The 144,179-nt window shown below is 39.7% G+C and overlaps 2 protein-coding genes and 1 long non-coding RNA gene across 5 annotated transcripts; all 3 read left to right on the forward strand.

The window, feature by feature from the left end:
• The first annotated feature begins 726 nt into the window (after positions 1-726).
• Positions 727-24,113, forward strand: znf644b (zinc finger protein 644b). 2 transcript variants are annotated; one of them, XM_040040394.1, is made up of 7 exons: positions 727-941; positions 15,812-18,475; positions 19,096-19,224; positions 19,324-19,662; positions 21,103-21,225; positions 21,373-21,469; positions 22,381-24,113. In XM_040040394.1, exons 2-7 carry the CDS (start codon positions 15,826-15,828, stop codon positions 22,556-22,558), a joined length of 3,516 nt encoding a protein of 1,171 aa, XP_039896328.1. In that variant the 5' UTR covers positions 727-941; positions 15,812-15,825; the 3' UTR covers positions 22,559-24,113. The 2 variants fall into 2 exon arrangements, with proteins under 2 accessions (XP_039896328.1, XP_039896325.1); XM_040040391.1 differs by having other exon boundaries at positions 19,096-19,662.
• Positions 24,114-32,362: 8,249 nt separating this feature from the next.
• On the forward strand, positions 32,363-80,835 carry LOC120738920. Of its 2 annotated transcripts, none has more exons than XR_005697079.1 (4): positions 32,363-32,587; positions 37,630-37,798; positions 41,472-41,552; positions 66,403-67,164. It is a non-coding gene; the product is annotated as an uncharacterized LOC120738920 (long non-coding RNA). The 2 variants fall into 2 exon arrangements; XR_005697078.1 differs by lacking the exon at positions 66,403-67,164 and adding an exon at positions 77,852-80,835 and having other exon boundaries at positions 32,367-32,587.
• Positions 80,836-83,299: 2,464 nt separating this feature from the next.
• Positions 83,300-88,116, forward strand: barhl2 (BarH-like homeobox 2). The gene is made up of 3 exons (XM_040040571.1): positions 83,300-84,257; positions 84,899-85,124; positions 86,148-88,116. Exons 1-3 carry the CDS (start codon positions 83,705-83,707, stop codon positions 86,458-86,460), a joined length of 1,092 nt encoding a protein of 363 aa, XP_039896505.1. The 5' UTR covers positions 83,300-83,704; the 3' UTR covers positions 86,461-88,116.
• Positions 88,117-144,179: the final 56,063 nt, after the last annotated feature.

Here is a 144,179-nt window from a genome sequence, read left to right on the forward strand (position 1 = left end):
TGGATATGTTTGCTAAAATCTTCTGCACGCCATCCAGAGATCTTCTTCAGCGTCTGAGGTTCGTTAATCACACGCCCTGTCCCGGAATGTCTAAAAGGAACCATGTGGAGTAAGGCAACATTAACAAAAATGTTAATAAATACCACCACACTTCTCTGAAGCACGTGATGACACGCTTTTCTTCCCCCTGACTCATGAAGTTTGATAAGCTTGGTGGTTTTCCAGTGGAAACATGGAAATAACACTTGGGCAAGAGAAAACATGAGACGGTATTAAATAATGCATTCTGCATCATTATGCTACAATTTAAATGAGGGTTAAAGCTCACTGCTTTACTTGTACAAGACCAATTGGACATTAAATATACAACAGAAGCATTTTTCCTCCACCATATTCACTCATTCATTGGAGGCATTTTCAAATGCAGTTCAAGGTCACATACACCATGAGACATTTAACCCCTTCTGTCCTGTCCTGCTTGCACTTCAAGTTTTTATTTGTATCAAAGGATACGTGCATCTCGATTAAAAATGTAATGCAAAATCTAATCTAATGCGACTAAAACGTTTTGAGCTTATTACTATTACTATTATTATTATTATAAAGTGCGTGTTTCTGTAAGAGCAGGTAAGCTCAAAAATATTCATAATCAGGTCAAGGTCATTTATGCCATTCACTAATTGTTACAATGTCAAATTCGAGGACGTTTGATAATCTAACAGTGCAAATGCGCCGTTTTCTTTGGACTAAGGTGGACACAAGGTGTAGGTGTGCAGTTCGGATGACGCTCGTTTCTCTACCTCCTACCGTGAACACCCCTCTCCTGCAGTCCAGAGTGCAACCTGCGTGCTTTTACAGCAAAATGGCGACAGTCTAATAGAGGGAGAGAAGACGGTGTCAGGCGCAGTGACAAACTTGAAGACATGAGCGCTCGTCCTGAGGTAGGTGTTACAGATGCGCGCAGGGATACGTCGTAGCAGGTGCGGTCATTAGTCGGTGATGTGTCACTTATGTCGTAGGTCGCTGTGAAGGCAAAACACCGCAGTGAGTGAGAACAGGCAGCAGCTTTGTAGTCTTACCTTAACTTAAGTTGCTTCACTATTGCGACACTCACTCTTTGTCCAAGATATCGCTGCTGGAGTTTCTCCGTCTGTGGGAAGAGCAGCAAGCTCGCTGTCGCATAGCCAGTCAAAGTAAAGTCACGGCTCTTAGCTAGGGAGCTTTTTGCTGAAAAGAACAAGACATCGCAAACTGAAGAGTGATGCAGGACACTAAGAAAGTTTTAAGCTGCCAGAATTGCCAGTAGCTAAAATAGAATTTAATTCAAAGAGCATGCAGGGTTTAGACCCTAAGTTGGGCTTTTAGTGGCTGAGCTGGCAATACAGTGGAAAAACACTACTGGAAAAGCATTCGTTAAGGGAATAGATGAACGCATGAGTGAGGTTGCATTTGACCTTGAGTCATAGCAGTGGCTATGAACTAAATGCATGTAGTGTACTTGGAACGATACAGCATCCTGTAGCAGAAGCCTGTACTAGCTGTCACTGGGTGAGAGGTGAGGAAGTTCTGTTAATCAGTTAACCCACAACACCCAGTCAAGATGAACATACAGTAAGAAAACTCTTTCCTGAAAAGCAACAATGAACTTATCAAGAGGGCGCCTCATGTGGCGTTTGGAGAAACATTGCTTTATTATAATTTTGTTTAGTTATGAGCTCAGATTTATATTTATAATGAGTGTTTCCTGTGATTTTAGGGTTTTACAATTTTTTGCTGTGAGTGTGCATCACATTCCTGTTATCACCTTTATGCTGGAGGTTTAGTCAAATCAAAGTGTAGACCTACATAAGTGAGTCCATCACTCCCTGCAGGTGTCTAAGGAGGAGCTTAAACAGCTATAGAAAGAAGGCAGCTGCAGCTTAACAGCCTAGTGTTGGTTTTACCGCATTAGTATACCGCAGAGAGTAAAGGAGTCAACTGCTCGACTAAATAAATCAGATGGTTGAGGCATGTTATCCACGAATTGATTATATGTCACTTGACAAGGTCAAATATTTTAACCAAGATGCCTGAAGTCCCTGAATGCACAGCATAGCAAACAGTTACGTGTTCTCTGTTGGCCTGGCTGGCTGCTTACACAGCTATAAATGAAGACACGTGGGACTTCTTAAATGGGAGTACACTGGCCTGAATTAGCAACTCAGCTGAGGAACAGCTGCAGAGATGAGATATTTTAGTAATCAGATGCTCCGACCAAGAATTTGCAGGAATATATCAGACGGGAGGTTTTCATAGAACCACACTGACTGGACCACTGTAGTGTTTCTCTTGGTGGTGAACATTTCAAGCCCAGTTCAGTTTCCACTGGGCCTGAAACCAGATATTGTTTCATTATTCTAAACCACATAAAATGGTGAAAATGTCCAACCCAGTTTTTCAGAGACCAAGATGATGTCAGTGAGGGCTTGTTTTAGCCACTCAGCAGTGCAAATGCTCAACTACTGCATAAAACAGTGAAAAGCAGGAAATCATTACATTTAAAGCTTGAGACAAAATATTTTTTTTTAGCATTTTTGTCCAATATTTTATGTAATGTGGTGCAAAATATTTTGTTAAACTAGTAACTGCTTAACTGACTAAAGACATTTTAGCTCCAGTTGACATATTTCTTAAATTTTAATCCTCTTTGACAAAGCTTTTCCTGATTTTTGGTAAATGGTGAAAGGACTGATTCTTATATAGCGCTTTTCTACTCTCCCGGAGTACTCAAAGCACTCTATACAACATGCCTCATTCACCCATTCATACAAGCACTTCTAAACACAAGTGCAAAGTAATCTACATTCACACGCATTCACACTCCGATGAACGCATCGGAGGGCAACTTGGGGTTAGTATCTTGCCCAAGGATATTTGACATGTAGACTGGGGAAGCCAAGGATCGAACCACCGACCTTCCAATGAGTAGCTGATCTGCTCTACCATTTTTGTGTTCAATTTAAAAATAATGAGGGAATGCGTGGATATCGCCTGTTCCTGATAACTGTGGTGATGCTTAAGTGTGATTTCTACCCACAAGGAAGTCTAGCGAATTATACCAAAGCTATACAGCCATGCCTTGACAATATATCGGGGTTGTGACTAATTATTTTCATCACTGATTAGTGTAAAAATTATGTTTTTTTTCTTGCCTACAAATTTTCCGAAACCAGTAAATAATGAACTTGATTTGTGCTTGATATTGTAAATATTGCTCTATCATTTTCTGTTGGGGCCCCAGAGAGTCAAAACCCTCTTTAACAGGTTAAAACAAATACTTGATTTATTACTTACTATTGATGTATTACCTCGATACTCATGCCTTGTCACATTTTTATAATGAGGATTACGAATCTGATTTTAAACTGATGCTCTGTTTTGAGAGTCACATAAAATGACACGTGATCTGTTTGTCAACAAGAAAATCAGCTCTAAAATATGCTGACAATACTTTTTAGCTTCAGAAAATAATAATTAGCTTCTTTAATATATTTCATAAAACAAGTTTCATAGACTATTTTTTATAGTCTAAAAGGGCGGACAACCCTAATATGGAACGTGGGTAGGGCTTTAGCCAAACAGAAGCTCCACCCACCTGCTTTTTAAATCTTTTTGTTTGGGAGAGAGAGCCAATCAGAAAAAGGTGGTTCAATGAGAGGAAGCTGAAACAGCTTGTTTCTCACAATCTGCAGGATTATTTCAAACAAAAAGGCTCCTGTGATATTCATCAAATATGCAATGTCAGTTTGTGACAAAGTAAGGGGATCAGAACACTTCGCTCAGTTAAATTGCAGAAATAAATTTTTACGCTTGCGTTCTCATTACTGTCCCAGTGATTTGATTTCAATATAAATAAATAAGTTAGCTAACCTGGTCTTATTGGTGGATCCCAGGTTAAGAAAAGTGCTGCTTGTACAGTGTGTGTTAGCAGAAAGAGATGGAGTTAGATGATATTTCATTCTGCGTGGTCATTTTTTTTCCCTTACATCTGTGTGAATTGCATTTACTGATGACCGAGTGTGGTCAAGTTGGCCCAGTGACATTTGCAGCCTTAATCATTTTTGGTTGCTTGGCTATTGCATTTTTCCAGTAATACTCGATCATAGCAAGTAAAACAGGCAATAGAGCTGAAACACCAAAGGCAAAAAAATTCTTACAGAAATAAAGTTGGTTAACTTGAAAATTATTATTGCTTAAGTTCGCACAAACAGTGAAGATTTTAACGGCTCCAAAACAATAAGAAAGCTGCTGAGAATGGAGACATATCCCCTCCGGCAGTGTGTGTCAGATGGACTCACAAAATCTTACCAAGGCTTCTCCCCTCATGTGATCCGTTTAGTGTGCAGCTTGTCAGCATAATAATTCTAAAGTTTCTGAACATTTACCTGCTTTTGGCTCTGTTAGAGGTGTTTTATGAGAACAGTGTGGAGTAATTATTGCCTCAACATACACTGATAAGTTAGGGCGTTCTGATTTGTTCTTTAGTTTTATTTACTGCATGATTATCCATATCAAGCTTTTTTCCATATGACAAAAGACAGGAGCATTAATAGGATATTGTCTCTCTTTAGAAGTCATAATGATCCATTCATGGTTTAGTATTCAGACAAGAATCACAACAAGGTGACATGCAGTGAAGCATACATGTCTATAATTTGTTTCAAAGAGCCGCTGAACTGAAATAAATGTATTTGAGCAGTAAAGGCGAGCTTAAAATGTGTGTTGATTGTGTTTTAATTGTAAAACAACAAAGTGTGTGTGTGTCTAACTTTCTTCTGCTATCATTATTCTAATCATAATCTCAGAGCATAAACCTAAAATGTGACCCTCTCTGAGAAGGTGTTATCATGCAGAGGCACAGTCGCGTGTCTCCTTACCAGCTTAACACCTGAAACTGTAGCTCAGATGTGTGAAATGCTCTGAAACTATAGCTGGGTGTGATTACCAGTCAAATTAAATCTGAGATGTCAGTTACACGTGTCAGTGCTTCCACTCCTACTCTTGGCAGGTTGCGGGGAGTGACAAGCTGGCTGTTGATTATTTTCCAGTGTGAAACAGAATCACTGACACACAGTTAGTGTTTACAATCCCCGAGTCTTTGTTTAATTTCCTTAAAATATAAGTGACTTTTGTGATTTCTGATGTTGGAATTGCCATGACACTGGCATCGTACCGTCAGTAAATACTCAGCTGACTGCTGGATGCTATGTGCTTCTTCTCTGTTTGTATTAGCAAAATGTCAGTAAACGGTCTAGTAAAATCGAATGAAGCACAGATGTTGCAGAAGCTGTTTGTCTAGAAGTTTTGTCAGCATTCTGGTTTAAAAAGCAACAATTTTGTAACATTACTATTTTTTGACCCAACAGATTAATGAAAAAATATGGCATGGTTTCATTACACCAGGTTTCACCAGCTTTCATACACAATGTCAGTAATCATTTGGCAGCCTATCCTAATGTAATAAGTCAAACTCCCTGCAACATTTTAGCTGTATTTAACAACATATAGTGATGTGAAATGGCATGCAGTTTATAACAATATGAAATGGGTTGGATGGCATCATAGCTTTAACAATGCCATGTTAAGGTTCCACCTCTTTACATTACCTTTTTACCTTTTGTTATTGGCTCCATCTCTGAAAGTACCCACGGTTTACGAACCTTATTTTTAATATGAGAAAAGATTGGGTTTCAACCACTTAACGGCAACCATAAGTAGCATTTGTAACAAATCGATTTTATTTTTTCTGTGGTTTTGCATTTGTTTCTGCAATTTAAACTCTTGTTTTTTGTTTGTCTTTGTCCTGCTTCATTCACTGCTGCCACTTCTGCTGCAAACAGTATGAAGATAATGTGAGAGCTTTTCATTTCCTTGATTTGTGACGGCAGCTCTACTGTGAAGGATTCTTAGAAATGTATTGTAGATGAATACCTGGGGTTAAAGGTGCATGCTCGCATTCTGATTCTTTGACACGTGATACGTTCGGATTATATAAAATGCCTCAAATAAGTCGCTTTTGAACACAGTTAATGTTGACAACTTCCAAACTACTAATTTACTTTCTTTTTTAGCTTCAAGTTTGTAATACTTTTGGTCTTCCTAAATCTAAATTTACATATAAATTGAGTGGTACCCCCCTTTTAAATAGTCATGGGAGTGACTTCTTCTTGGAGAGGAATTTCTTTTAAAGAAGAGAAGGACTTGAGCTACTTGAATCTTAATTCACTGGCAGGTGAGATTATTGCAGTCCATCAAAGGCTGATTGAAGCACTGAGCTGTCCACAATCCAGTCTGCTGTTCAGCCTTTGCAGATCAAGCCCTCTCTTATCCTGTTTCACTCGGGCTGTGGACCATTTCCTCCACTAAGGGGCAGAATATGATTACTGATACTCTCAGCCCTCACTCTAAGAAATGAGACACTGAAGAGCATCATCAGTTAACGGGGGTCTATGTAGTCAGTGATTAATATAAATAGGAAAACTATAACGAGTTGATGTTGGTACATGTTTTTTTTTCTTTTTTTTGTATGAAACCTTAAGATAAATAACCTAAAGGAAAATCCTTATAAAATTCTAATTATATACAGTTATGACTTACATGTTAGAACATGTACAGAAATTAAATCAGCACAGATCATTAAGTGCACAATCATTCTGTCTTAGTAGGTTGGTTTTAGTATATTTGCATGACTACATCCGAACTACCACAACCTAAAATATACTTATCGCTTATATTCCAAGTTTGATCCAATGCATACAAGTCTGCAAAAATGTCAAATCAGTATGGTCTTGCATTTATCCCTCTGAACATTTCACAAGTCCAAACAACCTCTATCTTTGAGGGTTGGGATTAGCGAGCTTCCATTGTACATGAGCTGCGAGGCAGCTAACCCTTTCTGTGATACCTATCTGAGGTTGAGCTCAGCACTTCCCTCATTAATTTCCCATTTATTCTCTGAGTTGGATGTGATATTTTACAGATTTGAGCATGCGGGGCACAGGTTAGGTGCAATTATGCTGACAGAGGGGTTTTACAGACATGCTCAATGAAATCTGGAGTGTAGGATAATACATGTAGGAAGTTATATAGTGATTAACCTTCATTTCAGTCTCCTCGGCGATCTCTAGGAGGCAAATCCTCCTCCAATCAGCTGTTGCCAGGTATATTATCCAGCCTTTTAAATGACCTTCAAAATAAAAGATAGTGGCAGGCCTGCTTCTTCTAGAGCTTTTGAAGCATTTATTTGCCCTTTTATGTTGTTCAGCAGCATCTTTAAACTACAGCTCACTCCCAAAATCTTTATTGGTAAGGCTATACGACTTTACTGGACAATTTCATGTGGAATTTTTGACCAGTAGCAGTGCAGTGGAGAAATGTTCTGTTTCAGTGTTTGTAGCAGAAATACTGAAATAAGCATAGCAACTCCTCAGGTTGTCATTAGAAGCTTTAACATTGTAGCATCACAATCAATATTTGACAGAAGTAAAATTTTGTATATTAGTTTATGCTTGTTTTTTATGTTTTCAGCAAGTTTCAGTAGCTGCAGGTGCAATGGTGATGTTGTTAGAGTGGTTTTGGTAATAACTCAAGTAGACCTAAACATGTATATAGTATTGATTTTTGAGTTTCATACCAGATTCAGTGAAAACTATAACCAACCTCTAAAAATGACCTTACTCCAGTTGTTATCTTTAATCTATTTATTTTTAATATGGTGTCAGCAGCTAAAGTTAAACGCCACCTTTCTAACAACGCACAGAAAAAATCCTGTTAATCTGCTAATGATATAGAAAATAATGAAAGCTCCAAAGTCACAGTTATTAAGCACCATTAAACTGATTAAATACATGAATGTCATAATTTTCGAGTTATTATGCAAAGATATTTAACACAATTAAGATTTAAACTTCTTATCTGATATCATGACATTATAATAACGTGTAATCGTTTTTCACAAAAGCAGCATGATTGATGAAGACACTTTTAGCTAGCTTGTATTTTTCTGCAATTTTTTTTAACACTGATGTCGCAGAAAGCTGCCTTTCACAACAATGGCTGTTACCTCCCTTGCCCCTCAAAGAAAGGACATTTTTGAGCCCCTTTGATTTGGTCCGATTTGTTTTGATGTGAGGAGTGAGTGGTTTTTAAAATCTCTTTAACTCCCCAGGCCTGGCCCAGCCTCCCACAGGGCTAATGACCGTAGCCTGGCCTGTGTTGAATAATACAGATGCTTGTGAGGTGCGAGCGGGGAGGAGGGCAAGGGGTTAGACACGGGCCCTCCTCCTACAGTACACTTCCATTGATAAGATTGTATTAATTGGTATGAATAGAGAGGGTTTTCTCCCTCTCCATGTATACATTTACTATTATACTCATTAGCTTCCTGTTGCCTCCCAGCGAGTTTCTCCTTCACATCCCCCGGGGTCTCCTGGGAGGCAATTTGCATCTCTCCATGGTGTCTCTCTGGGGTTATTGAGGAAATATTAGCCTCTTTTCTTCTGTGGCCGACCCTTTGATTTATTTGGAGCTGGGGCTGATAGAGTGGCACTCACATGTTAATGACCGGCGTTGATATAGGGTCTCGGTGCAAGACGACTCATTGATCCGAGTTGAAAAGGTACAATTGACAAGCAGTACTGAATAATCATCTTACACGCATCTGTGCGTGTGTGTCTATGTGTGTGTGTGGACCTTGAGAAATGACAAGGGATTCCCTCTGCTGTCAAGGCTACTGTGCTCTAGCTGTCCACTTTCCCTGATAGTTAGATAAACAGGCTTTTGTGGGCTTCTGAATTTCTTGCGACTTTTCGACAGGCACAGTTTTGGCTTCTTTGCAGCTCGTGTCATCTCTTTGACCTCACGTGATCACAGTGGCACTTATCTTAGCCGCTTCTAGGACTCTACAACCAATCAAAGGCTGCACGACGCACTTGATCCAGTTTCTGTTTGGAGTCTTGGTCTAATAATAGAATTCAAGGTGACTACTGAGGGATCACTTTGGCTGCCATTAATGAGTGCTGAGCCCCTGCTACCTGCCCCACCCACTCACCCCCTCAGTTTCTGCCATGGAACGCTCATATTATGTGTTAAAGAAAGATAATGAGAGATTTCGTCCTAATACCTGCGATGCTTGACATGCCTCCGAATTTAAGCTCACTGATGTCTGCTCGGCAATGTGGAGCCCGTCCTCAATTGGGAGAGCAGTTTGACACTGACTCGCTTTCATCTGGATGGTCACATGTCTACAGTGAAGCAGCAGCAACAAAGTTTGATATATATGTATATTTCATGTTTTTTTCTCGTCTCAGCCAGAGTGGAACGCATCGGCCTAATCATAGCAACATCTTCTGTCTTGCTTAGTATTTATATACTTTCAGTCATATGGTAATAATAACATTTAATAAAAGCCAACATCCTAACTGCCACTAAATAAAAATACACACCACCGCCATCGCTGCATCTTCTCTGCATACTTATAACAGATTAGAGGTTATGTATATCAATTGTGCAGCTCATGCATATTGTTATGAAGGAGAAATGCAGGAAATGGAAATGTGCCATTTCAACGCGCCAGCACAGCTTGCCAAAAGCAGGCAAGTGGGTTGTGCTTGCGGTGATGGTCGGGTTTGTTTTCCTCTCAGTGTTGGGAGATGAGAAGTCATGTATCTAAACAGAGCAGATATGATGTTTATGAGAGCCATCTGCTTGGCAGCCCTCCTGTGCCCACTGCCCTCTTCAATGTGAGAGGAGCCTCATTAAAAAAGTCACATGCCTGAGAAATTTCTAAGTGCTGTGTTTTTTTTCCCCCCCTTTTTAAAAGGAGTGGAGTTTAAAACTAACAAAGCCTTGGGAAATCCCCATCAGACATCCCTCCCTTAATCCATTTAATTTTGAAAGGTATTGTTTAAAGCTTTAAAGTTTATATCGTTTAATCCCTCTCCAACACTACGGGCACCAAATGAGGCCGTGTCAGCAGCTTGAACAGATATAATCTACTCCACACAACAGAAAATCCTCCTTCAAGACAAGGTTGCATGGGTTTCCTGTGAACTCACTGTTTGATGTTTCTACCTGCTATTGAACATGACTTCTGTCTTAACCCAACTGTCACTCGCTCCCTGTCCCCTTTTATCACTCCGAATGTTCTCGCTTCACCTTTCTTCATCAGTAAATCTACCATCACAACCATTTCACTCATTCCCGTTTTTCAGGAGAGGGGGCCGAGGAGAAGTTTGTTGTGGACAGGTTCAAGAGGGTTTTCTGCCTTCTGTTGTTCATATTTTTTTCAGACAGACTCTCGGTTTCTTTTCTTTGAGTCCCATTGTCTCAAAATGAAAACTTTAAATTCTCCACTTATTATTTCTTTGTTTAGGCCTCCCACAAATGTATTTCATTCTATTTAATTACAATAATTAACACAAGAAGAGTGATGCATTTCCGTTTGCTAAGCATAGAGTTCCTGTCGGCTAGTTGAAAAGGTTAGCATAGCACAAAGTAAACATCGCTAAAAAACTGTAAGAAATTACACCTGATGTTGCTTTTACAGTGAACTTTTCTGAGCATTAAACAAATTAGATTTATGATGTGTATTAGTGAGCTGTAAACCTGCCGATCGATATTATTAAAAGGCTAGAGCTAGGCTAGCAGCCATGCTTCTAGCCCTTATGCTAAGCTACATGTTAACTTTTGTCATTATCAAATATGGCCACATCACATGTCACATGATCTAGCTGTAAGTACAATCACAATTACAAACATAAAGGTTGGCACTAGATTGAATCTGCTGGGAAGACATCAAGGATGCTCTAGACTTTCAATAAAACGTGAACATATTAGTCTAAACTGGAAATACTGGGAGCCAGTTAGAGTTTTAGTTGGTGCACAGTGCACTCAGAAGGTTTTGTCTTATTACACTGAAACTTACATGGGCTGAGAATATAAAATTGTGCATGTAGAGGGGAAGACATTGTTTTCAAGTCTTGTCTTCGGGTCTGGCTTTAAAAGTTTAACATTTAGTCAGATACAGTTAATAAATCCTACCAATTAATTGTTCATTTTTATAGTGTCATCATTATGTCATCATAGTGCTGTACTGACTAGAGAGGATGTAATAAAATAATCGATTTAAGTTTAGTAAACCAAACTTTTATTTTAAATTAATTTGAAAATAAAAAGGAAAAACAGTGGGGATCAGTAATTACTTATTTAGGCATAACCACAGCTTACGTGCCCATCTGTCTGGCTGCTTATTGGTTGACGTAACAGGCTGCTGTCTTCTGTCAAATACTGAACACAGGCAGGCCAAAGAGCCATAGTCACTGTAGATGGCTGCCGCTTAACTAAAGTGTTGTTTTTAGATCTTAAAAACCATAATCCTTATTTTTTATCAACTCTTCATAGTGAAGTTGTGTTCCAAGACTGGATGTATCCCACATATGCTAACAGTTTTTTTTGTTTATACTTTGCGGGACTAAGAGACAAGCCTCATATTTAGTTCATAGATGTTAGAGTCCCATCTAACGCCTTGAAAAGAATAAAACTCATTCCTTTGAGTGACGTCTTGCTGTAATACTTACCTGTGAGCTTTTATTCTTGTTTTCAAAGCATGCATTACCATTTAATGTGTTCATACTATAAAGAACGTGATATTCTTTGGAACACACCTTCTGTGGTACTCGTATAACATGTTTTCCTTTAGTTTATAATTTGAGTCGTATAACTCCAATATATATTTTCACTCAAGCAGTAAATTACATTGTTTAGTTATCAAAGGCTTTGTGTAATTACATTTGTGCAATTCAGGATGACAGAGCTGATAGTGTCTGCACAAGACGCTGGCATACATAATCACAGGCGAAATCCCATTAGGGAGGATGGAGACCATTATTATGGAAATGACCTTTGGGTGACAAGAATTCAGGGGGATAAAAGAATACTATGTAATCCTGACAAAGAGGCTGTGTGAAGCCACTTGCTCTTTATTTTCTCTTGTGCAAATTTAAGAAATTTATGGTGTTTTATGAATGTGCAATTGTGTTTTGTAGTGTCACATTCCTTTTTTTTGTGTGCAAGAAGCCAGTTAGTCTGCTTGAGAAGTGAGATTTGGCAGTGCATTGCTAATTTCATCCTGCCTTTCTGGTGTGTGGTACTGTGGGTAACTGCAGGGCCAAGATAGCAGAAGAAAAACTTTACGATGTGTTTGTTTCTCCCTTTTTTTCCCACCGTGGCACCTTCGTTGAGAACTTGCTCACCTTGGGATTACTGGATTGTCAAACTGAATCTCCGTCTGTTTGTTTTGAGCCACGCTTTGATACTCTCACACTAAAGAGGCAGCTTCATAAATTCACATTGTGTCAAATAAATCAATAGATCCTATTAACTGAGGAAGTTGTGTAGTGCAGTACTTGAGGGACTGTGCCCCCCCCCTCATTCAGGCATTTCTCCAGCAAAGGCAATGGCAGAGGAATGTAAGGTTGGCTCTTGATCCATACAGACAGCTCCAGCAACAGAAATGGTTTGGCTGACTGGTCTCAGTTGGTCTTTAGTGTTGTCTCCACTGTGCTGCCAGCCTGGGTCTTCAGCTGAACAAGAGGAATGAATTTGCTTGGACATTTCCAGCCTTACAGTGCCAACCTCCTGGTCAATCAGTTTGTAGTCCTCATGTGACTTAAAGTTTAGTGTTGCAGTATTTTTATTTTATATTTTATTTAATAAATGTCTGCTTTCACAAAAATGATACAACAAATATTCTACACCTATAGCCAGATTTTAATTCTTTACTTCACTGGCATGAGATGAATAACATGGCAATGTCAATTCTAGATATACATATAGTTTCAGGCAAAAATATGTTAGATCACCAAAACAAATGTCCAAAAATGCACAATGGAAAATACACCAATATTTTTACTGATATTTTTACCACACAGAATCGATCTTCCTGAATACAACTTTAAAAAGAAATAACATGAAAGCTTGCCTGAGAGAGTTCAGGCTGTGCTGAAGAATAAAAGTAGTCAAATATTGACTTCCAAGCTCATTAGAATTGTACAAATGCTGTTTGTGCCTTAAACTGTATATTATATTTCTGTTTGTTTGCACATTTCAATAAATTACTGCACCTACTGTATTTCCCACTGTATTGTACCTGTCTCATCTCAAAGTACAGTCCCTTACTTAAACCATATCTGTTGTGTTATATATTATTAGACAGCATAAACAAATACATCAACCGTATATAAAAGGCTGCATTCACATGTAGGATAAAGATAAAACTCCCCAATTACTCGTATTGATTTTAGCACGGCTTTTTCCATCACAGCCGGGATAAGTGCACTCTCCTACACCTCCAACACCTACTGTCATCAGCTAGGCACATTCTTTTTGATTTCGCTGGTGTAAAATAAACTCTGTGAAAGACATTATGTAACATACTTTTGCACATAGCCTCTCTCCTGTATTTACCATTTTTAGAAATGATATAAGCTCGGGTTTCTTCATCCGCTGTATGTCTTCCTCCATATTTTCTGTCTTATTAGCCTTTGATTTTCACACTTCACTTGACCTTTTGTTCTAATGATTGTCCAAAACAGCAGAAATGACTAGAAACCTAGACCGTCATCGCACTGCTCCAAGTTCCAGCCTTATAACATAGATGGCTCATGAGATCTAGAGAAAATAATGACAGAATTTAACTAACAACGTGTGACCTTTGCACTCTGTCATTATAATAGAGGCAGGTTTTTGACTCTAGGAATATCTGTCTGCTCTCACAGGAATATTGGAACATGTCTAAAAGAACATGTAAAATTACTCCTTACCTTGTGTACTAGAACAAGTAATTTACAGTCGAATGTTATGCTATTTTCACGAATTCGGATTGTTCGCAGTAGAGAATGACAGGAGGATGAAAGGGAATAGAGCATGACACGTGCTGTAGTTGAGAGCCAGACTCAAAGCTATACCAACGTGAGTACATGGCATGCTTCCCAGCCCACCAAATATCAGAGCGTGCTTCAGGAGATCAAATTAACCGCATAGCTTGAGTTAGCTTGAGTCATTTTTACTGTTAGTGAAGTGAAAATCAGTACTTTTATTTTCTAAATGTGTAGTTTCTGGATGAATGCAATGCAACAGTTTGTAAATAGCAATCATTAATCAATCAGCAATAAAAATAGTTGAATATGGTGCATATAGTATATGAAGTGTTAGTACCAATAATGTTGCATTTATTGTAGTTCTTGGAGGTTTAGCTGTAGTATATAGAGAATTGCATTTGCTAGACATCATTTCGTTCACAAGATGAGATGCACGATCGAAGCTGTAGGTGCTGGAAGAACAAAAAAAATGTTAAAGACTTCACAATAAAAGAGAGGTGTTATATTGTTTTCTATTGTGTAACAGAACACAATGATGAACACAAAAGGGATCATGATATTGCTTCTAAATCTCATTTACCAAACTGAAAATACAAAGTGAGAGTCTTGGGGAAAATAGCAGACAGGGTTAGTAAAAGCTCACAGCAGATTGATCTGTGCATACAGCTTAACTGTATTAAAGCTCATAATCCCTGTAAATATCTTCAGGCAAGGCAAAGTCAGCCTTTTAACATTGACTAAATGAAGTAAATAGAAGCAAATACATTTTTAAAATTTGCTTTTCTGTTGAGCCCCTGTTCTTTATATATAGAAGCGAGTTGTGTGAGTTGGCTGCTAATGAGGCTTGCACATTTTCAACCAAGATATTTTGATGGTTTTGCCACCCTGCCGTTTGGGGGTAACAGTGAAGCTCGCTTTAAATGTAGAGCGTCTGTTCCCCTTTCGAACCTTTAACACCACAACAGATGGGGAGAATATGGAGCTCGGAAGGTTTTACCTCTGAGGTGGTAACAGTGAAGCCACTCATTAACACTGAATTTACCACTTCGTTAGCAATGCAGCTTCCTGTAGAGAGCGACCAGCCCTGGATGTCAAATCCACTGAGCATATGTTTCAGACTAAATCTGCTCTGGACAGCAAAATATAATCTGTTATAAGATCCAAAATGCACATTTTTAGTTGTAGTTATTTTTAATAGCTCAGAGCTATTTGGTTTCATACTGTCCAAATAAATATGGTGTAACTGTGCTTTCAAATCAGCCACTCTTAAACGAATTTGTATGCCTGTCCACGTGTATGCGCCAAAGTGTATGTTTTCTTTGTGTGAGTCTGTGTTTGTATTTCAGACAGATTGTGTGCCTGCCAATTTGTCAGGATTCAAGTAACAACAGTCTCATGCTGGGATCTGTGTTGGCACCATCACAGAGTGATAAGACGCAATATGATCTCATTGGAGGTGTACTTTGTTCCCATGGAAATTGGTCAATTTTAGCAGGCGACTGAGAACTTTAGGTGGAGAAGCAGGAAGGTTGTATCCCAGAGGTACGCTCACATAATTAAGCATCCTCACCAGGGTATTCAAGGCTAACAGCAGGGTTTGTTGTGAATAGAGGTGGCGAAAGAGGGTGTTGGAAAATCATAATGCGGCACAGAATAATACCACTCTCATTTTACAGAGCAGTGGGAATAGCCCAAAAGGAAAAAAAAAAGATTTTTTTCAACAACACCACATTGTCAGTGAGAATGAGAGAAAAAGAATTAAATTTTACTATATTATGTGCAAGAGTTATCTTTTTCTATTTATACTGTGTATACGTGTAGATATGTATAAGACGTTGCACGCTTTATTTGACTCGCTCAAAGTTTGCAGAATAATTTTCTTCTTCATATTTCAGAAAGTATCGCTGCTATGTCTGATCTGAAGCTGAATGCGCAAGAGGACAAAGACGTGGAATCGGTGTCTGACAGCCCAGGTCGTACTCGGGAGCCATTACAGACTCACACATTCTCCCCGAAGAACAATGCTGCAGGTCTGTCCTCAGATGAACACGAAAACCCTTTAAATGGAACCCAGCCGAATCCATTTGTATACAGCAGTGTCCCTGCTGTTCCCCATGCAGGCAATTCATTGCCTTCAGGAGCACTTGTTAATGGACCTGGTTCACACCCCAACTCAGAGGTACACTGTGTCCTGAACAAAGGCACTGTTTTATCCAACAGTGTCCTGGATGCCGTGTGGCAAGCGGAGAAGGACACGAGCCCCGAGGTGTTACCACCACCTAGTGAGCTTCAATCAGACGCTTGGAAGAACACAGTGGGACCCGACGTAAAAACACCGGCCACACAGCCAGGTGTCAACACGCCACTGTCTCACTCGGAGGAGAATGAGTCTAAACTGGCCTATTCCACGCTGTCAGGTGACAGTGCAGAGCAAATGCACATTAGCCAACCTTTGACAAAACAGACAATAAAAACAAGATCTCCACGGGACATGGAACGGTCTGGAGTCTCCTTGGATGATTATGATAATACTGAAGTAATCAGGTGGGATTCAACAAGAAAATGCTTTTTGCACAACGACAGAAGGCTGGAGACCAAAGTGATGCCCCAAAGAGACAAGAAGCACAATACACACACGAAAAGCATGTTAGGCTGTCTTGAAAAGGTTAACAACAGCTACAGACATTTCTGCAGTGGTAATGATGTTGAAAGTGTTGACACTGGCAACAAAGATGAATTTTTGGGTACACAATCTGACATTAAATATTCAGTTATGCCATTCAAAGACCTTTCTCGGAACATAGCTTTAGACTCTGAGAGCCATATTTATAGCACAGCGCAGGGAGGCAGTAATGAGGAAAATGACCCTGAAGATGAAAACTGTGTTAGTCCAAAAGTGGAACAGTTGAAGGCAGAGCAACTTGAACGAGATTCACTTTTCTTTTCATGCACAACATGCAATGTTAATTTCAAGGAAAAAAGACATTTCCATAGACATATGATGTATCATTTAGGCAAGCATAATCAGGTGAACAGTGAGAATGATTCACAGCCCTTTATATGCGGAGAGTGTGGGCTTTTGTTCTGTGATAGCAACTCCCTCATGAGGCACATCATTATTCACCAAGATAGGCTGGAAAAACTTATGGAGGAAATTGAAGGTCTCAAAAAGACTGAATTTGAAGACGGGGCCACCACAGTGCCGTGCTCTCGGTGCACGTTTGGTTGTAACTGCCAAAAAGTCTTTGTCCAGGGTACCAAAACACATGATAATCTGAAGCACTACTACTTTTGTGAGGAGTGTAATTACATTTCCTTGACACGGCAGGCACTTGTAGCACACTTACATGTCGCACACCTCAACACACACCAGCCTCAAAACAGGAAAATGAGTCATACTAATGATGCAGAGGGAGCACAACATGTTCCGTTTCAGTGTAAAATGAGTTTTTTCCCAAGGAGAGACAAAGTAGTGTTAGGAAAACATTCTGAAATGCCATATGTTGGCAAATATAAAACAATGGCTCGATGTAAACCAAATCTATTTAAATCTACTTTAAAGGAAAAACTCGACCGTTCCACTGAAAAGGGGGATATTCACATTCAAAAAACTATTGACAACACTGTAAATTGTCATCAGTTTAAACCCAATGCCAGCTGCACTAAAAGCATGCTGTCGCCATATTTGTGGAGAATCGACAAGCATGGAAAGTTACTCTTACAACCAGCAGAAAAATTGGATGTGGAAACCGATCTCACCTGTGTACAAGAAGATGCTGAAAACAATGACCGCAGGGCTTTTGGCAGCTTAAAGCTGGCAAACCGTCCTACAGCCGCTGCTTTTACAGCCAGGAAGCTTAAATTGGACCAGATGTTCTGTCAGGGAAGCAAAAATGACCCCGTAAACGGGAGTTTACAAGTACAAGTAAGCCAAAATTCTCCATCAATGGGAAAAATGACTACACCTTTGCATAACACTACTGAAAGAATGAATGGTAATATATTGCCTGGGCTTAGCCAGAGGCTTAAGAAACAGTGTGCAGTTAGGGAGTTAAAGAAAGGCTGTGAGGGTGATGATAACTTCAGTGATGACACCAGCGAAGCTACAGGCAGCTTCTTGGAAAGCAGCGAGAATGAAAGGAACTCATATGCTCGGAGGTATTTGAAAAAGAGGCAGAGCTTTACAGCCAAACACCAAAGCCCCCACGCACTCAAGGTTGAAGATGATGGAGATGAAGACTGCAGTGACATAGAACAGCTCATAATCAAAGAGGAGCACATTGAAACGACAGTGAGTGATGATTCCACAGAATTGCCTAATACATCTCCAAGTGATAGTTTTGATATGTCCCCCACACCATCAGTAAAACATAAGCCCTGTCCTTACTGTCCCGCCACGTTTGAGTCCGGAGTGGGTCTGTCCAATCACGTGCGAGGACATCTTCACAGAGCTGGGGTGAGCTATAATGCCCGGCACATGGTTTCACCGGAGCAAGTGGCGTTGTGGGACTATCAGCCAAGAATCCGCAGAAAGATTTCTACTGGCATGAGAAAAAAAGGTACGATTATTTTTAACAAATGAAACTGCTAGGTAAATACAAACCGAGTCTGAATGGACTGTGTGCCAAAACTAATAAACGTATAATAACGTAAACCCTAACACCGATTGACCTCATTATAGCCTAGCTTGTGCAATATTAGGTGCCTGCACATACTGTAGAATTTTAGTGTAAGCGTGCCACCTATCAGATGTGTTCTGTATGTCCTTAAATGCTATCAACAGATGAATAACATTATATTTTGTAATTTAGTTAGAAAATCATTTTGCATTTATGATAGGAGACAGAAATGGAGCCAGGGATGTGTTGGAGCAAGCATCTATAATCTTAGTCAGTGGGATTGCATATTGCGCACCTCTCTGTAGAAGCTTTGGTTAATTACTCCATGATAGAAGTCAAAGTTCTTCAAAGCTCCACAACCATTTCACAGTGGCACTTCAGGATATGGTATAGGGTTTACGATTTAGTATTTCTGTGATCGGCAGTAGGGTCTATTATATGACTTACATATAAAAGCAGCTATAGAAAATCTATATCTATAAAGTTTCACATTCCAAAATGTACACTAAAAATAGCTTTTTTCTTTCCTTAAATTGTGACACACTGTTCTTATATTACAGCTGTTAAGCCAGAAACTCGAGGACAACACACGTGTCCTGTGTGTTTGGAATGTTTTGATAGCAAAACTGGCATCGCTAACCATGTGAGGGGACACCTGAAACGAATAGGTACAAAGGTTACCGGCAGCAGTAAGTCTCCGCTGTGCGCACTAAATGAATTGCTACAGAACAAAACGGAACATTGGAACAACTTTCTGACTAAGAGTCAGTTCTCCTCTCAACCTTTAGCCCCTCAGAAGTTCATCTGCAGCAATGGCCTCTTTCTGATGCAGACAAGCATCCCAGGGAAACTCCAACATGTCAAAAGGAGTCTGCATCCCATAAAGAAAAGCCTTGTGTGTAAACACATGGTAGATAACCTCTCAGAAAGGAAGAAGCTACATGGGGAAGCAGAAAGAGGCACTACAGCCACATCAAGCACTTTAGTTGAACTCCTCAAAGCCAAACAGGAAAGTGTGGAGCTTGCAGTGAGCCAAGAAGCCTATGCAACCAGGATGATCTGTGAGATGACCAACAATTATATGGCCGAAACAGAGATGACCAGTCGGGAACCAAACTGGTCTGCTGGTATGGAATCTTTAAGTCTAGATTTGGACAGCCAACATACTGTATGTAAAATACATCATTTTTAAATGTTATGCAAAACCAGCCAAAGCAGAAAAACAAAAATTGAGGTATCATTATCATGCATTTAATAGATCATATGTAAGACAAGCTACTGTATGCAAGCTATTATATCATTAAGTGTAGTTTATTGTTGCGTTTTAATAGTTTTTTATTTAATTGTCTTTTTATTTCTCAATTAATTATCAGTAGAGGAATAGCATGTTGACCCAGGCAAACGCTAGGCTTGCATAAAACATAACCGCCTCCATATCAACGACAACTTTATATCTTTCAAATTCAGAGTGTGCCCTGTTTTTGAGCTGCTTCACTTGTGTCGAAGTCAACTAATTCTCAGATTTTAATTCATATTTTATTACAAATTTACCATGTCTCATCCCAGATAACGTGTTTATTGTCGACAGAATACAGTTAAACAGTGTGAGAATTGTTCACAGTCATTTGATTTGTGGGAAAAACACATTCTCTGCATAGAATGCCACCAAAGTGCTTTTGAAGTTCATATTAAAAAAACATGAAATCCTCTTGATGTTGTGTCACAAGCCCATCATCCACGAATCCACAATTTTGTTTAATGTCTGTCCAAATCAAATTTTCAGTGAGGTACTAAGGAGGAGGTTGATAAAGATTTCAAAGCTGCAGTGCACTTCCCAAAGACGTTTTATCCCATGTCTTCTGTCCTAAAGACTGATTTAATGGCAATTTGTAGAATAACATTTGGGTATTAACGTAAATGCACCACCGAGTTCATTTCTTCTCACCTCAAGGTCAAGATGACTCTCAAATCATGTGTTACTCACATTTTTGGGATATTTTTCTTTGACATACAAATACACTGAAAAGTAAAATCAGGTTCTTTAATTTTTGAAAGATCGTTTGGGATATCTACTGAACTATGCCAGATATCATTAATCATTAACATGCAGTCTAGTGTACAGCATCATTGTTGCCAGTTTTCCTGTAAAATGAATATATCTGTGATTTTGTGTGTGTGTGTCTCTGCGTGTGTAGTTTAGGAATCCTTTGTGACTCCCTCGAGGTGGTGAATTGTATGTGAAAAAAGTCCCCCTGAAGACACAAGATTGTGTTAAACTTTACCAGTAACACTTTCCAAACAGGAGAGTGCAAATAAGATGCTTAGAATGCAGCCAGGTGGAAGAAGACTTTAGCGCACACTGGGACTAACAGTTTATCTGATAATAAAATTACTGCATGAACTCAAATATATTCTATATTTCTTCGTAAATATTCAACTTCTAATGTTTGTAAACTTGGATTTGTCACATATGGTATCATGTGCAGGCTAAACTGTATAAAATGAATATATAACCTAAATATTAGGGAAATGTAAAATACACTCACATCATTTATTTTATTTTTCAGGGGAATGTGACTCAAAAAAGATTTATATTCAGTGTGACAGCACCTTCCCCACTGTTTCCCAGCTTCCTGGTCATATTCAAGCAAATGCACACAGGAAGAGGATTGCAATTTTTGAAGAAGAAGGTAATTTCTGTTGAAGTAAAATGAAAAGCAGATGATATTTGCTGTATTTAGAGACAAAATGTTGCAAAATGTGCATTTAGAAGTTCGTGTCAAGGATAAACGGATGTATTTCTTGAGATAAAGAATTCTGGTGCTTTTTTTTTCTAGACTATGATTTTAGGAAGAAGAAACCAAGACTAAGGCCGGAGCTTAAAAATAATAATTTACCTTCACTGAATACTGAGATGTGCACACTGACCTGCAGGTAAAAGGAATGAAAGGCTACATACACAGTATTTCAACAAAACAATGGTTAAACCGGCAGATGTATAAAGGACAAGCTGGAATATTGACATTTGCATGTTTGGTGGTTGCAAGCAATTTGTCTGCACCCAGTTTTATGACTGTATATTTGCACACCATGATGTCACCCAGTGGTTTGTAAAGTCCTGGACAGCTCAACTTTTCTTAATAGTAATTACCACATTGCTCTTTTGGGCCAGAAGGAGCCACTCAGAGAAGCTGTTTGGCTTTGAGAATGCATTTAGCTCAAACTTGCTGCATATACCTGGTAGTTCAGCTAGATCTAACTTAGATTCTAACTATAAACAAATCACTGAGGAGTTTTTTTGGAACCGAACTACCACCTGCTGCAAAGGGTTAAAAGTCCAGAAACTATCAACGAATACTCTAGGAACTTAAATTACGGTTTGAATATCTATGGAGAAAGGACTGAATGTAATAGTTAAGATATCTGTGGAGCTTGGGGGAAAGCAAATAAAATAACGTCCGTTTTGCTTTAGGAAATGTATTGCTGTCCAGGAACGTGAGATCATCCAGTCAAAGAGGTTCTTAAAATATAGTGACTATCAAGTGTAACAGGTAGATAAGACTGAGTGTCATCAGCATAACAGTGATAGTGAACTTATGCTCCAAAAGTCAAGTTACAAACACAGCCATGGTTTAGTAACTTCTATTAGTTAAAGTGCCCATGTCTCTAACAATGCCATTTTGAAGCCTCAATGAATTTTATATAGTTATGGAAAAGACTGGAAAACTTGAGAATCTTTGATTACAATGTATAGAATGAATAGAATCACATCTTAGTTAGAAGGCGTTAGAAGAAATGCATGAAGTCCAGAAACACTGACAGTTTCTTTTGGTGTATCTCTGCAGATTCTGCGACCTAGTTTTTCATGGTCCCTTTTCCATTCAGGAGGACTGGATCAGGCATTTACAGAGGCACCTTCTACACACCAGCGTACCCCACTCAGGGAGAGGGATGGTAGAGGTTTTAGCCCTTCATCAGAAAATACAACTAAGCATGTCTCACGAGGACCCAGAAACTGGGTAGTTTTACTTCCAGATCCCTCCAGATCTATGTATTTCTCTCTCTCGCTCTTATTCTCCCTCTAGATATATAGATATATCTATATATATCTATACCAGCATGTTTCTGGAAAGAAGTATTTTAGTAATCCAGGCTACTATATAGTATAAATTTTCTGTATATTTGCAAAAACTTAATTATAGCATATTTTAATGCAACACTTTGCCTCAGCTAATACGACTAATAGGATTCCTGTTTTTTGACTGCAGTATAAATTATGCGCAACAATATGTATGATCCAAAAAATGTTTTTGTCATTATATAAGTGCCTTGTTAATTCAACAAAACAACTGCTCAAAAATCAGATTTTTGTAAGGAGGTTTTCATTATAATACAAAAACTTAGAAGGAGCATTAGTTAGAAGGAGAACTGCACTTTAAAAATAGACAAGAATTTGAATGTGTTTCATGTTTCATTTTCTTTTAGAGATAATATTCAGTGAAACTGTTGCTCTACTTGTACGCACAGTACAGAGTGTCATTAGTTTGTGGATGCTTTGTACAATTTCACCTCTGTGTACCTGCATCAGAGACAGAATTCTTCTTAATCCAAATGACATTCAAGACGTTGGGACAGCTTGTTCTGTCATCATTTGTTCTTTGCTTTAACCTTCAACATTCAGCTTAATTTCTGAAAACTGATTCTCATTGTTAGGCACAACAATAGCTTTTTATGAAAAACCCTCTTTAGTTGTAACAAAAGTTATATTATTTTCTATGATTAGCTCTGTGTTTCCAAAGGTGCTGTCTTTGGTTCAGTGGGAATGTGTTGTAATTAGAGACATCACGCTTAAAATTCATACTTAACAGTTTAAAGACAACAAGTACTGGAAATACTATGAACATTACCTATTATCCAAATTCACTTGCACTTAAATTTGTCACAAATTTTGCATGACAGGACTTCTGGCTATGTGCTAAGATAAATTTAGGTATTTCAGCATGTGAATAAGTACTTTTGCCAGGTCCTTTCAGTAAAATGTAGTAGTTTACCTTTTTCATAGTACATTTTCATAATTGTATTCTCTACATTGTATATTTTAAGAACAGCTAAGGCTTTGACGTGCGTGATCTAGTCTGGCTGAACCTATTGCCAAAGCACTTACCTCAATTGTAACACTTTTGATTTATACTATATTAAAAGCCAACAAATAGTATATTTAAAATTCAGAAATTTAGATTTAGCTAAATCAAACAAATGCTTGCTCTGGTTTTACAACCAAATGCCATGAAAGGATAACTATTTTATGCATTTACTTGCCTATTTTGAATATGAAAAACTGCAGATATAGTATCTCCTAACATGTTGTACACTTTAGCTTTGTATTAATACATGTTGTTGAATCAATTTAAGAATTCCAATTTGATTTGGATTATATCTTCCGCAATCAAATATTCATACAATTCTGATGAAACTTGCATGCAAATATTTGTATAGAAATCAGCTCCATTGATATTCAGCATGTGTGATATGAAAGAAGTGTTGTAAATTTAAGGAATTAAACACGTGTTTATTTGTTGATGCTGTGCCAAATTACATTAGTGACGTTTTTCAAGATCTTTTTAATCTGATAAAAAGATCTTATATGATGTGATACCATGCTTAGAGGAGCATCTGACTCCTCTCGGCTGCACTGGCATTATTTACAGCAGCAGTTATGAGGGACTGAGCAAAAGGTTTAACGAACATACGGATAATTGAGCAAGGTGAGATTAGGTTAAACAAGAGACTTCATTTACAATAAAATGGTGTTTATCACACAATATGCTGTTGAAAAGACATGTTAATTACTAAACCTTAGCTGAATCACAGATCAACAGGCAGGTGCACATTTGCACACTGAAACAAACATTGCTGGCTGGAAGAAGTCCTAAGGCAATTTGAGTGTGGGTGATTGAAATCCATACTCGACTTCCAATGTAAAAATATATTCCAAAGTTTTTCTGAAAATAACACGATGTCTGTTTTGTGTTTCTTTTCCTCTGCTGTGCCTCAGTAGGGAAACATAATCCAGGGCAAAGAGAGAGAGAAAGGAAATTTCTTGGTGTAAAACTGTAAGCTTGAAGGATAACCACTTGGGTTGTTGAAAACAGACTCCAGAAAGAAGGTTCATAACATAGCAGGCCTTGGTGACAGCATTCTGTCACTCAGTCATTGGTCACTGTTCCTTTAATATTTTTCACCTTTGTTCAGCTGCAATTTTTCACTATACACGGAGAAGTCTTTTTTGTACTTGTGCCAATGAGTATTGTCAGCATTGGCTCTAGTGAAGTGCAAACACACCTTTGAACGTTTACTTCTCTCTGCCATTGTCAATAAAAGCAATGTCTTCCTATGTGTCACCTCTTGCAGCAGCTGCTCCACCCTCCAACCCCTTAGAAATCTCTCTCTCCTGGACTGGGAATAGTAAAAGATGCATGTTAAATGAATATCGCCATCTTATTGTAAATCAGAAACAGAGTTGATTAGACACAAGAGACGTGTGCAGCATAAAAAAGTGAGATCAAGCCAACATGTTCAGATTCATATTTTAAACAGACTTTTGCACATGGCTGAAGACGTCTTTATTTGCCTTTATTTAAATGTATTATGTTTAATCAAGCCACAACCTTGGCAAATGCCAGTTGAAATAACTCGACAAATGAGAATTCACAAACGGTTAAATTGATTGGCCAGTTTGTTTGTAACCAAAAAGCAGAACCAGTGCCTGTAAGACCCAAACATTGGTGTCATTAGCCTATTAAATGGCAGTTTTCAGATATTATCACTCCAGTAGATTTGGCTAGTGTCTCCTAGCTCACTAGCAGGCTGTTTCAACCTCGTTAAATTACGATGTTGGCACAGATAACAAATAAAAGCAAGGTAGAAGTGACAAAGTTGGTATTCAGTGGTAGTGGGGTCAGTGGTGGCACGAGACATTTGTTGCACTGGGGTTTGTGTCGCAGCTGCAACTGGTTTTTAGACTTTATTTTACAACTAATATGTGCTGCTTAATGGGCCACAAACATCCAAAGTTAGTGAGTAAACATTAAAGCTCTTCATAGAAACTCAAAAAAACACAGTTGTCCTGCTGTTTATCCCCATTTTTCCCATTAATGTTCTGCTACATCTATTTTAAAGTCAATTATATATTTGTGGAAGTAAATGAATATTTTGCTAGCTTCAACCATGCATGAATATAACAACAGTGAAGCCAGATGTGAGTTTAAATGACTTTCTCTTGCTGCTTCAAACCTGCAGTGCCTTTGAAATCTGTGAGTGGAAATATTTCACAGTATATAGTAAGTGATGTCTTTTACATTCAGACAGCAGAAAATTCATTGTTTGTGTTAGTGCAGGATGGCCATTGCCTTACAGATCTTCAGCTGCAACAAGATTCACATTGAGACAAAAGAAAATCTGAGTGCTGGTGTCACTTTGTTTGGAAGATGTGGAGGAAAAATAATAAAGATATGATCTAAATAAAGGCAAAATATGAATTTGTAGTGGATTTAATGGAGTAGAGTTTAAGGTTGATTGGTGTTTATCATGTATTAATCTGTTTAATCTGCCCTGAAAGTGGTGGCGTAAACAACCTCAAACACCACAGCAATTTTTTTTGACAAAAACGTCATCATTCTAATTTCAAAGAAAAGTCTCTTTGATTACAGAGCACAGATGCAACTTTTAGCAGCAGCAGCTGGAGTTGCCGCTTTCAGCTGTCTAAAGGTGTCTTATGTGATAATGAATCAGCCCCTTCCCCACAACACACAACCTGATTTTATTTGTTATGTTTAACAAAATTTGTTGCAATTCAGTTGGGTGAAAGATGCACATTTCAGTGTCATTTTGCACCATTATTCCCAACAGAAAGTAATATTAGGGCTATGTGCTATTTTAAACTCCAGTGTTTTGCAGCAGAACTGGCTGGGTATTTGATGTTTCTAATGCTTGAGAGCCACTTCTGGGTTTTCTACTTACCAGTGGCAAAGGGGGCTAACCCTGCAGTTTATCTTGGGCAGTATTTAAAGCAGCGATCAAAGCTGTACAAACCAATTGTCATCATGCTTCTCTGGAGGGAATTTTGAAGTACATTAATACTCCTTCTTTGGGAAATAATTGTGCCACTCTGTGACTTCATTAGGTCTCCTGGCTGTTTCAAAAGATGTTCTCTCTGGAGGTTGAAAGCCACATCGCTGGCAGACAGCATCCCAAGGGGCTGAATGAATAAAAAAAAGGAGAGATTATAATGAGATTGAGTTAGCCATGACCAGAATTGGGCTTTTCATTATCCCACTGGCTGGAGAGAGAAAGAGAGAGAGAGCAAGAGAGGGGGACAAGGCTGACAAAAAGAAATGTGTTGTTGCAGGACCTGCTCGCCATCTGCCAACTGGGTCCAATGGTAGGCAGCCAATGCATGCTTATCATTTCCATGGGTATCAAAGGGGCCTCCTCTCTGGAGATTTCACCATTAAAACTGCAAGCGCTAACCCCGTACAAAGAGCGAAACACGCATTTAATTCAGAGGTAACAGTTTCTGTCAATTTAGCAAATCAAAATCAGGGGCAGCATAAAAAAACCTTCAATTACTTCAATTTTTATGATGCGTACGGCAGTATCCCAAAAGATGCATCAACCAGAAGGACTTTTTTATTAGCTATGCTTTTATAAATAAATGTATATATTTTTTCACTGTCTGTGGCAGCAGTGAATCAAAGGTCAGGAGCATTGATCGTGACCTGTTCCTTTGGCCAGTTATTTAGAAGTCCCACATATTGTCTGTGTAAAAAAAGAAAAAAGAAAAAAAAAGGAGAAGAAAAATCAATAGGTTTCCATTATCTGGTTGGGCAGTGTCACTGGCCTGTCAATGATCCTGTTACAGCGGCGGTACAAGGGTGACACGGGCCCACACTCAATCGCTGCTGACAAGAGGAAAACATGCTGACAGGCACCGGGAACAAGTTGGAACACAGATTTGCACTTCAAGCAGCCGTCCGAGGAGGTATCGTGCAAGGCCACCACGTGGCAGAGGGGGTGAGCTGGGTTTGGGTGGATGTGTAGGGGTTGATATGTGGGGGTGGGGGTGCTGGGGAGGAAGGCGGGTGATTCCCAGCCAGCCTCCTTCTACTGTCTGACTGTCTAGCTCTCAACCACAAATGCTTTTATCCTCCTATAAATTATTCACCCCTGGATACACCAAAGGAAACTCGCTTGCACTGATTGTGGCTGAGGGGAGATTCATAAAACCTATGCCCCAGTCTGCATCCACTGCAGCTGCCTGGACACTCCTGCAAACTTCTCCAAATCTCACCTACTCTATGCAATATAAATATGGGTTATGTTAAGCATGAGCATTGGAATACCCATGTTTTTTGGGCTTTGTGAATGGCCTCAAAAGGAAATTTGCCAAATCTTTGTATTTACAGGTATTAATCATTTTCCATAGTTATTGACTTTCTGACACATTAGCTCTTCACCTACAAAGAAAACAAGAGTCGGCTTTCATCAGTCAGTCCAGATGGCCAGTCAGAAATTAAGGAAGACATCAACTGTCTCTTGAAAGAACATGAATCAATATATTTTGACAAGGATCAAATGTGCTTCAGATGAACCTTTTTGCCCTCCCAAAGCAGTCTTTCTCCTCTTGTCAAACCTCTTTATTTTTGTTTGTCTACATATAATGATCACATTTCCAATGACTCTTGATTTTAGCGACTACTTTTACCAGCGTAATGAAACTGAATGCAATTCACCGGATAATCATCTGCGGTCTAAAGTCGACATATAGCTAACAAAATACTATACGATATACTTTCATTCTGTGTGCCCAAGTCGTAGCCAGCGTGCGCTACTTTTCATTCTTTTTATTTTCATAAAACAGGCCTTGGGACACTCGTGACGTCACGTCCCTGGTTAGAGAAAAATACCGCCCTTCTTTTTTTTTCTTTTTCAATTACACATACATATGTGTACATTTTTTTCTTCATATGTAGCCAATTCTGTTCATAATGACTGGGGAATTCAGGTTAATATGTTGACAAGGTTTAACAACAGCGGGTCATGTTGCACAACACGCATGGCTGGCTCCGTTCACTCCAGCAGCTGACAGGTCCTAATCATGCGCTGCCCTAAAGGCACTGAAGCAAAAGAGGGTTTTAATCACTGAATTATAGACCAGCAGCGAGGCTTCAAATTGAGACGTAATTAAAGTCAAAGTTGCAGTAATTGTTTCAGCTAATTGGGCAGACAAGTGCATTATGGCGCGATTACAATATCTGCAGTAGTTCCCAGGGTTTGAGTTTTTTTGTTTTGTTTTTTAAATATTATTATGGAGAAATGAGGCATAATCTTGGTTTCTGACATGAAACATGTCAATAATAGGTTACGATTTATACTTTATAATTTAACATTTTAAAACAGAGGAAAAAACTCACAATTAAAATAAAAAGCTTACAAGCAAGAGCTCACCCCTTTTGTAGTATTTTAATTAATTAAGTTGTGTAATTTTTCTTCTATCGCTTCACCTATTAGTTCAGTTGAGCACCTCTCTCACATGAATTTAAATAAGTATCAGCATCAATGTGTCATTTACAGTAAGGAGATTAATAATGCAGTCAACACGTCGTCCTCGGAGGTGATGCGGCACCTAAGGCAACATCATTATTTCCTATTAATTACTCCGCCAACCAAATGCCTTTAGAACTGGAGCTGCAGTAGGTGTGATGGGGGGAAACTGGTCTGGGAGCAGCTGCCCTGTATCCCGCCGGGCTCAGCCTGACCTCCTTTTTTTTTTCTCCCCCTCTTCTTCTTCTCCTTTTACATCACTAAACTGGAGGCTTGACAAGCCCTATAGGAGCGCAGAGATTTTGATTTGGATGAGGGGAGAAATGTAGAATATGAGCCAGAAATGACGATTCAGACAGCAGTTCGGGTGAAGCCAAAGAATCAATTGTCGAAAAAAAAAAAAATCTGATCTTTAGCGTGTCTGTTTTGGGGCGGAAGTGTCTGTAGTGATCCATCATATTACACCCGGGCTGCTGGAACCGCTTTCCTCTTAAACATGCACTTTCACCCACGCTGATTCAATCTTTTTTATTTCATTATTTATTTTTAAATTAGATTTTATTTCTTAGACTTTTACCACAAAAATAGTAATAATAATAAAATAATAGCAGCTAATAAACGTTTGGCAACCATTAACACAGGAAGTAAATCTATTTACGGGTGTGACTGTATCCTTGTAATCACGTAGAGGGGTGTGAAACGGCTCTATGGGATTAAAAACTGTTTACTAACCACTGGGCCTATGAGCTTTTATGTGTTGACTCCAATGTGTACCTTCACCATTGAACAGTAGGGGGCGCTGTTCGTTTCGTCCTGAAAGCCAGGAGGAGAAACGCATCAGCCGTTTTGCACAAAGTGGCTCCACTGAAACCGATAATCAACAATAATAAGCAGCCAGATAAAAATAAAATAATAGTAGGGAATTGAGAAAAATCACAACCTCGGTATAGTCTCCTTTTTTAAAATTTCTGCATCAATTCAAGCTGTCAGAAGCACTACTGTTCAATGTATTGTGATATCTTTAGATATACATATCGCAGGATTATCTGTCAGGTCTAGGTACACGGGCCTTTTACAGTTTGACGGACTCTTTTTTTCTTTCCTCTGAAAGATAAAGAACAGTAGCAAAAGCCAACTTGACTTCCAGACCCCCTCATAAGGCCTTCTTTTTTGGTTGATTCATTTAATTATTTTTCGATACTATTTTATGTGTTATTTATGAATCTATTGTGGCTACTGAAAGATCACATCCCCACCTTGCTCTCAGGACGCACACGTCTCCAAAAGCTGCACAGACTGTCTCATCATCACACCAGTAATCAAACGTATCTCAGAACAAAAAAAGAAAAGAAGAAAAAGAAAGCAATCCTTCTTTTTTTCTTTTGTCGCACTGAGGGAGAAATTTAATTACAACCTCGGGTGTATGCTGGCATTGAGGAGAAAAAAAATCCAGGCGACAAATGAATATACAGAGCAAATGACAAAACATGAGGGGGAATAACTGACAGATGAAAAGACAGAGGATGTGCAGCTAACAGGCAAAACGCGCCGGTACAAAGCCGCGCACACCTTTGAGAGCAAGAGTTTGTTTTATTGCACTTCTCCCGGGTTGCATCTCCTGTCGATTTGCAGAAAAAGAAGGGGGGATAAGCGAACATGCCCTGTTTAAGAAACAAACATGCAGATTAGATGGGATTCTGACAACACACAGCTCAGACTTCGTGTCCCACAGCTCATCTCTCAACAATGAGAAAAAAAGAGAGAGAGGTTTGAAAAATCCACTCAGCGCGCGCTTGACAACACTTACCGTCATTCTGCAAACAGTAAATGTAAATAATGAGGTGGCATCTGGAAATAAATAGGGGAAGTCAAGACAGACTGATAACAAGTCTCGTCCGCTTAAGACCCAATGGGTGTCACTGAAAAGCTTTATATAGATGCCTCTGAATAATAATATTAATAAAAAAAACAATAATATGATAAACGTGAATTTGATGGATTTGGCACCCAAATATATATATATATATTATTTCTAAAAAAAATCTAAATTTAAATCACATTCAGTATAAGTGGATCAGGGCGTAGCCAGCAGGAAGCCTTTCTTACAAAGAAAGAGAGAGAGGGAGAAAAAGAAAGACCTCACAAAGCGTGTGTAACATTTACTTCAAGTGCGGGGAGTTGTCACCTGTGATGTGGTACCAGGCTACATGTCAGCAGCAGCAGCACTCACTCACCTTCAGGGATGCTCCACTGTGGACTGCCACGACCAACAGCAGCACCACTGACTGAACACAGCTACACAAACGCGCACGCACCTTCTGCACACCTTCTTATTCCAGCTGGACGGGTGTGGCTCACACGTGACCACGAACATCTCCTAGAAGTAAGCGGTGTCTCAGCAGCAATGAAGGAAGTTCCAAGAATATTTACTTGAGCACTTCGTCTGCGTGCTATAGGCTGTGTTTCTGCTCTTGTGTATTTCAGAGAGAAAAGTTGCGCTTCGGCTGCTTCAGTTTGAATAACTTACAGAAGCGAAAAAAACCAAGCAAAATACACTTAAGTGCACCACTAACAATCCCCAATGCTGGCTGAAGATGCGTTTACATTTCTAAATAAATAAATTATGTATACTTTGTTGTTTTTGTGGTTTACTTTTTATATTTTTGGATTTTGTATTGCTGTTTTAAATGTTGTTTATGGTTATGGTTTAGGGTGTTTTAAACCACCAAACAGCAATCTATGAAATAATACTAATCAATAATAAGAATTAAACAAACTTCACTTTCATACTTTTGACTTCGCGATGGGTTATTTTCTAATTTTAATTTTTTTTTCCTTTCAAAAAGCGATAAATACAGCCTAGTGCCGTTTTGAAATCTGAGTGATGTTTCTGTAATCTTGTTTAATGTATTTAGTTTTCAGCTGACACACAACAGGTTATTTAATGTGGCACTATCAACTTGCATTCATTCAACTAAAATCTAACGTACATCAATTTTTTTATATGCAGACAATTTCTGCGTGGATATGTGATCTTGAGATTCAAATTTCAAATTTGCAGTAAATCTCACCGCAAAGTTTATTTTATTGTGAGAAATGAGAGTCAAAAAAACGTAGCTGTTTTTCTAAAATATAAATGGTTCATTAAATAAACACATGAGCAAAAATAAAATTATTGTTATTCATTTTTCTTCAACATCCTTCCTCAACCGCCAGGCAGGTTTGAATAACGGTCACGTGACGCACTATTTGGTCACGAGGTCATTCCGGAAATTTGGGTTAATTACGCGGTGTTCTAATTTTACTCTAATTCTTCGCCATGAAAGCTCTGTTTTAAATGAATATTTAAAATAGAGAAATATAGATTTTTTTTTTTTTTTTTTTTGCGGATTTATTCCTGCATGCAGTATACGAGCTTCAGTCTGAAGGATGCCATCAGATCATCACGAGGTACAGAAAGTTTATGCTGTTGGTGCCAGATACAAGCTGTTTTCTGAATGCCATTAGCTCATTCCAAGGTTTGGTAGAAGTATCACAGTAACTCAGCAGTGGGCTGTACCTGACATTGCATGGCCCTCTGGCCAAGCCGAGGGGTTTTCAACCTGCAGGTGGACGTCACCAACATGGTCTCTAACAAAGTCAGATGCGTCACAAACAGGAAAGAAAGAAATGAACAAGATCTGCTTCTTAATTTGAATTTCCAGTTGAATGTCCATAAATTAGCTTATTGGTGCGAAGAGTGATTTCTGAACTTTAATGTAGCAAGGACAAGAAAATGATAGTCACTACAATAATAATGCGTTTTTGTTTGTTTATTTGTTTTAGACATATAGCAATTATTTCTGGGGATTGTGAAAACCTACAAATATTTAGAAAGTGCATTTGCAGCTGTATGGACATGAAAGCATGACTGATAAATACAGAGTGGTGTCAGATTAAAATAAAAACTAAGATAAACCGGCTCACAACCTGCTGGAAAGGTTTCAGTGCATCTTAGTGATAAATCTTCAAGTGTCTGGAATTTTACTGGACGAATGAACACCAAAAGATCTCTCAGTTGGTGTTTTGATCATCATGTCAGTCCACAAACTGAAAAAGATGATCAGCTTGGTTGAGAGCTGTTGACTGCAAAGGCCGTAGTACACGATTAGCATCATTTTCACACTCTATTCAATGACCCCCACCCATGTGGACCTTGTTTACCATGAATGGACCAAAAGTGGACTCTAGCCATGCCAATCAAGCACTAAGAATGGCCTAAAAAAGATCCACAATACCACAGATTCAAATATTTTAGTGGGACAGGACAAAGATCACTGGCATAACTTAATAAAAAAGTACACAGTAAAATCACTGAAGGCTACACTGATGTTCTCTATAAGGAGTTTGGGATGTTACCTTCAAGACTGCTCTTTAAAGCCCAAGCTTGCAGAGTATCCAAAGAAAACTAGACTTTATTTCAAAGGCAATCTGATGATTTTATAATGTCCATAGGCGTGACTGGACATCGCTTATCCAAGAAGGGTGTTTTCTGCAGGATCTGCTGAAAAGGGAAAGGTTTCTGTGAGCTTACCTTTTAATCTCATTCGAACACTTTATACATGCAGGGTTTTGTCCAGTTTAATATACAGTAATTGTTGTAATTAATTACTTAACTAATTTTTGTGGACTAAACATAGCGGACAAAATAATCCTAATTCCTCAGTTCATGTGGGTGTATGTAAGGTCGCAAGCCAAAAAAAAAAAACAAGATAATGAACCACTGATTTTTATTGTGTGACACTGAGTTAAAAACACACGTGACCTTCTCTAAATTTAGAATTTTTCTGCACCCCGCTAATTTGAGTATTCATTATTTCCTCATAACGCGTAGGCTAGTGTGAACAAATCATTATTCTGCTATTTAAATGTCTTTCATTTTTCTTGGCCAATTTCCCGCTCTGTGAAGTGTAACAGTATGTAGTGACAGCAGCCCCACAGGTCTGAACATTACAGGCAGCTGTGCATCGAATCTCCCCAGCAGCCTCATTATTCTATTCTCCTCCAATATCCAAGGTTGATCTAATCACCAGATCAACAACGGGAAGTGCAAGAGAACAAATAATGGAGACAAAATGAACAAATGATTAGTATGCTGTGAAAAGTACTATACATTACTTATTTAGCATTTAGATAACTATCTATCCTGAGGAGCAAGCTTCAAAGTTGAACTCAGTTTAGGCGAGGGGGATTAATTCTCTCTGCTGCATGCTTCATTGAATCTCTCATTACCAAACTTTGTCTGTATTGATGTTAGATTTGATTGAAGATTAGAGCATTTAGCAAATCTTGCTTTTCCGCATGTATCAGGCTTTTTCAAGCGCGGCGCACCGCTCGCTGGTCAATACCCTCACTTTTATCCAGTGTCTGCTTCATTTAAACTTAATCAACTCCATCAATGAACTGGAACAGCGAAATGTCCCCTGGAACAATAGCTTTTGTTGGATAATGCTTTGGTCTTATTCCCAACCGGGTGGCGATAAACCTAAAATTACACTATGATGAACTATTTCAATCAATATGATAATGGAAATTGGCTTGGGTGACTCTTTGCAGGGCTTAAGGAGGCAGGCTAAAGCCTATGTGACATTAATACATCTCCATGCTCTCTCCCTGCTGTTGCAACCCCCCTATCTCACTTTATTGTCCCATCTTTTCAGTGACATTGACTACACCATATTGCAAAGCGCCTGGTTGTTTAATGATCTATCTGCACAAGGGAATGCTTGTGCTGAAATGGATGCGCAAGCCGACGGTCTCACGCATTGTTTTCCAACTAAATTATAGGCTCTATACTTTGTTTCCTGTAGTGGCTCAGCGGGGTGTAGATCAATCATTGATGGCACCGTTGTAAAGCAGCTACAACGTGACTTTTGCTGCTCATTTGGACGTTTTGTCCTTGTGCGGCATCCAGTGCCTGTTATAGGCTACAGTTCATCATATTTATACTGCCACCAAAAGACCAATTTCACGAGCCTAAGCAAGGAAAACGCATGCCCCACATCTGTTGCATACTAATAAATATGCCACCTTCTGGGACAATCCAGGAGTGATCATAATGATCGACTGCCAAGTGATATGACTTACCATAAACCTGTTTATTTGAAAAGTTTCCTCTAAGCCAATAATAGTCAAATTTATTTTGGCATCTATTATTATTTTTGAAAAAAATGATTTACCCAATGTGCACAGCTGTTTTTCCTCTCATCGTTTCAGATACCAGCGTTGGCACATGGAAAGAGATGGATGCCTTTGTTGTTTTGCTAGAAGAGCGCAGTTATTACTGGAGCTTAAAGTCACAGCTGTCCTTTTGCAGGGAGTCACTGATCTGCTCCATCTCCCATTAATTGCATGTACTGATTAAGTTATGGTTCGGTTTTTGAATTAGAGGCATGTATTTGTCATTTAATTTGGATTTTGAGAGAAGTTATATAGTTCTGCCGCAGAGCCAAACACCATATTTATACAGACAGGTGACAAATCAAAAGTGGTGGGTTTGGAGTCTCTGTTGTGCTGCACAAGCTTTTTGCTCCCATTATTTGGGAAAATTTATTCCCTGAAAAACTGTCTCTTATTAATCCAAATATCAACCAAACTGAAGACCTATAGTAGGTGATGGACTAACGTGTCAGATAACACTCTTGACCACCATCATCAAAACAACAAACAGTATATATAGGGATATTTTTTGAGAAAAATGGTTTTCCCATCCATCCATAGACTCGTAGAAGGTGAATCTGTTATGGTGGCATGTGACGGATCAACACTTTAATAAACACTTACTTTACCTACATAACTGTTTGTAGATAGACAGCATGTCAGCGCACCAGAAGCGAATCTCCCTCTGTTTACTCATACCAGTATAAACCTCCCTATTAACCTCAGTTAATGTTAATAGTATTGCAAATAAGCTAAACGCATCAGTTTGACCCACAGAAAATATGAACATCTGTTGCGAACTAAGACAGACCAATGATATTGTCCGTATTGATATTCATCAGTATTGTGAGTCTTGATGTCTGTGCAAAATATATTCTTTCAAAAAAAAAAAATACTCCTTTTTATTGACAATTTTAACGAGATTTACTCGTTGTAATATGCAAGGAGTTGCACATAACCACTGTGGTGTTATTGTAACAGTATTATCCAATAGGAGGCAAGGTGCGGGAGTGAGGGGCATCTTGGGATACGTGAGGTGTGCTGTGTTTAGCTTTTCACTGGAAGGTCATAAAAGAAAGTTCTACACAAGAGTGCAGTTAGTCTCACGCTTGTTTTCTGATAGAAAACGCAACAACCACAACACTACGATTGTTGCTCACAGTCGCAGTCGTCTACCTGTGCAATTCTCCTCGTTAAGGGGTGTTTATGCACCTTTCATCGTATTGTTTTGTCTTATACGGTCTGCAAATCTTTGTCTCTCTGCTCTCATCAACCTTACTTACATGTATCCAGTGGGTAGCTGACAAGACAAATAAAAATACAGTATACCACGCGCTCACTGCTGAGCATCATAAAAATGTCCGTAACAGAGAAAACAGGAGAACTCTGTAGCTCCTACTGGTCAACAGATAAATGAATAACGTCCAAAAAAATAATGCAGGTGTAATAATATTATAATCTGATTTCTAATCTTGATGGAAGAGTATTGATTGGCTGAAAACAAACTGCCGGTCAGAGAGGTTGTAGTCAGGCTGCATAAGGCTGGTTATCAGTGTTAAAATTGATGCTAAGTTTGCTGAAACTTGTTAAGATATGAATTGGTTATCACATATATACAAGAAAAAAGCCAAACAGAGTTTATCAGATTTGCAGTAGTATTAGTTTCTCTGCAGAGTACCTTTAAAAGGTTTAAAACTTGAATCTGACGATAAAGATGTCACATACCAGAATGTGTTTTATTCTCCATTTTAGTGCATTTAAAGCCTAAATGCTTATCTGCATTGTAATGGATAAACATGGATCAAGTTGAAGCACGGTTCGTGAAAGAGTTGGCCATTCCCCTGCCTCGCTAACCTTCTGCCTTCTTCAGCAGCCAGTGTCAATTAGCCTGTCCTGTATCTTAACCGTGTGAAGTTGCTGCCATGTCACCATCATCCAGCAAACATGAAACACCAGATGTGTCGTTTGACACTTTTGAATATGTTGTTTGCCTTTGTTTCCGTGTTTTACTCCCGGTGCTGAAAATGATTTGAGAGGACAGACATGCACAACAGATACAGCACCTTGAACATCAAAGACCGGCGCTGCAGTATTAGTAACGGTGTGTCTGTGTTTCTGCTGTAACTCTGCACGCGCTCACATACACACACACACACACACACACGGATAAAGGCTTGTGTGAGTCTGCGTGCACGTCTGCTTGCCTTCCAAAGGAAAGCATCCGAGACAGCCCAGAATATAAAAATTTACAGGCCTCTTTCCTGCTTTGTCTGTCTCCTTTCCCATTCTCTTAGGTGAATGGGGGCCTGAGTGATAGACCGAGAACCTTTCATCTCACCCAGTGAGTGTAAATAGCTGTCATGTTTGATTGGCGGTTTGACGTGCACGTGATGCCCTGGAAGAGGGGAAGAAATTCAGTGAGGACGCGGTGCATGACGGTTTCTCTGTCTGCAAACTAAAGAGGTAATGAATGAGTAATTGCACAAAAATCTGTGTTCTACATTTTGTCAAATGTGATTTCTCAGAGTTCATGTGGAAGAATCTGCAGCTTGTACTGTACAAGATTGAGTCTGGGCTGACTCACAATGGCTTTTAATCTCGTCATATTTCAGAGTTACTAAACAGAATTTTAAAAAGTGAAATACTTTTATTTGAATCTGCTCAGCATATTACAGCCTGTAGAGCCCCTGGAGCACAATTATACTTAAAGTTACTTATCATAATTGCCAACTTTGTTATGTACCCAGGAATATTAAGCATGTTTACATCACTAAATTGTGTTTTACTTGTTTAAAGTGAAAGCGGTGATCTTTCAGTATATAATTCAATCTACTGGTTCTAGCAATAGAGAGGAAAGGTTTACAATAATGCTGAATTATGTGCTGTGTTTCATGCTACAATCAGTGATGTTACTGATTGACTGCTTCACATTGGGGAGGTATGAGAAGTGGGGTGGGGGGGTTTAGCTGAGTAGATCTGACGTAGAACTGGATCCAAAGTAATCTGCTAGTGCCTTTTGTTTTAAATGTTTTGTTATTATGTTCAATGGGAATTAATTTTTTTAAAATGCAAGTTATGTTAAAGTGAATCCTTAGTGTTAATTCAAATGTGTTTAAGTATGCAAACAGATTATTTTGAAAGGGCTTGGGTTAGTTGGTTTTCCATTTGGTTCACACAGAAAATATCTTCTCGCTGGCTGACATTTTAATGCAGACGTTCATGGTCCTCAGAGGATGCACGTCACCCGACTTTAGGAGACAAATATCATAGCAACACCAGCACAGTGGTGCAGGTGGCAGCACTGTCACGTCACAATAACAAGTTTTTTGTTGTGGAGTGGGAATGGTTGTTTGTCTGCATGTGTTGACCCTTGACAGACTGGCAGCCTATGCAGGCGGTACTCTTTCACCCACTGAGGGTGGGATAGGCTCTAGCCCACCCATAACTATGGCTGGATAAAAAGTTATGAAAGGGGATGTGTTTAATCTTAATATTTGTGCATTTGGTATATTTATGGTCCATATCTTTTAAACTAGAATACATATATTTTGTCTCCATAAACTATTCCATGAACTGCCTTTAAAATCTCTTGCTGTTGGTGTTTTTATGTCGATGTACATGAAAAAAAATTGAAAATTCAATTCCAGGAATAAAAAGCAATGCATTAAATTCCATGACTGTGCTGTGTGAACAGTCCTCTGTATATTGCAGTTACCCTAGTTTTGATCAAAAAGAGTTAATGTATCACTTTAGCATACACTGCCCACCGAGAAGCATGATGGCTCTGTGGTTTGACATATATTTCATTGTTTGGCCTCAGAATGATAACGCTGATGTATTTTACAATGGACTTTTGCTTTGATTTAAAACACCAAAAAAGCATACCACTCTCATCTGCACTCCAATGGCCTGGAATTGGCAAGAAAAAAGCTATTTAACTAAAGAGAATATATGCATCAAATGAAAAGCAGATGAAAAAATATGCAATTATGTTCCTGATTGGGTTAAGTATTTCTCTGCCAGCACATGCCAGCTACCACTAGAACCTTTCCCAAATGGTCTGCTTCCAGGCTTGGGCGAAGCCCCAGAAAACATCACATCAGAATGGTGCCATCTCGCTGTTTCCTCTGATCCATGGCCAGTGTGTCTCCCCATTCCTCTCTCCTCTTTGCTACGCTCAGCCCCTCTCTGCGTCCCAGATAATGGAGCTCAGCTTCTGTCTGCCAAAGGGTCCGTAGCTGCCCGGGAGTAATGACCTGAGGGGGTACTTTGTGACAACCAGGGTATAATAATGCCTGCAGCTACGGACAAAGCAGACCCCGGGGGTCAATTTTTAAATACTTTTATGTTTTTCATCGAGGATAAGAGTCATCTATTTTTATTGCAGGCTATATACAATATGTACACAGCAGAAACAACACATTTATTCCAACCAAGGGAAGCACAGTGTGTTTAATGTTGTTCATTTCAACAAAATGTAGTTAAGTTTTGATAGAACGACATAGTTGTGAGCTAGCTTTATTGATGAAACATCATCCACTATTCAAGAGTTTATCTGGCACATGTCTGTAGGCCACAGTGCTTCAGATCAAAATAGTGTTATTGAGGTGCGCAAGGGAATATGGAATCACCTGCGAATGAAAGGCTTCTCCTAATGGGTTAATTGTAACAAAAGCTCGGGGTCTTGCCCCATTGAACAGAAGAGGATTGTGGAGCACAGACCTGTGGAAATGATGTCAAGCAATGTGTTGCCTGCTTTGCCCTGAAGGGCCAGAGTTTGTCTGTCAGCAGTTAAATGCTTACCTCCTACCCCTCCCCTAACACTCAACAATCAATTTACCTCCTCGGGGTCTATGAACCCAAAGATTTGACCTTGCAGACTCAAGCTTTGTTTCCTCCCTCATCTCTCACACTTCAAAGAGTTCTTATTATAAAATAAAGAAAGGGGAGTTTGAAGTTAGGCCTCATTCAGTAGGCTAGTAGGTGAATTTTCTGTTGCCAAAACCACAGGAGGAAACTTGATAAAGGTAATTTTCAATTGATCTCTAGTTTCATGCCAGCCTTTATTCCTAGAATTGAACTCTGAGTTGTTTTATTTCAGTTATTAAAATTAAGTGCTTAAAGGAAAGCCAGGTAGGGTGGGAAATACTGTTTTTGTATTCTATAAATATTTAACTTGTTTGCTTACAAAGGAGAGCCGCACTACATGTTTCCAGCTAGAAGCAGGTAGAAACCTATAATGTGGCTCTCTTAATGTTAATTATCTAGTGTTAATGTAGTGTAGCAGCTCTAAAAGTAACTAGTTTTTAAAATGTATAAATCTACAACTTGCAATAAAAAACGGGTAAATCATTATTACTTGGACTTTGAGGTGCTTTTACACTGTCTCTGTTTCCACTCTTTATGCTAAGCCAAGCTAACTGGATGATAGCTGTGTGTTCATTAACTGTGTGAAAAAGATGGACAAAGTTTTTGGTCAAGCGCCTTAAACACGCATTCTCTCTAATGGCCAGCAGGAGGCGACACCTCAGATAGCAACGATGTCCAGCTGTATAGAAATCTATTGGAAGGTGTCCATGGGCTCCCTTCATCTGTGGCCACAGCAGACACTTTCCTGATCAGTTTATAATCTAAAACAGTAGTTTCTCATTTTACTGAATACAAAATGATCTGCATTTTGTTAATTATGATCCCAATTTGAGTCCAAAACAACGTTAAAGGAACGTTTACTTTTAGGGCTGACCTGAAGCTATGCTAAGCCAAGCTGCATACCTCACGGAAAAGATTGGAAACCATATCAATTCTTAAACCTCAGCAATAAAATTCAAACGTGTATTCTCCAAATGTCAAAGTATTTATGACTGTTACATAAAAAAGTTAATTCAGTAGAATTTGATTAAGAGTCAGCAGTGGCATTGTTGGTTTTGTTAATTTGTTTACTTTTAATCATCAGCAGAACATGCGCGCCAGTGCCTCTGCATGCTTCTGCAGTAACAGATTATACGTCTTCATTTTGGATAGTTTTCCATGTGTCTTATGGCCAGTATTCATTTCAGTAAAGTAAACCGTAGTTTTAGTTTTAAGTTTAGTTTATAGTTAATTATAACAACTTTGATTCACACTTTTGTTTTGGCAGGTTGTGCGTGCCAGCAGAAACCATTCATGAAAGATGCACCCCTGAGGCTTACAGAGGTACACTCCATCATCTGCTAAGCAGGTAACTACTGTATATTTTATAGAAGAACAAAGCCAGCTCCTGATGAATGACTGTGCTATAGGTAATGAGCTTTTTACCTAGAAACAAATGTTTCGCGCTCAAAAATGTATCAAAACTGAAAATCAGGTTTTAGTGTTTATATGTTGTACAGTTGATTTACTTTTATGTTTATGGGTGCACAGCCTGGAGATGCCTCTGTGTCAATCAAAGACTTCAAGTCCCAAGATTTATTCAGTCCCCCTCCCATTTGTATAGTAACCAATGGAGGGAGTACACACCCAGCAAGGTGCTAGCTAATTGGGCATACTGAGAATAGAAAAAAAAGAGGAAAATAAGCACCTTCTACTGTTATGTGACATTTATTGAAAGTGCTGATGGATCAGCACAAAGCTTTCTTCAAGGTGTTCGAGAAGAGCTTTGTAGTGAAGCATCATCTGTTTCATGAGATAATTTTTATGTCTTTTTTTTTTTTTTTTTTTTTTTTTTTTTTTTTGCTTTTCAGTTTAATGCGTTTTAGTTCTGCAGCATAGAGGTACAAAATAGCGAGCAAGGAGATATGATTCACTATGCCAAGCTCATGGGATCATTAGTACAAAACCTGACTCCAAATTAAGCTCCCACTTAGACCGACAAAAATGCTGCTTTCTAAGAACCCAGTTATGCATAAAATTACATCCAGGAAAACATTTAGTAGGAGACAGTTAAACTTTCTGGAGTGCCGGCATTAAAATGCTCAAAGTTTGCCATGTAATACCCCTTAGCTGAACACTAGAGAATAGCTAGTCTGGTTCTGATTTGTTCTTTACTTTCCTATTTTTGTTCCCTTTAGGGCCATTATAACTAAAATAATAAATGTCTAATAATGGCATTAAAATTCAATGAGATGAAGACTTATTCTGTTCAAACAACAATCTATATGAGCCTATGTAATTTTAGACACTTAATACAATAAAAGCTATGAGTACAGGCAGTGAATTTAAAGCTAACAAATATCATACATGACTGATAATTATGGAAAAATGCATCAGAACTTCCACCCTGTTTGAATGCAGCATTTGATGCATGCACTAGTGAATTTGTGATCTGCGGATAATCTCTATGCTAAGCTAAAGAAGCACCAGTCTGTCTTGATAAGATTATTTTTTAAAACATTAAACTGTTTCATTAACATGACTTACTTTATGACTGTATGCTGATTTTGGTTATTGGCTGCAATACCGCAGAATGAAATCAATAGCTAATAGTCAAACCATATAAACTCTTCTCTCTGACTCACTGAAGGATATCATACAGTACAACGATTTCACATTTTATTTTGGTCTTTTAAGGATGGTTCTCTGGCACTTGTGTCAAAGCTCGTCTTGTTTTTCACGGCTGCGCTAACCATCAAGAATAAAACTGCATAGTTTGTGCTGGTGGAGTTTTCTTTTGCTGAGGGGGAGACAGAGCGGTTGAGGATGTATACACGTGGGGGAAGAGCTGCAGTAATAGAACTCAGCTGGAGTAGGTTACTTGAGGGAATGCTTCAGGAGCGGGAACAGAGCCAAAAGAGCGAGGAAACATACTTCACTTTATTGATTTTGTCGATCGTCTTAAATGAGGGGCACTCCAGGCCAAGGGCTCACCTCTGCATTTTCTGTGTGTGTGCCTGCTGTGTGGTGGACAACGTGCAGAGGTTATGGGAGATGGGAATTATGTATGTTTTTATGTTAATGTATGGGGAAAGGCTTTTTGTGCACGAGGGAGACGGAGAGAGCTCCAGCATCACGTATACAATGTGAACCTTTTGTTGTTACCTCATAAATTTCCATGTTGTCGTATCAGCCATTGAGGCTATTGTTTCAGTCACGTGCATCTGGAAGTCCTCAATGAGCTAGCTTGTCTGTGAAAAGTCCTGCACCGCCCCTCCACAGATCATGACCTTTTACTTTACACTAGAGATACACGCTACTATTGTGACTTATTCATCAACTGTGACTTGGTTATAAATGGCTTTTTAAGGCAAATATTGATTAAGTCAAGTGTAACATCACTTGGCTTAAAGCAAATGTCCATAAGCAATTATAGCTGATAGTCTCTTTTCCATTTTTGCCTTGGCTGACATGCTCATCTGTTTTATATTCCCATATGTCCTGTCAGGTGGGACAGGATTCCTTTCCTGTACAGTCGGTGTCAATTGTTATTCAATAACCAGAACCCTGAAGTTTTACCACAGACCTCAAAGGCACATTCCCTGTAATAGAGTCACTCAAGTTTCAACAGTGCGTACTTTCTACAGAGTTTTCTCTGCAATAATCATGAACATCTAGTATTAGTTGTGTTATTCTGTATTTTACGTAAGTTTTCTGTTGACTATGAATTTAGATTTTGGTTTAGGATATTTTTTTTTTCTCTAAGTGCACCTTGAAAAATGAGAGAAAATAACGAAATGAGAAAAGATGTACTCCTCCTCCCAAAAAATGTGTTTATTTTTTAATAGAATCAATTGCAGACCTTGATGTCAGGAGACTGTTTTTAGCTGATATTGGTTTATGACGTCTCAGTTACTACTGCCAGTATTCAAGAGGAAACCTGAAATTTCCAGCACATAAAAAACTTTTCAGTAAAGTTTTGTGTGTAACATTAACACCTTTCTAATGCAAACCAAATGCACATTTATATTTATATCGGGCACAAAGTATCATTTAAAGGTAAGCATTTATTATTTTGTATTCTTTGAGTAAGAAACCTAAAACAATAAATAGATTCCTTAGTTCAGTACTGGCCTAAAACAGTTCTGAAACAATCATAACAGTCATCTTCCATTACACTTGAAACACTGCTGCTCTGACAGTGATTTAATCATCGTTTATCAAAGTTTTACAGCATTAGATGTTAAAAAACTGTCGGATTTTTTTAATGGCTAATCACGTGAATCTTTAGTTTCTGCCTTTAAACACACTGCAGTCGTTTCCATTAGCTAGTGTAGTTTATTTTAGCACATCACAGTTTTTTTTTTTTTAAATCTCAACACAATTAAACAACTCTGCTGACAACCCTTTCTTTTTGTGGGTTGCCTACAATTACTCTTTCTGTTGAGTCGTGCTTTGTAGTTACACTTTGGTGCTACGCAGACACCTTTACACTGTTGTTTGTTGCCACTGTTGTAGATCATGACATATTTTATAGGGTGGATGTTTGGTGTGTTTTTTCCTAACAGCTCAGTTTGCCTGAAGTGTCTTTGTGTGATCTGAATGTTATTTCTGAATGTCTAACAGTTTAGCTACACTCGGGGAATTTATATGATTTTACAAGGTGCATCCTCTTGTTCTTATCCCCCAAATCATCTTCATCTGCGCATCTGTTATAAACTACCTAAGCATGCTTATCTTTTCTCCCTCTCATTTCATTACACAAAATCCCAAAGAAACCACTGGGCGGGATCAGTTAGTCCCAGCCAGCTCTGTGGTTTTCTTGTTCTTTATTAAAGTGTAATCAAACATCGGTTTAAGTGGAAAATAAATATCCAGATCTAATAAGCTGCTCAGCCGGATCATGTAAATGCAAATTTTCAAGCTGGTTCCTATCCGTCCCACTGAGGGGAGAACAAGCCACAGCAATCGCCTCCTCCACCCTCGATTGTAAATCAAGGAAAATAATGGCTGGATAATGACCGGTTTGCGGTCCCAAGCAGATTGAATGATAACAAACCTCGCATGTTGCACGCAGCTTTTCATTTAACATCCTATCATGGGGAAAGCCGGCGAACAGCTTGGTGTGGCTCATTAAAGGGGTTGTTGATGCCTTGTAAATTTTGTGGAGCAAGGGGTTGAAAATTCACAGGACAAACTTCCTGATAGGGTAAGACAGGGTTTATTCCCCACCCATAGGGGCCTCCTGCGCCGTCGCAGGGAGCCGGATGATCTGAGAGGACCGGTGAGCCGCCGACTGCATTGCAGTTGTCTGTTTTCTAATGTGAAGGAGTAAGAGTGTGAATGAAAAGAGACGAATACCCACTTAGACAAGCACTAAATAATAGACATATAAATTGCTTCGCTTTCCTGTTTGGGGAGATGCTGATTTAGCTGCTAATTGGTGACAGAAACTGTCAAATGGGTGGCAGATAGTGATTGTGGTGGCTTCTGTCAGGATTAGGTGAGAGGGAAGAAAAAGCGTGCTTTCTTCTGGTGAAGGCAAAGACAATATGACGGCAGTCCCCTCCCTTCTCTTGTCTGATATTTACCCAAAACACATTAAACAGATAAAGAAGAGAAAAGAAACAATAAGCTCGGGATTATGGACCCTGTCTCTTGCCTTCGTCTTGTGCTCTCATGTCTTCCCTTTTTTCTCTCCTCTAAGCTGTCTCTGTGATTGATTAACGTGTTTGTTTGAAGAAATTTTGAATGTTTGCTTGCACAGTGAAACACACAGACATACAAATACGCGCCGAATTTGCTCAGACGCTCGCACGCACAGAGACAATGAACTGGCTGTAAGCAGAGAGACGGCGAAAGAGACGGATAAAGACTGACTGACTGATCTCTCGAGGGCATCTTCTTCTAACCCTGCCTTGACTCTCCTCCCTTTTCTCTGGAGCATTAAAATGAACAGTAATTAGGCTTTGATACTCTGGCAAATGAACAGTAATTAGAGTGTGCTACTGTGGATCCTCTGCCTGAGCTGCTCATTGAATATTCACACCATTATTGAACGTTAAGATTAGCTTGCCGCTGTCATGCACAAACAGTGTGGCATGGCAACGGCCCTTTGCAGATGGTGTTAGGGGGATGGTGGAGGCAGTGTGTGTGCGTAGACAGGTCGCCCAAGCCTGGCGGACCCTCAGAGGGGATTTTCTGGTTATTAGATCCTTGCCAGATCATGGGCCAATTATAAAGAAAACTGTCAGTCAAGGCAAAGTGGCTATGTGATTAGCGGAAAAGGACAAAATCAGGTGAGGAGTGTGAATCTTTCTGGAGGCAGCTTTGATTTGCTAATAAGAGGGAGAGGGAAAGGACCGGGGCAGGGTCCCCAGCTGTAGTCCTGCTTTGCTCTCTTCATTTTCACTGTGACCTTCTTAGCACTGCTGGTCTAATCTGCGCTGCAGAGAAGACATAAAGAATGGCTCTCGAGGGGGTTTTCTGGGTCCAGGCTCTGAATGAGGCACAAGGGGGTTAGCCACCAAAAATGAGAGCAGTACCCCCTACTCCCAACCACAGGGACATGAGTAATCAAATAGTTCCTTTAGGATGACAAGGGACAAATACTTCCTAATTACCCTAATAGTTTTAAAGACTTTTTACTCTTGATAAAAAAAAAAAAAAACGAAAAAAAACACACTTAAAGCGATGCCACTGAGAGAAGGAGGAGTGAAGGGATAAGAGGAGGGAGGGAGAATCGCTTGCCTCTGAGAGCATCCTCAGCAGGCAGGAGCTCTGTCCGTTCCTCTTCCTAATTTCTAAAAGCACGACAGTGTATCCTAATTTAGCGGCTGGTGACCAGGGCTGACATTGAGGGGCGTGGTATGGCCTCCCCCCCCCCGGCCATGGTTTCTGGCTGGGGAGAAGCAAACGCAGAGGGGAGACAGGCAGCACAGTGCCAGCGCTATAATGAAGCGCGGGAGACAGCAGGCCTGACAGCTCTGGCAGGTGATGCATGGGGCCCATGCTAATTCTTCAGCAAGCCAGTGATGGATCCTGAAATCTTGACCACACATCCCATTAGCCCCTGTCTGTGACAGGAGAATAAAGATATTAAAAAATCCGGGAGAAGTTGAGAGAAAGGGGTGCAGGGGGATTTGGAGTGGGATGTGGACAGCCAGTCAAAGGACCTTACGCAAACCTCCAAGTCCTCTGCAATATTTTCAGCAGCAAAGTTATTGATGACTTAACCTCTGGGGTGCAGGTTATGGGTGATGGATACTGTGCATCCTCAGCATGGAACAGCAGAGGATAACAAGGTAGACAGTGAATCACCTGCCCACAGCTGATAAAAATAGAATATGACATGTTCTACAGCGTATACACTGCATTATTCCACTGTAAATTCTAAAGAGATGAGTGAACTGGGCTTTCCTGTAAATAGATTAGTTCATTGAATTGGTTTTCTATGGGCTCAGCTGTTCTGCGCATCCCTACTGCTCTGGCTTTTGCATCTTAGCACTATGAATGCATGGACTGTTTATTAGGCTGTCCCTGCCAACTCCTCTGCGACCTCCCATCCCCTCAAGAGTAAAAAAGACTAAGGAATAAAAAGCAAAGGAGGGCGTAGAACTCCTCAGCTATCAAGCGCTCAGGTGTGTTTACCATATATCTTTTATGTTCCTGTGCCAGAAAGGGCTAATATTTGTGACAAGTTTTGTATGAAATATAAATGACTCAGTCTTGATACAAATAGGAAAACTGGTAGCGAGGCGAGCCGAGTCGCAGCCAGGCCACGAGAATCCTTCCCATTTCTCGGGGTTGACAAATAGCACAGAGGAAGTTCCAGGGGAAACTGAGAGGTTACTGTGACAGACAAGGAGCACAATTATCACACCATGATGAAAGAGCCATGGCGAGCGCGCGTCGCACCGTTAATTACCGTCCTTTTTCCACCAGCCTCTAATGTGAGGAAAAACACGCGATGACAAGTGTGTAAAAGAGCAAGCACTAAATTACTGTCAGGAAAAATAAACGGAGGATCGCGCGGCCCGCACAGTGATTTACGGGGGCAATTAGTCACCGCCCCACGGAGATGCTGAGGACAGCAGTGCGGCGGGAGTGTGTCAGGGAGAGAGAGTGTGAGAGACACCCCTACGCTCCACCCACACTTCTAAAAAATAGGATGAGAACTAGGAGAATGTTCTCTGTGCTCTTGGCTGAGTGACCTTTGTCTGGCGGAGGGCCGTTATCCAACTTTTTGCTGGTTATAAAGAAGTTCCGAAATAAATGATCAAGCAAACAACGGCGCTGTGAACATCATCCTACTTCAAATCAGTGCCACGTTGTCATATGTGTATGTATCATAATAGAATAAAAGAAGTAACATGAGTGGGTGATATGGAGCCAATTTAGGTCACCGTTACTTGTTTTATGCTGAAGTAGGTTGATTATGACACAGGTGTAAGACAAGCTAAAGCAGTGTCTGTCATTACACTATCAGTAGAATACAGGCTTTTGTCTATGTCGAATGTGTCAGCGTACTTGAAATGCTAAACGTCTGAAATGAGCTAACCCCCCCACACGCTCTACCATCAAACATCAAATGGGCTCTAATTGTTTCTAAACGTGACACAAGTTAAGATACTTCAGTTTAAAGCCCGCCATCGCGTCTCAAAAGTGACGCTTGATTCCTTGTCTCGTCTCTTCGAGCAGCTTCTAAGACAGGAGGTCGCATCCCAGTCGTCACATGTCCCTCATATTTCATGCTCAGCTATGAAGCGAGCCTTTCATCACGTATTAAAATACCTGCTGTACTTTTAAGGAAGTAAGACCACTGGGAATATGCCCGACTGAGCGGAGAGCCCATTGATTAGTAATGGCCGATGACAGATAGTGTCACATCATCTTTGTTAATTTCACTCATTCGGAGGCATTGAACAAACATGGCGTGCTGTTTTTTTCCCCCCCCCTCTTTCTTTCTCTGAGAGAAATTTCTAAAATGATAGCCTATTGTTGAATAATTTTGAAGCCCCTATTAGAAAATTGTCACACTGTGTGATATCTTACAGACGTGTGATGAAATAAAGTAAAGATGGAGCGGGGGTGGGATGATGCAGTGGAAGTTTGTCTTAATATATCCATCACAGCCAGCTAAAGACAATTATAGTTGAGCACTTTAAAGAAAACCCTCAGACGCAGGCTCTTGACTTGCTAAGCTTCTGAAGCTTTCTCTTTGCGTAATGCTAACGCTTGATGCTAACATGACAAAATGTGTTGGAGGATATTGGCAGTTTAATCTGCCTTGTCATGCTCGTATACATATTTAGACTGAGCATTTGCACGTGTATTGTAGGACAATAATAACACTGCCAGTAAGCTGAGTGTTATGAGCAGCGTGATAGGAAGTGTGTGTATAGAGAGGGGGGAGCAGGGGGATGCATTCTCCCGGCCATACAAATCCAGTAGAGGCTAGTGAGTGGGCTTGCTAGGTTGAGCCACATTTCCAGGTCAGTGGCCTTAAGCATGCTTGGTTACAGCTGCCTTGCCCATTCCTATTGGCAAAGGTGCCATAAGACAAGGTTGTGAGGGGCCATAAGTGGTGAGGAGGAAGCAGTGGAGAAGCTAACCAGGAGAGGACCATATGCATGTCCAGTGGACTGCTTCCCTCAGGCTTTCTTTCTCCATCTCTCTCTCTCTCTCTCTCCCCCCACATCCCTCACTTGACTGCACTATCCACTTCTTTGCCAGGGCTATATAAGTGCCAGGACATCAGACTTCCTCAAGCTGTCAGCCTTGCTTTTCCCCAGAACAACACAATTTGAGACTGGAGGAGAGTAAGAAAAAAATCGCTGGAGAAGCTAGAGAGGAATAAGATTGGAAAAATGCTCCATTCTGTTTTTGCTTCAGCCAGTTCCACGGCCAATTAAAGGCCATCACGATCAGCCATCATTGCCGTGGACCTTTATGTTTGACTCAGGATATTTTCACTTTGGAAACTACTGTCTTATAATTTTAAAGATAATTTTAATCTCATTTTATTATTTTATTTTATTATAGTTACTTAATAATTTCACACTTGTAGATTTAATTGGACAGGACAGAACTTTCTGTACCTTTCAATTTAGTTTAAGTATATTTGAAAATAAAATTCGGAAAATTCTTAATTGCTCTGTTGTCTCTAAACTGTAGACATATAGCTCAACTTAACAGCTGGTTAGCTCAGCTTAGCATTAATAAATGGCTTTCCTCTGCGTGACAGTAAGAAATAATGTGTCAGTTACTGAGCTTTAGTAGCGCTGGTAGAGGGATTTCAACTTAGTGTTTTCGGTTTCAAGTGTTTGAGCAAAGCTAAGCTAAGCTAACTGTCAAGAAACCTAGCAAAAGAGTGAAATGCTTTCCTTAGAGAAGCTTTTTTTTTTTTTAGTTATTCATGGTAGCAATTTGCAGCCATAATGTTGTACACGTATACATGTTGCTAAATACAACATTTTTACAACATGTTTAAAATACTGCATACATGTAAAGCAGAGCGTATTTGCATCATAAAAGGGAATTAACCTTTTTTTCTCTCACTGCACAAACCTCTGTACACTCTCAAATAAAACCCACATGAGGAATTTATTAATGTTAATTATCAACAAATTAATTTACCGCCGCTTCTGCAGTCTTTGTATTATGTTTTTCTTGTTTATCATAAGAAGCTATTTTAAAATGTATTGGTGATTTTTGTTATTATTCATAAAAGAGATGCAAGTGTGAAAACAGACTTTTTCCATCTTTATGGCTTCCAGTGTTCTGTGAAAGCAGGCTTTGAAATTAGACTCACTAACTGGCAATGAAATAACAGACAGCCAAGAAGAAGAGGAGTTAAAAAAATAGGGCTTATGAATCAATATGGGCAATGGGGGAAGGCCAAATGTAATAAATAATACAATAACAAGCCTAACTAATGAGCTGTTGTGAGGGTGCAGTTCACAGAGTAGTCCCTTTGTATGAATCCCTGCTAATAATCTTGGGGAGCCAGCGGATGATGAAGTGTTGCCATAAGGCAACACCTGTGCAATTAAAGCAGCGGATTCTTTTGCACGTAACATTAATTTCAGCCCTTTATAAAGGCCCGATGAGCACACTAATAATCTAGTCTACTTGACTCCATGTCTAGCTGAAACAGAGCATCTAATTAGGTAAAGGTAATTAATTAGAGATAAACGGAGCTAATCAGAGCCCGTTAGCACTCCCACTTTCTTGGCATTAAGACACAGAGCCTCCTGCTCTCTCATTGGCTGCCCTGTCATGTGCTCAGTGAACATGAAAAAGATATGTTTTTAATAGAGGCTCTCTGATCTTACGGTGAACTAGTCTGCTCCCTTAAGATCAAGACTATGTTGCTTCTCAGATGATCTTTTTATTCCCAAAAGTTAGTGATAGATTATCGTTTTGTCAAATGTAACGCTGTTGTTCTGAATGAACTATTTGGATAGTTAGAAAGTGTCCAGCTGGGTTTGGTTTCATTGTATTAGTTAAAGTCAAAGAACGGCGTGATTAGCATGAATTCAATCGTCAGCATCAGCATCATGTAAGCATGCATGCATGACTTTTAATGGGGCAAACATACACACATACATACAGACTCACATACTTTGTAAAATAGCACTATTTTAACATATAAAAAGAATGGCTTCTTTAAAAATATCAATGGTATGGTAGAATTTCAGACCTAAAACGAGAATCCCCCTTGTGGCTTAGCCTACAACCTCTAACAAGAAATCATATTACAGATACATGAATATGATCTTGTTGGCTTTACGCCAATGTTTCATAAGGAAACATTAAGCCCCAGACAGCAAACATCCAACTTCCCATGATTTCTGTTCTAATTTTCATATGAAAGGTGAAGCGGGGAACCCTGGATGGAACAGATCCTTCCGTGTTGCACTGATGCAACAGCAGCATGAAGAGCCTGCGCTTCCACTCGTGTACCTATCATGTCCAATTTTTTTCCAATAGATATTCCAGTCTTTGCATATGTGCAAGTACTGTTTGAAAATGGAAATTTAATGGTTATTGTAATGAATGTTGACTTAACAGATCAGAAAGGCAGGAGGGAAGGAAATGCGAGCGAACCTGAGAGGAGAGGTTTGTTTAGATGCTCGAGTGTCGTTGGGTTTCATGAGGAGGAATGATTTGGGGGAAACATGATTATTTTTTCCCTCTGCTTTTCCTTGTACACAGGGGAGTCGTCTGCTACAAGAAGGCAGGGCGCTCCCTCGACACGCATCATTAGAAGGTTTTTTACAAGCGACAAGCAGGCTATTTGGCTGTCATTGGGATTGTTTGAAGAGAATATGTTTCTGCACCGTACTCCAGGGAGCCCCACATCAGGAAAAAAGTAGATCACCCTTGAGCACTTGACATTGCTGTTATGCATTTGTCAATATTAAGGCTAAGAGGTTGGGCCACTGTGTGTAAATTGGGAGTTTGGTGCATTTGCTTGCCTCAAATGTGAGCTGACCTTTAACCTAGCGTGTCACTCATTCGCTAACCTTGTTTCTACTAATTGCTACATTCAGCCTCTGCGGTTATACTCAATTATTCAGTTATTCAAAATATACTAGGCAGTTTTAACGAGGTTCCTTATCCGCTAACACGAGTGCAACATGGATATTTGTTCATGTTTTTAGCTTATTAGTAATTACTGAACACAATATGACTTCATTACGTTGTCTCAAACTTTCTGGACGCACTGTAGCCAAAGCAACAACAGAAAAAGAGGCGTGTTAAAAGATGACCTGCAAAGAACAGCAGCGAAAAGTAAAGCAGCAAATTGTGATGAACTGTCATATTCTGATCGTGGCCCATAATGCAACCATCACTGGTCCAAAGTGCAGGGTGTGTGTAGCGTTTCCAATTGAAATGAGTCAGAGTGTAGGCATAGAGATCTTCATTATATCGTTTCCCCAAGGGCTGAGGCCAGCGCTTCTGCTGGAAAAGAGGGAGACGAGTGCATCCTCGCTGCTCTCCAAAGACAGGGACAAGTAACAGTTTGGTTTCAGCACCAATCTCTAAATGGCTTTTCAAAAGCAAAGAGAGGCTAACACAGTGGGGAGATATTTGTGTCGGTTTCTGCGATTCTGGTTCATTTGTCTGCTCTTCACCACGGGCGAAACAGGCGAACATGGCACGCGGGGTCACATCTGATTCCCTATCGGAGACGAGATGGTGAGAGGACGGCAGGAGTGCGAGGCGGCGTTGCAGCACTCCGCTGTGTCCAAAACTATCTGCATCAGTGGTGCTGATTGTGAGGCACCCGCTGGCGCTGTTTAGATAGTTTGACTACATCAAGCTCCCTTCCAGACGGCTCTTACTGGTGCGATTAGAGGAGGGTGAAGATGAAAGGTGTTCGGTGTATTTTTAAAATTGTTGATTTTCCGTGTAATGATAGCTCGTGCAATTAAGCACTGGCTCCGGGCTCTGCATGTCCTTGTGAAAAAAAATCTCAATTATTTGTGTGGGTGTACGCGTGTGTGTGTAAGTGAGAATGAATGTGTGCGGGCATGTGTGCGCCTATGCTTCAGACAGATTTTCTACATTGATGTTAGATTTTTAATATTATGCACCAAACAGATTTTTCCATTAGTACGCCGAAGATGTGACTACTTGCTCGATAAGTGATGTGGATTGATTTAGTGTGTTAATGTATTTGATTAAATTTGCGCTTATAATCTTGGGATGTTCTTATAAGTGCGCGAAAAGCCTTTTGAAATTTAGATTAACAGAAAAAATACGCACATTGTAACATCTATAAATTAAGTTGTTGTTCAGTTTTTCCTCATGTTATTCAGATCCCAAAAGTGTGAACATGTTGTAAACATGTAGAAACAGAGCCAACAGCGGGGTTCTCATATTATTTATTGAAATGAACTCGCCTGACAGCAAATGTTTCCTCTTGGATTGAGACATAAGCCAGCATTTTCTTTGTCTTGTTGTGCATAGGTTTTCACGGTATAGATGACAGAACATTTTGTGTTTGTGGGTGTGTACGCATGCAGCGATGAGGGGCTGGGGTGGAGCTAACCTGTAGGGGAGATTGTCAAAAGGGCTAAATTTGCCATGAGAGTAATTGTGCTGTTCCATGACATTCACTTCTGCTAAATGTAATCACTTTAAATAATGTCAGTGACATCTTGTGAAGTATTTGGTGGAAGAAAAGGCACTATGTAGGGCAGGCATCTAAGTGTGTGATCCCGACTGTCTGTGCGTTATCTTCTCTTTCATTAGAGATGAACAGCCGCGGGTCGGATGGGTGGTGGGCGGGAGGGGGTCAGGGAGTGTGTGTGTGTGTGTGTGGATTCAGAGGGTGGGCAGTGGGCACAGGAGGGGGTGGCTTCACTGGAGATGGTAAATAGGATTATAAAGAGGACCCTAGTGTTGCCTAGAAGACAAAAGTGACTGATGATTAGCTTAATATTTGTTACACAATGCAACACTGGCTGAACATTGTGAACATTTATTGCTAGTGCCAGGCACTTTCAGCAAGCATTTCATCACACCCAACTCTGGCCCTGTGAAATCTCTTGTAATTTTACAAACAGTCAGCGTGTTCGAGAAGTAGAAAAAAGGGAGAGAACATGTTATAGGCGGCTGCCTGATGTGCCTTCTATACCTTGAGGCATGGTGCTGGAAAATTCAGCGTGAACTTTCGACACTTAAATGCTAAAATGCGACTGATTTGAGATGATAATAGGCGCCCTAATAGAAGCTGATCCTTTGCAATGGCTTGGAGTCTTATAGCACACAGCTGTAATGCAATGTGAGTCGACAGTTAGGGGAAAAAAATGGAGAAAGGCACAGATAGTGAAAGATAACACAACGCATAACCCTCCTTGCTGGCTGAGAGGGAAACATGTCTTGTGGTGCCCTGCTATGTATCAGGGTCGGTCGGAGGTAGCAGCAGATTGGAGAGGGAGCAGGAGACGGGGCAGGAGACAGTAAGTGGAGTTGGCAGAGTGAGGATCCAGGCAAGAGGGCTTGACGGTGTAAGAACGGAGCTGACCCCTCAGCCCTCCAAGATCCACAAATGGATGGAGGCGTTGGACGGGACAGGCCTGGAGTCAGAGACCTGCTCAAGGTTGACAAGAGTCAGGGTCAACCTTCAGCGAGCCCGGCTGTAAACAAGTTGCTGGAAGAAACCTAAAGGGCTCAAAGCATGAGTACTTCCATGGTAATATTTCACTTATTGCCAGGCTGAATTGGCCTTAAATATTTGAGGACTGCCTCAAACGAAAAACTCCTCTAAGTGCACCATGCCAGTGTTTGCTTCAGCTATAGCCACAGAAATTATGTTGTGTATGCACTTTAGTTCCACTTCACTGCAAGGGATCTTAAATGTTTGGTTCACCTAAAAATAGGAACATATTTTCAACATTCACAATATCTCCCATACCCAGGCTTCAAAAAAGAAAAAAAGGCCCTACTCCATCCTAAATGGAATAAAAGTGCAAATTTCTTTCTAGAAATTTCTTGACGTTTCGTGAAACGTATGTCTTCCTAATAAATTCAACTTTTAGTTTTTAATACTGATATAAACATAAACAAATGTCTTTTACTCTGCATTGATGTGGAGGCAGACAGCCTGCCCAAAAAACCTCTAAATTTCCTCTGACATTATTTCCTAAACTATTATCCTTATCCTAACTTATCCTAAATCTATTAGTGTGTCTTATTTACAGCTAAACACAATAAACTTTTTGCTTTTCACAGTAGTCAAAAGAGCAATGCAAGTATTGATTTGCTTGATTTCCCACTTAAAATAAGCATCTGCTTGCCTATAAATTGTGATTTTTCCCTCTTTTATGCACTCCAGCTTAGTGGTGACTACTGAAATAGCTTTATTTAAAGCTGTAATATTGTGAGAATTCAAACAGGAGTACAGAGTCCCATTTGTTAAGGATTGGTTAAAGTATTCAAAGAGTCTGCTGCTTGTATGCAATATTGTAGGGTCTACCTTACAATACAAAGTATCTTGAGGTGAAGGTTGTTATGATTTGGCGCTGTATAAATAAAATAAAGTTGAATTGAATTGTTGCCTTCTGTAGCTCAGTGATGATTTTTTTTTAAATTTATTACACAAGTTATAGAAGTAACAGAATATATATAGCTTTAAATGCAGATTACTTTGTGGTTTGATGAATTTTAAATTAGAGTACCTATATCATTGAGTAAAACTGGTGAACTGAGCTGAAACACTCTGAGTAAGGAGGAACAAGAAAAGTACAACCGAGAGAGAGAGAGACAAAGCTAGATTGTGTTAGTTGACTTAGCAGCAGGAAAGCTTCTCCACGTGAGCACATTTACATGAGACTGACCATCCTGACCAGCAATAAACTGAAAGAAGGTCATGGGACCAGGCTCAGTTATTGTGGAGATAAATGGGGTTGTCTTCTGACCATAGAATAATGTGTTTAAAAAAATAAACTTCTGCTGTGCATTCTTCATCTTCTCATCAGCGCACAGGGGTGACCACGTCCCAGGCAGACAGACAGTTTGTCAAGAGTTTTAATTAGTAATGGGGGATCTCCAGGGTATGAGGAGTCAGGGTGGAGGAGGAGGTATGTATAAAAATATGCATATATGAAAATCTTCTTCCTTTTAATGAAAACTGCTGTTTGCTGATTGTGAACAATACAGTATTTCAGAAGTTTAAAGGCATCCTTCCCGCGCTGTGGATATTAACGCACAGACATACAGTATCTTGCCTACTCAAAGACGCAGAAGCCGGCAGCAGCGACACGCGTGCTTGCATTATTATTATTTCTGATGCATTTAATATCCTCGGTTTAAGCTTTGAAGACAATCTTTGGGGAATATTGAATCTAACCATTCTCTTTTGCCCTGGATTCCTCTCTCAGACAAAACTTTGTTAATTAGCCCCATACCTATAGGCAGAGTTTTCCTATTCTGACTTTCCCTCATATTATTAAAGATGCTGCTGACTCTTCCCACCATGCGTCTTCCTCCTCCTCCTCTGTTGTCTTGTTATCTGAAAGTGCCATTGGCATTTCTTTTCTTTTTTCTTTTTTTTTTTTTTTTGCATGCAAATTTGGGCCAAGCAGTTTTCCAGCACCCTCCCATACCATTAATGGTTGTGGCCCACGGTTGGCTCTTCGTGCCAGTTAAAGCATTCAGCTGCTGTCTCCTTAAGGCCCTCTTAGCCCAGTCCACACTTGTGATATCTTGTTAGGAGTTATCTAGCAGCCTTGTTCTGGAATAGTTCAAAGACTTCACAAATCCAGCTGTCAAACCAAAGTTAGGCATGGGACCTTTTAGAATGTATTTTAGAAATCGATAGGGCTTCCTGAGTCTGCCACCGCCTCATTTTTCTTAACTCCTTATTTTATAAAGTTGCTACTAATTCCTTTACAATCTGAATTCATTTTGCTGATACCTTTTTGGCCTAAAATATTAAAAAAGTTCAGTTTTCCACTCAGATAATATGCATTAAGATTGTATTAGAATATATAATCCAGATTACAGGAACTAAATGATATTATCAATAACTTTTAGCTCTTAACTTCAGATTAAAAAAATATACATTTAATGTATCATCATTCACTCTAAAAATTGGAACTCGACAAAGTCTTTCTTTGAAATAGATTATAAAACAATGGATTTTGGGGAATTTTTGGGACTTCAAGCACGATGTGAGAAACAGTGGCTCTGTTTAGGTGGATGTAAGAGTACATTAAAGTTTCCTGAGCACTTCCCACTAACAGTAAGAGAATAAAAGTAATCTAATTGGTATCGTTTCAGACAATATATGTTAGTGTTTTTCAAACTTTAATCAACTATAGAAACTGGTTGGACCACATAAAGCCACATTTGAAATCAAATCTACAGGTATTAAACCACCATGTTGACACCAAACTATTGTCTTTGGCCAAAAATGGCAACAGTTTGGATGCAAAAAGGTCCCATCTGGATATGAGTTATTGTATCCATTTCTGGTCCAGTCATCCTGTCCCTTAAAAACCAGGAAACATTGATTGGAATGAAAAAAGAAAATGTTTAATACACGAAAATACAAGAAAGAGGAAAGACACCAAGCAGATGGCAAGACCACGTCACAGTACATGCAAGCTGTAACATGTGGAATGGACATCTAACCATTCATCTAACCTTATTTAACACAGATTATTTGAATATCACTCAAAACTTTATTTAGAACCCATTATTATGGTTATTAGCCACCAAACAACAATGGCAGACCAACTAAGGCTGAGTATTGAGTTAAAGTACAATCCACCCAAAATTAATGCTAATATAGTCACATAAATTACACCGTAGAACTGCATTGTCATATTGGAGCGGTAAGCTAACAGTATGTGAAGGAAAAATTCGGCAGCTTTATTGTTATAAATAATTTTCTATCTTCAGTTTCAAGTACAAAATGCATTCGATGTTTCTAAAGCATAAGACCACAGCTTTATGTGGAGCGGAATAAGAAGCCCAAATAAACAGATGATTATTAAGTAACAGGCGCAGCGATGTGACAGATAACAAATTAATTTGTTCGTGAATTTATCACCGCTAATATAGGAGCCAAACATTTATTTTTCTTAGAACAGCAAAGGCAACTTTGCAGACTCATGAGGACGATTTTAATGAAGGAAATCCATCCTGTTTGCAGAGTACACTTGCACAGCATTTCTTGCTTGCATAGTAAGAACCTTGCACTCAGCTATAAGCATAACATTACTAATGACATACTTTTATTATGATTCAAACTATTAAAAGCACTGCTGCAGATAAGCTGGATGAACACCCACACTTACAAAATAGTTGTATTTTGTATTTTGAATAATTATATTTCTTGAGCTTTGATTTGCCTCTGACTTTAAGAATACGAAGCGATAACCTCCAGCTATGTGATTCACACTAAAGAACTGCTTTACATTGCCAAGGGGCCAATGCGTTCTCCTCCATCACACAAACGGATGTTATTCACAACAATATGCAAAGTGTTATCACCTGGGACGCTCAAAAGGAAGTAGACTTCGGCATTAAATCACTGGAAAGTCATTATTCAAAGAAGGTCTATATTTTTGTTTTCATAGCACACTAAAACACATGATTTATCTACACTGAATTTGTAATGTGGTATTACATATGAGAATGATGGGATCGTTGTATTTCACATTGAAGTAATTTACCACATATGTGAGCGGCTGCATGTTTTCAAGCTGTATGAGGGGATATTTTATGTTTGAGTCTGTTGTGTCCGTCTAATAAAAAGTCAAAAGTCTCTGTTCCTCACAGCTCTGAAAAATGTAGACCTTTTAAATCCAGCTTTGCCTCAATGGCTCCATGTATCACTTTGCAAAGTGCTGGTCAGATTTGTCCTGAGGCACTTGTGTGCAGAAGAGATGTACTTTGTAACCCTTGATCCAGACATATACAAGGAGAAGCAGAGGGGAGAGCCATGTTTGAATGAGCCATTTCTTCTGATGCTGCACCCAGAAAGGCTTTAACAATGCAGTAAAGCTTAATGACAGGGCCCTCTGAACAGCGCCATCATCACAAGTAGTAAAACTATGCAGATGGTGGCTGATGATCAGCGCTGCCTTAACAGAATACAAATGACCGCAGTCCAACAGAGTGAACTGCACATCCCGTTAGGACAAAGGCACGGTAATGGTCGCCTCTGGGATAATACGTAGCCTGCTGCTCTAGGTGATTTTATTGAAACAAACTTTTCATTTGTGCAAAGTTATTAAAGTTATTTGCAGAAAGCTGCAAAACTGACAGTGTGCTCATGTTGCCCATTAAATCCCATATGAAGGGTAAGTGTGATCCCATTGTATGTGCTATATCTGTTAATACAGCTGGATATTTACTGAGGCAATTCAGGTTAAGTACCTAAGATACACAGCAGCGTCCCAGCTGGGATTCCAACCTTCTGGTCACAAGCCTGGTCTTTTAAATATCCTTGCTAATTGGGCTGTGGGTAGATTTCCAAAACTGTTCAAGACACCAGCTCTCCCCTGGTTACCACTGCTAGACAGAAACTTTGATCACACTACTCTGTTACAAGCGCATTCTCTTAAAAATGTGAGTAAAAGCATATGAAGCCTTTAACAGTAGTTAACATGGCCTTTAATAAGAAGGTTTTATACCGAGAGAGAATTATATTTCATTAATTTTCCCTACAGTTTTTATTTCCCAAAGATTTCCATCACATCAAATCTCATTTAATGACTTGATGTGATGTGATCTAATTTTTCTGCTATGTCCTTACCCATTAGTTAGCTGCGTATCTATACTTTATGTATGTATGGCTGTAGTTCACTCTGTAATCAGTGGAATCTGTAGTTCCAAGAATTCACATAAAATGCAAAGGCATGACAGAAAATAGTTCAGATCTGTGCATATTGTATATATACTGTGCACATGAGGTAGAAAGGAGATGGCTAGAAGAGCATATCTGCATTGGTAAATAACTCCAGAGAACATTTTTTAATAACTGAGATTTGGAAATGAGTGACAAAATCTAATTGATAATATAAGCTAAGAAAATAAATGATTTCATTACACCAAAAAGACATTTGTATAAAGAAATAAAAATCCAAAACACTTCAAATTCCAGGAGTCTCTGTCAGCAGCATCATAGGCGTGTTTATAATTCATGGTATAATGCAGCAACTGTGTTGGGAATGGAGGAAAGAGCAACATTTCTCTAAGCAAAATCAGAAATCTGAAACCACACCTGGGGGGGGGGAGAGATGTATTACCGACCTCCGGGAGGGCCTGATGAAAGCATGAACAAAAGCATCAGTATAGACTGAACACCGAGCAAGCACGGACTTCTAGTCTGGAAATTTGGCCCACTCTATTCTTTTCCAAAAAGTAGATGTGAATTTATAAGAGGGAAAAGTAGCTAGTTATGTAAAATTATAGGAATCTGTTTGAAGGTGTCTGAGACTAAAGTAAAACTTTTTTGGACCCATGAATGAATCATACAGGCCTGCATAATCCCTTTACCGCCATAATTACAAGCATTAAGCATTGAGGTGGTGTTTTCCTTCAGCAGGAACTGTTGGTCATGGTGGTGTAGCTTGCATCATTGATTTTGTAGTGATTAGGGAAGAAATGTGTAAATTTAGATCTGATAATATATTTGTTTGCAAGCAAAGAATTTTTTTTCAAATGTGATTTAGGAATTGTTTCTGGAATATGATTAAAATCTTGCTTTGCTGGATTCAAAGGAATCAGTGGCAGCATGGAAACTAATAAATATTAAAAACTGGAAGCTCTTTGTTGACTTTGGGAGTGAAATTATTTTTATGGGACTTAATTTTAGTATATATAGGATGGGTAAGCGCAACATTATTTTCTAATTGTCATTCATTATTACAAATATCATAAGAAAGTGTGACCACAACTATAAAAGCTGAAGTTTTGACAGTTTGCTGGTCTGGAGCATTCAGGCGTGTGTTAACACAACACCAAGGAGGAAAGACATCAAAACATCTGGAAAGGCTTGTAATTATGAATTATAGAAAATATTGATAGTCCATCATTCTGCAGTGAAAAAGATTATTCACAAGTGAAAAACAGTGCATGAGTGGATCTCCCAGCAAATTCACCCCAAGGTCAGACCATGCAATGCTTGTAGAAGCTGCAGAAAATCCAAGAGCTACATCTCAAAAGCTTCAGTTTGCATGTTAAATGTTAAAGTTCATGACAGTACAATTAGAAAAAGATTAAATGTGTATAGCTTGTTTGGAAGAGTTACCGGAAGAAGACATTTTCTCTTTAACAAAAAAACAAAAACATGGCAGCATAGCTTAGTTTTTTGAACAAACTGCAAGGATTCTGGAACAATGTCCTTTAGACCAGCGGTCCCCAACCCCCGGGCCTCGGACCGGTACCGGTCCGTGAGTCGTTTGGTACTGGGCTGCGAGAGTTGAGGCTCAGGTGTGAAATGTATGGTTTTCAGGGTTTTTATCGGTTTTCAGTGTTATTTTTTTTATCGTTAACTCTGTTTTCCTGGGTCTTTTCACGTGTGTTATGAATAAATCTTCTTTTTTTCGGTACCGGTACTAGTTTTATTTTGTTGTATTTATCCGCGACACCTTAAAGGCCGGTCCGTGGCGCAAAAAAGGTTGGGGACCGCTGCTTTAGACAGAGAAGACCAACGTGCAGATGTTTTTACGTGACACAAAGTGCTGTCTTTGGAGAAAACCAAATATAGCATCTTAGCACAAACACCTCATATATGGAAGAAAAGAATGAAGGCGCTGCAATGGCCCAGTCCAAGTTCAGACCTCAACCCACCTTAGACGCTTTGGTGGGACCTTAAGAGCTATTATCTACAAGCTGCTCAGTCACGGAGTGTACATATTCTTTGACAGGAATGCATAGATGTTACAATTACATTCCATCTTTTCATAGCACAGCATTTTTTTCACACAGGACAATAGATGACAGCTCTTTGCAAGAGGTTCTTCTCATGTGTTGCCACAGACGTTTCTGCCCCCTGTGATTGATAAATACAGCATTTTGAGTGAGTTTTAAGGTGGCATGTATAAAATGTTGATTTAATTTGTCAGGTTGTTGATGACAACCTAGGCTTTGTTGTTTAGTTGTCAGCACAGATTAGTGAAAAAATCTTGAAACACACTGAACCCCACAGTAGTACTCAAATGAGTTCAAATCTTTCCGTTAATGTGTACGTACTTGTATATAATTAACAACCAGCAATCGGAAGTTAAAGGTATCACCAGTCTTTACACCATGTGAGATTGGCCAGTTGTCACTCATCAGATTAAACCAAAAGCATGTCTCCTGTCATATTTTGTCAGTGTAATATTCCTTGGATGATTGGGCTTGCATGGTTTTAGTGTGTGACAAACCCTGACAAAAGCAAGTGGCACAAATAGGTCACTATATTTTTACAGCTATAGTTCATTACCGTAAATGAAGTAATGACTGATAAATAAAGCTGATATCCTCTTTTTTTTCAAAGCTATAATGACAATAAGAAGACGGCAATGAAATAATGCATCTCACTAATAAGATCTCTGATTTAGACGAGTATTGGTTTGTGTATTTGTATTGAATGTGAAGCAGACAATAACTAAACTAATCTAGTTTGTAATAATCGCAGTGCAGCTTAAAATTTCAAATAGAGACTGTCTGGTACCGGGAGGTTGCTGCTGGCAACTCAGCTTTTGTTGTGTAATTTATGTAACAAACAATTTCTCCATCCTGCATAAACACAACATACTGCCAGACGCTACACGATCTGACTGCTAAATCATTGCGCAAACTGCTCCCATGATGGCTTCTGCACAGCTTAAAGTGGGTTTGAGGTTGAATTACTGAGCTGAAAATGTTTGGGTGTGGAAAGTAGGTTTAGGGGACTGTATGTAACCCCTTTATGCCAACCACTAACACACTTACATATACGGCTGTCTCATTCATACTGTAGATTAAATCATGTTGAGGTATGTCATGCAGCATTAGATTAACCTTTAACCTCTGAATCTTGACTGAACTGTGCATAATTGGTTGGTCAGCTCCTTCGCTAATTAGTGTGGCATTAATGTGTGCCGCCTTGGGCTAGCGTAGAGTTGCAGGGGGTGTATGGGGGGGCTGGCATGGCTCTGTAGAGCAGCCACCATTAACACTGGCCCAAAGCAGCCTGCTGGGAGGTGAGAGTGCTCTACACTCAGTCCAGCCTCGACCCGGGCTGCAGGCCCAGAGCTCCCTCTGATCCATATATATATATATGATGTCCTTGCGAAGCAGGGCTGACATAGGCGCACATAGCAGCGGTGATGTTACAGTAGCCCGTCTGTGATCCCTCTCTTTTTTTAAAACCGTGACAGGCATGCGACCCATGCCACTCCTCAGCAGGCTGCCCTCTCTGCCGGCAGGGCAGCGTCGAATGGTGACTGATGTTGGCATGAGATGTGCTGCCAAATGCCCTAGCTTGTGTGTCCAATCATGGATGTTGATTTCAATTAGCTCAATCACATGCTCCAATACTGACCTCTCGCTTTCAAGGGCTTTTTCTTTGGTTGCTTTTTTCTTGCACTTTGCTTCAACTGCCCCTCGGCAAACAGGGTCAAATTGTTTGGTGTTTGCGCGGCTTCTGGTAATGGTGGGTCCTTGGTTGTGTTGGCCAAGACATTTCAGCTGCAGCCTGCCAAGCCTTGTTGGTCATCAGGAGGTGGGGTAAAGGGGCAGGGGGTTGGGCTAAAGATGTAAAGCTTCTCTGATAATCAGTCTGAACAGTGGTTGGTCCTGATGGCTGGTGGCTGCCTGGTGCTTGGTTGATTGATGCTGGCTTGTGCTTCCATACAGAGCCCTGCCATGCAGACCCCACTGTGTAAACACTGTCACTGCAGTGAATCTCTTAGTCCCTTAAAGCCTAGATCAGTGGTGAGCTTTGTAATGTGCAGCAGTAACCAAAAGGAAGCATGTTGGAAATCACAGGACTGTGATCGCATGCATAACTTGACAGTGTTTGGGGATTTTCGTGGACACTAACTGTAGCTTTGAGGTAAAATACCAGTTTGAGTTTTAAATTGATTTATTGGCACCATTTATCTCCAGTTTCAAGACAAAAAAATCAGTATCTGTTAGCGTTTCTATTTTTTTTAAATCTTCTATCATACCGCAGAATTTCCTTGCTATTGTCTGAGGCCCAGTGGGGGGAGGCCATTTCTTTAAATATCCTCAATGTCACTGTGATGCAGCGTAGGTCGGTTCTGGGGCCTGCAGACCAGAGCGGTACTCCTCTCTTTCATCTCATCCCAAATGCTGAGCTCACAGTCAGAGATAAGTGCTTCTCCAGAGATGGCCTCGCTCCCTCAAATTGCCCTCCACATCTGTGTAAGAATGTCCACAATGTGCATGTTTAACATGTGATCATTAATCAAAGCGAGACAGTCAATTAAAGCCATCAGAGCCACGGGGGCTTGAGCCAGACGCATGCACTGGCAAAATGATACGGTCACTAACATCAGAGGACACTTTCTACTTTTAGCGGGGTTGCAATTAATCAACGATTTCTCAAATATATCTAACCAGGATGAGGACTCCTGAAGGCCGACAACTGACCTCCATGTTTCATTTTTAAATAACCAGCTGACATTTCAGTACCACTTCATGGTGAGAAAGTGTAATTTCTTTTATCAGTCTAGAATATTTCTTTTAAAATTAGCCAATTTATTTAAAAAACAACAACTTTTCATCATGTATATTGCTTTGTACCTGTACAGTCTATTGCAGTCCAATACCTGGATTCAATTGTAACTTTACCAATTTGTGATGTTACGATTATATTTCTATACAAATTTTTTTTTTTTTCATAGTAAGACCTCGTCATTTAAATATTGTACCTGTACTACAATATTCAAACTCTGCACATCCCTGTGACTACAGTGCTAAATCATATATCAGGAATAAGGTTTAAAAATCTATTTTGCTAGCAGTGTCACAATTAACTTTATACTAAGACAACTGTAATATAAACTATATGTAATGAAGCTATAGTAGTGTGCCTTGTACACTGGACATTGACTGTATGTTTCAGCATGATCGTGATTTTGACTGCATAACCCAGCCCCAGTTAAGGTTAACATTTAGCTACTGCCAGCGGTGGATCGAGCCTTCACATTATGCACTTTCATAAAAATAATAAGGCAAGTAAAAGAATACAGAATGTTCTGCATTCAAAATGTTACTTAGCGAAAAGCACAGATGTACTGTCAGTACAATGACATGTTTTTAAGCAAAATTGCCCCCTGTTCGGTTATTATGGAATTACATTGTTATTGTTAATGCAATAATAAGCATATTTCAGTTAAGAGGGGACAATTTCAACTTATAGAAATGCATCATATTTAAGAAAATTAAGTTGTGAATGTAGCTGAATGTGCAAAGTAACCAGTAACCAGAGCAAAAACAATGGAATAAAAAATAAACTGTATCTATCTGAAATGAAATGGGGATGTAAAGTTGCATGAAATGAAAAAGTTAAGCACAAGCAACCTGCTTAGAATTGGTTACTTTCTACTGCTGGTCAACAATGTAGGCTTGCTATGTAATTAAAATATATTCCAACAGAGTGGGAAACACATCAGCATAAATATTTCAGACATCATAAACATACAGAATCAGCCACAGAACTGACATTTAACCATGCAATTATCCTCCTTCAACAGATACCTTTCAGGTCATCATCAGAAGCGGAGTCTGCTCTTTTATTTTCTCTTTCTATCTGTCAGCTGTGCCTTTGTCATGGGCACAGACTATAGATAGAGATGTCAAGTCAGACCTGTGGGTCATGGGGTTGGGGAACCTCTTCACTTCTGTTGACCTTCAGACAGACAGATTTATACACTGTCAAGTCTCGGCGCTCCCACCACGGCAGTGCCTTCTGCAATCGGAGACAACCATAATAAAGACGTCAGGCTTTGACCCCTGTCTCTCTTCATTTCACCAGTAATTGTCATGATTGCTGAATAACTTTCAGATTTCAAACAAATGCATTAACCAAATGAGCTAAGGTGAAGACTTTGATGGGTAGCCTTTCTGTCCTCCTCTCAGAGACAGACTGATTGCAGGGGGAAAAAAACCCAACTTGACTGATTTGCCAGAATAATCACAGTAAATTGCTTGTAGCTCATTTGCAGATTGTTGTCAGCGAGATGGAGAGCAGTTTACCCATTTGACAGCTTAGTTAGCAGTCCAAGGACTTGTGAAATATCACACTTCATATGTATTCCAATTTGAGAACCATGTGAGACTGGAAATTGTGAGATTAAAGCGAGACTCAGCTCAGCTGCATTTGGCTGCGTGTATTCATATGTTTCATAAGAAGAATTCTTTTGATTTTAAATGAAAGATTTTATGTGCTTTTAATAACGAAACGGTATTAATTACAAAACCAGAAGAGTTCAGTTTTCACAAATAAATGCGAAAGGTCCTTGTCATTGCATTGCAGCATCTTCGTCTCCCTTTTTGTCACCCCATGTGAGTAAACAAGCGGTTGACATGAGTTAATTATTAATTAAACAAGAAGCAGGAGTGAGGAAATCATGGAGCAGTCCCTAAAGAGACCTCTAAACAAACGGGGCGTGGAGCAGGTACCAACGTGACCCTTCTCCCAAGAGTGCTGTCTACGGTGAGACTGCCGACTCACTAATGAGCTGTTTGCAGAAGTGGGTACACAGTGACAATGACCTCTGACCTTTGCCTACGCCGTCTGGGGAGCAGGGAGGGCTAGAGAACAAGAACCTGTCCTTTCTGCGCTGCTTTTTTGCTTTGATGAAACAAGTTTTGTGGCGCTTTCTCAAACGTTCTCCCTCTGAATGAATCGCTGCCGCCGAAGAGCAGCATTTCATTCTCTACGTGTGAAATTCACCCTGTGTGCTTCATAATGTCAGCGTGTTAGGAACTTGTTAACACTGGCTGAGCTGCACAATCACTTACATAATAATTATAGTAAAAAAGCCATAATGAGCATATCGAGACACATGACCTTCAGGCACTCTGTCTCCATACTTTTTTTAATTACCCTGATCATACACGATTTTTTTTATTGCGACATACAGTGAAACAGTATGAGACGCTAATGACCAGTTTGACAGTTTGATAGTTGGTGGAAATACTGCGTGTGTTCGAGGATGCCAGCGCGTCGACCGAGGAGCCCAGCGACAGTAAAAAGCCATCTAATTAACCCGCCTGGTATGACATCATGTGATTAAATTAAACCACATCATCTCCCTCTGGGTTTGCCTGGAAACAAACCCTAACAATTCATTCGCTAAGCTTTAATTTTCAAACCTGTTTCAAAGGCCTGATGCAAAAGATAATTACCAGCTTCATCTCGGTGGGTTTTTGTTCCATCCGCTTGTTCATTAATAACGATAAGAGGTTGGAGGTTAAAAACTCATTTAATTGCCTTTATATTAATGACATTATGAATAGCAGGCACTGTGGAGTCTAATTCTGTCCAGTAGTTAGTCGACATGCAGGGCCCCCTGGAGGGCCGCTCATTTTGCCAGAATTACACTACGGCAAAAACTAGAATTAATGTGCACCACACTATAACAGCGATGACAAACATGCTCTCCAGCATGGAATTATCTTGAGAAATGGCCACGAAGACTCACTCTCCACTCTTTTTCCACACGCACACTCACGAACACGCACTCTGCGGTTGCATCATGAATCCTGTTTTGTAAACAGAGTCCAGTCCAACCCCCCCCCACCCCTTTTTAAAAAGATATTCTGTTGCCTTTAGTGCCCCAGAACTAATTAGAGTCTCTTTACCCTCATGTCCTGTAAAGGTGAATTCCCTCCCACCCCTGGAAAAAAAAAAAACCCTGAAAAACTGGAGCTGAGTTGGGCACTGATGACTAAATTGTACTCTACTTAGGAATAATGATAATGAAAATGCCTTTCAGCCAAGCCATTTCACCCATGAATATTGCAAAGAGGTAATTTCAGCGAAGCGTTGGCATTTTAACTAATTTAAATTCTTGTTATCTCTCCAATTCTTTTGGCTGGTTTTATGGTTACTGGAGCAGATTTAGTTGTGTATGCATTATAGCCACAAGAGCCTAACCATACATCTGAATGCTAATTAAACATTTGAATAATCATCTGGGAAGTTCAACACAGGGGGTGCCCCTCTATTCTGTGAGAATCAAAATCCCGATTTTCAAGACGGATAAATACATCACTGATGTCCCAAATGCTTTTGGTAGTGTTAGTTTTTGGAATTCATTATTTCTTTTGGTCGTACCTTCCTTTATCTTTTCACTCCCCACTTTCCTGTCTGAATAAAGTAAAAGTAAGTGAATTTGTAGAATAAGGATCTTAACTAAATAGCACAAGGAACTTATTAGTTTACAAGTATCGCCAGCCAGAAATGAGGCCAAGGGGGGATGATGAATGAGTATATTTCCCCAAGCAAACGGCTGACCTGGATACTGCTTCCTTCCTCCCCTTCCCCAGTGCCAAGTGGGCCACCATTTTTCACTGGCCTCACACTTAGCTACGGACAGCTTTATACGGGCCCGCGCTAACTGTGGACCCGACCCACAGTCTGTCTCCATCGCAGATCACCTCCTTCTGCAGTCATCTGAAAATTGTAATCCCTTAGTCAGGGCCCCTGTAATTTGATCAAATAGCACGCACCCTTCCCCACCACTTACTGGCCAATTAAGTCAAGTTCTCACGCAGGGGGTCCAGCTGGCTCGGTGTTATCTGGGGATGAATTGATTGAAGCCATTCCACATCTATGAACCCTACTTTAATGATGTAGGTGATAATACTTGTAATTCTTCTCAGTCAGGGGACTCATGGGCACAGCTGTTACCGCCGTAATCCTTGTCCTGATACACTGAAGTACCAGCAAGGCATTAATCTGTCTCTCAGATTCTCCTCCGCCAGGTTTTTCTCCACCCTTTCCCTCCCTCGTTCCTGCCTGTGCTTGTGTCTCGTAGCTAATACTACATCTGTGAAATGTGACATTGAAGTTGGGGTGGAAAAAAAAAGAAAAGACAAAGATGAGGCGTAAAACACGATTGTGAAGGATTCGCTGTTAATGATTACGCATAGCTTACATTGCTCACTTCAGGCCCTGACCACTTTGTTAAAAAAGAACCCCTCCTCCCGTCGCTCCCCCACCCCCTCCAACTAAACCATGACAACTTAAGAAGGATAGATTTAGAAGTGAAAAATCAATAAATACATGCATTAGTTTCAAAGGCAGACATTAACATTCTAAAACAGACTTCTCTTATAATCCTGCCTCTAGCCATTCAGTCAAAATATCAAATTATCATAATGAGGTCTAACTGCATATAAATGCTAAGCATTAAAATCAGAGAAGGAGGTTACATATAATGCAATACATTCTTTATTAGAAGGTATCATTATACATGTGTCTATAGCTTCTATTCTTAATATTGCAGGATTAATTTGCATTGGAGCGCATTTCATGACTCTTAAAATACCTCTGTGACAATGGGAACAGGTTAATCACAGAGCACAGCGTTGGGCCTTTGTTTTACATATTTCTTCATGAAGGTGGAAGACTTTGTCAGAAATTAAAAATACAACAGATGACCTGAATTTTAGGCATATTATGCACAAAAGAGTTGAGCATGCTCTTAAGAGTGTCGACACTGTCTTTTAACTTGAGATCAGAGAGTGAGAATTGCATAAAAAGTAATCTGAAACCAGCGCCTCCATCCCCGTCCTGTTCCTCAGTTGGAAATGAGGAGAGGTTAGCTTCATCTGCTGGAACCTTGACAGGCCCTGTTTTACCCACTTGACTGGTTGCAGTTTTACCCGTCATGCGCACACACAAACAACAGCCGATAACACGCTCCCAGTTGCCGTCAAGTCCCGATTAGGGTCCTCAGGGGTGCTTCGCTGATCAGGCCGGGGTCAGAGGGCTGCCGAAGCCAGGTGGAGTCTGGCAACGAGATCATGTAAGCTACACTTTAAGGTAGCATCAACAAGGCCAAATGCATTCAGGCCAGCTGCTGCTCTGTGGCACTGATAAGAATCACCTGCCAATAAAGAATGAAGATATTTATCACCGCTGCAGTTCATCACGCCGCCTCGCTTTGTATCGTTCCCTTAAAATGCTTTGCTGGGCATCTACTGTCTAAAGTTATTAAAATAATTTCCACATATTAACGCTCACAAGGCAGAATATCCATTTATCTGTGCCATTAAATTTACATTACCAACTTCTGTAAAATGTATTTCCCTTAAAGCTATTGTGTCTTGTAGGGAAACATAAAATCTTACATTTTGTATTATGTGTGTAAACTTAAGTATACTGATAGAATTTGCAAATCACTCTGAAAATGCATTGAATAATTATGAATAATACATAACCGCTGAACAAATTAGCCTGGTGTGAGCTCCAGTGCATTAGTGTTAGCTGAATGCCATGAAAGATGTTTGATATTAAGGATGAAAAATTGGGTGAGTAAGCAGCACTAGCAAGCTGGATCAGTCTCATGGTAAACAATTTAGCGTGGGGGCGTACAGTAATTACTGCTTTCAGTCTCATTTAGAAAGCCTGTTGGCACTCGGGAGCACGATGTCGCTGCGATGCTGGATGCGTTTCTGGATTCGTGATGCGCAGATATGAACAGTGATTTAAGTGACAGGAGGTTTGAGCTGTCATGCCAGCTTTGAGCACTTCCTACTAACCCCCCATTTTTTTATTATTTTTTTTGTCTCTCTTCAAGACAGTGTCACGCCTACATTTGTCTGAACACATATTGCTCAGTTTAACTGCTACTTTTTCTTCTTACAAATAGATGCATGTGTGTGAGTGTATGTGTGTGTGTGTGTCAGGAAAGGAGCTGTAAATGATCAGCAACCTTGAAGTGTTGTTTATCTATGCAACTGATATAGGGCTTCATTGAAAAATCAAATGGAGAATCACATTATGTACACGTATGTAAAAACATAGCGAATTAGAAAAAGCGGTGCAGCTTTGCATATGTATGTGTGTGTGTGCATGTGTGTGGCTGCAGGATAAAGCAACAAGCATTTTGGTCTTGTAAACACAACCATAGAGGAGCGTATGTTGGTTTCTGTCCTTATTATTTTTGGCAGGGTTGCATATGTTCCCCGTGCAGAGCCGAGCTTGATTATCATTCCAATCAGCAGAGGTGGAGAGAGTCACATTAATTTGTAGTAATTAATAGCACTGCCGCATCTGACAGCACATGCTAACGAGACCCTTTGATTGTTTGGATCTCTAAGTGTGCCTCTCCTTGTTTGCATCACCTCGGAGGAATTCGTAATATCAAAGCTTAGCGCTATCTGATAGTTGTCAAAATGCAATTTATAAAAGTTTAATTCTTTTATTGATTTAGTTTAGGTTTGATGCCTGCAGTGTCAGCTCCCTTGGTAGAACTTAGTGGATTCAAATGCTTGTCACCAGCTCGGCCTCCTTTTTACTGAGAACAATTGCCATAGGCCAGCCCAACAGGCATGGTTTAATTGCCATTAATTAAAAGCATAAATCTTTTTCTTCAGTTGCTCTGCTCTTAAACAGGGCTTTGCGTATCTGCTTTTTTCCTGTGCTTGTCAGAATCCCTCCTGGCTAGTCAGGGTTCACCCCCCACCCCCCTCTTCCTCCCTCTCTCTCCCTCTCTCTCTCTCTCTCTCCCTCTCTCTCCCTCTTCACCAGACGTTTCTGGAATCATCTTTTTAGCACACTCCTGCCTGATCTGACATGAAGTGTGGGCAGCATGGTGATATTTAGTAAACCGGCTTCCTTCTTTATTGATGTATAATGAGGTCAAATGAATCCTCTCGTACGCATGCTTAGATGGCTCCTCGCCTCAAATCCTTTCTGACAGCGAGTAAAACAGCCGGCAAACACAACGCCGGCTCCCAGAGACATGGTTGTGAAAAAGCAGGAGAGAGAAGGGGGGGGGGGGGGAGCTCTTTTATACCTTGGCAATTTTCCTCCTGTCTAGTCCTTAATTAGAGACTTTTTACCCTCTGAACAGTATTGCTCTTCTGCTCTAAGCCTCTAATACTGCAAATACTGGATGGGAGAATTAACATTAATGCTGGGTTTATTATCAAATGACAGCTCTATTTACTTAAAAAAATAAAAACACGGCTTGCTATCTTTTTTTCTCAAACACTGCGCAGTTTTATGAAGCTTCTGTGTGAACCCCGCTGTGTTCTTCAGTCTTATGTTGGGGTGAGATTTTGACTGCACAAATAAAGTCACCATGATTTAAAAAAGAGATTGCTGGCATCCTAAATCATCAGCGGTGTCAAAACAATTCACTTCCCTTTCGTTGCCAAGCCTCTGCCTGTCGCCCTCAGCCTCGTGGCCTCCGCTCCTGGGTGGCCGTGTCACCACGAGCGGCTCATCCCGGCCATGCGCCTGTTTATGCATATTAGCTTTTTTGCCTCATGTGCCTGCATTCGCAGCTATTCCCTCGCGTAACTGCATATCTAGTCAGGGCTGAGGCTTCCCAGGCCTTATTAAAACCAAGAGAGTGTTTCAATTCAGGGTCATCGAGAGAGTGCAGCACATAAATATGTTAGGGCAGCGCTATCAGCCGGTCAGTTTACAGGGGGGTGATCGATGATGGTCATGGCACACTCGCACAAACATCTTAAGCGGATGCGGCTTTTGCTTAATTGGGAGCTTTGCCGCTCAGATTCCGACTTATTTGATGTTGATGATGAAGTCCCAGGAAGGCTGTGAGATTCTTGTAAACTAAATGTGCATGCATGCTGTCTTCATTTGTACGCTGGTCCGAACTGTTACCCGTCAATTTAACCTGCATAGTTTACCTCTTCTTCTACGGGAGTATCAACACACACATACGTACACACATGCCCCGAGCTCATTTTTAATCCTCACGGCTCACTGTGAAGGCAGGAGGAAGTTCCAATTAAAATTAAAATAAGCTCTTTTAACGGTCTCTTAAATTGACAACTGAACAATGATTTTCGAATTGGTATCTGTCAAAGGTCTCGGAAAATCCTCAGTTGATAAGGCCCAACGCATCCAATTAGTAGCAGAGTAGGGCCTCAGCCAGTAATGATTTCCAGGTCCCTTAAGATGTGGCGTGGACACTTATTGCAAATTACTGACAAAGAGCCCTGCTGTATTGATGAGAGGGAGAACAGCCAAGTCTCCGTGTTCCCATCAGGTGGACGAGCACTAAGAGGGGTCTGAAGGAGAGCCCAGGTGTCTCTCTCGCTCGTTCTCTCTCTCCTCTTTTCCGCAGCCATAATGTGGCCTTGCTGTGTAGCTCGTATATAGCCCCCCTGCTGACACGGACTCTCAGAGACCAGCCTCTCTTGACATGAGCCCCAGCTCAGGGAAAATGCTAATGCTAACACGAGGAAGGTGTCAGGAGCGGATCATCAATAATGTCTGCAAGTTTACTGCCCTCTTCTAATTATAGCTTCTATCTCTCAGGGCCGCAGGAGACTGCAGGGCAGCTCCTTAATTGAGCTGAGGTAGATTTACTTCCCCATCATATTCGCGGCTCCATTGTTTACAGTCCTTGAAACTGATTGAAAGGAATCAAAAGATTCATGGAGATGTGATTCAGTACAGAACATGTTTGGTATGCAGGAGGAATGACTAAAGGAGGATGATTCTTGCTGGTCAGGTAGGGATTTAGATTTGAAGGCCATGCTATAGCCAGAGGTCATATCATTTAATTCTCAGCATTGATGCCTCTGGAATGCTGTATGTGATGTTTTTTTGCTTCTTGCTGTTACATCGCAGGCTGGCTCCGGAGGGGCAAATAAGAGCTGCTTCAATGACAGTCTAGTAAGTAAGAGCTGCTCACCTCAATTATGGGAGTTAATGAATAGATAATCACATTTTGCATTTAGATTTGCTGCTTGTGTTGCAAGATTGTAGCCCACATTCCCTCCATGGTCTCTGGGGAGGGTTGCTGCTGGTCCACAAAGCTCTCAGGCCATGCTAAGTCCCCTGATGCTTCCACGGGTCTGCCGCTTCCATCCTGCTGTAGGCTCAGTGAAGAAGGTGTTGACCCTGGTGACCTGAGCCTGCTTCCATTGGGTGAGGAAGGGCTGCTCTATACTCTGTGCTTCAGGGTCAAATGGTTTTGTAGTTTGTAGTTTCCTCTAGTTAGATGTTTGTTGCAAATGACTGTTGAGAAGAGGGAGGGCTGATAGCTGAGTAGGTATCTCCAGCAGGGAGGGGTTTGGGATGTTTTTGACATTTTGCTCAAGGTGATGATTGTGCTTGTGTTTTGTGCTGCTTGCGAATACAATATGAGCTAAATACTGATTGGTGATTATCGTTATGTCCCTGTTTATCTTCATTTTTAATTCATGCCCCCAAAAATTCAATTTCTGTGAGCTGATTTGCATCTGCTCATCATCTGGATGCCGTTGTAATCCCCGCTAAACTTGTAGCCCTCTGCTCGCCTGTGTTCCTTTAAGATGAGAGAGGCTTTGATTTCCCCCATCTTTGTGTCACACTGACTGGCATGCTATTTGACAGGTGGAGTTAAAATAGAGAAAATTGTGGATGAAAATTCGTCAGTCTCAATCTCTTGCCCTGGGCTGTAGGCAGCAGAGACAGAAGCCCACTGCTTCGTGTCAAATGTTTATCAAAGGGCCTGATTAAATTGCTGTGTTCAGGGTAACAGCCTTATAGAAAAAAAAAAGTGAAATCCCTATACCTTGGCAAGGAGTCCTTGTATGATTGTGAGCAGAATAAAGCAAGTGGATGTTTAGGTGCCAGAAGAAACCTCTGACCAGCCAACTGTAAGGAAGGCTGGAATATCATATGCCCTTTGTTGTCGCACAAAAAGAGACGCAGGCTCTGAGATCTGTTGTTGTTCTCACTTTCCTCTGTCTTCTCAATCATTCTTTTTTCTTTTTATTGCTGGAGGAAATAAACCTGGCCCCTTTTGCTGAGGCTAGCTAGCTTCCCCTGGCCATTCCTCTCTGTTTTGTTTCAAAAGGGCAAGGCTCTCCAGCCTGAGCAGTTTGCCCTGCAGTCCCACGCCAGGGGCGATGCTTGCCTCAGCTGCTTCATCACTGGGGGACTGGGCTAACGTCTCCTGACTGCACTTAGCTGTGTTTCTCTGATACGGTCATATCACATCAGCCTGGGCACATGTGACATTGCATCTCTCCCTAACTTTAAGCAGTTTGTTGCCATCCACGTTCTTTCTGCTTTTATCTTCCCATTTTTTTGAGTGATGTTATGATTTGCTGCAATATTTTCTGGCAGTGCTGCTGCCACACGTTTGTGTCGGATAACAGGGCCTATTACAAGATCTCTCGATCTGGCCAGTTTTCCCCTACAGGAGACAGAGAGAGCTATGACTCCCCCTCCCAATTTTTTTTTTTTTTCGCTCATCCTTACCCCCGCATTTGAATTTCTAGATAATAGGCTTTGACTTCTGGCTGCACGTTTATGGGTCTTTTCATGTTATCAGCTTAGCTCATAGCGTGGAGCTGAAGAACACAGACTCCTAGTGACAGGCCAGCCAGTCAGCAAGGCGAGCCTGTCAGGATCTCTCATACACTAATGATTTCCCTTTAGTCTATTTTCTGTCTCATTGGCCGTTTCCTTCAAAAACAAAATTGCTCATTTAAATTCTCATGCCTGGGGCATTTTGGTCTTCAAATATTGTTGGAAAGTGAAAGGATTAGGCAAAATATGCTTTTTTAAAATGTTAATATATTTTCTGGTTCACTTTCTCCTCTGAGGCCAATTAGAGAATTTCTGCTGGCTGCATTAATGTCAAACTGACATCCCCAGCTATAATTACACTGTGCTTGAAACCTAACTTTCACTTGTGGGTAGATGAGTGTGCCTTGCAGTGACACATAGACTCGCTCTGCCAGCTTTTGATCATTTAATCATTGCTTGCTTTCTTTCACTCTTGCCTCCCTTGCTTGCTGATGATCTCACCTTTTATTCTTTCTGTTGCAAAATGCAGTGTTGTGTTTCATTATTCACCGCCGTATTTTGCAGGGTTCATTAGTGACATCATCCCCCCCTTCTCTGCCTGCTCTCGCAGCAACACGAGGAGAATGGGATGGTCCCTTCAGGTGCAGATACCATATGTACATTGTTTACTCGCTTGATTCCCGATTTACATTGTCTTGTTTGTGTTCTCTGCATGTTCTTTTTTTTTTTTGTTTGTTTACGGTGCGACGACTGAGTGCTGTCAGGATTTGAAGGATGGGTACACATGCACCGTGTTTTTGCCAGTCCTCCTGATGCTGTGTCAAGACCAGGGAAACAGTTAAAGTGGTTAATGCTTTCACTGTGAATATGAATGCCTCCACACAGCACTCTGAAACTCTGTGACAGACTCCACAATTTGGGCTTCTTTTCCCTGTCAGTTAATATAGAGGCAGTGACGCTTCATTCTTAATATCTATGAAGAGAAGAGTCGCTGACATGTTGAATGAGCAACAATAATACTAAACAAAATTAGAAGGGAGAGATTTTCAGAGGGATTGGTGCAAATGTGTGCAAATCTGTAGACACTCCAAATGAGGAAAATCACAAATTGCATTGAGACTTAATTGTGTGTCTGACACTGAATTTCTCTGGAAAGGGAAAAAGAACAAAATGCTTCAAACGCTCAGATTTCTGCTGTTTTACTGACACCTTTTAAAGGCTGGAGATGATAGGAGTGTTATCAGACATCAGTTTTCTTCACAATGCGCCCTGCAGAGGTGGAAATGCTCGCACACCTACACATTTTAAAACCAAACTCCATCACTGTTTTCAAAGTGACTTCAGGCACCAATTGCTTCTGTCAGGAGAGCAGAGTCTTGTGAATGAGCTGCACTCCTCCTCCCCATTTAGCCTCCAACAGCTTGACAATTGTGATGCCAATCAGCTTAATGACCCAGTGATTGTTCTGAATTTCCATTACCCCGTGTTGGACACCGTCAATCTGTTGCAGTATGTGGTGTTTCTGGAGGGGGAAAAAAAATCACAGCATATTTTGACAAAGTGTACCTAAGCTTCCTTGGCTATTCGTAATGTCTACCGTCCACCTCTGTTCACCCCCCCCCTCCCTTCTGTCTTTTCTCCCCGCCTCACTCTGTTTGCATTGTTTTACCCCTTTGCTTGGACTTCAGGTAATAGGAAATGGCACTGACCCCTCCTGATCCCCCCGATTACCTTCGTGAAGCGTGAATGTGGTATGGAATCACACATCAGGAGACGAGTTGTAATTATTTCTGCGATGCCATCAGCATGGATCAATCACTCAGGGAGGCTGCGAGTGGAACGCCGCTCACAGCCATAGATGGAGCCAGCAGCGACCATCTTTGACTGACAGCTTTGGTAATTAAGTGATTGTATAGACCCCTCCGACTGTTATAACAACCTTGTCAGGGCCAGCCTGTGTTTGGAACACACTCAAATCAATGTGTTCTCCACTCCCTAAGCATTTCTGATCATGTACCTCAAACAGAAGAACTCTTTGCATTGACGCTGCTTTCCTTTAATAATTGACATGGCAGTAAAAGAGATTTTAAAACACACATTTAAAAAATATACTTAACATTAACATTTTTAGCATATTTGTTTCTCATAGGAGGCCAAAAAAATTGCAAATTTCAAGGTTGCTAACGCTTGATGAATAAAAGTAGATTTTACTCTCTTCCTTGTATCAATCTTAGAATTTCATGGCATATAATAACTCTAACGGGCACTTCAAATCTGAACTTGAATGTCACATGTTTCGTTATTGCGTGATGTGTAGAAGTTGAAATAATATACAGTGTTTCCATCTTAAATGTCAGGTCGCGTTAACGCTCCAACCTTTAATTCCAGAGCTTCAAAGATCTAAATTACCATTGGAATTTGCTTCCCATCGGCATATTGTCATATCTTTGCCTTATTTTACCACATAAAATGAAAAATGTTTGACAGCAGAGAACTAGGTTGTCCATATGGTCTCAAAGAGAATAATTGGTGTGAACATTGGCACACAATTCTTTTAGATTGATGGGCCATTGATAACTCATCTATTTATTATGTCAAACAGTCAAGAGTTCTTTCTGTTATTTAGTCTGAACTTTTAAACTGGCAACTGCAGTATCCAGGTCGAGTTAAATCAATAGTGGGTCAACGTGCTAAATAAACCACTTCATTTTACGCCTTCAGAGTACTCATAAGAGTAATATAAATGGTGAATAACTGGCTTATCACGAGGCTAAACACATAGGATATTTTTAAGGCTTTATTAACATGTCTGTTATATTTGCTGATGCAATTAGATGTGGCTGAAAATCACAAAAAAAGCCTAACAAATGACCTTCGAGTTAAGTTTTTTTTTTTTTTGAAGAATTTGTTTGTGTAAAACAGCTTTTATGACATATGATGTCATGCATATGATGTAATGTGTGGTTATAGAGAACCCTCACATGTTTATTGATACTATATGTGATTACAGCTACATTGCAACAACATGTGTCATAAACCATCTGTTAAATATTTTTCAGTGGGTTTTAGTGCTAAACAGAGAGGCTATATTAACATATTCACAAAAATGTTGGCCAGGAAGGTTCTGATTTGATTGCATAACTTTGTATTCACGTTTATAGCGTCTGCCTTCGCTGTCAGACTCCTCGGAACAGCTTTTGGTCAGCTGATGTAAAGTTTAACGTTAGGGGGGTGTTACTCAGCTTGCTATGAGGTCAGAGTTTAGCAAACTACTTCAACAGTTGTGCCAACATCTCTCACAGAGGGTCAATCCAAATTAAATTCAAGTGCCGCAGCCTCACTATTGGTAAACTCTAAAACATTCAGAAAAAAAAAGATGCAAAACATATTTTGATATCCGACATAATAAAGGACAAACTTTGGGATCAGCAGATGTTTTCTGTGTCAGCAGCAATTCTGAACAAAATTAAGACATCTCTCTACTGGTGTCAAATTCACCCTGTTTGTTTTTCTTTCCACCAGTTCTTCACTGAACCAACAATTCTCTTGTGGTTTCTCTTGGCCACACACACACACACACACACGCACACACACCAAAAAAGGTTAAGTGTGTGATATTTGCCAGAGCTGGATATTTCAAAACACAGAGGACCTCTATGCACCCAGTTAATTTTTTGCGTTTTTATTTGTTTTCTTTACTAGAGGTCATCATTGCAACAAGCTGATATGCACCAATTTTTCAAGATGTAGATTTCTGGGAAAGGATTTGTGAAGAATCCCAAATTCCCCAGGGACTCAAACACAAAGATAAGTCAATTATTCTTTTAAAAAATGTATTTCTCCCTCTTAAACACTGACCACCTAACATTAGTGACGTGCGGGTGATACGGGTTTTATTTTTCAGTGTGATACTCTGACTTCATACATACCTGCTGTCCTTGTTGTTGTCCTTTTGCAGCTTTTAATCAATGCAATACTTCCCATCCTATTCCCACCATCTGTGATGGGATGGTCAGTCACAGCCCGTATGCTGACACTGACACTTAAGCCATTTTTACGGCACAACAATGTGAACTGCTGAGTGCAGCACTTGGCTCTGTTGTGTCTAATTTGAGATATTTTAGCAAAATTATAAAAGTAATACTAAAGCTTAAAATTCATATTAACATTTATTTATTGATGAATAGTAATAGTAGCTTAGATCATATAGAAATCCACAAAAAGACCCATTGTCCTCTTAGCTTGTGCAGTGTTATGGGCTTATGTTAATCAGGCACTTTAGTAGCTGATAAACTTGGATTTAAATATAACTGTGTTCTGAATTCCAAGCAGAAAAAAATCAATACACATACTGAAATGCTTCTCAGTCACTCTAACTTTTGTTTTACTGGCCCCTGAATGTGTAAAGTGTTATGATGTATTATTAAAATATTTGTAATACTGCTTGACAGACAAAGTGGCATTTTTACTTGCATAATTAAAATAAATCTCTAAATAGGCCTCCTCCTGTCCTGATTGGATCCTCCTTTTAATGACGTTGCTCATGAAAATTAAAAATATATAACTGAGCGAGATCTTAAGTCTGCGGTCATAAGGCAAGCTGCAAACCATGAATTCATTCTCATTAGATAAACACTACAGCCGACTGTTAAGTTTGGTTGTTTTCTTTTTTTAACTTGTCTTTTGTGAAACTCCTCCACCTCTCCGTGCGTGTCCGGCTGTCGCAGCATCCTCCTAACGACACCACCCTCCATCCCCGCAGTGACTGACAGGCTAAATGCGGGGGTGTCTCTGCGTAAACGCTGCAACTGTGCAACCTAAAGGTCGCCAGCGGTGAAGTGACAGCTTACACGCAAAGCCGCCAGAGAATCAATATGGTGCCAGCCACTGTTACACCGTCCCATCATCGACCATCAGCTGAGGCCAATAAGACGATACTCTAACTGGTAGCATTCAATTTGCTCCTGCGGCGCCTTAAACCTAATAAAGCGATTGATTGTTCCTGTTTGCAGTTGATGAGCTGCCCATGCGCCTCTCCACACATTGACTGACGTGTTTAAGCATCGCTTTGATCCGATCTATGCGATTTGTAGGGAATAAGGCTCAGAAAAGGCCCGATTACAGGCTGCATGTGGACAGGATATTCTAATTGGCTCTCCACCGCGGGGATGATGCACTTTACAGCCATGTGTGTCATGTTGTGCTCGAAATCATTGTTTTATTTTTGGAGCTTCATCCGTGATCGATAACTATTTTAAAATAAGTTGTATAAGTTAAATGCGAAGCAATGCGACTCATTAAAGGGCAGCTGAGGCCCCAGTTTGCTCGTGAACTTCATTCCAGCACCGCCGGGTCACGCTTTGTCGCCGCCTTGTGTTTAAAGCCTGCCTGCATCTCACGCTGGAGGAGGGCAACATCAGCTGAGATGATCCAGAGGTAAAACATCATTTTAATCTTCTTAGTGTCCGCGGCTTTTCATTTAAACAATTATGAAATAAGGTTAGGAAATGTAATAGACTTTGTTTAAAATCTTAAAGAAAACCCCCCCAAACATATTTAGATTAAGAGAGACATTATTTTGGAATGAAAATATTCATATTTCACCGCACTGAACGTTTTCTATACGTGAATAATATTTATACAATATTTATGCAGCTAGGTAATAATAGATATTTAAATTATTTAATTAACACAAACGTTTTAATTTTAATTATGGTGCCGTTCCTAACAAATAAACGAATAAATAAATATAGTTATTTTGTTTTTAAGCAAAGTAATAAGTATATATTAGATTCCAAATTTGTTAAAAATAAAAGCTCTATGAATTAAAAATAAATAAAGAAAACACTTTGCTGTTTTAAATCCCCGGTGTTATTATTTTTAAATGAATATATAAATTAGGAACAAACCTACAAATCCGGATTTTGGACAGCAAAAAAAATCTTCCTCCCCTTCACATGAATAATCAACACCAGCACCGTCTTCCCTGCCCACCTGCTGAAGGAGCAGAAAAAAAGAGAAAAAGAAATAACAGCAATAATCATAAGAAGAATAATAAATGAACCCTTTCCGATTTCCCTGCATCAAATTCCAGAAAGGTCGCAGTGGCTGTGGAGAGAGGAAAAGATTCCATCTGAGAGAAATTACACGCGTCTGCCAAACAGAGAGAGAAACGTGCTGCTACATTCGCCTACCTACAAGAAGTGGCGTTTCCCATCATCCGGAGAGTGTGGAGCCTCTCTCCGCAGACACTTTGTCAGCTTGAGCCGCAGTTTTTTTTTCTTCCTCCGCATCCTTCAGATCCACATGGAGAGGGAAAAAGTGCTGAATTTCTACTACCTTTGAACGCTCATTAGCACCTCATAATTACTTTACTAATTAGGGTGACATGGTTATTAACAAGATGCGCTGTCATGACAGTCCCCACTCCTCCCCGCTCCTAAATATGTCGACCTTGCGGCTCCTAGAATATATCCTTAAAGATAGATCAGATGCCAGCAGCGACACTGGAGCCGGTTCTCAGGGCGCACAAACGTCTGACCTGATATTTAGCTTTTTATCTCCACAAACTATTTTTAAAATAATAAATCAGGGCTGGAATTTGGCTGTGGTCAAATCTGGCAACAGCTGCACTTTTCTTTTATCGTCTACGAGGATAAAGAAAGCTTTAAAAAGAGTTTGACGGCTGGAAAATAAAGTAAATGTTTGTACTTCATCCTACCATGCTGGAGTTTCCACTGAGGACTTTTTTTTCGCTTTATAAAATTATTTCAAATCTGAATTAAATTTTTCTTTTTCTTTTAAATTCCCACATCTGTAGCTTTTTCTTCACGGCCAGGATTTAATATGAAATGTTCCCAGTTTGGCCTTAAAGCACACGCGTGTTTTTTTTTTCCTCCTTTTTTTTTTTTTTTTTTTTAAAGACCTGCACTAAACTCGGTGCAATGGTTGGATTGAACTACCTAGATAAAGAAACAACTCGCTGATTGGTGAGGTGCCCGAGCCGGTCAGGACGCGAGCCAATGGGAGAGGAGGAAGGTGGGTGGGGAGGTGGAGGGGGAGAGAGAAAAAGGCGTCGAGTGTTTATTATAAAGGAGAAAATATTAATTCCCCCTCGCCGTGGGCCGTGACGTCAGTATAGGAAGTCATTGTAGAGCTACACTGAAGCGATTAGCAGCAAAAAGGGGGAGCCTGATGTCGAGGAGTCAGCCCTATGTATATCTCTCTATACGCCTCAACTTTTAACACAAAGTTCAATATCCAAACACAAAAAGGGACGTGGACTACGCAGACCCACACTTTGCTTTTTCGCATTTTCACTGAATGTAACTTCGTGGACCATAGGCTGTGTGAGCCGCCTGTAAACGTGGATTTTGTCTCTCTCCGGGGTTTATTTCTCAGCTCTTTTAAAAAAAATTGATTTCATTTATTTAATTATTTTTTTTCGAACTCCGAGTTAATTTTGCTGACTTTCTTGTGATTTGCGCCGGAGGAGAAGCATCTCGCTGTTGTTATGAAGACTTCATCCGTCCTTTCTTAATATGGAAGGATCCAGCGGGTCGAGTTTTGGGATAGACACTATTTTATCCAGCGCGTCTAACTCTGGTAACCCTGTGCTAATGAACGGAGATTTTCGGCTCGACAGCAGGACAGCGGATTTCAGGAGCCAGGCGACCCCGTCGCCATGCTCGGAGATAGACACTGTGGGAACCGCTCCCTCGTCCCCCATCTCGGTCACCATGGAGCACGCCGCCGATCCGCATCTGGTCCAGGACAGCCTTCAGCATCACCACCATCACCACAACCAGCCGCAGAGTTTGCCGCTGTCGCCTCAGCAGCAGCAGCAGCCGCTCGCCGGGGCCGGCTGCGCCCCGAGGACTGCCACCTCCTCCTTTTTAATCAAAGACATTTTAGGCGACAGCAAACCCCTGGCTGCCTGCGCACCTTACAGCACCAGTGTATCCTCACCCCATCACACACCAAAACCAGAAAGTGCCACGGCTCCGGACGGCTTCAGGCCCAAGCTGGAAGAAGACGAGAACAGAAGCAAGTTGGACAAAAGAGACGACATTCAGATCGAAATGAAATGCAAGGGTAAGAGCTCGTCATACTAGCAGGCTTGTTAAATTCACATTTTCAATACAGTAGAGTTCAGGATGAGCCAGGGACTCAATAATAATAATAATAATAATGATGATAATAATAATAATAATGATGGTAATAATAATAATAATAATAATAATAAGAATAATAATAATAATGATAATAATAATAGCGCTCGTTGTCTTAGTTCCAGCTTCCTTTATTAGTCTAATAGATGTGAAAACAGATGTATGCCTGGTGATTCTCCCCGTGCGCGGGGCCTCCCTAGTGGGTCAATTAGAGAGATTATTGTTCTTCCTGGAGGGGGGATTATGGAGCACTGAAACAAAACTACAAATAGAGATGGATTGATATATTGATTTCTCGTTTTCTGATAGAAAAAAGAAATCTTCAGGTATCAAATGCAGACGTTTCTTTTATTGCTGTTGTCTTGCCTCACGTGTGGCTGAAGGAAGTATTTGTACAAAGTTGGTCAAAGTTTGAGTGGAGGTGACGCACGCACGCCTCTGCGAGGTTATTATTCGAGTGTCGGTGTTGGGAGGAAGACTTAAAAAAAGTTGGTGTGTGAAGAAAATTTCCAGCAGGCCTTTTATGGTTAACCACAATTCATCCGCCTTGCTCTGCGCCTATAGGGACTAAAGAAGAGGGTGACCGGGAAATCTCCAGTAGCAGAGACAGTCCGCCGGTGCGCACGAAAAAACCTCGCAAAGCACGGACAGCCTTTACCGACCACCAGCTCAACCAGCTTGAGAGGAGCTTTGAGCGACAAAAATACCTCAGCGTGCAGGACCGCATGGACCTGGCCGCGGCTCTCAACCTGACAGACACACAAGTCAAGACCTGGTACCAAAACAGACGGTAAGCGGCCATCATTTTTAATAACTGCTGCAGACACAACGAGCGAGACGAGGTCAAACTGGGGAGCAAGAACCCCTTTTGGCTCTGTAAAACAAATGAATACAGCTGTTATATCGGCCAACACTGGGTATTTAAATCTAAAGATCGGGTTTGCAAGCACTTATGAAAATCAATCTGACTTATTAATTAATACTTTTATTTTTTAAAAAGTGTTTTTCAGCCACTTACAAAGATCTGCGTTGGTTATATTTTTGCGCTGCGTGATCTTAACATTTCTAATCCACGTGGAGGGAGAAAATAAATTACACCACAAAAGAATCTTGTATTTTAATTGATTTAATCGTCGTTCTGGAAAAAAAATAGATTTTGATCATGTTTCATTTTTATTCCGTTTAAACAGCCAAATAGAAAAATAAGCAAGTTTTATTTTCTGAGTATTTGTGGACAAATGTGAGGCTGACATGATGACACGTTGATCAGGAGATGATGTGTAAAATAAGGAAGTGTATGTAATTTCGGACATTATAGATCACATGAAAATATATAATTTGTCTTTTTTATATTCAGTTTTGTAATCTTCATTAAGTCCTATTACATAAATTATTTCAACAATAATAAATTGGTGCATTTGTTTAATTACTGGAAGTGTCCTCATATATATTTTTCCTGCGCTATAAATATGGAACTTGTGCTTCTTACTGCTCTCTTTCAGAGTTTCTAAAATAATCTCACTACAAGGCCCTTTACATTTTATCCCGCTACCCTTCACAGTAAAACTTGATTTGAATTTGGAAGAATGTGCGTGCATTATATTTTTGTACAGGTGTGAGAAAAGTAGGTTTAGCTAAGTTTGGACTGAAGCGTATTTCCCCCATCTCGTTCTCTCTTTTGCCTAATTAAACCATAACCATATATTCGTGCCCGCAATAATTAGGCCTCTGCATACCAATTAAAGGGGCGTTTGGGAAATCAGCAAGAGAGCGAAGTGATTAAATAATTCATCTGTTGTATTTTGATTTCCAGGACGAAGTGGAAGAGGCAAACGGCGGTCGGATTAGAGCTCCTGGCTGAAGCAGGAAACTACTCGGCCTTACAGAGAATGTTCCCGTCGCCCTATTTCTACCACCCGAGCCTGCTGGGCACCGTGGACAGCACGACGGCAGCCGCGGCGGCCGCAGCCATGTACAGCAGTATGTACCGGACTCCTTCCTCGCCGCATCCCAGCCTCCAGAGACCTCTTGTCCCGAGGGTGCTCATTCATGGCCTTGGGCCGGGGGGGCAACCGGCACTAAACCCCATGTCTAACCCCATGCCCGGCACGCCGCACCCGCGGTAAAACGCAAAATTAAGACGCTGACCAGAAACCTGGTTGAACACGTGATGTGAGTAACTGCATCGGAACCACATTGCAGGACTTTCTCTCTCTACCCGACCCCCCCAAAAAGACACATTTAAAGACATTTTACAGAAGTAAAGGAGGTATTTAATATAGGCCCGAATAGCCTAAGTCCAGTCCTAAAGACTTTCTGTCCGGGCCCAGACACACCGCGAGGACTGCTCATGTCTGATTGTTTGTTTGTTTGTCTTTTGTACAAATACACTTACATTAGCAAATAAACTTATAAAGTTTATTAGATGGAGAAGAACTGAATGAATAAAGAAGTAATGATACTGATTGAATTGTAGAAGCTTTAATTCAAACTCGAGTCCAAATTAATTTCTTTTTAAACGCAAACCTTCATTCAAGAATATGCAAAAGCCGGAGTCCAATTTTATTCATAAAGCACATTTAAAATAGCAACAGATTACAGAAGTTGTTTAAAATTTCCTTCTATTTTTTGACTGATAATCCCAGAAATTACATTAATCTTCGAAAGAACAGATATAAAAAAAAGTTTTCATGTGCGCTTTTTCACAATAATCGACCGCGCGCATTAATATTTTAACCTACCTCATTATAGCGGTGGATAACCAGCAGAATATAATCACTTTTTAGCCTGACTTAATTTAAAGGTAAATAATTTGTTACAGGAACATATGGTCTTTAAATTGGGAGACACAGAACCGGTGATCACCGACTGGAGGTCAGTTTCCAACCCTTTATATTTGTGTTTACCAGCACATATGCATATGGATGCGCAGCAGCTGATTGGTGGTGAGATGAATGGTTTTGATGAGTTGGGTATACTGGGAATGTGGCCTTGGCTTAGCAGCTGTTCCCTGGGAGAACAGCAGACAATAAGCCTGAATTTCTCAGCGTGAACGATCAGTGCAGCAGGATCAGGACAAGAAGCCTGCAAGAAAAAAAAAAGAAGAAGAAGAAAAAACTGCCGATAATCTGCACATTCTCAATAACCAATAGCCGCTAGTGAACTTACTTTCTGGAGGTTTTGTGGGAAAATAATCTCCAGTGACCCCAGAGCAGAATCGGTGTCATTGGAAGTTTTGCATCAGTCTTAAATCATCTGCAACGTTATGCATCAGCACTGAGTAAAAAATAATCTTAGAATGTTTTTACGGTAGGGAGCCGTGATTTTTTTTTTTCTGTTTTTTACATCCTTCCCGTTTCTCTGAATGTGTCTGTGCTGCGCTAATAGAAGCTGCTGCAGGAGCAAACCTGAAGATGTTCAACGCGGCTCTGAAATGAAATGTTAACGGAATACTTTGATTTTATTTAGCTTCATCTAAGCGCGCACTCTGGAGAATATGGCGAGGGGGCGCTTGGTGTGAATTAACGCCTCGGGGCCCGTTTGTTTGGGTTACTTATCTGGGCCAAATTGACCTTTGCTGCTGGAGTGCATGCAAACCTTCAGCAACCATAGCCTATATATTATTTTTCTTATATATATTTTTTATTTAGAGATAAAACACATATTTTTTCACATTTTGTTTCTGATAATTCCATTCTCGTCGGATTTGAAAGAAGTAGCCACAACATTCCAGCATTTAAATGCCAGTTCTCGCATATTATATTCCTGTCTTCTAAGAAAAGCGCTCTCACTCTCCCTCCTCACACACACACACACACACACACACACACACACACACACACACACACACACACACACACACACACACACACACACACACACACACACACACACACACACGCAATCTAATGCACGGACTCGCACGTAAGTCAGCTTTGTCACTTTGCCAGTGGAAGCCGTAAACACAGGCTTAAGTTTAGCCGTTCCTTAATACTTTGAGCACATGTTAATGTTGCCTATTTAAGCCATCTGCCTGTCATTCACTCTGTGGACACCTCTCTCAGCCATTTAGAGGAAAAACAGTCCTGCTGGTTTCACCTTCGGCGTGCACGGCTGCACGCTAAAGGACTTACTCGACCAATTAAATTCGTGTTTTCCCATTTTAATCAAATTTCTGAGACAGAGCCGGGATTATTATGGACTCGAGTGTTCGGGGTACAGTCGCTGCGCGCTTCTTGTGCACTGTAATTCGACTAAACACAGTGTCCGCTTTCATCAAAACTCGGGGTCTGTGGATTTTGGAGTGAAATCGCATCAGGCCGCAGAAGAAGCGTTTTGGAGAGCAGACTGTTGGAGGATAAATCACTCCCTTCTCGGCCTTGTAAGCAATGATTGCGAAAACAACTTTAGCCTGTATCACCAACGCGGAAAAATATTAGCCCACCGTATTGACCCTGCAGCTTTTTCCCATTACTGCGGTATAGTGCCGACGCATGTTGTTCATATGCATGACTTCAACAGCATTATTTATTTATTGCACTCTGCGGGTGGGAGGGTTGGGGATGTCGGCGGTTGTGGGGGCTGTTTCCAATTCATTAATAATAAGCTAAGCCATACAGCAGCGCAGAATTAATAGCCTCCGACTATCTTATACCATCGGTAATTTCTTGGCACTGCTTTAATCAGATTTTTGTATTTTTTATTTTAACAGTTGCTCCAGTTTAAAGCATTATTAGTTTTTTTGTTGTAGAATCTGTGGTAAATGCAAGAATACTTATCTGCCGATTAAATATAAATTAAATGTCTCTCAAAACTGTTAGATGGCGAAAAAAAATATAGGCTAATATTGTTATTTAGACCGTGAATTCGCTTGTGAGGCCAAACAACGGACTTTTGGGCGAAGATGAGCAATACTTGAGGAAACACAATCACTGGTGGAAAAAAAAAAGGGCAGCAGACTTGAATAAAGAGGATTAGGCCTTTCTTTTACATGGCGCATATTATCCAGAACAGATGGGCTTTAGAGAGTCGTTTTCGTCTTCTTCTTGCCTCAAGGAACCTCGTTGGGCACTTTAATTGCCACTTTTTCCAACTGATGTAATGGTGGGATATCTTTTTCATTACAATAATGAGGTAACACTTGCTCTCCTTGGCCTCTCATTATCACAGCTCCTACATCACTCACTAAACACAAATTTAACCCCCCCCCCCAGCCCCGCCTTCTTCCAAAAAAAAAGAAGAAAAAAAGAAGAATTGATGGCTAAGATCTCTTACACAGGTCACATCTTGCATCTTGTAGGCCACATTATCACCAACAGTTTCTGTTTTGTTAGAAGTAAAACATTTTTCATTATTTAAGAGCCTCCAGGAGAATCACATTCAAAAGGTGTAAATAATAGCTTCAGTTAGAAAAATGCATCATTGGGACTCACTGAGGGTCAGGCGCTGTGCTATTCAGAGGCGTGCATGCATCAAGTTGGGGGTGCTTATAAATGGATTTTTAGTCCAAAGCGTGCACACGCGCACACACACACATACAGAAAGATGGTCAGCTAGTGGCTTTATCCACTGATCAGCAAAATGCTTATATTTGAGTACAACTTCTTTAAGTAATTTGAAAAGCCAAAGACTCTCCCAGTACTGTAGTATTATTTAGCAAATATGTGAGTATTATTAAAGGCTAAAATATCTACAGGTGTCATTTAGTTTTACACAAGGTTGTGCTAGTCAGTCGAGCTGATTGTAAAGTTTAAACCTACTCGACCAGTATGCATTAAATAATTTCATAAAGCATAGAAAACAAAGTTCCTTAACTGCTTTTTACTGCTCTAGTTATGAATATTTGACATTCTAGGGATGATTGAAAATGCACCTATTTTCAGAAAAGTTTTGCATAAAATGAATAAAAATCTATTTTATTTCAGCATCAATTAACAACTTAATTATTTTCTTAAGCGTTTATATATATTTGTGAGTTTAATACACTGTATTCATGCAGTGTGTAGGACTCTGTGCAGCTGAAAGATGAGATACAGAGAGTGGCCATTTTTTTGACCTTTATAGTTCTTCTGTGTTGATATAAGAAATTAGTGATGCAAAATATTTGTTATTGAATTATTATTATTATTATTATTTTTTAAGTGCCTTATGTTTTTTTCAAACAGAAAATAATACCAAGTTTGGTTGTTAAGAGCAGTGAGTACCCGGTGAGCAGACTTGTTGACAGGGTAAGCCATCCACTCATCATCCTTACAAACACCCACCTCACAGCTCAGCCTAGACTAGCATGGACATCTGCAACAGTCCCGTCTGAATGATGCCGTATAGCTGCGACATATCATAGTTTAAATGGCCTCATCATTTCAGCAAATCCAGCCAGTTTCCCTCTCTCTTTTTGTCAAGTGACAGGACAGCTGATGGCAGAGAAGCTCCGCTACCTTTCAAGTTTCAACCAGGCGCCGTCACATGCGACCGCACAACCAGGAAGAAAAAAGTCTGTCAGCAGTGATGTCAAAAGCTTCAATTTTTACAGAGCAATTAGGGGTTTCATCACAGCGGAGCGATGTCAGGATTCATTACGGCTCAGCAACAGCTAATTGCTTCAAGGTTAAAGTAACAGATCTGACGGCATTATATTTTAAGTGACAGACTCAAATTCTGGTGGTGTTTCACAGAGCACAGCTCTGACATTAAGGGAGTGTGCTCAGGAGGATGGTGGCTGAGAAGCAATAAGAATTACTGCACATTAGGACTGTGATTGGTTAAAGTAGTAGTAAGTCTCTAAGGAACATATGGTTACTGCTGTTTTTGTCTTCCTCTTTAAGGGGAAACAAAGGACAATGTAACATTGTACTTGGAAAACACATTTTCCAGAACATCCTTCTTGAGTTGTCTATTTGCCCTTGTGGGTATAAAGTATCCATCTAGTATGAGACACAAATGGAAAATCTAATATCTGTTCAGACTTTGCACCTGCCATCGAAGCATTACAGTATACAGCTGTACCCGCATCTCCTTGTGACGGCGCCAAACCTACAAAGTTGTATCTTTCCACTTGTTTTAACCTCTGTGAGGTCCTTTCATTTTAACCTCTCAGGTGTTTTTTTTTTTAAAAAGCTGAGAGGTTAACAAACTTTCATAAGAAAGAAGAAAGACAATTTACTTGTCTTTTGTTAACTTACTGCCTATTTGAGACCCCTGAACCTAGCGAAGTTCACAAGAAGAACAGTAATATACAAAATCTGTTCCTTAAACCTTGAAGTAATGAATTCTGACGTCACTTGACTGTCAAAAGGTATTGTTTCGTGAGATATGAATATTCTAATACCCGGGATTTTTTCTAGAGAAAAGCACAGATAACAAAAAAACGTTCTTGTGATTTTTATCAGAAATAAAATCTGACCTCTGACCTCTATCACGTTAAACGACTCTAGGCAGTTAGGCCTGCAATTTTGTTACATCAGAACCAAACTGTAACCGCAGCTCTTATAATTATCTTTATATTAATATGATCAGTAAATGCCTGTTTACACCTTCAGCATATGGAGAAATGTTAAGATTTATTTAGGTTTATGTCACTTGGCATCTTACAAATTTAGGACCAATTTAACGCTGGCGTTTGGAATTATTTTAGTTTTTGACTAACTTCTTGGAAATGATCTGACTCCTTAGTTGCTGAATATTCACCATTACACTTGCTAATTTTGTGCAATTAGTTGGTGCTTCATGCCCTGGGTTTGTAGAGCATTTTCACTGCTTTCTGTTTTGTGATATCAATAGGCCGGATGGCCAAAATAGTCAGCTGAAAGATGATATAATATAAAACACCTTAGAATGGAGGGAAACTGCAGGTAACGATGTGTCAGTTCATTATTTTACATATGGGCAATCAAATGTAATCCATTTTTAATATAAGATATTGATTGTAGCGGCTCAAAGATATGGCAGCAGTAACCGGAGGCAGCTGAAAGCTCTAGCTTTTGTCTGGGCTAAGCTAATGTTCTTACATTTAGACCTTTTCATATCTTAATGACCCCAATTTAAGACAGAAAGTGAACATTTTTGAGCAAAATGAAATATGGATTGGGGCATGCATGCCAGAGAAGTCTGCTGAAGTCGTTTCAATTGAGCAGTTGTTTACCCTTGGCTTTTCTCCCCCTCTTAAAGTAGAATACCTGATCCTTTGAACTGATTGTTTGTTTAACTGCTGCTGGGAATCAAGAATCCCTGAGGTCTGAGTAAGTGTTGATCTAAGGTTGGATTTGAAATAGCCTAATGAGGAACTCTTTGGATAATTAGTGATAGCTGGAACGCTTGTGGATAATTTGAGTGCTTCGCCACCCTGTAACAGCAAGGCAACGGGGAGGAGGGCGGATGATGAAAGAACAGAAAGATCAGGGTTAATGAAAATTAGCATGTCAAGTTAGTCCCTACCTCTGTTTTTTTTTTTATTTTTTTCATCTTTTGTTCTTCTTGAGATGCGTTATTGTTGATGTAATGGAACAATTAGCAGCGTGGTTCAGTGCAGGGATAAGGTGCTGTTGGAGAGAATGGTTGCTGCTGCTGCTGCTGCTCCTGGAAATGCAACTAACACTGTGGTAATTAGAGGAAGGAAGGTGTCTAGAAGAGAGGTCCAGCAGGAAATGAGGTGGTGGCAGTGGGCCTATGGGGACAAAAAGGCTTCCCTCCTTCTGTGCCCACTCGGGTATTCAGTGGGAGACCACAAACAAGAGCTGTGCCCAGTTCAGACAATCATACAAGTTTGGACTGGTCTGGACAAAACCACCAGTTAATTCAGCTTTTGATAGTTTTCACAGCTGTGGTGTGTATGTGTCAAGACACACAGCCACGACTGCTGCTAATAAAGGTTTAGTATTCTTTAAGGCAAGATTTGTTGTTATAAAAGCTGTGAGTTTGTCACTATAGAATAAAGCGTGCATGATGATCTACTTTCAAAGACAAGTGTGCGCTGGTTGGGTAACAGTTAGAGAAACCCCAACTAAGCAGGACCCTGCGTTGCCATTTTGCAGTTCGGAAAAATGAGGATGATGCCGTGATCCTCGTTTCCATCGCTTTGTTTGTTTTTGTTTGGAATCACAACAGTAAGCAGCGAGCACTCGCCGGAGGTTGTGTCATGCCACAGTTAATTACATTTTTAAATTAAAGCGGTCTCCAGATCAACCTGCTGAAGATTGACATTAAGAACAGCACTGGGTGTGACGAGAAGTACCTGTGACGCGCAAGCACGGGCCTGCCGAGTGGTGAGATGTGATTAGGAGCTCGTGTTAAGCACTGTCTGGCCCTCTCACCACTTCAGTGCTGCAGGCTTCGGGCCAGAATGCAAGCTGTTGATTGGCTCTGTGTTTTTAGATATTTCACAAGCATCTCCTCCTGCAAGAAGTGGAATGACTTTAACACATGCACACGGGCATATGCCTGTATCTCATACACACAGAGTGGTGAGAAACTTGGACATATGCATGCGCACACACAGAGTCGCTAAATGTGTTGCTAAATGGATAAGGAAGGATCAGATCACCAAGGGAGTCAGAATGGTACAACAGAACAATAGTTATGTTTCTCACTGCAGTTGGAAATAAACAGAGCTTTTTTTCAAGAGACAAAACTGGTCTTTCTCTGCATTAACTATTGCTATGGGCTTTTTATATAGTTATTCTCCCCATAGTCACACAAAGCAGCTACCCCCCTAGTTGAAGCGATTTGCTGTTCACAATGCCTCAGCTTAACCAGCTAGGTCAGGTCAAGTTGACTCAGACAATAGGGACTTTAGTGTCTCACCCACAGCACAGAGTGTCGCAGAAACAAAGCAGCTCGCAGCAAGTGGAGCAAACATTTCATAAAGTCGTGGCCTCAGTCTATAAATGTCCTGTCTAATCTGTTATTTCTCATCAAGCAGGACTTTTATCTATTCTTACACTCTGAATAGATATCAATATTTGGAAAAAATAGTTTTCTTATTCCAGACCCCGTTATAACTCCAATAGATGTTACAGGACATTTATTTCCAAGCCTGTTCTTTGGTACCAACATTTTATATGTGAGTATAAATAAAAAAAAACGAGGTTCCATAAGACACCATTTACCAGTGAAACTGCAACAGAACCACTTTAATCAATAATTGATTAACCATCTGTGTTCAAATTCTTTAGCAAAAATGCACAGAAATAATTGTGATGATGTGGATATATATATTACGTTTTATTTTATGAGATTATCTTTTATATTGGCATTTTTTGGACACATGTGTGACAAAACGAGACAGATGAAATGTTCGTTTTGTTATACTAACATTTTCTTTAGACTAGCTGGCAAATTAATAGATAATAAGCAGTAGTTTCTAGCTGCTCCCATAGAGCGCTTAAATAGATATTTTTTTAAACCTACATGGATGTGTTTTTCGTTGAATGACCTTTAGAGTTTTCAGCACACACGGACCATCCAGGGAATATGAATGCCAAGTCAACGCCTTGAATGTAGTAATATCATTAGAGTTTGCCATTCACTGTCAATGATTCACTCCTCTGAAATGACAAGGGGAGAGGCCCAATTATAACAGAACATATGTGCGATAATAGGGAGATAATTGCACGGTGTTCACAATACCCATTTTAAGAGCCAGCAGCTAAGTCTTCACTCAGATGGCGTCTGAGAAACATATTCATACTGCACAGCCATTGCAATATACCAAACCATGGCTGTAATATCCTGTGTATGTGAAGTACTAGCTGAAAAAAGTGTTGCTATCATAGGGTGTGCAATCACGAACGCAAAAATTCAAAGAGAATTCCCAGTCTGTATGCATTGTCCGTACTTTATGGATGTGCACCTAGAGGAATTCATATACAAAGGTCTTCTAGCAGCATACACAATAGCTGCATATAGAAGGAGATGAACATCTGATTTGTCACATTTGAAACACTAATGTTTAAACCAAAAGGAAGAGCACACAGTAATGTGTTCATTCATCTGCATAAACACCACCTGTCCCGGCACAGACAACTCCTCAAGCAGCGAAAGTTTAGTGGCAGCCTGCGTGCAAGCCAATCAGTAGGGGCCCAGCTGTGGTTTCACGAACCCGTAGCGTTTTCAAGTGTCAGAAAGCGCTCTGAGTACTGTTGCTGGTGCTAGAGAGAGAATACTTTCATTTCATGTCATCCGCCAGCGAGACGAATAGGCGACACGATAACAAAAAGAAAACAGGGTGTGCTATCACGATTGACATCCAAAGGTAATTTATGCTGGCCCTTTATTTACTCACGCAGCTTCCATATACACACTGAGAGTTGTTCTTGAAGGCTAATTTGGAGCATATTTGGCATATTGCAGGCCCTCTCTCCTTAAGAATTTCCATCATTTGTCTCAGTCATGAGCATTGTGTTATCAAAATCCAGAACAGCATTGATCACTTCGCTTTTTTTGTGTGTGTGTTTTTTTTGTTATCGTCCCTGGAACAGCTCCTTAGTGCCAAAGCTTTTGTTTGTTTTTCCTGTTGTTTTTTCCTACACTGATACTAGAACAATACTGTCAGCTTCTGTCTTGACTTCTTTCTAAAAGTGGGATATGGCATGTTCCTCAAATGGTATCTGTAATAAAAAGGAAAGCTTGCCTCACCTGACACCTCTTCAGCTGCACAGGAGGGACAAAGCTTGTAGTTTGTTTTGATGGTTAAAGAGGGGATGGCATCTGGCATCGTAATTATTGGAATAAATTACCGTGCGGCACTCATAAATGAAACTGAAGCACTGTCAGATCTTGATCAAATTCTGTTCTTTTTCTTAAAACTATAATTCGTCTGCTACCTTTGCCATGTGTATTTTTTTTTTACTATTTGATAAATGCCTTCAATTATCTGTTGCTTTTGATGGATACAATTCAGTGGAAATTCTTTTTTTTTTCCTCCGTTTTTTGTCTCTCTCACAATTGTAGTTTAGGTAATGGTCACTTCTTTCAAGTAGTCCACTTTCAAGAGAAGCTTTTAAAGGTAGAATTGTGGGTAAGTCAATAGTCACCACCAAAATCATACGACTGATCCACAAGGAAGAAAGGGCCAATTAGAGATCATTTGGCAAAGAAGCTTTCGATTGCTTTCACTCTGGTATTATTTGGTCTTTTGTTGACCTCTGCTGAGAGCAAAGGCGGATTCTCTGACAACCAGGAGAGGGGCCGCCGCCACGCTGCTCTTTCATCTAGCATTGTGAGAGCACAAGTGCCCGAGTCCGCCAAGCACTTTAATCAACTTAATGCAACTGATACTGCCTGTTGTTATGAGCCTCCGGTCCGATTCAAAGAGGCCCACAGATGGACGACGCTGTGGAGGCTTTTCTGCAGACCTGTGCAAGCCAACAAGTGCTGGGGGGGGGGGTTAGATGGAGGAACGGGGAAGATGGGGGTCATGGGAGACACAGACAACACTCAGACAACCTGTCTGCACAGCCATGCTGGTTCCTCTCTTCTATTCTTCCACATCCACGTCTTTACAAGGGCTACACAGCACATCTGATATGAAATGTGGGTGATGGACCTTTGTTTAGTTCAAAGGTTCGTACCTCTTTATTCCTAAGTCCCTTTGTAAAGCCTTGGGCCTTGAAATATGTATAACTGTCCTTTTCATTGAAGCCATCTGAGGGGGAAATCAAAGCCAGAAGTTTCTGTGAGAATCAGTTTGAAATGGTGTGTCTATATGGTGTCATCATTTCTTAACCTGATACCTAGCGCAGAACCCTTTGCGACCTTCAAAACATGAACGTGGACTATTGCCACTGCATATTGCCACAGATCACAGAGATAAAAATACAAATACAGAAAACAGTGATGAGAGAGCCACATAGTTCAAAAGGACACGGTTACCACTTGCAACTTGTTAAATGTGTGGCAATAAGCACCGATTATGGCCTTAAATGGTCGTGTGAGGCAGTCAGTTTTGGACATCCTCAGGGATGGATGCTGAGTTTATACACAGTCAATATGAGAATAAAAAACAACACTATAACTTTTGTAATGATTGGTCTGAAGGCAACAGTTCTGGGAAGATTCAAACAAATTTGTGCTGGGCAAAAAATAGAAACATTTTCATACCATCAGCACAGCAGAAAAGCCAATATGATGGGAACTGATGTCAGAAAGTGCTTTGAGTTTCATCCATGGTTTCCACGTACTTTTGATAATTGACATATGATTATGATTATTGATTCTTGTGTGCTTAAGACTCAGACATGAAGACTTTAATTTCACTTCTTTCATTCAGTCCTTTCTTCAGTCAAACCTTCTTACTGAAGGTTCAGGATAAAAGTTCATAGCATCTCCCATTGTCTCTCATTGTCATTGTGGAGAAAAGGAGCAGAGAGAAGGTCTATCGACAGACAAACTTGCAGTAAAAGGGAATAAAAAAGAACTACTTTCTTTTGCCTACATGGTTGAGGGTGACTTTGCCTCCACACCTAAACAGTAAACAACATTTTATCATCAGCTTAAATGCAAATTCATCTCTGCTACACTTGATGTAACCTAAATCTGACCATGAGCACCACAGTCGCTGTAGACCAGTCCAACACAGAACTTTACTGTGAATTCACCACATTAACACAATCTAACCTGTTTAGGTTACCAAGTATTTTCATGCAAGTTATTTATAACTTAATTTCTTTTGCACGATGTTTCACAAAATGAAAATACATAATTTGTCAAAGCACATCCTGTACAAATCCAATACCTGATTAAAATTATGACAGTTTATCAAACGTCACGGAAAAGTGCTTACCTTCAAATATAACTTCTCTCTCTCTTCTTCCTCTGCTGTCCTGTCTTCCTACATCTTTCTCCATCTCTGACTTTAAACTGACTTTATCTCACACGCTTTTCTCTACCTATGAAATACAGTAGCTGGGATAAGTACTACAACCAAAACTTACAGACCAGCAGTTATTCCAGCCCACTTTAACCTGCAAGTAAAAGCCAAGTAACCTCCAGTCGAGGCAGATGGCCGCCCCTCCCTGAGCCTGGTTCTGCCAGAGGTCTCTTCCTGTTAAAAGGGCGTTTTTCCTTCCCACTGTCGCCAAAGTGCTTGCTTATAGTGGGTCATATGATTGTTGGTCTTTTCTCTGTATATATTATTGTAGGGTCTACCTTACAATGTAAAGCACCTTAGGGCGACTGTTGTTGTGATTTGGCGCTGTATAAATAAAATTGAATTGAAGTATAAATGCCATAGATGAACCTAAAGTCTGTTTTGGAAATGTAAGAAGTAGATACTACCCAAAAATTCTACTCAAGTACAGCAATAAAGTATTTGTACTTCGTTATTTTCCACCTGGGCAGCAGGGATGAAATAAAGTAATACTGGAAGAAGAGGGCGAATGCTTCCGTTTGACAAAGTCCACATTGGAAGGCAGGGTGGTGGGGATGGAGTCAATCGCAAGACTGTCAGCCTGTTCTGTGGGTAACTTTCTGTACTGTTAGAGTTTGTTTTCTTTGTTATTAGTGTAGTTTTACCCATCAAAACTGCTCTGTGAGTGGTAGATAAAGATCATGGTTTGGGTTAATCTACGCATTTGCTTTTTCACAGTGTTCACCCTGCACACTGAAAACTTACACTAAAGGGCAGAGTTTTAAAATGTGGTGGCAGGTCAAACATCTTCTACTTCTGTTTATTATATATAAATTTAAGCATAAACGAACTTAGCAGACCATATAAAACCATATTTCCAAAAGGCTTTTTTTTTTTTTTTTGCTAATATCATTATAATAAAACCCCACAAACAATAGCACAGCTGTGAAACTATTTAAAAAAAAAAAATCCCACAATTTGGTTTATTATAATAGTATACTTGCATACTTTAATAAGAGTTTAAGGACATGCAGCCTGATTCTAGAAGAATGTGTTGCACACAAGCCAGTGGAAAAGTGCCAGTTCCTCAAATGGCCAATAGGGGGTGACTCTAAAAGTGTTTTGGTGTCTGTAGTTTCCCATGTTAAAATGTTCAGCTTTACACCAGAAATAAATGTGTTTACAGCTTGATCGAGGATTTTTTTTTATAAATTCTCAAAAGCTAATTCACTTCCTTATTGCAAATGTAATTTTTTAAAAATTATTATTTTACATTTGGAAAGGTTTATAAAAGGTTTGACTGTGGCTGTTGGAGGGAAAGATGGATGCCAAGCCTGGCTTCTGCAAATACAAATCACAAAACATTTTGTTTTAGTGTGTTGGCCTTTTATTGGTCAGTGCCTTATCATAATAGTTACGTAGTTTAGAGTTTGCATACAAAATTAGAAGGATATTGGGTAAAGACGAATATACGACAGATATAAATGTAAAAAGTGTCACGTAATCAGGCCTGATGATAAGCTACAAAAATAAAGATAGTACAGTAGTTACCATGGCTTTAATTGAACTATTAGAGTGAGTGCAATAAGTCTCTGAAAAAATGCTGCAAAAAAATACAAATTATGTTATACCTGTGCCTATTGCCTGCTATATGTAGGAAAATTTAATTGAGTGTTGCAGAAGCCTTACAGAAGGACAGAGAGACACACAGGCCTCCAAGGCATGACATTGTTTTTGACTTGGCAAAGTGCTGAGCTCAACAGCAGACCACTAACAAGGAGACAACCACCCCTGAAGGAAGGGGTGATACACAGAATGGCAGGAGGACTCTTCTTTTAAAGGGAAAGTGGAAAGCACTCACTGCTTAATACTCCTGTGGTTAGTTCCTCAGTCATAACAAAGGTCTGCTGGACAGTGATTTTCATACTCTTAGTTCCTCCCGCTTCATTTTGTATTTGCACTGTGGCTCAGCATCAACATTAAGATTTCTCTTGAATATCAATAATTCAGCGTTTGCTTGGAATTCATTTTCAAAGGGCTGAGTTAGATGAAGAAAACTGTATCAACTTGCTTTTATCCAACATTGAGAACAAGCCAATCTAAGGCATTGATGTTATTTCTCTGCTTTGTTGTCTGAATTGGAGTCTTGATCCCCGAGACACAGCAGAGGTTTTGTTTTTATCTTTGGATTAAGGAAGCATAGGTCTTTTTAGATTGGGAATGCTCTCGCAGGGGTCAAATAACAGATTAATAGGTCCAGTAATGAGCTCCCTTGAGTGTCAAGTCTCTCAGACTTCCCCAACCTCCGTTATGTCCTTTTATGATGGATGGCAGCAAACATCGTTCACATATCTCAAAGAAAAATGACTCAGATGCCATTTGTGTGAAGGAGAAACATCAGCTGTAGTGATATATTGTTCTGATATGATGTTCTCTTTTGTATCTTTGTTTGTCATCCATGCTTAAACTGTCACTGCTGTCTCCTTTTGTTTGGTCTCCTCACAGCATCACCGATGGTAACACGCCTCTCTGGGTTTCTTGAAGGTGCTTAAAGGAAGTTAGGTGTTAGATCTGGTGAATTTGTCGGCTTTGATTCAATCACCCTCTTCGTGCACAGACCACACACATGAAAATATGAATGGCAATACACCAATGCCACTCAAACTTTCTTCACAACAACGCCTTTACTGATAAAACAGCACAAATCCATCAGTGTTTTAGGTGGTCAGATCATCAGATTATACAGCTGATTTTAAGGGGTTCATATCAACCGGATCGTTCACCTAAACACATCCTGCCCTGCTTCAAATCACATGATTCATTCATTCATATAGGAACATGATATCTAGAAAACAGGTGTCATGTGTATCCAGATTTCTGATGGCCAAAGAGTCATGGCCAAAAGTTTTGCCAGTGGCAACACACTGCCACTAAACTTTTATTTATTTGCCAGTAAACTCTTTATAACTTATGAAGTTCTTTTGATTTTTCCTCACATGGATGTAAAAATATAATCTAAATTAAAAACTCAAGTAGCATGAAAAATAAACTTTGTGCCACTGCTAAAACTTTTAACCAAGATGGTAAATCTATTCAAGTCAAGTGGTGTAAGTAGCGATACTGTGTAATCCCTGGTCCTATTCAGTAGCAGCAATATTTCTCCCTTTATGTTTGAGGCCTCTGTTTTTAAATAATCATGCTCTACAAAATATATAAGCTACAGTATTATTGAAGGAAAATTGAATGCCGGTTAAAGTACACTTAAGGTGTGATTGTCATATATCATACATGACACATGACTTATTTGATCCCAGTAGAAAGTAATTGTTTGGGCTGTATGTCTCATTACTTCTTTGTTATGACTTGAGATGTATTGTCATGCAATTATGTTAAAATCTGCACAAATCACTAACCAAACTGCAAATTTAATTCTGAATTATTTGGAAGGAAACGGTGTCAGAGAGTCTTCTGTGATTGCATTCGACCCTTCAATGTCCAACCTTTGCATTTCTTTCCTTTTTTTTCTATGTCTGCTCTCTAGCCAGTACCTACCTTAAATATGAGTGCATTTTGCCTCCTTTTTCCTACAGCTTTGAAAAGTAAAGTACTTGTTTAAGACTGGGAAAAGGTTAGTGTGGTTATGGTTGATAAAAAGGTCTCTATGTGAACTTTGAAAACCCGTCGTCACAAAGTGCCACTCCACCGTGCTGCATGCAGGGTGCAGTACTTCCTGTGCTGCCACTGAATGTTGACCATAAGCTGTAAATTTTGCCATAGTCCAGTACAGATGTCATTTGGTATTTCAGGTGGTCACTTTCACACGGTTTTGCTCACCTATTATAACACTGAATCATTATACTGTCATTTTTAGATGGACCAGGGATGGGTAAAATTATTCTGAAATGTCATCAGCTACTGAATAAAAATTACATGGAAGTGATGTAATAAGCTCTTTTTTAAAAAATATTTATTTATTTTTGTTGCTGTTAATCAATTTCAAGTCACTTTTTATTTTGATGGCATCAAATCACAACAACAGTTGCCTTAAGGTGGCTAACCCCCAAAATTAGATGATCTCCTATGAGCAAGCACTTGGCGACAGTGGAAAGGAAAAAGTCCTTTTAACAGGAAGAAACCCCCAGCAGATCTAGGTTCAGAGAGGAGCCGGCCATCTGTCATGAGTGGCTTGGGGTGAGTGAAGGAAAACTGGACAAAATACTCACTAGTTTTAATTGACTATTTTCTTAATGAAAAAAGCTAATATTAACTAAGGTATAATAAACAATGAGGTAAATGTATTCCAAAGTGAGTGATTAAGTTAGTAAAATGTACATTAAGCATGTGCAGATAAAATGAATCCTTACAAACATTCTATTTATGCCATAATTTCAAAGATTTGTTGGCATTTTAAAGCTATAATCAATATATACTCGTGCAGTACTCATTAATATAACATATTTATAACACATTTATAACATATATAACACATTTCAACATGTAATCCATACTGATTATTGTTACTTATTTTTGTAATCTCCTTACAGTGCATCTTTTACTGTTCATAAAATTTAGTTATATTTTTTTACATGAAAATTATTCAGGAATAACATTTCTTTACAAAAGGCAGTAATGTTGTAGGAAAGTCAGAGTTTCACACCTACCTGCTTTGTCCAATTTATGGTCAGCCTGCTCTCACTGCAAAATCTTTGATGAGCAGCGGGCAATGTTTAAAATCCTTAACAGTGTCGGCCTTGTCATCTCGTGGCTGATTAAGAAGTGTCAGGCGCAGAGCATAATCAGCTGCCAGAGTGGCTCCCCTGGTCAGATATCTCTGTCCACCATCATTAACTGACCTTACACATGTAGAGAATAACCACAGGGGGAGAACAGACTGTACAGCAGTCACAGGAGACAGATCTCAGGAGGTGATTATTTTATGCTACACCATGGAGTGATGCTAATGACCTCTATGCTCTTGCATTAATAACCTTTGCTGTCACATTATCATGTGGCAGAGGTGTATGGCAAGGTCTTCACCTCTCTGGAACAGTTTAACCAGAAAAAGCTCCACTAATGCTTGGAATGAGCTTAGATGTTTAGGACGTGCAGGGGTAAGCAGCAATGATGGCGATAGGCGAAAAAGTTCATATAATCAACTACAACAGTGTGACTCAATATTCTTTGGACCTTAGGCTTAGTTTATAGGACACATAATTCCTAAATTATTTGGCATTTATGTAAAGAGCAAAAATATCATTGTTTGGGTCTGTGTGTCCACAAAGGTTTGCATTGGACCCCTTTGAACATGTCCATAAGCAGTATAACTGTGTGTGCATCATGGAATTACACAAGAAAAGTGAACTGTATGGAAGAGGCTGGCTGGCTGGCTTACTTCTGCAGTCCCGAGACATGCATGTTATGTTATTGGTGACTCTAAATTTGCTGTATGTGTGAATGTGAGTCTTGTCCTATCCTTTCACATAGGAAGCGGCATGCACTGTGTTGTGCTCTAAAACATCTACCTTTCTATTACTTGCACTGTACAGTAACAATTTGCCATTGCATTGAGCAAAGAGCAGTGCAAGCCTGCCAGTACTCGTGTGTGGCATGGTGTAACTTATATTGATGCAGTTAATAGAAATGCAGAATTGTAGTACATTTGAAAACCTTGGCCGGTTGCAAAGAATTACAGTAAACGGAGAGAGCAGCGGACAGCTCAATGCAAATTTTGGACTGTTTGCTGAACCTAGCGATCACTTTCTATGTGAAAGGACAGACTCGTAATGTATCCAGGGTTTAGCCTGCCTCACCCTTGATTTATGATAGCAATGGAGACTAGATGGCAGAAAGAAATGCTAGGCTGTTTTTAGGAGAGCTTGCTGTTTCTTTCTCTTTCCAGCCTCAATGCTAATCTAGGCTAGCCACGTCTTAGCTTCAGCTGAATTCTTAAAGCGCAGACATGGGACTGACATAGATCTTGTTACACAATGCATCTGGCAGGTTCGGTGCAGAAAAGAGATTTTTTTGGTTGTTTATTTATTTTTTCTCATTAGAATAAAATAACTGTCTAATGCAGAAGTGAGGCTCTGTGCACTGTCACAGAGGAGAAGAGCCTGCCATTCCAAATTCGGCAACAGTTTCTATTACAGCCTAAATACATCCCATGCAGAGAGGGAAAGCTTTATGTAATTTAGGAAACAACTTCAGAATAAAAATAGCTGTCTGATGTTGCAGCCCAGCCAGAATGAATGCAAATCATAGCAGCTATATTAACAGACATCTCTCACTCTATGAGACACGGACTTAACACCATGCTAAATTGTTTGTCTTGCGCTTTGTGCTGATCTCTTCATTATATAGCTCTCAGGTGATTACTCTAGGATTTAACCGATCTGTCTGACTTGTAATTGAAAAGGAGAAAACACCATAAAGATAGTGTATGAAGAAAAAAAGCTGGATGATATTAAAACACTTGAAGAACAGTGTTTTCGCTGATGTGCTAGTTATAAAGAGTCTTTGCAACATTTTGCATCTGTGCTGAGGCAGCTGACACTTGAGAGGTAGACAGCCTCTGTGTGTGACAGTTAAGTGCAATAGCCTCTATCTAGTCCTGCTCATATTCAGTCTACAGAAAATATTATTTTCTCTGTTGTGGCTCACTATTCACATGTCAAGTGGGGCCATAACTTGTGTGTTTGGGTTCCACACCAGTACTGATGTCATTGCGCTTTTGTCCCCTCTTTGCAGACCGAAGCCCTGAAGGCAAATGTGCACATTCACAAGGTCGAGTGGACAAAGGTCTTTGGGTTCATGGATGTAATGTACGGAAAATATGAAAAGCTATCATGTTGTATTTATGCCACCTTCTCTTTGGACTGTTTCAGATAGCGCTCACCAACTTTTTTTTCCAAACCTGCCTTATTTTTCAACATAATTAGTCCGCCATAAAGTGGTAAAAGTGAATCCACTGATTTTTTTTTTTAACTTGACCAGCCAACAAGAGAACATAGCTCCTTAGTCTTTATTTCTCTATAGCAGACAGCAGTGGTTAAATGGTTGCCATGTGATTCCTGCGTCTTCAGCAGACCCAGGCCTAAAGGAAAAGTGTCGTCTTTGAATTCGCTGCAGAGACACAGAGCTCTGGCCCCTTTCTCCTCTCAACTTCCCCCTTGAAGTTTTTTTCTTGTAGCTGAAAAGAGAGCAGGATTGTGCTTTAAAAAAGAGAGCGAAGGGGTTTTTAATCTGAGGAATGAGTGCTTTGCCATGCAGCCCAGCTCTAGAGAGAGTGCCAAGCAGGGCCGGGCAGTGTATTAATATTTAAATTCCAGTCCAGATAATCAATAGAAGGGGGTACTTCTGTGCGCTGTTACCCTCAGATGGGAAGCGATAATAGGGAGAAAACCTGCTGATTAGCCTCCTTAGAAGCTCTCTTCTCTGTGTAGTGCTCAATACTTTAGGAGTGATTATAACCTATTGAGGCAGAAAACCTGATCGAATATAACCTCTTTTGAATTCCTTGTTCCCTCAATAGTGTGTCAAAAAGAGCATTCAGTGCTTCGTGTTACAAAATCACCGCTTCTTTAAGTTATTCTCATTTCTTCTTTGCATATGGTGCTCGAGAAAAATTTCAGGCAGCCTTTATATCGTAACATAATGCTTTAATATGGGTGGCACAGCCATAACAGGCACCAATAGAGAACTTATATTTTATTCTTCTTTTCAGTGTACATAAAAAAATCCCAGCTTAGTCCTTTTTGTCTTTTGAATGCTTTGAACTCCTTTCAGCCTTTAGGGGGACTTTTTGTGCTGTGGACTGTGGTGTGCATTCACTGTAAAGGCACTCAATGCCGCAATAAGACCACAAGCAAAACTGAGTGTCTTAAGCGGGACCACACATCTAAGGCATTTGCATAATTTAAGGAGGGGAAAAAGAGAAAAGGCAAAAAACCAACCCTCTTCATTTAAGACGAGAATCGAGGCAACGCATACCTCTCTCGACCTATCGGGTTACTGCATTTTTTGGTTAAAATGGCCCAACAACAGCTAAAACATAAAGTCTTCATCTTTAAAGCTTTCAGACCTAGGCGTTAGGTTTTAGCCATTTTACCAGTGGCTGAAAATCTGTGTTTAAGAGAGGTCAGGTTTTTTTTTTTTGCCATTGTGCTCACTTAGTTAAAGCATCACAGATAAAGAAAAGGGGGTGTGGGGAGGAAGGATGGGGGGGCGCGCCAATGGTTTTCCTGAGGATAATATCTCGTTTGAAGGGCCAGCAGAAAGAAAAGCAGAAGGAGCTGAAGTAGTGGTGGTGAGTATCTTGAAAGAGAGCAAGGCCAAAGCTGAACTGCTCAGTTCATTTTCCACCTCACTGGCCGTCGTAATCCATCTTGGCCAGCTGCTAACAAGATTGAGTCTGAAGTTTACCTCCACAATGAGATAATCAGATTAAGATGCACAAAGATCAAATAATGACCCGGCTTTAGGGCAAGTTCAGCAGGCCCTTGATTATGATGTGTGGTCTTTCAGATATATTAAGGAATGAAATTGTCTCGCCATAACGTGTTTGAAATTATCAGAGGGACCCATCTGAATGGATTCGAATGAGTTGGACACTTAATGCATAATTGTTTGAGCGTTTTATGATGACTGTTTTTAAGTTCACCCTCAACTTTTCCTTCGTTGCACCGAAAAAGGGCACAAGCGCATGCTATTAAGCTTTCCAAAGTGATATATAATTGAGAAGTTTTGTCTTTTCTATCCAGACTTCTCTTTCTCTGCATTCTGGTTTGCTTTAATGGAGTAACGGGATTATTCAGAGAGGCATACAAATGTGATTGTCTCACAGCAGATGGTGCGCACTGCTTCACCTTTGAGAGAAGTTAATTAAGCCCGCCATATTGTGCCTATCCAAGGAAAAAAAATGCAGATGAATATTGAGCAATCGAGTCCCGTCTTTTTCTCAGAGCTCAGCACCGGGACAGAGGAGGCCATTGATGCAGAATTATGTACAGACTTCAGTTAATTCGCATCCATTTTACAGCTCTCTGTCTTTTCCCACGTTTACTCAGACCTCCTGAAAGTTCAACCCTTCCTAAATACGCCACACAATGACGCCTGCCAAATTCTCAAGCAGCCTCTGTTGTGCGATATCAAATGAGTTGGTGGGAGGGAATGCTCCTAATTCCTCCACTCTCTCTACATCAGCAAATTACCTTCCGTGACCTTACAAAAAACTCAGCTTTCACGCCTATGTCACTCTAGTTATATTTTAGCCACTGAACAAAAGTCAGAAAACTTAACCTCTATATTAAATCATCGGTTAACTCCACAAATGCCAGCGAGCTAAAGCAGCAACTGCATGTTTCCACAAAACATCAAAGGCCTTCAAGTTATGATGAAAAAAAAAAATATTGCCACGGAAGTGCGGATTATTAAACCAAGTGAAGTCAGAATAACAAAATAGTGTTCAAAGTGCCCAACATGGAAGGGGAAGCCTGCTGAGTGCAATATAAAAGTAGGGGTTAAGCTTATTGTAAACTCCCTCTGCTACGTTCCAGAGGTAGATGTTACATATGATTAGAGGAACTCTGCTGTGGCCGTCACCACAAGCTACTTCCGTTCCAGTTGAGCATTGCTAATTTTTTAAAACCCTTGACCACATGTGTGGCACTACTATGCAGCTCCTTTTTTCCCGTCTTTTTGATCTTTTTCAGGGAGGTGGGGGCGACTGCAATTTTATGGTAAAATGCCTACTTGAACCTTATCCTCTAATGTTTAATCATGCTTGGTGTTTCCCAAATTAGGTGAGGAAATAAGTTAAAATAGGTATAGTTGAAGAGTTGCTTTTTTTGTGCAGTTGGCTCTGGAAATTTTCAGACACAATTTTGTGTCTGTAACCGCCAACTGAATTAAATACCCAAAATGCAAATGATGGCTTTAATTCAAGGTTGAAATAACTTTGAAGACTCAGAGCCATTTTAAGCGCAAGGGTATCAAATGCATTTTATTTCACTCAAATGGTGTTTCATAGACAGATGTGAGCAATTGCTTCATTATCTCTTCATAAATTAAGCAGGTAAAATGTCTGGAAAAGATGTGAACCCACATTATATGCCACATGAATTCTCAGTGTGACATAAGCTTACATATCTATAGGACACAAAAACAAAGCCAATCCATTCTACACACATGCAAACACACACACATAGAGCTAGATGGAGAGAATAAGAAGATCAACAGTTTTAAAAACAAAAAGTGCTGGTGAAATAAAAAGGCCTGGATGTCAACAGAAGACAACAATGGTGAGTGAGTGTAGACATAGCATTTGGAAACATCCTAGTCTACACAAAGGGTTTACTACAAAGATTAGGAAGTACACGATAGACTTCACCAGACCAGCTCTGAGGCAGCATTCTTTGGAAAAAAGACCACAACATGAATATGACTCTAATTCAATTCTGCAAGACAATATGGTGAATTAAATATGAAAATCAGAATCCATTTATCCAGCTTCTTAATAATAATGGAGCTAAAGTGCTTCTTAGTTTTCAATAATCTGTACCAGTAAATCGCCACCAGGATCATGTATTGAATTTATTTGTGTTCATACTTTATTTTAATAAAACTGCAATCTGTCATGACTCTAAACTGGCTAAACCTTCCTGCAAACAGGACTTTGAATGTCTCCATTCCTACACTTTGTTTCCTCATCAAGTTATTGTTTCAAATTCACTTATCATATTCTGATAAGTCCTGTCAATGAACGTACTCCAGGTCAAATTTCAATTTCCTACACTCACAGAAATTTGTACTCAGAGCAAGTTAGAAGCAAGGTTTTGGCTTGTGTTACTCATGCAAATACATTTTTGGACATTTCACAACTCACAAATGTCTTGACAAGCCAATCACAGAGCTACCTCCTTGCAAACATAACCAATCAGTAACATATTATCAAATTAACAGAAAGTTCTTTGATGTTGATTACTTTTACGGCGTCAGCTTCCCGATCAGTGGTATCAGGATAATTCAGTTTAAAGGAGAATTTCAGCTCAGATGCATATTTGCCTCTATTTGTGTTTTCCAGTGTGAATTTGTGTCAGTCTGTGGCGTTGGATACTTTAGTCACCTTTTGTCTTATTGGATCATTATTCTAACAAATATTTTGTTAGGAAATTCTACATATTTTGCCCTTTTACACACACACACACACACACACACACACACACACACACACATATATATATATATATATATATATATATATATATATATATATTCCAATTAATTCTTGTATTTGCAGTGAATAAAAACAGATTTTAAAATGGCTGTTTTCATGTTCATCAAACAGACTATCGGTGTTCAGAGGAGTAAGAATAAATTGCTAATTACTTTTCAATAAATCAAATGACTGAAATTAAACTTCATTTAGATCACACTGGACCTTTGCACCTGCTCAGTGGATACACACAGGTACAATCTGTCATTCAAAGATATTTTTCCTTATTTAACAGAGTACGTAACACGGCCCGAATGTGACAAGAAGAGCAGCCTGTGATTTACGACAGAAGTAATATGTGTGCTGTCCGCAGTGACCATCTCTGTGATTATACCTCTGCTCAGGCTAACACTCATTAAAACAAGGGTAGCACTGCAGGGTAGAGGGTCATATTACAAGGTTGGGTATTATGCAGCTCCATCACTTTTAAATTGACAACACAAGTTACCCAGATCTATAATTATACTTCTCTTATATGCTGTTACATTGGCTAATGATGGAGGAAACTTGGAGGTTTCTCTGGGTTAGTTTTAATGAGTCCCCTTTCTTTAAAGACCACAAAATGCCACCAATTTAAGTCCTGCCAATGTTCTCCATTTCAAGTCGAGAAACACCCGCCGAGAGGAAAGAAATCATCTTGTTGACCAGCCGTGTCAGCAGTTAAGAAGCCAGCATGAGCCTGCTCATTCTCTGTGGCAGAGATCAAATTAGAATTCATGAAAATAAAGTTTTCTGGCATGCGATGATTTTCATGTCACTCAAGGTTTTAATCAAAATAAGAATAGTAATGTGCAATGTGTGAGTTTTAAAAGGCAACACCGGTGAACTAACAATCTGTGTTCTTGTTCATTTGTGAGATTAATGTAAGTGTGTGGAACTGTTATAATTAATTCAAACAACTCTCTGCCAGGGCATGAAATGAAAACGAAAATCAAAGACAGAATTTATTTCAAATGTTATCACCTAGACCAGGTTGGTAGAGACCTCCAGTGATAACAGTTCGCCTCAATCAGGTTTAAAGACAACTCAGCTACCTGAAATTCCCCCTTTGCTTTAAATTGCACAACCAGAATATAAAGTCTGTACAGAAAGAAGCATACAGTTATAGCAAGACGACTCAAGCTTGCAAGACCTTGAATAATCAGGCGCCATCTTATCTTAATGACTGTATAGTACCATATCACCCCATTAGAGCACTTTGCTCTCGCACTGCAGGCTTACTTGTTGTTCCTAGAGGATTTACAAGTAGAATGGGATGCAGAGCCTTCAGGCCCCTCTTCCATGGAACCAGCTTCCAGTTTGGGAGACAGACACTATCTCTACTTTTAAGATTAGGCTTAAAACTTTTCTTTTTGATAAAGCATATAGTTAGGGCTGGATCAGGTGACCCTGAATCCTCCCTTAGTGATGCTGCAATAGGTGTAGACTGCTGGGGGATTACCATGATGCATTGTGTTTTTCCTTTTCAGTCACCTTTCTCATTCACTATGTGTTCATAGACCTCTCTGCATTGAATCGTAGTTGTTATTAATCTCTGGCTTTTTTCCACAGCATGTCTTTTATCCTGTCTTCCTTCTCTCACCCCAGCCGGTCACAGCAGATGGCCCCGCCCCTCCCTGAGCCTGGTTCTGCCGGAGGTTTCTTCCTATTAAAAGGGAGTTTTTCCTTCCCACTGTCGCCAAAGTGCTTGCTCATAGGGGGTCATATGATTGTTGGGTTTTTCTCTTCATTTATTATTGTAGGGTCTACCTTACAATATAAAGCACCTTGAGGCAACTGTTGTTGTGGTTTGGTGCTGTATAAATACAATTGAATTGAATTTAAATTAAATTGCAAGTTGTCCTGAGTTTAGTCCAGAACTCAAACAGCGCTGTTGGTCAGAATGCAAGAAGCTCTTAGTACACAGTTTATGGTTCAGTCTGTTCAGTCTATTTTGTGCGATTTGTTTTTTGTCTGATAATTCTGTAATTACAGTGTGGGATGCAGCCTTACTGCAGTCCGTAGCTGAAGTTGTGGTGATATTTACCCATAACACCTGTTCATCCAAACAAGGTTTTCTATATAAATTACATATATTTATAATCCTTCTTCATGCCCATTTGATTTGCTGAAGTATCATATGATGATTGGATACTGTATGAGAAAAAGGAGGAAAGAAATCTGTTTATCCACCAGGTGAAGTGAACTGGCAGGTGCTAGGTCTCGCAAAAAGGATTTTGATTTTCAGTGTGACTGATGTTGCACTCAGAGCTTGAGTGGTATTATTGGTTAGTGATTTATTTAATTTGCAGGCGCAGTTGGTGTCCGATCCACTCAGTAGCAGTGAATTACGCTGTTGAGCAATATTATAAACTGACCTTAGAGTGTCCTCATTCACAGCTACACTTACTGTCTCTCTTTTCGGGTAATTGTCGGGGAGATTTGGGTAAACATCCGATTTCATTTCAGATGTGACATTCAAGTTTTCAGACACAGATGTGTAGACAACTTAATTCATTTTATATATATTTTTTGCTTTGTTCTTACTGATGAACAACATTTTGTTTTTTTACATAAACTATCAAATGTCAAATCTCAGATGGAAACACTGAGAAAAAAAATAGTTTCATTTGATGCCAGTAACAGCTTTCAGACTTCACACAGCTAATTAGGTCAGTTAACAAAACACTAGATGGCTGAGTATAATAATGTTATCCCAAAGTGGCTAAGGCCCAAGACTAGTCCTTACCCTAAGGCTTAAGCCCTAAATACATCATCTTATGACATCCATGTAATCATAATGTTAGATTGTTAGCTTAAATGACCCACCATCAGTAGCCTTGTTGTTGTACATAAGGAGGAACTGGTGCTAGCTAGTGCTAGCAGTGAGTTACAGAATATATTCTTGCTTATTATTTTATTTCGTGTAAACTTTTCTGGTAACGTTAGGATCTGTTGCTTCTGCCATTCCTGTTTCTTGTCTTTTCTTTTTTTGAGTTTCTCCTGGTAACCCCATGTTTAATGTTGCAGCCCCGTGAATTGTATATAAATCCCTCAGACAAAGTGTTCAGAACTTGGACTTAAAAAAATGTGCATCAAGGGCTCAAAAATGTCTGTGAGAGAGGCCTTAATGCAGATTTCAGTTTTACAGTGTGACAGTGATAGGTCATCATGGTTTTAGCGGCAATGTGCCTCAAAGTTCCTGAACCTGTGGGTGTGAAGACTGGGATTGGGTCTGAGTCATTTGGGCTTTGTAAAAGTCTGTGTACCAAACAGTTTAACAATTAAAGAATAATATTTTTCAATGTAAAATTGCAAAGACTGTAAAGATTTAATCATCTAAGCTACATAATATCATTTAAGAGTCAAAAAATGAATGAATCTGTAGAAATCTCTTAACTTAAGGGACAAGACTGGGACAAGGGGCAAGCACTGCACTAAACCAGACGTAAACCAATGCATTGGTTTAAAAGTACTACTAGAAACTATTTTTTTGAAATGAACAAAACATTCATACAAAGAAGGCGTTCTCCAGGCTGAAACTGTCCTGTGCTCAGTAAGATTTTTGGAATTCGCCATCCTAAAAGAAGAGGACCAGCTTCATTTTCATCAGCACAGAGTTTGGAAGCCAGCAAGTACACCAGTATTGTGGGGTTTTCGGCAACACAAGTTGTTAATTGCTTGCCTCATTAATACTCAATAGTATAAGCAGGGTTTAGAGAAATATACTGTATGTTTCCATCCACTTGTGTCTTTTTTCAGGAAAGACAGTGCTTATTTCAGCAAGACTATGCCAAACAGCTTTCTGTATTACAACAGCATGGCTCAGAAGATTAATAGTCTGGTTCAGATCTCACATACACTGACAACATTTGGTGTATTATGAAATGAAAAATATGCCAAAGTATGCACTGAATGGTTGAACAGCTATAAGCAAAAGTGCGAAATTACATGGGCGGTGAATGTCGGTGAAGATGAGGAATGAAAAATCAGATTTACTGTAGCTTCTTGTACGCTTCTCCCTGAATCATCTTTGCAATCAAATTTGCACGCACTGAGGCTGGGGGCAAGAGTCTTTTTCTGAATAATAACAATAAAAACTAATTAATCCCATCAACATGGATGCCTGTTATTTCTCATGACTGATTCATCTAAGCGACTATATTCAGTTTTCATGGTGGAGACAAAGTCTAGAGGCATCATTTTGGTGAAAAACATAAATGCATGGTTATGTTTTCAAATCACAGCGTTCCCCCAGATTCAAACAATGTAGGCTAGACAAAACAATGCAAAGCTATTTGGCTTTTTTAGTTTGCAACCCCCCTTCCCCTTTTTTCTCTCCTCTTCTGTCTCTACAGAAATGACAGGAGAAGTGCACATTTGTAGCTTGCAGGTACTGGTTGGGGTACAGATTGAAGCTATGATATATGACATGTGTTGCAAGCAGTCTCTGTGTATCTCCCAAGGACCTGTCACAGCTCCAGCACAGGCAGTTAAAGGCTCTGTTATACGCAGTTTAATCCTCCATTTAGGTCACAATTCACCAGAAAGAATGCAGGTTTTCGTTCACACACACCTCTTAATTTAAGAAAATTGAATGAGCACAATTCCCCCTTTTATCAGCTTTGGTTTTTAAAATTTCCCTGATTCCTGGCTATAAATGTTTAAATACACAGTGGCTAAGGAGCAAAACCACATGTTTTATTGGATAGCTTATTAAATATAGCCATGATCATGTTATTACATGCTCTCTTGTTCTTTTCACATTGTACTTTTAACACATATAATACACATTTCATTAGCCTTGTGCAAACAAATAATTGCTCTCTGTTACATTTAAACGCTTGTGATTTTCCCCTCAAGTTTTTAGCCCCAGATCATCTGCTTATTAAAGCTGAATTATTCACTCAAGGTTGTGTCATCGCTAGAAGCTCAAACATGCACGAGCCTTGTCCAATAGACTTTATCTCAGTGGATAACTGTATACGTGCGCATGATAAACCGTGCTGTAAAGAACATGCGAACGCATGTGTGTTTTGTTTCAGGACGTTTCATGGCCACACATGAATGTGGTAAACTCTGAGAATCTGAGAAAAGTCTGATGGAAAAAAGAAAAGAAAATTGAATAACAAATGCGAACCATAGGAGCTCAAAGAATCGATCTGCTTGTGGTGTGTTTTAAGGAATCAAATCAGGTCAAATCTCACTGAACGTTTTCTCTCCAGCTCTTTTGAAAAAAGCCTACATAAATTGAAACGGCAGTCAGATAGCAGATAGTAGCTGCAAGCCCTTAATGGATGCATTGTTGTGTTACTTTTACCCTCTGGAAATTGTTGCGATGCTTAGCCCAATAATAGTTACGTTTGACCAGAAGTAGATCACACACGAAGAAAACTAGGTTGATATTTTCCTCTAAATGGAACAAAATATCGAATTACGGTGACTTGAGATGATGAGAAACAGTCCCTGAAATGCAGTCTGAAGGTGTTTCTGTGCTTAGAGGACACAACCTGTATGTTTGACATTCCACCAGGCTATATGCCTGCGTTTTCCCATTGTGACCTATGGGTTGGGGGTTGTGTGCCTCTGATCACAGGAACAGTCTGAGGGGGAATCTGCTAAGAGTACAGTAAAGGGAGCTTGTCTTTCTCCAGAGCCTGCGGCCCGCTGGTGCTGAGTAAGCCCATGCAGCAAAGGATGCCTGTGAATTAATACTCCTTGACAGTAAATGTCAACAGAATTTAAATTACACTGCCTGCTCTCTCTCATAAGCATGAGAATGTCTTTAACTTATATTGGGTGCCATGAACACGGCCACAGGAGCCTTTGGGGGAAATCTTTTTTTGCACTTGAAGATGTCTCCGCGTTTGAAACCACCAGCTCAGTATTTCTTGTCGCATATCTGAAACCAGCAGCAGATTTAGCAGGCATGCATGTGGCTAATTAGTTGAATTTAACCGCAATGATCATTAGCCTTGTAGACAGATCTGCTGCGATCTCAAACCAGTGCCCTCCCCTCTCCTGGTCAATGGAGCGTTTCACTGTTCATTAGGCGAAGACGTTGTGATGGAGCGAGCCTGGCTGCCTGCGTTAGTATTAAGCACTATAGGAAGAGCAGGGTAACCACATCTATATTAAGATTACATCCTCAACAGCACAGCTTTGCCTTGGAACAGTGTGCTGTTGGCACATTGAAATTTTGTTAGCATTCCAATTGATACTGAAAGCATGTTTTAAATGCATGAGTTTCATTCATCCCAGTATTAAAACATGAGAAGAAAAGGCCTTTATTATTGATACATTAGTGCAGTTCATACAACAGTTGAGTTTATTTCTATTGCTTCTGGGTTGTCTTGATAATCATTTATTGATATTTAAAATAAATTAAGAGATATGATTATGCTTGACCCATAACTTAAGTAAAATGAACAGGAAGTGAATCAGTGTGCATCAGAGACGGTCATAATAATGACAAACAAACGATTTCCTTTTACAAAGGGAAACTTACAAATGTTCTGTTTAGAAGGTTGGTGTTGAAAAGTAACACAAATGTCGACGGGCAGTGGCTACCCTGCAGTGACCCCTGGGACTGGCCTTGTTTCAAAAAGACCACAGTTGACAGGCCAGCGGTATCAATGAGCTGACCTCTCTGGAGCTCATGCCAGCAGGTATTTTTCCAATTGTGTGTTTTTTCTTCTTTTCTTCACCTTGCCACAATTTATTCAAGTTGTGTTAGGAGCTGTTGATGTAGGATTTCATTGGTTGTTCTACTGGAACAAGCAGTGATATTCAATCCACTCTGTACAAAATGTAATTAAAATCCAACAAAAATCTCAAGTACTTCTTAATTTCTACTTTCATGTCTGTGTTTGATTGACTCGTGCTGGCAGGTCGAGCTCTCGTACGGTCCAGCAGTGGAAAAAAAGAGAGACGAGAAGAGAGACAATTTTAGCTACACCTTCCAAGTTGATGACAAAGTACTTTTAAAAAGTGATATAAGGACAACAATAGCATCTGATAAGTGTATATTCTGTTTATTGTTATCCAGTTGCTCAGATTAGCGAAACCTCTGCCTAAAGAGAGCAGACGTGGCAAAAGTGCACACATTCGTCACTTAAGTAGAAGTAAAAGGCTGCTTCTTCTATTCAAGTAAAAGTGGAAAAATACAGGCTCTGAAAAGTACTCAAGATATGAAAGTAAAAACTAGCTTTCTAATCTAAAGGGCATTTCTATCATCTATCTTGTGCAAAACGGAAGCACATTGTTAATATGATCGTACAATAATAGTGAGGGAATACAAACTCTGTTTCAATTTAAATTGTAATTCTAAAGAATTTATGCAGCTTCCACTTCTATTATGTAAAAAAAAAAAGAAGAAGGAAATAATCATGTCCAGACTTTAAAGTGGGATTTGCAGTTTTCAACCTTAAGTTTTGTTGTGGTGCAGTGATCAGTTGAGCTATGGTATTCCTCTTTATGGATTTAACAAGCTGAATTTAGCTAGATACAAGCAGATGCTACATGAGCTATCATGGCTTCCATGGCTATTTCAGCCCTAGATGGTAAAAAGGTGTGAACCAACTGCTTAAATTTAAGTAAATGCCTGTTACACTGTTACACTCTTACTCCCTTTATTCTCTCTTCTCTTCTGTAAAGCTAGCTAGTTGCTAATGCAGTGCATCCGCACCAAAAACATAATTATATCATAATAGATTATATGTTTATCGCTATTTTCATTTTTCTGTTTCAAATGGGTTTGATGTTTGGCCTGCAGTGACAGGAAATTATAACTTCCCTCAGTTGTCTTGTGTTGAGATTTTGATATCAAAAAGTGGATTTCATTCATGTGGACGTAGCGTTTTCATTGGGACAAACGCTACGTCCACATGAACGGAATCCACTTTTTGGGATTTCCTTACCTGGATGATTGAGCGTGCATCAAGATATTTATCTTTGTGTTAAAATGTGTGAATTAAAAGTAAAAATGTGTCCAAAAAAATCAATCTAATTAAGTACAGTTACAGAGTATTTGTAATTTGTTACTTCATAACTCTGATCATGATTCACCAGCAAATGTTTTCTTATTTTGAGTCTCATCTAAATGTGTATTTAGCAGCCCCAAACAAAGCTTAGCAGTTAGTATTTGCCCCTCCCTAACAATAAGATCAAGAAAATGACTAATTCAATATACACCATAATTGGGATCATGATCATAAGTGAGCCAAGTTACCATATTAGCATTTATATACTGAAGATGTGGATTGTTTTTGACCTCATACCTCCAAGTAGGCTTACGTTGTTAAAAAAAGATGAATGTCTGAATTGTATCAGTATGCTTGATCTAGCAATATCTAACTATAGCTATCTATCTTGCAGGTTTACTTTAGCGTAAATTGCAAATGTTATTGAATGTAAGAACAGTGTCAAATCGCGGACAAGAAAGGAATATTACATGTCAACAGCATGAAATCACCTTTATATGAATAGGCTCTAATAAGCTAATTGACCTTTTCCCATCACTGGCTCTTTCACTGCTGTCTTAAGCTGAGAGAAATTGTTGAAAAGTGAGTGTGCTTCTCATTTTAGAGAGTACACGTGAAGAACTTTGTTTCTTTACTTAGCTTTTAAGGATTTGAGTTTAATGAGCAGACTTTCTCCTATCTAGCTGCTCAGGTTTCTTTCATCTCTAACCTACCACATTAGATGCAAGCATACCTACCTACTAACAACTCTCTTTTATTTGTGTGCCGAGAAGACAGAGGGCAAATGTCTTCTTTCATTTATTTCTAGTGTAGCAGTACTGTGGTGCGGGAGAGCATAAAATGTATTAAGGTATTTATAAATTGTAGTTGGAATATATACATGTCAGATGTGATTCCATTACAGTTGTTGTGCCATGTGTTCCAGCAACATTGCAGACTGCTCAACAAGGAGGCCACATTATAACCAATAAACATCAAAATTTTTGTAGAGTCTCCCACTGTGGTAGTTTCAGGAAATACATTTGTGACACCCTTTGGTTTGAATTCCAAAGTGTATTTGTTTAATGCTCTTTAAAGCTTGTCTCTGTAAGTTTTCACATCTGTCTTTGGATTCTCTGTCCTACAGAATTGTGGTGCAAGAAATGTCAAGACAGATCTTGACTCCACCTCCGTCCTTACCCCCTCTAAAACCACTTAGCCATGCTGAAGTGCACTTTGTCCGTAACTAGATATAAAGGCCGTTGTTTTGCTCCATTTGGAGAAGCCGCAGTGTCCAAAGCATTGAGTGTAAAGCGCACATCTCCTTGTATATGCAATTTTCTGTGCAAATATGTGTTTTGTTTACAGAGGGGGGAAAGATTCATTGGCAAACCAAGCATGAAGTGGAAAAAATATGATTCTGATGGAGCATGAGTGGTCAGTTAGAGATGTGTACCTTCTTTTCTTTCTTGACTATCCTAAGGTCATTTCTTTTATTCTGTGAGCTCGTCTTCCTACCCCATCCTACCCTCGAAGCCTGCTTTATCTCTTTAATTATAGCCCTCAAGAACAGACACGTAAATTTAAGAATTGGGTGTAAATAGTAGACTTTTATGCTGCAGTTTTGCATAATCTTTGACATCAGTTGCGTGTACGCTGGAGTATTATCTACATCCGATGTTCTCCGTCCTTAACACTCGAGGGTAAAAAGGAGATCCATACTTTGGAAAGTGCTTCAAATTAAACGCCGAGGGCCGGGCTTCTTCTCAGTAAGAGACGATAGTGTGTCCGTGGGGAGATGACCACTAAGACAAACTGGAGTGCATTTTTCTTTTCGTGTTAGCATCATAAGGCTAAATAAAAAAACTACAGCTGGAGTTGTTATTAGGCAAATACGACTCGCTGCCCACGCTGACAGTAAGGGTGTGAAACTTGTTTAAACAAGGATGCTTGCATTACATTAGATATTAATATTTTCTTTAGTTTAGATGTTTTAAAATGTTCGAAGTTGTAATAAAGAAACACTTAGACTTGAAGTGAAGACTGTAGCGTTCCCTTTAGGCCACATGCCGTAACCACTTTATTTACAGTAATTAAACCTGCTCAGCTCTTAAGCAGACACACATATCTCTTATAGCCTGTGGTGTTTTTGCTCAAAGGTTTATCTAGAGGGAACTGCAGCCAGCATTCACATTTCTCCGTTTTTTCTTCTTTTATTGAAGACGACGGTATCAAGCTTTAGTGTAGAATTTTTTAGGGTTTGTGTTTTTAGCCTCTGTGAAGGGTTGCATTCAGCATCCCCGATGTCTCTCGTTTCATTAGAGAGCTCCTCTTTGTGAGTTTTCCTCTCCGCACTGTGAAGGCCTTATGGCTCAGACAAGGGAAGCCAAGAGAGTAAACATGCTGTGACAATCGTGTCCTCCTTTTTATTCAGAAGCTTTCACCATTGGCACGATGGTGGCCAGGTTAATGTCTCCATACAGCATGTCAGCAGAAGCATACTCTCCACTAGATGTGCACACTGGTGCACATGCTTGGAATATTTCACTGAAACAAAAACATTTGAATTTTGTTTTAGTTTAAAATGTTTTACGCCGTAATCATCAGAGAATCAGAGCTCTGTGATTTTGGTTGAAGGTGCGTAAGAGTGTAGGTTTCTGTCACGTGTCTTGAGTAGAAATAAAAACAATGATTTATCAAGACTATTTCAGAGCTATTTAATTTTATCTGAAAGTACGGTCAGTTAAGTTTATCATCTCAGTCTTTATGCAAGCTCTGATAAATTCACATCACCATTGCATGGACAAGTCGCATTTCTTATCTTTACAGCAAATGTGTGAATCATGGTGTGACAAACCCTGTTAATCTGCCTGTTTACAGTTTTCCGAGCGGTATCGCACTATTCAGGCCACATGGGGAGAAGTTGGCTCTCCACAGACTTCTGGATAGTCTTGTGTCATTTACAACCCAGAGCGACAAAAGATGTGCACCATGCTTATCAGAGGGAGCAGCATCTCCTTTCAAACTCAAGCGTGTATGGCTATTTTGGATGGATGGTTTGACAAAGGCCAGCAATTTTCCAGCTCACTGCCCAAATTCTTTCATTTAAGGAAATTTTTGACTCTAAATTGCGATACTGTCTCCAGCTCTAAGCAAATCTGACATTATTGTGTGCTCCAAACTGATTACATTTGCCTTAACCAGTGCGCTTTCCCTTAACCATGTGGCTGAAATGAAAAGACATTTACTCTACATATGGAGCAGACCTCTTGTACAATGAGAAGATACAGTGGCTTTGTTTTCTTATTTGAGGCATTTTTATGACATGATTTGGTTCAACTTGTCCTGTTAAAGAAAAAAAAACCCCTAAAAATTGATATCAAATAATCATATTCTATGACCTTGGATCAAGCATTTGTTTTCTGATGAAAGTGGACTCATCCAATAAGATAATGCTCCCATCCATAGGACATGAGGAGTCACTGAATGGTTTGATTATTGTGCAACATAAGTAAATCATATCATATGGTGTTCAAAGGCACGAGGTATCATCCAAGTCTTGCCATTCAGCAGCCGTTTTAGTAATACCTCCTATTGGTTGTGTGCACAGTTACACCAAAGCCCTTATCTAAAGGAATGGAGAGATATCTAATACTGTAATTCCAATGGCTAGCTTCACTAGTCAAATGAAAAACAAACAAGCCAAAAAACAAACTCCAGCTGCTAGAGAACTAAAAAACGCCTTGCTAGTTGACCTTGTGGATACAGTAAACTAAGAAAAACAATTAACAAAATGATTTACCAAAAACAAGTTGACATGCCTGCAACCACATAGCTTAAACTGTCATCTTACTTTAATGATCGTACCGTATATATGTGTACCTGAATGGATGGGCCAATCTCAAAAAACTTTCAATCGAGATTGTCACACATACAGAAATGATTGACTATATTATTTGTACACGTTTAAGAAATATACATATTATGTTTATGTCATTATCTCCAAGTGAATACGATGATGTTCTCAATTTGCATTTGTTTCACATGTCATATTTAAAGCAACTTAACAGTGAGCAAAGTTGGTATCCATGATGAAATGTGATACACTCACCACTAAATACTCATGAAAAACATGAAAATAATTAAAAGCATTGTAGGCCTTGTATCCACATGTGTCAGTGTAACTGCGCAGTGTCGGGTTTACTGGTTTGATAAGGTACAGAGGCACAACAGTTGCATTGGCTGATAATAAAAAATCCTCCTGCAGATGTCATTTGAACTGAACTGAATATTTAGGGATTCTTTGAGTGTCATGTCTTTACTTCTAAAATGCATTTGTTTCAACCCAACTAGATTTACATTTTGATATTGATCCAATAGCAAGTAAATACAGGGTCTATTGCCAGTACCAATACCAATACTGATAGTTTTAAGTATCCTAAAAGAAGAAAATGAACTATTACAAACCAAACACTTGTTTTTCATTATTTTTGGTGTGTTTAAAGTTGAAACCTTTTATAATAAATAGCAAATATATTTGCTCTGACTGTTGCTCAGGAAAGGAATGGATTTTTTCTTTTAATTAAAACTGCAACCATCACTCCGATGACTTATACTGGGGTGAGATTAAATGGTGTATAGCCACTGAATATCTGAGGTCCAAGTGATCTCAGGCATGTGTGAGCTGTAAATAGAGGAATATATGCCAGGGCACAGTCTCTCACATCCTCTATGACTGGGTTGCTTAACAGTTTAGAGGATGCTTTGAAAGTGAGATTCCTCCTCGCTTTAACTCATTGTCACGTTGTTTTTCAAGTCTATAGATTCTGCCTTTAATCTGTTTAGCTGTACTTAAATTGGCTGCGTTGACATCCACTCGCTTTAAGGCTGGGATTCCTTTTTTCCCCCTGGTCGAATACCCTTTCACGTAACTTAATATGCCATTTTGGTCTCCCGGGGACAATAATTGAGTTTAGGCGAAGTTTAAATAGCTTAAAGGACAGGGAATACAGATGGGCATCTCTGTGATTAACAAACTCCAACCCAAGGTCTCTGTGTCAGGCGCTGGATTAGGACATTACGAAGAGAATGACAGAGCTTTTTGGCACTTTATTCCCTCTCAATAACATTCTTTCACATATTAACTTAATTCCACCCCTAGGTAGGGACTTTATCATGCAGAAGACCTTAATCCACTGTTGTTGAGTCCATCTCGCCTGAGCTTTGATGAAGCCCCCCTGCTTTTCTGTGGGTGCAGCGGGCCTTGGTAAGACAAAGCACCCGTGACAGAGACAATAAGATGCAGCTTGAACCACAACAAAAAGAGGTTTCATCCAGTGGAGTGGAGAGAAGAGTCGCTGTTGAAGAAAAATTAAGAAAACATCAAAGGATAATGAAAAAGAAGAGAAATTGACTCAGGAGTGCAGTGGCGATACTTCTGGTCAAGAAATGTATCACTATTAACACTGTGTGTGCTTTTATTAGTGTGCAGAAGGCCTGGCCCCACTGATCTCTTGTATAGCACTTTATCTGAGGGCCACCTTTGACCCCCTGTTCAAAAGCCCCAGTTGATATGATGAGCGTAAGCTTTGGGTGTTCTTTTAGATCTGGTATTGGCACTATCTTGAATTGAATAGGCGTGTTTGTGGTGGCAGCAGCCAATTTATCCTTTGGCTTCTGTCACTCCGCATGGGAAAAAGATTAGCAGTCAGATTCTCCCCCGTCAAATAACCACCAAGGGAAAATGAAAAGTCAGAGCTTCAGTCACGTCATCAAACAAAGTGAGTTTTTTGTGCTTTTAATTGATTAAATACACTGGTCATTTTAAGTAAAGATTTGAGTGATTTCTTAGAACAAAGAAGAATTATACTTTTTTGGTGGTGGTGGTGGGGTGGTGTTCCCGCAGTACAGACACGGTAACAAAAAGCTGAGCAGAGCATATGAGCAGTCCATTGACCGACCTATTGAAAACATCTCTGTTGCACCCTGAATAGTATAATTAATTCAGTCACCTGTCTGAACTTAAGCTGTCCATTTGATTGTCAGTGGTGCTGAGAGTCTTGAAGGTTTTGATCCTTCTAGCACCAACAGATGGTTGTTGTGGCTCGGCCCAGGCTGGGAATCGCTCCTTAAGAGCAGACAGTGGGTTGGAGGGGGAAAATCCCCTGTTGCCGTCCCTAAGAAGACCATAAGCTTGAGCAGAGAAAAAGAAAGGGCCTGCTACTGGTGCTAATTACCCAGAAACCACACAGAAAGTGCCCACTGTCACTAACTGAAGAGGTTCACATCCCTTCTTACACAGATAAAAGGCGTAGTACGAAAACATTTCGCAGGGGACAAAGGAGGGAAGATTACCATAATCTTTTGGTTTGTATCCCCTGTAAGCTGTCCGTGTGTCCTTTTCCCTCACTCTCTCCCTGTCCTTCTCCTCCTCCTCCACCCTTTCTCTCTCACTCTCCGCTGCTCTCTTGTTTCTTCTTGTCTAAAATCTGGTTTGAAGGAGCAGAAATGGTGGGAATTGGCTTTACAGCCTAAGCTTGACAGTTGTGTTCTTCCCGCCTTCCTGTGATCATCCCTGTCATTGGTGGGTTGCTGTTGGGGTAATCAGACAATGGCAGGCGAAACGAGGTGTCACTGTGCTGACAGACCCCTCTTCATGTTATGTCATTGTTAATCCTCAGCCTTCAGCCTGCTCCCACTGCTGCTTTCATCCAAGCATTCTCAATGAAGGGAATAGGGGATAAATATGATGCCTTCATATTTCTACATATCAAAGCCCTCTCAAGCGGCTGTTTTCTCCCTAAGTGGTCGAGGGATTGTACGGCACACAACTCGGAGCGAGAACTTTTTAAATGAGGACATCACAGCGGCCACTTCGACTTGGCTCCCTGACTGTCCCAGTCACAGGAAGCCTGGACCAAAGCCAGTCACACAGCCAGGAAAACAGTCGCTTTAAAGGCGTTGCATAAACGCTCTCTTCTCTGGCTGTGGATCACCCCAGAGGTCTGATCCTTTTAGCATCGCGGCTGCCTTAGAGCACCTCTCCGAAGCTCATTGGAGACTGTGATGAGGCGTTGAGATACAGAAGAGGAAATGGTTTCAATTAAAGTCAGAGAGTGACGGGTGACACTAAGAGCCCCGTGTCTCTGTGAGAACAACAGCAAGTGGTAGAGTCTCCGGCAATCATTATCCACTGCTTTTATAACATCTAAGGGCTCAAAACATTCAGACTGATGGCAGGATGTGTGCTCAGTGTATAAGACATCCCATAAATGGCTCCGTTTTCACTCTCTTGCTGTCTGCTTTTTTTGGCTTCTGAGTGGGTGGTATTGAAACAATGACAGGAAACCTGCTAGTTTTGGTAAAATCTCAAGTTTATGAGCGATTAAACTGCTTCTCAGCAGTGTTGGGGAAAGCTCTGCGCATATTTCTCTCATGTCAGTGTGAGCAAAGTGACTATTTTCATTCAAATAGCATAGTCATTGCATTTCTTCAACGTATCCTTTAGATCAGTTGCCGTTTGGTTGAGTGTGTTTGAAATTTAAGACAATGAGTTGTTTCTGTTCACCTGCCTTAAATGCAGGTCACGGTATTATTTATCCTTTGAGCAAACCTTCATTTGTACTTTTTCAGATGTGACGCTTTCAACTAAAATACATTGAGCTGTTCATTTTTTCTTTTTTTTCCTGTTTGGTTTGCTGAGCTCTGATTGCATTTGAAAGCGATGCCACAGGTCCGTTCCCATTGTGCTGTGCTGTGCTGTGAGCCTGTTCCTCGTGTCTTTGACAGCCTCAGTGTGAGACTGATGTTTTAGAAGGTAGACATGTGTGCTCCCTGTAACGCTGTGTTTACAGAGCCTCCCCACCAAGTCTCTGCTCACTGCATACATGGCACAGAAGGCCCAGATGAGATAACACAGTTTACTGCTGCTCTTTCTAGTGGATAGAAGCAGTGAGGGAAAGGCAACCAGCGGACAAGCTGCTCTGTGGCTCAAGCTTGGTTTTTAATAGAGGATATCTAAATAGAACCACAGCCACATTAATTACTGTTGTCGGGCTGATTATCATAATTAATACTGCACTGATCACAATAAACATCCCCATTAACAATATGAAATATGAATCAATCAGCAATGAAGAAAAGTCTTGCACAGGATTTCCACAGCCTTAATTATACTGGTCTGAGCAGAAGCTTCTTGTATTTAATAGAAGGTAATAGTAGGGTGGCGCGGTGGTTAACATTGTTGCCTCACAGTAAGAAGATCCCGAGTTCTGTGTGGTGTCTGCATACTCTCTCTGTGTAGTAGGGGAGACCGGGGATAGTTGTAACATTTTTGACATTTCTGTCTGTAAATTGGAGCTCTTTTAAGATAGTGGATTCAAAATGTAATGCAAAGTATTTACATGTCTCTGCTATTAAATAGTGCAGCTATTTTCTCTGCAGCACAATTACCCATTGCATGGTATGGCCTCAAACACAAAGAGTGAAATGTTACAATTAACCCCATAGTCTGGGTTAGTTGTAACATATCCTGGGGTAAAATGTAACACAATGAAATAAGGGTACTAACAAAACATTAACATGTAATCTTTGTTTATTCAACACATGAATGCACTTACATCCATTTATGTAGCTGTGTGTGTGTGTGACAGAATGCAGAAATCTAGCTTTTGAACATATTCCAACCCCCCAAAAAAGACAAATTATGGAATTTTCTGCAACTGAATATTTCATTAATTTTGGTTGGTCTTCCTTGAGTTTGGCCTCATTGGCTCAGTGGGCATTATAACCTACAACTCTTGCACCAATTTTGAACATAACAATGAAGCTGAAAAAATGTAGTTGTTCACCAGCATCGCAATTCCATTACTTTTTATCATGGCTTACCTTGGTGTGGTTTGCAAAGTGCTTCAGAAAGATGAGGAAATCTGTTTCTTGCACCCATCCTGATTTATTTCCACTACCAATACTTCCTACTGGTCCATCTCTAACACAGTGGTCTGCATAATGTGTGTGTGGGAACACAAACAGTGGAGGAATTGTGTTGCCAATGGCATTAACTGCATATACAAAAACAACCAGTGAACCTCTCTCTGCTGATGTCGTTGCCCCAACTTGTTTAATATAAGTTAAAGTAATAGTGTGGTAAGTTGTAACATCTGCATTATTGTTACAACTAACCCAGACTGTTGCTGTTACAACTGACCCAGACTCCTATAGCCATGAACTAGCCAACATTACAGCCAACGGCTAAAACATTAGCACTAAAGACCTACATAGAATATATCCCCATAGACATACAAATAACATAATTTAAGTTTGATGAGTTTAACTGCAAAGCAGATAATGCTATTACAAATTGAAATAAAGTAGAAAAACTTACTTTTTGGCATACAAATTACTTTTTTTCATGTTAAATTGTCTGTGTTTGACAAAATGTGCTGATTTTTCACATGTGATAGCAGAACTGAATTGGGCATGCACAGGATGAGTCACATCATTTGAAACTTAGCCCTGATTGGAGAAATTGGAAGTGTTACAACTGACCCACGTTACAACTATCCCCGGTCTCCCCTACTCTGGCTCCTTGCGATTGTTATGAAATCCCTCCATTACTTGATTTCAGCTTCATTTAGATCATAACAGCAGCCCAAATTGAGGCCAACTGAAAGCTGGTGTTGTAATTTGAATGGTATTTTTTGATAAAGAGTGAAATTGTACACTACGTTGTAAGGTATAATGGTGATTAAATAATTTTTTAATACTTCTTCAGCAGTTTCTTACTTTGTAGAAAGAGTCTTACTTTGTTAGCAGTTTGAAGTGGGACCTTGAGGCGCTTAGTGTTTGTGTTTAAACAATAAAAAGAGTGATTTTGTTGGAGGTTTAAAAATAGAGAAAGCATTGTTAATCCTTGGTTATTTCACAGAAGGACAGTGTGAGGTTTCATATGATTTCCTAAGTTCACATCTTTGTCATGGGGTCTCTGAAGAGACTGATACAATGGGAATGAAGCTAGCGCTTGTTCCGTCTCTGCACCAAACCAATATTGTCATGAAGCTGTATTTACATGTGATATGTGGAACACCATGGTATCGACCATTTTGAAGTTCCAAAGGCACACACACACGAACCAAAAAAACCCAGCTCCACAGGAAGAAGGGATTACATTTACTGCTGTGAAAGAAAGACACATTACATATGCCCTGAAACAGCTTCTCTTGTAGCACAAGTCAAGATGACAGCCGAGTTGTCTGGCAAAGGCCACAGACTGGATTGCACAGAGCTGAGCACATGTCTATTTACGCTGCTACAGTCAATCTGTATCTCTTATTTAACCTGACTGAGCTCATTTACAGGAGATGGAACAGGGGAAATAGACAAGAAACAGGAGATGTTGCATATTTAATCCAGAACATTGGGTAGTAGATTTTTTTTTTGACAACAAACAGCACTTACAGACATGCTACACAGAGATTCTTCTACCCCGGAGCCCTGTTGAGAAGCAGACAGTGAAGTGCAGGCCCTGAACCAGTCAGCTAAAGATCATTCTCCATTAGGTTTCTCCTTTATAACAGCAGCCTGTCACTGAATTCAAGATATCCACATATAAAAACCTTTCCCAAAGCTGGATCTGGAGAAGCACTTCTCCCAGGGAGTCAGCAATATAATTATATCCTAGAGTCCTCCACATAGCGTCGCTGGGGAATATTTACTCGAATTGCTTCTGAATCAGCGAAAGATCATGCCGACTCTGTGGGATTTTGTGGCAGAAGTGTTTTAAAAGTTGCTTTAAAAAAAAGTGAGTATGTATACACAACTAATGTATTTTTAATCCTTGCCAAACTGTAGTGGGACTGAACAGAAGTTCAGTGTTTGGGTGCCATCTCCACTAATTACAATCACGATCCATAATTGAGGGGCAAATGCATGGAAAATCGCTCTACATCACATTTAATTTTAGTGACAAAGCATTTCAGAACAGCGGGTGACTTTTTTTGTATTCTGTCTTATGCCTGGGTGGTGCAGTGCTTCGTTTTGTGACAGTCTTTGTTGAAATAATCTGGTTTGTAGCGGGTTGCATCCAGGGACTTGCTGTCCAAAGGTGTTGGGTCTGGAATTTGAATCGTACTTCTTAGTGCTCCATTTTCCTTTGTTCTGTTTGTCTTAACACTTTATGGTAACGCGAGCTTCTTTAATGATTCTGTGTTAGCTTGCGCAGTTAAACTAGGCCTATATATTTAAACGCTTTATTCTGAGGTTAACATTCACACTCTTCCTCCTCATGATACTGTAAATCTCACGCTTCACTGAATTCATGTTATTAGTCAACTGGCTCATAATCCTTTGTTAACTAAATGGATCCCATGTATACAAATCCCCTTAAGCTGAACCTGTAGCATTCCTACTTTGTGTAAGCTCACTCTCAAAAAAAGGGGATTTTAATTAATTCTAAAAAAGACCATAACCTTTGGGAATATGAGCTAGCGCTCTTTCGTCACTAAATCTAGCACCACCAGATGGGATGTTTTAGTTGATGGATTTTTACTTCTTAACATAGGGTCAACCCATGTTGTTCGTATTCTTCAGCTGCTAAAAATATTTAGGAGCCACTTAGTGCTCCGGTGCTCTTTTATCTTGGATTTGTGCATTTGTGTTGGCCTAAATATGCTTTTTCTTCAGTGCGGCCGATGCTGCGCTCTTATGAAACCCTTGATCAAAGGATAATGCACAGACTGTCACTTGGCCTCCCTTAGCAGTTGGCAAGAGTCTGAATTATTCAAATACATTCTCATGAATACTTGTGCAGCTTACAACACTGTTGACGGCAACATTTATCTAAATAGAGTAACATATCCTCTTTTACAATTCCTACCCAGCCCAGTAAAGAATCTATTGATTAATTATTAATCACTTTCTGTAGGCTCATCACTTGGACAACCCCCTTCACATTAAAATATCAGTCATAGCAACTTACATTAAAATGTTTCTGCTAATATTTCAGTTTTGAGACCTAAAAAAAGCTCACAAGAACAGTGTAGTTTGACTCACATTTTTCTTTTTAATTTTGCTTAATTAGGAGGAGTTTGTACTTTTTCCAACAGTTTTCTTTTTTAAATATGTATATATAAGTAGCAGGAACAATGTCTCCCTTTAAAAATACTTACCAGTAGTTAAAAGTTCAACATTATACCATTATAACAACTAATATACCATAGAGTATTGTGTATATACTATGAAAGTGCAGGTGTATTGGTAAAGAAGTGACACAGTGAAGTATTTCTATATGACATAATGACACATAGAAAGATCACAGTGGATTATTATTGCATATATAATGTCCTTTCTAAGCTTTTACAGGTAAACAATAAACATTGGTATTTATGGATGCTCTTAAAGGTCTGCCAGTTATTGGTATTGGCTAAATCTGAACATGTTGAATGGTTCAAGCGTTTATCAAAAGATAATGATGTCACTAATATCTTATAGTCTGTGTCATACCAATTTTGTACAGTCTAAATGATTGAAACAAATCTGATTAAATAACTGATTATCAGCAGCATGTATCCTGAAAGTAGATCTCCAATACAGCTGGCAAAATGACAATTCCAGGGCACTAATTAGAGTAAAATTTTCAGCTTACCTAAAATTAAATGCGTGGAATGAATCATGCGGACTTCTCATTGCCCTCCATTCCTACGATGGAGATGGAGCGTACAAAGTTAGCATGACTTACCTGCAATATTAATTTGTACTAGTGCCGTCACTGTTAATTTTGTTAAAATTACATTAACGAGCTAACCGTGCTAACGCGCTAGCGCCGTGCAGCCCCACGCACAGGGCGATCCGCGCTAACTCGCTAACGGAGATTTGGCGCGTTAATGCGGTTATGGCATTAACGTCATTTTAATGATATTAACGCTGACAGCACTAATTTGTACATATACCAGTTTGGCAAAAAATGACAACAAAATACAAAAAAAAGACCACACAAAAAAACCCAGCATCACCCTTTAAACTTCAAAGTCGCTCTCATGGCTAAATGTAGTACAGGAAACTACACTTAATGTGAGTTTTAGTCATGCTTAAAATTGTGCTCAACAAATACAGCACTTAAATATGAAAATATATTTGACTGCAGAAAAGATGTATGTTTTTTATTTTTGTATACCGTGTGATCGTGGTGAAATACTGGGTAAAACAATAACACACATTTAGAGGGTAACTTGTGTTATTTGTTCTGTAATTGTTTCTTAGTTTGTTTTAATGTTCTCATACAATTGATTAAAATTGTATTGTATTGCTAATTTTTTTAAGGAGGACTGACTGAAAAGACTTTACTTTTAAAATCTTGGATGGGTGAAGCTTTCCTCCACATAGGCAATACCCACTCCACTCCATCAACCAAGATTTCCACCCTCTCCACCTCCACTGCTGTTATTTAGTTAAGCCAGCTTTGTTACAGGTGGTTTCTCCCCATCTCCAGAAAGTCTGCAGAAAAAAACCCATTATTACATTGCATTAAGGTTTTTTTTTAATGTGCTCGGCATCCTGTTTGCAACTTGCTCCCCACCAAAAGGGCTGTTCCAGAAAACCTTTGTTTACTTTCAGGCACACTCAAAAGCAAACTTTTAAAATGATTCGTGTAGTTTGACCCGACGGCTGAGTGCTTATGGTCGACGCTATCATATCTGTGAAAATGCTCTCAGCGCCTGTGTTCACGGCTGAGACCTTTGCTGCATGTCATTCCCTTGCTCTCTTTCCCAAATTTCCAGTGTATCTTTAATGTAACTTCAGTTTTGGAAAAATGCCATAAAAATAATATTTTAGGGAAAAAACTGTGTTTTTTTTTGCAAAGCTGCAGGGAGCTTGCACTTTTTGCCCTGACATTGCTGCTTTATGCAACTGTTCATTTCCTTAAATGTCTGCAATGGAGGTGGAGAGTGCAAAGTTAACCTGATCTGTAATGTAGCTACAAAAGCTGGTTGCTTTCTCTGTTACTTTAACCAAAGTTAGAATATATATACTGTACACTCACTTTATAGTCAAGTGGAAACACACCTGACTGTAAAGGGTGTTTTTTATAGTGCAACACAGTTAAGACTGTAAAAATATTTTAGCAGGTTCTCTTTTTGTGCTTCGAATCAATATCATGAGCTCATTAACCTCACATTCATGAATCAGGACTTCCAGCATTTAGATTACAGCTTTTTTACTATGTCAGTCAATATAAATCAATTATCCGAGCTTCTGCTACTTCTCTGCTCATTTTCAGGTTGTAGCTACAGGTTGTTAAATTTAATTAGAGCAGATTAATGACTGTTGATGCTGATTAATTTAGTTGCTACCATATAACTTTATCTCTGGCTTCTCTTCTCCCAGCAAAAGGCGAACACAGATTTGAAATGAAGCTTTGATTAGAAATTTTAGTCCTGCATTACTTGCAAGTGATATCAGCTAAAACTGAAATATAAGATATGTTAACAAAAATAAGAGTTAATTATACATTTTTTAAAAACTCATTATATCATTGTGGATGAATAAAATTAATCTGGCACCCAATCAATCCATCTATTTTCTGATGCTTTGCTTATCCAGTTCAGGGTTTCCGCGTTCAAGGGGAAACTCGAGCCTTTTCCAGGTGATGCTGTGAGCCGGCAGTTGTAACCACTGCACCACTGTGCCGCCTCAAATCTAACCCAATATATAATAGTTAAAGTTCACTTTATGAGTACAAACATATATTTACTACAGTATATACAGGAATATTTTAATATGTGATTTGATTCATATAAATGGGAGTGAGAGGTTTGGAATCTGTAAAACTGTGGCTAAAGTGCTGTGTAGGTGGAGCAATTGTTGGTTAAAAGAATGGAAGACGTTATCATAAAATACATTTGACTGCTGTAAAATGTACTTATGTCATCCTCACAAGGGAAAAATTTGGGGCCCACCAACAAGGAAATATCTCTGTGACTTGTAAATTTGTGTATCCTCTCAGTAAGTAAAGCTATTGATTTTGTGGGCTTTGGATGTCTCCTCTTTTTCCTGAAGGTGAAATTTTGAGGTTGTGTTGCTGACAGAGGTCAGAGGAGCCCAGTAAGACTACGTGACCATGATTGTCAGGTCATCTTTTCAAGCCTTCTCTGATCTCACAGCTCTATATTCATCCCACAGATAGGCCAACTGAAAAGATAAAGGTTACATGTACATATACACAAGTCAGTGTCAGTAGAGCAAATTCAGTTTTGTGCACAAAGATTAAATTTGTACTGCTGCCTACTGTAAATGAAAGAAAACTGCTCAATCTCGCATTGGCGGTGCAGCAGTTTTATGTAGCTTAGGGCTACATCTTGTGGATTTGACATTAAAATATGTTGGGAGCAGAAATGTTTCACTTTTTTAACATGTACTTTGCAGTAACCTTGTGGAGTATCTAATTTGTCTTCCAAATGCAGTAGTTAAGAGCAATCATCCTTAGAGTGTCAGGAGTACTTATTAAAACATGGGCCTATGGCTGGCAGATGGTGAAATTTACATAATCACCATAAAGTTGATGCACATGTTCTGCACTATTGTGCATTAGTGTATGTCTCTCTTTAAACTAGGAGGGTATCTGCTAACTTGTTAATTGCAAAGACACTTCAAGTAACTAATTAAGTTTGTGACAGATTTGGGATACGTGCGAGTTTTTATTCTAATTTTTGTAGTTATATGTATATATTGCAGTTTAATTGACCTCACAGTCTTCAGATCATTTCGGTCTTTGGATCAAGCTGCCACTGTGGCTACTCCAGTAATCACACCGACACTCTGCTTTTCAGTTACTCGTCTTATCAGCTCCACTTTATATCATGTTGCTGAGGAAGAGTGAAGGGAATGAATATTTCAGCAGCTGAGTGAGCATGAAGCACCAGCAGGGCTTCATACCATCTTGTTTGCACTTACTACAGCCATTAAGTTTACAAGCAGCATTTGTATTTATCACCAGGCCTGGATGGTTCGAAGCAATCAAAAACCAAACACAAGGAGAGAAATACAAGGTTCAGGTTGACATGTGAAGAAAAACTGAGGTGAAGTGCTGACATGCTGATGTCTTAGCAGATAACACTTAAATCATTTTCCTCCAAAACTTCACTGGTATGGGTTCAAAGAGATATAGCCATAATACAAATTTTTGGAGTAAGTAGTGGTGTTTGAAGTTATTTTATGGGATTTTGCTGTAAGGCCCAGAATTGATTTGCAGAAGGGATAAAAGGAAGATACTTTATCTTCGGAGCTTTGTCGGAAAAAGCTTAGCATCCATTGGTAGTTCCGCCAATATGCCTGCAGGGCATGGAGGTAGGGTGAGAAGGGGGTGCTGGCATTGACATTATATACCAGAATGAATTGTGCTGAGTTTACACCTCCTGCTGCTTACGTTCTGCTCTTTCATAATCTTTCATGAACCATACAATGTTTTATTTAATGTCCTGGGTCAGAGAGAAACTTGAGAAAAAACATATTAATAATGAAACGCATAGTACTGGGGAGAGAAAGAAGGAGAAGGAAAAAAACTTGGTTTGAGGCTCCTCAGCAAACAGGTCAGAAGGACCTTTTGAAGTCTACTGCTTCAGCGCAGTCAATAGTTTAAGAACTTGTGTTATTTCTGAATGTAAGGCCAGCTTGGACTTTTTCCTACCTGAAAATGCCAAATATCTATCGTGGCTGCCCAGTGTCTCACTGCGGTCCTTGAAAGGCTATTCAAACAGCCAAAAAAAAGAAAAATCCTCAGTATTTCAGGTTGGTACTTCAGTAAAAACATTCTGTGACCAAGAGATTATTCTGTAAACACCCTTCGGTTGAAAAGTAGAGAGCACCCTCTTTGCAGCACCAAATATCTCATACCTCTCTCTCTCTCTCTCTCTCTCTCTCTCTCTCTCTCTCTCTCTCTATATATATATATATATATATATATATATATATATATATATGTTCCCCTTAACCTTTCTAAAATAAGCTATTCCTATTAGTACTAAAGGGAGCAAACATATGCCATGGCCATAATGTTTGCACTCCCTAATGAATCCTCATTTGCGGTTTGTGAAAGCTCTTGGCCTCTCTGCCTCTCTGGTCTTAATTGCTTAATTACAGTCATTATTTGAACTGGAAGCAAATTCACCTGGCACGCTGACACCATGCTGGCCTGGTTAAAAAAAAAAAAACAGAAAGAAAGAAAGAAAAAAAATCCTTTGAAAAACTGAGTGGATGTTGCAGGGGTCTCCAGAGGATGAATGAAGATGCCTGATGTGTGAACCAGAGGGTTGTGATGTATTCACACACATACACAAGACAGCCCGCATGCATATACAGTATACCCACTTGCATGTATCTGAATTCCTCACGTCTCCAGGACATTTCGGTGCTATCAGATGAAAAAGCTCCATGTCAGAGCCTCAGTGCCTTCAGAGGAAGGTCCAGGGGCTGTGTGACTTATTCATGACTCTCCTGGTGCTCCCTGTCCTGGCTCTCTCTGCTCTGTGCTGTAACCTGTGTTGGCTCACAGACCAGCCCTTTGCCTTTTCATATGCTGCATGTTCGCTCATCCTGTTTAAAAAATAAACAGCAGGTTGCATCTGTGCTAATAATTCATGTGCTGGGAGAGAGAAAGGGGTTTATGTGAGGAAATGAGATGGCATTAGCACCTGCTTCACCATGGAATTAGGTTAGGTTTTATACTCCATTTTCCAAAACACATTTCTCTTCAGGTGATTTCAAAAACTATTTTCCTTTTTTGTCTTTTTTAGCGCTTTCTTTTTTTTTTTCTTTTCTTTTTTTTATCCATGAGAGGTCTTACATTGGTTAGATTGGTGATTATCTCTGCTGTAATTAGGCATGTATCTCACTGGTTGTAAAAGTGTCCAAAAAAAGGTGGTTACACATCAGCTCAGGTGTGAATGTCTGGAATGGTGTTAATTTGAAGCAGGACATTGCTGGAAATGAGCACTCACGATCATGTGACATTACATGGAGGGAAAAAAATGCAACAGGAAAAGCAAAGCCGGCAATGAGGCACATGATTAAATTATAGAATGGTTTAAATAATTGTTATCCTCATATTTTTAGTAAACTCTATAGAAACAGCCCATATTATTCATTTCAAGATCCCAGATTGCTTATTTTATACAACCCATATATATAGACAAACAACACATCACATCTTCCTCCCACTATACAAAAGTAAATAAGGCTCCCACCTTCTTCATTTTTAAATAGAGCCGTCAACTAACCCTGCAGCCCCTTCAAAGGGAGCAACTCTGTAAACCTCGGTAAGTACATTCCTGATCAGTTTGTGGCCTTACTTAACACAGCAGGATTTTGTAAATTATAGTCCCCTGTATAGTTAAACAGATGATAAAGCAGAGTATACCCACAGCAACCTACCCTCAGTTACTCAGTCATAGCTATCCCTTACTTGACATGTTGAAAATTTTGATGAATTCATTGACGTTTCTTCTAAATATTGAAAGCAATCTCAGCACTTTATCTCACTGGACGCTCATGCTTACCAACAGAGCTGCAGTACAGTTGAATTGACATGGCAGTAGTTAAATATTCAGTGGATTCAAAGCTTTAGCTTCTATTGTAGCTGGGCTTTTTTTTCCAGCTTAATAGAAGAGGGTTGCGTACATGATTTAGCATGACAGGTGTTATACTTACTGTATGGCAGGAATACACTTCAGCTATATTTAAACATATCTGGCTAATGCTCCATAAAATAGTTAATCTCTTTGCATCTTTCAGGACCCCGCTCTAAGCCATTTCTTTAAAACTTCTTTTTAATCGTCCATGCTTAAATGTTAATTGCACATGCCTCTTCCAAACACACTCTTTTCTCTATTGTCAGGGGCTTTTTGTTACAGAAATATGTTACTAATGGCTTATGAATTAATAAGAACCCAAACTAAATTAGACTTTCATGCAAGGTGATTGTAAAGAGCTTGAAAGCCCCAACATTTTATTCAGATTTCAGAATTTTCTGGACGAGTGGGTTCCTTTTTGCCGTAGCCTATAATGCATCCTTTGTCATCATCTCTCAGCCCTGATTTAGGTTGTGGGATGCTCTTGGTGTAATTTACTTACCCAAGCAGAGCCATTAATTTTCTATTATTGTGAAAAGATGATTCGTGTTTTGGAGGCTGTCTTGATTATTTATTTAGATACACAGCAGGGAAACATGAGGCAGTGGCTAATGGAATATAAAGTCACAGGCCTCATTCCCATTCTGACATTTAACTACAGAAGCGGCACATGTGTTAATGTGTCCTCCCCAAGCACCTTAATTCGACTTGAAATTCCTAATGGAACTCGCTATCTGTGCTGGGCCTTTGAGACAGTGTGGGGGAAGGAGGGGGACACCAACTTAACACATAAATTCACTTGTCTGAGTCTTGGCTGTGCATCTAGTGACTTAAATGCTCCACTGCTTGTATGTCTAGAGGGAAACAGCAGCAGATAGTAGCATTATCACTTGCACTGTTGCCTCCCGCCCCTTGTTTTATACAGCGGCATGATATTTTGATTTTCCCAAATCACAGCTCTTCATATTATAGTGTGAAAACATCTGAGGAACTAGGTTTATTATACAGCAACCTTATAATAAGGCTTTTGCAAGTTGTAACTACTGCCTTTGTTAGTGGTTAAAAGGCAATTCATTAATGTTTTATTGTTTAGTTTGAAAAATAAAGTTTTTCTTGCTCCAAGTTGTTATATGTCTTGCTTGCTCTGAGAATGCACTAACCAAATCAGTGAAAATGCTCATGAGCACTGGGAAATGACTAGTCAGTGTGTCAAATAGTCAACTACTTTAACTAGAGCCTATCCATGGTGGGATTTTGGAGCTGATGCTGATATTCTTTATGTATATGCACATATATGCAATACATGTAATATGTTACATGGAATCCGGCACAACTACTCCTCGTTTAAATACTAATACCAAAAAAAATATTTGAACTTCAGGAAATGCAGCATATACTAAAACCACCTGAATGCAGCAAATCTTTGTTCATTCATCTTTTAATAAATTACCAAGTTTTAAAGGTTCGCAAATAATAGCCAGCGAGACAATGTAAGTGATATTTTCATGGAGTTGCCATCACTGAAAACTTGTGCAAAATGCTGTCACACTTAAATGAAGCTCTGCTGAGTGGCCAAAAATGTTTGCGTGATGCGTTCGTTGGCTGTGAATCAGAGCCTTCACGCTGAGTCGTTATTACAATTAATGACAGCGTCTTATCCGAATGACTAACATGTGATGAAATGCTATGACTCTTTCCTTTTTGGCGTTTCTCCAGTGCTGTGGCCAGCCTCAGTCAGGCTTGTTCACTTTACTGCAAAGGACATCTAGTGGTTACACACCCAACTGACTTATTCTGTCTCCATTCATTTCTAGTTGCAAACTTCACCGCCTCGCTGCTATAACTGTCTAAAGCAAGAGCCATAAAGAGAGTAATATCCCGATCATGAAATATTGTATTCTTCAAAAATGAAAATAGCTGTTAATTAAACAGTGTCTTTTAGAGTAAAGCCAATAGAAATTGATCTCATAAAAGATGTGATGGGACGGAGAGCTGACTGACACAGTTGTAATCTCAGTATGAATGTGTCGCAGGCCGCTGGATAATTAAAGAGACCAAGTAGTAAGGACATGGCTATTAGCAGGTTAATTAGGCAATAATGAAAGAGATACCTCAGGTTACTGTGGGCTTTAGTGCAATATGATTGCACTGAACAATATAAGGTGGGTGTTAAATGTAATCCTTGCACATTAATAGAGAAAGGCATACCTTCCAGTAAATTATTGCCAAGAGACTTCACCTGCTCTGCGCAGTCACAAATGGAGAATTCAGAATAGATTCTATTTGGTGGCTGTCCACTCTGATTAGTTTGATGAAGCTTACTAAAGCTTTTAGAAGGGGATATTTGCGAATTTAGCAGGTGGCGCATATAATTCATGGATCTCCTTATTAGAGAGATTGAAGTGTTTCATTAAATGAGTAATTCATTTCCTGCTACTTTTTGACCCACTTTGACAAAAGTAGAAGTAAGCTGTCTGGCATAAAAAAATCCACCTAATGGTGGTTTCATAACCTTGATTCATCACTGTCTTCATCGCTATCCAATAACCTCTTTGTTTTCAGTCATCTATTTGATTTAATTATGAATCACTATCTGTTGTTATCAATATACTTAGGGGAAGCGCCCTGCAGATGTTAAAAATCAGAGGACATGTCAGGTCAAAGGTCAGTGTCCAGCGTTATCCTCCTCACATTAGAGTAACAGCCAAACTATACGCTTCATTCACCCTCTTCTAATTGACTTACAAACACTGCTGTGCTTTAGGTGTCAAGTAATACACTGCATTAAGTATGAGTGTGAAGTCAATATGACTTTATTAGTGGCTAGGTCTCCATTGACAGGCCCTGCTTGCTCTTTTGACCTCAGCTAACTGTGATCTACTGTCCAGAGAGCGATCCTCTCTTCTCTATCTCGCCTTCCTTCCTTCCTTCCTTCCAACTTCTCTTGCTCTGCCATTATTCCACCCCTCAGTGATCATGTCACCCTCCGACTCCAAATCCCGGAAGAGCCCAGGCGGCCAGGAAATTCGACATTGTTGCTTCCCTTTTTAGGAGTCTATCGGTAAACCTTGCTAATCCACAAAGCCAACCTTGGATTTGAGCCGCTGAGTCTGAGGGGAAAGTAATTGGGTTGTTTCTAATAATTGGATTTTCTGCAGCTTGGTTTAAAAAAAGAAAAAATAACCAATGTCCAGGAAAGAACAAGCACCCACCCCTTTGAGCTTTGGTTCACAGGTCGAGGCAGGCCCCAGGTTGCGCATATAAAATGATTAACATTTAAAATCTGCTTTCAGCCGCTGCGTTTTAAATAGCGCTGTTTGAGAGGTCTAATTTTTGGTAAGTATGCTGTAAGTCCTCATTATATGGGCTGAATGGGTCATTAATGAAAAAAGTTATTAGTTGCCTGCATTGCAGCTCATCCACTGGCAGGAGAAAGGGTGAGAAACCCACTAAACATTTGGAAGTCTTATATGGGTTTATGAAAGCTCCTCTAATCTTGCCTTCAAATCTCTTCAAGGGCAGTTCTTTTGATTGTTGTGTTCGAGAGATTTATTAAAACTCTTAATGTGAGCATAACTCTGTGGGCACACCTGCACAGTGGTAAGAGTACATTTACTCACATAAACACCACAAGCATCGTTTATTGCACTTTTCACTTCTAATCCATTTACCTCAAAGCCTTAGTTGCCAGTTACTTTAATAGACGTATGACAATCTTATAAAAGCTTCTGATGCTGTGCATATATTTTACATATATATTGGTATTCATCGTTTTTACTACCTTAAGAAAAAAAAGTATATTTACAGTGTATAATAAATCTATTTGCTTAAAGTTGAGGATCTAAGTACTAAAGCACATCAAATCAGCAGACGTGATTGATGGACGACCTTTTGATGAACCAGCTTGGAGTTTAAGCACGAGCTGAAGTATTGGATTTTTCTCTTCAATTGACTGGATGATCGATATATATTCTGTTGCTGCAGTGGTCTAACAGCTTTCTTTCAATCATAAATGTGTATTGTGCAAATGAGCACAAATAGATGTGGAAATACTTAGTACCAGAGAAAGGTGTGTGTAAAAAAGGCTCAGCAGTATTAGCAAACTGCACTTATATTTTGAAACGTGAAAATAATCATTTTACATCCAAAAAGGCACCTGAGAGTAACACTTAAAGTTCAATACTTAACATAAAGATTTACTTGTGTTGTTAGTAAATAATGCATCACGTGTATTTATATTTAAGCCATTTAAAAGTACTATTGCAATATAAAGATGAGTAAGAACTGTCTATCATCCATTTAAATGTTGTGATAAAGAAGTAAAGATGCCTGAAAATGTGCATAGCATTGCTTGCATACTGACTGACTGAGAAACTAATTTTGAGACAATGCATCCATTATACACGGTTTTAATGCATTACTTGCGATGCATTAACTGTTGACTGTGTGCGTGGTAAAAGCCCAAAAAGCGGCCAATCCTACTTTAGTTATTATCAGTGAGAAACGGCGCCTGGCAGTCTTAGTTTTAGAACCTGTATTCATTGGCTGGTTGAAAAAGTCCACAAGAAGCCATGGGCAGTGACGGAAATGAGCAGCGTACCACATGTTGGGCCCACAGATAGACCAGGGGAACAACAATGCTTCCCATCGTGACTTTGAGATCCCAGCCCAGATTATTGGGAAGGAGCAAACTTCATGTTGCTTTAAGGGAATAGTGGAGGGGCTCGCTGCACTCTCCTGCAGCTTACCACCACCCTGGATGATACAGTGAAGTCATCTTGATTGTTCTCCCTTGTGAAGCCATTAGATCTAGAGACATGCTGGCTTCACAATGCACTACTCTAACAGTCAACATCTACCAAACAAGTTCTCTATACAGCAAATTCATAGGCTCCTACAAATGTTATTTTACTCTAAGTCCCTGCTGGGTCCACAGAAAGTCAGTTTTATGCTGGAAAAACATGGATGCACATAGAACAGGTATAAATAAAAGTTTAAGATTTCACTTCGATGTTTAGTTTTATCCAGAGGACACTAGTCTATATCTATATCTACATCTATATATATAGCTTTTACCATATATCATATATTAGTATTGATCTATTAAATTTACAGAGTATGAAAATATATGGCTGATATTTTTTGGTATGTCTTGGTTGGGTAAATGTATCAGGATTAACTGGTATCATATCATAGGAGTGGCATTTTGTCATGATTGCAGGCTAAAATCAGGACATAGAAACTGAAACAGTAATCGTAGTATGCTAATATAACACAAGCACTATATCAATACTCATTGGTAGTAATAGGGTCAACATATCCCCAGAGACAGCATCTATCCCTCACAGATTGAGATGTGGGGGTGAGAAAAGGAAGAGGCTCAGACAGGAAATCTGGTCCCCATCATTTTCTGTATTACTGTGCACTAAAGGTCAATGCTAAAAAATCTTCATGGAGTGACTACAATTATGTATGATTTTTGCAAGAGCGGGAACAAAGAACCGAAAGAGCACAGTAATTTTCAGAAAGCTCTAATTTTGAAACATAAAATAAGGGCAAGTTAGAAGCACTAGGCAATCCTTGAGTAATGGAAAAACATACTGTAGGTTATGGAGTCTGAAATTGGTGAGGTACTGGAATTGTATTAACACAACAAAGGGAAAAAGGGTGAGGTGTACGCATGTATATACAGAACATCTGGAGACATGCTTAGAAGCACATGGGGCAATCTATGTGGATAAAGGGATCACTTACTGTTACATGCAAATTCTTGGTATCACACATCAAGACCTGACAGTATCGGTAAAATAACTAGTGCCTATAGCCGTGTCTGCACTTCTAATTGTGTATTTCAGCATTTGCACAAAAATCAGAGTTGCCTGTCCTGTCAGCTCTGCATAGGCACTGCTCATGAGAAGCAATTCTTGATTTATACCAGTGCATTATGCAGCGACAATAGCAAAACCCCCACACAATATATGTACATAGAGTACAAAGTGTTCAAGACCATGTTCTAGTTTAAAATGAAGAAAAATGGCGCGAAAAGAATCCTACATATGTGCTAAATTAGCAATGCAATAAACTTTAAAATACCTCAAACATTTGCATTTATATGTTTTATTTCAAACCAACGATAATGCTGCATGTTTGGTATGAAAAGGTAAGACAGTGGCCTGCGGTAATGCAATTATTGCTCTTTTAGAAGTTCACACTAAAAGAGATAATGTGGAATTAAGAAAGCCAGCATTTATTTCAGCATCAAGGTAAATGGAAGACATGTCCCGATTACAAAGGGAACGTGTAATGAGCACAAGATGTAAAGTTTTACATTACAGATGACTTTGAGTATTTTATATATGCAATGTAGCGTTTTTGTTTTAAATATCTTATGAACATTTTAGTTTCTTTTTCTTTATGTTAGAAGAAAGTGTAAAATATACATTTTTGAAATTATTCACCAGTTGTGCATTCTATGTGACTCACTGATAATTTCAATTATATGGTGGCGCTTAACGTCCAAACCAGCATGCTGCTCACAAGTGAAGTTGTTAACGGAGCAACACTGAGAACTTCTGATTTGCTTTAAAGCAGAAAAAACAGAATGAGAGAGACTTTGTTCTCCCAGCATTGTCCACCCAAGTTCCCTCTTTTCTGGTTTTCATGTCTCAAAAGCCCACATTGTCTCCCAGGACACAAATAAATCAGTGTTCTTCCCTTTTCATCTATGTTGGAAAATAATTAAAAAGGGAGTGCTGAATTGTGTACAAGCTGATTCCTCTGTTCAGTAAGCCACCTTCATCTAACAAAAGTCTCTCGCCCTCCTTTATTTTTTTTTCTTCTTCCTAATAATATGTTCTGCTCTGTTTAAGATTGAGATCAAATACTCTCTCATAGAGCTTGGGTAATTAGATTTCACTATGTAAATGGCCTTTAAAGCGCACTAAGAGTGTGAGACGCTGTGCTCACATTTGTTCGCTGCACTGCTGCCTCCCTCAGGTCATTTGTGTATGAATCACTTGGCATCACCCTGCACTGAAACACACAGCTTTGCCTCAGAAACTAGTTCAAATAAACACTGATAGGAAAGCCTTTATACTAGTTGCTCAATGAGTCATTTGTTAAAGTGCTAAAAAATATATATATATACAGCTTTTAATCTTCAATTCTGCAGAAATGTAATGCCTACTTTTATTTGAGTTTGTTTTCATAAATAATTTTTGCTAAAATCATCCACGATTACAAACAATAACCAGTTTATTGCACAATGTCAAATGCTTTTAAAGGAGCTGAGTGTTAATTTTCTCAATATGATTTAGAAAACACATAATAAAAAACTATTTACAGGGAAGATTTCTTATACAATCCATTTTTATAATCCAGTTTTAATGAATATTTAACAACTGATTTGCAAAGACAAATAAACAAAAAAATTATGTCTTTCTTTTTAAAGAAATTGCTTTCAAATGTAGGCACAACACTCTGCGTATAATTGAGACGTGTGTAGATTTATTATTATTATTTTTATTATTCAAATGTCATCCCTTATTTTTGGGGAGGGGGGTCGTTGGGGGGCTGTCTTGCTTGCGAGGCAGAGACAGCAGCTATTGTCTCGAGGAGACAAAAGGAGTAGTGACATCACTAATGTTTCAAAAATAAACTGCAGGCTCCTATTATGTGGTACAGTTAAAGCCTGGAAAGGAGACCATATGTTAGGCTGAGGGCTACGCTGCTGAGAGTAGCCACGCATTTCATATCGCTGACAAGTCTCCTCTCCCTCAGCCCTGTCAAACTGCTGTTGTAAAACAATTAAGCTCCTATTAACATATATTTTATTAATTGCCCTATCAACATGGAAACACAAAGGCATGTAAATGCCCCGGCTTGACAGATTTAGAAAAGCGTAGCGTGGCAGCTTTCTCACAGATAGTGACAGCTGAAGGAATCAGGTCAGATTATATGAGCATGGACAACTCAACAGATTTGTTTGCTATTGATAGCAGCAATCAATTCAATTAGTTGTCTCTCATACGTTGAATGAGATTAGCAAAGGTAGTGTTTTGTCATTTACTGTTTAACGTATGCATGGATTTCTCTTCCAACAGGAAAAAAGCTCTTGATTCTTTTTTTCTTTTTTTCATTGTGCAGTGACTGTTTCATAATTATTGCCTCACAG

The sequence above is a fragment of the Simochromis diagramma genome, unplaced genomic scaffold, assembly GCF_900408965.1.
Source record: "Simochromis diagramma unplaced genomic scaffold, fSimDia1.1 OVJJ01000026.1, whole genome shotgun sequence".
Classification (NCBI taxonomy): Eukaryota; Metazoa; Chordata; class Actinopteri; order Cichliformes; family Cichlidae; genus Simochromis; species Simochromis diagramma.

What these genes read in the sequence shown, in the direction of transcription:
- barhl2 (XM_040040571.1), top strand. Translation starts at nt 83,705, where the DNA reads ATGGAAGGATCCAGCGGGTCGAGTTTTGGGATAGACACTATTTTATCC. An exon ending in GATCGAAATGAAATGCAAGG is followed by an intron (nt 84,258 to 84,898) that starts GTAAGAGCTCGT and finishes CTGCGCCTATAG; the next exon opens with GGACTAAAGAAGAGGGTGAC. An exon ending in ACCTGGTACCAAAACAGACG is followed by an intron (nt 85,125 to 86,147) that starts GTAAGCGGCCAT and finishes TTTGATTTCCAG; the next exon opens with GACGAAGTGGAAGAGGCAAA.
- znf644b (XM_040040391.1), top strand. Translation starts at nt 15,826, where the DNA reads ATGTCTGATCTGAAGCTGAATGCGCAAGAGGACAAAGACGTGGAATCG. An exon ending in TACTGGCATGAGAAAAAAAG is followed by an intron (nt 18,476 to 19,095) that starts GTACGATTATTT and finishes CTTATATTACAG; the next exon opens with CTGTTAAGCCAGAAACTCGA. An exon ending in ATGTGCACACTGACCTGCAG is followed by an intron (nt 21,470 to 22,380) that starts GTAAAAGGAATG and finishes GTATCTCTGCAG; the next exon opens with ATTCTGCGACCTAGTTTTTC.